Source organism: Palaemon carinicauda, chromosome 39 (assembly GCF_036898095.1).
Source record: "Palaemon carinicauda isolate YSFRI2023 chromosome 39, ASM3689809v2, whole genome shotgun sequence".
NCBI classification, from domain to species: Eukaryota; Metazoa; Arthropoda; class Malacostraca; order Decapoda; family Palaemonidae; genus Palaemon; species Palaemon carinicauda.
This window is the reverse complement of record NC_090763.1, coordinates 45,340,159-45,442,658: the sequence shown is the minus strand read 5'-3', so window position 1 is coordinate 45,442,658 and position 102,500 is coordinate 45,340,159. Positions and strand designations below refer to the sequence as shown.

The 102,500-nt window shown below is 40.7% G+C and overlaps 3 protein-coding genes across 3 annotated transcripts in view; all 3 read left to right on the top strand.

Annotated features, from left to right (window-relative positions):
• Positions 1–10,014, top strand: part of LOC137630846 (uncharacterized) — a 13,008-nt gene extending 2,994 nt beyond the window's left edge. Inside the window, exons 2-4 of the mRNA XM_068362393.1 lie at positions 3,391–3,650; positions 6,016–6,091; positions 9,357–10,014. Coding sequence (XP_068218494.1) covers positions 3,391–3,650; positions 6,016–6,091; positions 9,357–9,931 — 911 coding nt within the window. The 3' untranslated portion in view covers positions 9,932–10,014. The remainder of the gene's footprint in view (positions 1–3,390; positions 3,651–6,015; positions 6,092–9,356) is intronic.
• Positions 10,015–13,690: 3,676 nt separating this feature from the next.
• Positions 13,691–75,780, top strand: LOC137631152 (nudC domain-containing protein 3-like). Its single transcript, XM_068362850.1, has 7 exons — positions 13,691–13,898; positions 22,741–22,857; positions 37,793–37,900; positions 40,488–40,626; positions 58,732–58,875; positions 70,813–71,001; positions 75,419–75,780. The coding sequence occupies exons 1-7, from the start codon at positions 13,786–13,788 to the stop codon at positions 75,533–75,535; spliced, it is 927 nt and encodes a 308-aa protein (XP_068218951.1). The 5' UTR covers positions 13,691–13,785; the 3' UTR covers positions 75,536–75,780.
• Positions 75,781–95,712: 19,932 nt separating this feature from the next.
• LOC137630845 (uncharacterized) lies at positions 95,713–98,119 on the top strand. The gene is made up of 3 exons (XM_068362392.1): positions 95,713–95,991; positions 96,550–96,670; positions 97,565–98,119. The coding sequence occupies exons 1-3, from the start codon at positions 95,727–95,729 to the stop codon at positions 97,761–97,763; spliced, it is 585 nt and encodes a 194-aa protein (XP_068218493.1). The 5' UTR covers positions 95,713–95,726; the 3' UTR covers positions 97,764–98,119.
• The last annotated feature ends 4,381 nt before the right edge of the window (positions 98,120–102,500 follow it).

Here is a 102,500-nt window from a genome sequence, read left to right as displayed (position 1 = left end):
GGATGAGATCATGATGAGGGGTAGGTGGAGATGGTTTGGGCATGCTCTTCGCACTCCCCAAGAGAGATTTGTTCACCAAACGATCAGCTGGGCTCCACAAGGCACTAGAAGAGTTGGAAGACCCATGGCTGAGGAGTATGAAGCATGAAGTAGGAGATGATAAATGGAGAAGTATTGAATTAAAAGCTGAAGATAGAGACGACTGGTGAAATCTAACCGAGGCCCTTTGCGTCAGTAGGCGTATGAGGAGATGATGATTATGATATATCCCTTGGGTCGTTGGGACCTTGGTTATCAAATGTATTTTCGAAGTCTTCTACTGAAGAACACTTCATGAATTATAATGAAATACTCCCCATGGAATATCAATGTTTTCATAACCTCAAAAAGAATCCATGCCTTATACTATACTTCAGATGGTAACACGCAGGCCTGCCCTTATTACTTTCTCATCCATTTCCAATCAGATATAAGCGCATAGCAGTGACAACTACATTTGCAGAATGGTATTTCTCCATTATGTTAATTAGAATATTGATTTTAAATACTCCACATTTATATTTGCCTGCTTTTATATACAGGGTATCGCTAAGAGGGCTGGTGAAAAATATAATAAATGAGAATTAAATAGAACATATTTAGTAAGATCATTTTAATGTTTTTAAAGAGGGCTATACTGATACAATATTTCTCCTATTTTTCTCTGCAATATCTTCATTAATCAATTAACTTTTATATACAGGATATGACTAATAGGTCAGGTGAAAAATATATTAAATGAGAATTGAATAGAACATATCTAGTAAGATAATTTTAATGTTTTTTAAAGAGGGCTATAGTGATACAATATTTCTCCCATTTTTCTCTGCAATATCTTCATTAATCAATTAACTTTCTCTTAAGATCCCTCTCATTTGACTATTCCAAATATTCTCTTTACAGGAATAGTGGTAAAACGTCCTAAAGAAAAAAAAAATTCTTTCATAATCCCAAAAACACTGACAAATAGTGATCCCATCTGTTCTTTACATTAACGAAAGGTATTTGTTATGGCTCAAAACATTTAATCAATAGTATATTTATTTATTTCTTCTAAGTACATTTTCTTTGATTCGTTGTACTTTCTTTCGATTTATTTCTATTGCATTTCCTTCTTCTCTTTTCATTCTGTCTTTGACACTTTCTATACTCAGAGTCTTATAATTATTTTAAAATTATTATTATTATTGTTGTTGTTGTTGTTGGTGTTGTTGTTGTTTTGGTGTTGTTGTTATTATTATTATTATTATTATTATTATTATTATTATTATTATTATTATTAATTTTAAAATTATAATAATAATAATAATTATTATTATTATTATTATTATTATTATTATTATTATTATTAATTTTAAAATTATTGTTATTATTATTATTATTATTATTATTATTATTATTATTATTATTACTTTCCTTGACCTATCACGTATGGGAACCCTACACTCTACAGGTCATACATATCTGTTTACTGTCATCATTTTTCTTGCATGTGAAGAAGTACCTTTTTAATCATTTATTTCTAAGATGAGTAAGCTGTAACTGCCCTTGATTTCATGGATACTTCAGTCCCTTTCTCATGAGGTAACCCTTACTTCCCCTAGCTTCTCTTTCATCTGATGTCAATTGTAACTTAATAGTCTAGTTCTGTTGAATAACACGGTAGTCCGTGCTGAAAATCATTAAAAGTAACGGTCTATCACAGTGTTCTATGCCCATCAATATATAAATATTTTTTTAAAAGCAGTACTGAATATATTATGCCTACTTGCCTGTAACCTAAGGTAAACATTTCTAGTTTGTTTTTAATTTATTTCTATTGTTTTCTCATTTGATTCATAAATACCTTTGGTCTTTTATAATATACATAAGATGCTACTTATCTCCTTGTTTATCTCGAACCCAGCCCCTTTTCTTGTTTCCTCGAGCGAAAGATGAAATAATTTTTCAAATCTTGTCTTGTCTTATTTATGTCGCGTTAAAGGTCTTTAGGTCGCTCATGAATGAAAGAGGAAAGGAATAGTGACAATGCCCTAGAGATAACCAGATATACATATTACTGCCAAAGCTATAGTCCATTTCTTTTATCGAGGCAGATTTGCACCGACTCGCAGCGGTGCCCTTTTAGCTCGGAAAAGTTTCCTGATCGCTGATTGGTCAGAATTATCTCGTCCAACCAATCAGTGATCAGGAAATTTTTCCGAGCTAAAAGGGTACCGCTGCTAGTCGGTGCAAATCTGCATCGCTAAAAGAAATTGACTATAGGACCAGGCAGTGACTATAGTTCAAAATCCAGGGCAGATTTATTTACCCCAATGAGTGCTAAAGGTTCATGAGGAATTGTTGTTTTTATATGGCAAAAGAGTCTCAGGAAAGTGACCAGTGGTAACGTATGAATCGGAAACGTGGGCTTCAAGACGAAAAGAAAAGCAGAACTTGAGAGAACAGAGATGAGAATGTTACTGATGTAGATTAAGGGAATAGCATTACTTGAAAAATTGGAAAATGATGAAATAATAAAGATTACAGAGGTGAAAAGAATATCACGACTGAGATGGTGTGGGCATGAGTTCAGGATGGATGGTGGGGAGTTGTTGGGAGGAACCTAGTCCAGTCCAGTAATGGGTGTGGGATAAGCCTGTACATCGGCTCCCACATCTTGTTTTGTTTAGTCGCTTCTTTAATTATCTTGTATCTTGTCTTCCAGATTTCTTTAATGTAGTTTTTCTTCTCTTGTATTTCATTATTATTGTTGACATTAAAAAGAGGGAGACAGAGAATTAGATGGCGAAATAAGGTGAAGGAGGATATGGAGAGTAAGAGATTTGCTGAAAGAGGATGCCTTTGACAGAAGGCATGGAAAGCATGCATTAGGCAACCGACCCCGTAGTGTAGATATAACGGTGGGAAAGAAGGGTTTCATGACAAAATTTGCTCTATATGACTATAGAGCAATACAATTAGACTTTTTTGGCAATACAATTAAGACTTTTTTTGGCAATACAACTATAATGAAAATGACAAAAGTTGCTCTATATGACTGCATAGAGCAATACAATTAAGACTTTTTTGGCAATACAACTATAATGAAAATGACAAAATTGGCTCTATATGACTATAGAGCAATACAATTAAGACTTTTTTGGCAATACAACTATAATAAAAATGACAAAAGTTTTTCTATATGACTGTAGAGCAATAGAATTAAGACTTTTTTGGCAATACAACTATAATGAAAATGACAAAAGTTGCTCTATATAACAATAGAGCAATACAATTAAGACTTTTTTGGCAATACAACCATAATGAAAATGATACATTTCAGCTGACATAAAAATATTTCTGCTCCAGTGACAAAACGAAAGCGGACGGTCCTTTCCATCGCAGAGAAAGCCGACCTCATCCGGCGTATGCACAACGGAGAATCGCAACGGCAGCTGGCCTTCGAATATGGCATCGGAACCTCCACCGTATCTGACGTGAAGAAACACGAGGCTGAGATTCTTCGCTACGTAGAAACCAATGGAGACTTCGTGGCCATGAACAGAAGAAAGCTTGAAGCTGGCGCTAAAGTTGATGTGGAAGAAGCTGTTTTTGATTGGCTTATGAAGGTAGGGTTACTAAAGTTCTTATCAAATCATCATTTACAGTAAGCAGGTTTTTGTACTAAATGATGTATGCTATATGTTTGTGTTTGTGTAGCTGTACTATACTGTATATGCTATTCTTTACTTTAAGGGTTGCTTTCCTTGTCCTTTCACGTATGGGAACCTTAGGCAGGCAGTTAATTCTAATAGCCAGGCCTTCTCCATCATGAGGCTCAATACTACACAGTATTCTAGAAGTTTTATTCCAGCTGTTACCAAGTTGTGGAATGATCTTCCTAATCGGTTATTTGAATCGGTAGAACTTCAAAAGTTCAAAGTTGCAGCAAATATTTTTATGTTGACCAGGCTGACATGAGTCTTTTTATTGTTTATATAGGACATATCTGTTTTTGACGTTGTTAATAGTTTATATAGGACATTTCTCTTTTGACGCTGTTACTGTTTTTAGAATGATATATTGTTAATTTATTCTCATCATTTATTTATTTCCCTTCCTCACTGGGCTATTTTTCCCTGTTAGAGCCCTTGGGCTTATAGCATCTTGCTTTTCCAGCTAGGGTTGTAGCTTGGCTAGTAATAATAATGATAATAACACTCTCTACAGGTCATAGAAAATCAGTATATCATATACATTCCGAGGTATTTTGCATATCACTACAGAAATGATGTTTATTTCAAATCCACATTATTGGAACGCCTAGAGAACAAGAAAGTGTTTGGTTTCTTCTTGAACGAAATATTTCTCATTTATCAATTCTCGAATTTGAATGATTTCATTACTAACAGATTGAATATTCACATAGTTGAGATACTACCGCTAGAGAGTTATTGGGTCCTTTGACTGTCCAGACAGTATTACATTGGGTCCTTCTCTCTGGTTACGGTTCACTTTCCCTTTGCCTACACATACACCGAATAGTCTGGCCTATTCTTTACAGACTCTTCTCTGTCCTCATACACCTGATAACACTGAGATTACCAAACAATTCTTCTTCATCCAAGGGGTTACTGCACTGTAATTGTTTAGTGGCCACTTTCCTCTTGTTAAGGGTGGAAGAGACTCTTTAGCTATGGTAAGCAGCTCTTCTAGGAGAAGGACACTCCAAAATCAAACCGTTGTTCTCTAGTCTGGGGTAGTGCCTTAGCCTCTGTCCCATGGTCTTCCACTTTCTTGGGTTAGAGTTCTCTTTTATATATCTTTTTTAGCCTTGCTTGAGGGTACACTCGGGCACACTATTCTATCTCGTTTCTCTTCCTCTTGTTTTGTTAAAGTTTTCATAGTTTATATATGAAATATTTATTTAAATGTCATTGTTCTTAAAATATATTATTTTTCCTTGTTTCCTTTCCTCACTGGGCTATTTTCCCTGTTGGGGCCTCTGGGCTTATAGCATCATGCTTTTCCAACTAGGGTTTTAGCTTAGCAAGTAATAATAATAATAATAATAATAATAATAATAATAATAATAATAATAATAATAATAATAATAATGATAATAGATGAATTTTGCACATTTAGGCGTGTTTTTCATATTCAAATAAACCATATATTTTTTATACATTAATGTCTGGATTCTCTTAACGACCTCGGGATCAGAGTCCCAGGCGAAATCACACAAAGACAAGAGCTTGTGACCGGCCGGGAGTCGAACCCTGGTGACGGTCCAGACATTAATGTATCAAAAATATATGGCTTATTTGGATATATATATATATATATATATATATATATATATATATATATATATATATATATATATACATATATATATATGTATATATATATATATATATATATATACATATATATATATATATATATATATATATATATATATATATATATATATATACTGTATATATATATATATATATATATATATATATATGTATATATATATATATATATATATATATATATATATATATATATATATGTATATATATATATATATATATATATATATATATATATATATATATATATATATATATATATATAGCCTATATGTGTGTGTGTGTGTGTGTGTGTAAATGAATTTGTTATCTCTTAGGATATGATTTCTTTAAATATTCATCAAATATCTAATTCCCACTAGCAAAACTATTTCAATCATTTCAGCTTAAATTGATGGTTTTGATATAATTGGAGTTACTATTGAATAGTTTAATATTTACAGGTATAGTAAATCTACTTTTAAATAACAATCACCATCAAATAACTAAATTCTAGGTAAATAAATCACGTCTTTGGGTATAGCATTATAGATGTTAACTTTTTTTTTCTTGTAAATACATTAAGTTAACGATAAATCTTTCCCGTTATTCTTATTATCGTTAACATTTTATTCTTTTCTTTATCCCAAAGGAAATGCGTGCGGGAAGAGAGTTAGCTCCCTCTGACGTAATGTCGAAGGCCAGAGCAGAACATCATAGATTACGAGGTAAAGTTCAATCAATACATTTCTGAAAATAGTTTTTTTTTTCTTTATTATGTAGCAATTATAACAACGAATTATTGTTATTAATTTTTTTTGTCTGGTATTCTCTCCAAGTTCATTTGTTAATAATTATGTTGTGAGTATCGATGTTATTTACATCCAAATTTATTCTCTGGTTTGAACGATTTTAAGGTAGGGGAACGCAATGTTTTCTAAACAGTGTCTGTTAGAATAGATTAGGAAAAAGACCCAGTTTTATTTATTCTACTATTTATATTGAAAGTTTTAACTAAGAGGAATGTAATTGTGGCTTCTGTTCTAATTATTTTATTTTTCTATCCTTTGAACTATTTTACGTCTTATTGTTAAAATCTTTCATCGACTCTTACCATAGATATCGTATAATAGATGCCGCGAGACCCATATCGGCCAATGGTAGCACGTACGTGGAGACCGCCGCCATCTTACCTCGGAAGAGATGAGTGCTGGCTAGCATGGTATTCAGTTATTCACTATAAATAAATGTCGACCACAGTGGCTAGCCTCACCTTCAGCAACACCCCCTTCCCTGTTCCTGCACGTTTAAAATCCATAACATAAGGACAGCACGTGAGCGGAGACCGCCGCCATCTTGCCTCGGAAGAGATGAGCGCTGGCTAGCATGGTACTCAGTTATTCACTATAAATAAATGTTGCCCACAGTGGCTAACCTCACCTTCAGCGACACCCCCTTCCCAGTTCCCGCACATGTTTAAAATCCATAATATTAGGACAGCCATATTTTTTTTTTTCACAAAATACATCTTACCAAATTATTTTTATTATACTGCACATTAAAAAGAAAAGTTGCCCTACAGCACAAATGCCTTCTAAAATCTATAACTTTTCTCACAAACCCTTTCATGAAATTAATTTTATTTGGCTAGAGTTTGAAAAAGAAAACTATATTCTACAGTTTTTGCACCACAGCACAACTTCTAACGTTCCTTGGTGCAAAGTCATTAATTACCTCATCATAGGAAATTTGTTCCTCCTGTGACATTAACCTCAGGTAGGATTTGAGGAATTTTAGTCGTGAAAACCTTCTCTCAGCTTTAGCAACTGTGACTGGAAGAGTGATACTAATGCTGAATGTAGTCCACATGTTTGGATACATTTCAGAGCTCCCTTTCATGCCAGTTGCTCAAGCAAGGACATGATCTTTGATGACGAGTTTGGTTTTGAGTGTGTTTTAGAGACCTTGGATACTCAGTGTTTTATATATTGCTGTTTGGGAGTTATTTAACGGTCTCAGAATTTGTGTATTAATGTTTTAAAGTGTAGCAGTTTTAATGTAAAAAGAAAAAAGGAAGTTTGGAATTAGAGAGGTTGATTAACTTGCCAGTCGTAGTATATATAATATTATGTGGTTAGTTCCAAGTCACGAGCCATAGTATAGTATATTTTGGTGCCCAGACCAGGGAACCATCAAAATAATCGTATAATATATTCTGGGTGCTCAGACCCGGAAACCATATCATATAATATATTTTGGTGCCGAGACCATTGGGATCGAGCGAGTCCGTTTTGAGTATTGGTGATAACAGGGCCGTGTTTAGATTAAAGGTTTTTGAATAGTGCAGTGTTGATAGGATTTTAAGTATTGTCAGTATGTTATTTTTTGGAGAGGCATTAATTGTTGTAAAATTACAAGATGGCACAGTTTAATATCTAAGAGTTTTTAAGTAACCCAAGTGTTCAGGAATAGCCAGAAGCTAATGTAACTAAAGCTCAGTGGCTCTTGATCTTAATGGCATGTGGTGGCCATGCTACGAGTGGGATGAATAAGGCCCAAATCAAGTGTCTAGCCTTAAAAGCGTTGATAAAGTCGGGAAAATTCTCGGAAGAGAATATTGTGGCAGCTCGTGAACTGTTGGAGGAAACTGAAGAAGAGTTTTTACATAAGGAAGGACCGGTTGATCCTCAAACTGAAGGCATGAAAGCAGATAAGGATGTAGAGGCTGAGATTCGACGAATTGCCGCGGAGGAGAATTTGATAAAGTTGAAGATGAGAGAGAAGAAAGACAACGTGCGATGTCTCAAGATGACAGCAGGCCCGCTGTCACACACACACATTTATATATATATATATATATATATATATATATATATATATATATATATATATATATATATATATATATATATATATATATATATATACACACACACACACACATACATAGAATCTCCGTCATCATCTCCTCCCCCTATTGACATAAGTGCCTCGGTTAGATTTCGCCAGTCATCACTATCTTGAGGTTTTAAATCAATACATCTCCATTCATCATCTCCCACTTCATGCTTCATAGTTCTCAGCCATGTAGGCCTGGGTCTTCCAACTCCTCTAGTGCCTTGTGGAGCCCAGTTGAAATTTTAGTGATCTAATCTCTCTTGGGGAGTGCAAAGAGCACATTACATATAATTGTATATGTAAATATATTTATATATATATATATATATATATATATATATATATATATATATACATGCATAAAGTTTATGTTTGTTTCTCTGTGTTTACTCTTTCATATATCACTAGTTGTCTCGACTATACCGTATGTTTGTTGGCACAGCCAAACGCAGCACAAAACAGCAGCAAACTAACAATAATTAATGTATGCGGGCTTGGGTCATGCGGCATCTATGGCAGGATATCTATGGATTCTACCGTGTTGGTCTCAGAAGTAGGATTTTTTTATTATATGCTCGGGTGAAGCAATGAAGAATTAACTATTTTTATTGATGGCTTTCACTATTTGAGAGAAGAGGTGATATAAGACATATTACTTAGGGCTCGACCAGACCAAGCGCGTTGAGCGGCGAGGTTAGCGGCAAGAGGTTCCAGCTGATAATTGAAACCTTAGGTATCTTATGTAGGTGGCCAGATAGGAGTCGCGAGGCTTCCTCGCGACTCCTATCTGGCCACCTACATAAGATACCTAAGGTTTCAATTATCAGCTGGAACCTCTTCCCGCTAACCTCCCCGCTAGCCGCGCTTGGTCTGGCCGGGCCCTTATACAGTTGAAATGGCTATCAAGATTGTTGATCAGCGTGATGTGTAAGATTTCTTACTGCTCGCTCTTTTTAAACTATTTTATTTTGCTGGCGGTCACTACTACGAAACTTAAAGTATAATACATATAATGATTACTTCATAGATTTAATTAACATCACATTATTAGTCTTAAGTAATTGTAACTAACTTTTATCGTGTTTTCTCTGGCAGGAAATGAGGAATTCCGAGCTAGCACTGGCTGGCTAGAACGTTTCAAACGTCGCTACAACATTCACTCCTTCAAGCCAGGGGAAGAAGACCTTTGGAAACCCATTTTAGGCAGGTCGTCTACTTCTGAAAGTGCCTTCGGTGGGTCTCATACCAAACAAAAGGACACAGTAACCACCTCCAGTAAGAAATTACAAAAAGTATTTAGTAAGAGATCCTCCAAGAAGCGATCTCTCGAATGTTTGGATTTTCGTACGGAGTATTCATCATCGCCGACAGCAATCAAAGCAGAGACAGACAGCCACGACGATTACGATTATACGGAAATGAGGCCTGAAACTATGTCACCCGATTTCTCAAACTCTTACCATCCTCAAGTCAGTCTAGAAGAGGGGCATCTCAATCTAGATTTGCCCCCTGTAGAAGAGATTCCGTCCGCAGGGGAAGCAGCCAGTATGCTTTCCAAGGCACTTGTGTGGGCAGCCGCACAACCTGAAACGGCACCGCAGGAATTATTTGTCTTGAAGCAGCTGCAGACTAAAGCAGCATTGAAATGTCTTTTGAAAGCTACTCAATGACGATAGGTTTAATTAGGAATGTGTTTAATTATATTTTTAGTGTAAATAGCAAATCTTTTGTCAATTATATTTATAAAAAGACTATCTCTCTACTGTTATGTGTCCTTATCCCAATAGCAGTTAACTTCCATCTCAATATTCTTTTCAATAATATCCAATTGTAACAAAAAATTGAACATTGGCAAGGCTGAATTACAACTGGTACAAGGTATATAACACGTTTAATGTGAGGTATCAGGGTGGAAATATGATGGGGTAACTCATAGTGCCTTCAAACAGCCACGTTTTCTAAGTTTGGTCCACCATTACTAAAAATTCATGATTGGAAATAGAGCTGGATGCTCCTCTTGTGGGTGAAAATCCTGATACTCCTTCCGTAAGTTTTATAGTGTCTTTAATACAGAAATTTTATCAGCAACGTAAAATTGGCAGAATATGTCTTCCTCACCAACGCCCGTCCCTCCTCCTCAAAAGTTACAGTACTCATACATAGATGAGAATCATGATTGAATCCAGAAGGTCGTATAAGATCAAAACAGGGGGAGCATTTTCCATCCTGTGAACACCACCCCTTACCTAATGATGGTTGGTCCCCCAATGAAACTTATGTTAGCAGTGGTTCCCAACCTTTTTTTCTGTCATCCCCCCCCCCCCTGCACCCAGTTCAACCGTCCAGATTTCCCCCTTCATGCCCCGCCCAGCCCTCATGCCCATTCGCCTGCCTCAGAAATGGGCATGACACTCCAATTCTCCCCTTGAATATCATGTCTTTGAGAACTGATATGATCATATCACAATTGAATGGCTAACAACAAATTACCGCACGTACTATGAGGGCATTTTCCGCTTGTTTTAGTTAGTAGGTAGTGTAATTATTTCCCCCTGGAAGCTTCAAATTTCCCCCAGGTTGGGAACCACTGTGTTAGACCCTACTGCAGAGTCAACAGCCTATCACACCATGCAATTGTTCCTGTTTCCTTCTACTAGCAGGAAGAGGTGAAGGACATATTACTTGATAAAGATACAAGGATTTGTGAGCTGGAACCCAGTCCCAGAAGGCAATTCAGTCACCTGGTGTCAGAAGGATCGTAAATGACAAGAAAATTTGTGAATTTCTTTGAATTGTGGATCTCCAGTCTCCAGACATTCGTGCTACAATTAGACATCACATACCATCAACCTTTCATGCTAGAGCGGTTCTACATTAGCAGTAAAGGACCATAATTATTCGATGCTTGGAACAGCTATCATAGTGTATCATTATTGTTAATTATTATGACTTGCTAAGCTACAACCCCAGTTGGAAATGCAGGATGCTATAAGCCTAGGGGCTCCAACAAGGAAAAAAATAGCCCAGTGAGGAAAAGAAACAAGGAAATAAATAAACTACAAGAGAAGAATAAATAAAATATTCTTGTAGTTGTCAGCCTTTTTATTTTGTCTACTCGACCAACTCTACTTTAATTATGGTATTCAATTTCTCCCTCCGAACTATCACTTTTCTCCTGATCCCTTTTCCTTCTACTAGAATTTCTACTTTCTATTTTAGTCCAGTCGTAATCCATTTCTCGGTTACACTCAGTATCCGAGGTCATAGTCAAAAGGTCTATTCGAAATTAGTGTGAATCATGCAATAGGAGGAAGAATTTTTTGTTTTGCTGCACCGAGACTCTTCAACGACCTTCCACTTGATGTCAAGAATAGCAAAAATGTGGCAGCTTTCAAGAAAAATCTAAATACTTATCTCTTTTGAAAGTTTTATAATAGTGATCTGAAAACGATTAAGCCTGAATACAAATGCTAGCGAATAACTGAAAAGATACAGAGCAAAATATTAACTGGAAAGAAATTATTTTCACACACCAAGGTCCGCCTGAACAGACTCTTAGCGTCTGATGGAGGGCGAGAAATAAAAAGTAAAAGTAAAAGTAAGTTATCCTGATCGATCAAATCCATCCGGGGTCGCCTTAACCTTGGTAACCTTAGGGTAAGGTTGCTAACATATCTGCTATCTGTTAACTCTTATATTTGAAAATGATAGAATAGTCTAATTTCTTCTTGTGGTCTGCAGAAGATCGCCTTGTCAGAAGTCCTAGAGCTATATTTCCCTGTTGGAGCCCTTGGGTTTATAGCATCTTGCTTTTCCAACTAGGGTTGTAGTTTGGCTAGTAATAATAATAATAATAATAATAATAATAATAACACCAAGAATTTAGAACACTTTACTCCGAACATTTCATACATGCATCCGCGCTAGAAAGTTGCCAGACCCAGCTAGTTTTATCCAAACACATTTAATATAACAAAACAATTCTTGAAAGAAAACAATAGTCAGGAAATTAATACTTGTTTACAACAATAAATTCGCTAAACGTAACCCACTACTTATTAGAATAGTTGTTTACCTGTTAACAGATCTAATAAAACTAAATTATCATACATAAACAATTATTTACAATAAATTTACACCAGTTCTCAGTAAAACAAACAGGATATGTGGTTTATCCAGAAACATTTATTTAGTTGTAGAAAATAAAACAAATTTAGAAAGTAACTCTAATTAAGAGAACCAAAAGGGAAATCTTCCCTGATAGTAAAGGCGAGAGATGGGAAGCTGTAGTGTATTAATAATGTCCTGGATATAGAAAAAAGACGAGGAAATATATAACCAGTAATGCAAGGAGATGATGGTGACAACCAACATATCATTTACCCAAGTTATACCAAAATACAAAGTAGAGAATAATGAAGAATATAGAAATAAAAGTGAAAGTCAGATGAGGATATCACTGATAAATGAAAATAATAATTAATATAACCAATTTATAAATATGTCCAAAACGGAAGGAATAAATTGAATAAAAAATGGATAGTCTAATTTTCAATATGAAAACCATTAAAATGGATATCCCCCATAAATGTAAAGCATAAATTGCAACTTTTGTGAAAATTAAAAGATAAATTAATCTATATCTTGTTATTTTAGCATAAACATAAAATGTGAAGTTCCAACAAATTAATTAGAGGGTATTTTTTTCAGTGAGGATACTACTAAGATAAAAAAAGGTTAATAGGGAGAAAAAGACAAAATAAAAGGAAAGATGGATCTTTATCTCTGGTTACGGTTCACTTTCCCTTTGCCTACACAGACACCGAATAGTCTGGCATATTCTTTACAGATTCTCCTCTGTCCTCATACACATGACAACACTGAGATTATCAAACAATTTTTCTTCACCCAATTGGTTAACTACTGCACTACGATAGAAGAGACTATTTAGCTATGGTAAGTAGCTCTTCTAGGAGAAGGACACTCCAAAATCAAACCATTGTTCTCTAGTCTTGAGTAGTGCCATAGCCTCTGTACCATGGTCTTCCACTGTCTTGGGTTAGAGTTCTCTTGGTTGAGGGTACACTCGGCCACGCTATTCTATCTAATTTCTCTTCCTCTTGTTTTGTTAAAGTTTTTATAGTTTATATGAGAAATATTTATTTCAATGTTAATGCTATTCTTAAAATATTTTATTTTTCCTTTCCTCACTGAGCTATTTTCCCTGTTGGGGCCCCTGGTCTTATAGCATCCTGCTTTTTCAACTAGGGTTGTAGCTAAGCAAGTAATAATAATAATAATAATAATAATAATAATAATAATAATAATAATAATAATAATAATAATAATAATAATAATAACAATGTAGCCGGAACTCAAATTCTCCACAAGGCAAATCGAGGAGCCGTTACAAAGCTAAGACTTAACTCTGCACCTAACCTGACCTGCTTTGTTTATCAGAGTCTACGGAATCCCGTAAACTACGTAGAATTTGTTACATTTTGACTTATTTAAACACCAGAAAATGGCCAAATTACATAGTCACGATGAGAAACTCAAGGAAATCATGTTGCAAGAAGGGAATTCAGTCCCAGGATTTTTCAATGCTGTATTTGGTTTCCTGTCGAGATATTGTCCGTAAGTACCAATGTATTCTGGTGTTTATACCCTTAATGAGAATCGCTTTCAGATTGAGGGGCATTTATTAAGGGCATATTCTCCTCATATTAATTTTCATATCTAAGAGGATAATATTAGTTACAAGATAGAACACTTCAAACACTATTTCATCCCCCATAACTTGCACTCGGTAACTCGTAACACATTTACTACTTGAGGGGTGTATGTAGGATAGTGGCCACCTATATGTATAATACTATTATGGTTAACTTAGAATACGGCAGGCTAAGGGGGGTTACAGGGGGCGTTAGCCCCCCGTTAGGTATGTAGGTAAGGACACGGTTTGTAGGTTAGGTTAGGGGGGAAAGTTTAGGTTAGTTGATGTCCATTTTTGATGGACGCGTGAGGAACTGGCCGCTGATAAACAAAGGCTCCAATTATTCAAAGCTATTGTTTTCCTTTATTACTTTTTCTTAATCTAGAACAATTCGCGGGGAGAATGTACTTTTGTTGGGACAGGGCGAGCTATGAATACGGTTGTGTAAGGAGGGGTCATAGGGGGCATACCCCCTGGGAGGTAGGTAGGTTAGAAGATGGCTCCTAAGGTTAGGTTAGGTGGGGAACCATAGCTTAGGTGTTCTTGTGTCTATTTACCTTTGCCAAAGTTTTACAAATTGTCCCAACAAACTACAAAGGCTCCCCCATGTGGCAAATTGTTTTAAATTAGGAAAAAGTAATAGGGGAAATAATAGCTTTGCATAATTTGGCAGTATATGGAGTGGGTGATCTTGTAAACAAATACCCAAAAAGCCTTCTTAATGAAAATTTTAAGGTTTGATTTTATCCCATTCTACCCAGAAATCAGTTTTGATCATCCTTTCTTATCAGTTTTGGCAACCTATTGTTGCAAGTTTTGTATTTTTAATCTTCTTTCAGATGCAAGGCCCTAATTATTTCTTTTACCCCCGGGCTATTTGGAAATTTCCGACCCTTAACCCCCAGGGGTTATTTTGTTTTCAAGCACATTTGGCATGATATTTTTTTTAAATTGCTCTAACAGCCTTAATTTTGTCATAGAGAGGTCAGGTTGGTCTCATTTTCTTGGAAAATGCCTGAAGTTTCTCAAAAAATTATCAAAAATATGCAAAAAAAAATTGTAAATAGCAGTTTTTTGCAAGGACGTACCGGTACGTCCTTTGGGGGTAAAAGGGTTAAGTATACCACCATTTTCAATATTAAACTTACCCGATAATCATGTAGCTGTCAACTCCGTTGCCCGACAGAATTCTACGGGAGGGATACGCCAGCTATCACTATACTAGAAGGGGGTGTACTCACCAGCACCACCTGTGGCCAGGTACTGCAGTACTTGTTGACACCACCTCACTTTTTCCTCTGTCGTGCTTCCGGCAAGACGTTCTGGGATACGCTTATGATTTTGAAGTATTGTTCACGGCTTTTGGTGAAGTATTTCTTCAAGATTTCAGCTTTCGCTATACTGGAGACCTTCATAATTAGCTTAGATAGCTCTTATTTGGTTTTTGATTAATGGTTAACGATCTTTTTGCTTGATTTGGAATCCCCCTTGACTAACTCTTTGATTCAAGATGTCTGACCTTTCACAAGCCCCACCCCATAGACGATGTAGGTCTTGTAATAGGCGTGTTCCGAAGGCCTCGGTTGATCCTCACACCGCTTGTTCTGACTGTAGGGAAAGACCCTGTCAGTTGGAAGATCGATGTGAGGAATGCGCCGGACTTTCGGAACTTGAATTTGTGCGATTCCTAAAATATTCAACCAAGTTAGAGAGAGAGAGGGTTAGGAGGAGTTCTTCTCGCTCTTCACTTTTTTCCTCACCACACGATCCTCAACCTTTTCCTCCCCCTGTAGTGGCTACCCCCGAACCTTCTATTTGTGCTCAACCTGATATGTCCGTTGTTTTGCGTGCCATTCAGGCCTTAGGAGACAAAGTGGAATCGGTGGTTAGTGACCATAAGTCTCTTATGGCAGAAGTCAAAGAGCTTAAGGTCAAAAGTGCAGTGGGAGGTGATAGTGCCAGTGTTGTGCCGAGTACTAGTGTCAGTGCAGTGCCAAGTGCTAGTGTCAGTGTCAGTGTGGTGCGTGAGGGTATTTCTGTGCGTGCCAGTCGTCCTCCCAGTCCGGGACCTCTTGCAAGCTCCCAAGCCCAGGGGAGAAGCAATGTCGAAGGGCAAAAGGGTTCGGCAGGCCTTGATCGGCGCACAGAAGTATCCTCGGTGGTTGCGGGCGTGTCTAACAGAGACCGTCACTCCCACCCGCAGACGATTGAGCCCGTCTTTTACTCGTCTGCAGAAGAAGTGTCAGGGAGGAAACGCTGGACTCAGGTCTCAAGACCTCTCAAACGCAAAGTCCAGACCTCAAGAGTTCTACAACCTGGTTGCAGTCATTGGCTTAGCTCTGACTCTCCGCTGTCATCAGGTGACTGCACACCTCCTAAGAGAGGTAAGGTGTTGCCGCAACAGACCTCATCTTCTGTTCAGGCTTTACCTCAGCAGACCTTAGCGTCTGTCGACCCCAAGATGACTTTGTTGCAGTCCATGCAGTCACAGCTTGCGGTCTTTATGCGCGAGTGTCAGGCTGAGAAGGTTACACCTCCTCCTGCGATCGCTCCGCCTCGCCGCAGTACAGTCTGCCAGGCGTACGATGTTGAGGTTCCTCAGGATACCTTACCGCGTACTGAGTTGCCAGTTATCAGCGGTGTGCAGCAACCTCCGCCTTCCTTAAGGCAACCTCAGCAATGGGAGCAGGAGTCTTACGCCTTTCTTCCTCCGCTTCCGCTTGCAGTTCAACCAGCGAGGCAGCAATCTCTTGAGGTACGACAACCTCTTCCATCCATGAGGCAGCCACCTCAGCTCTCGCTGCAGCGACCTCAACCCTCCTCAAGGCGAGAGCCTCAACTCCTCAGGCTAGCACCTCAGGAACCTCAACTCGCGAGACAAGAACTGCGTTCTGCGCAGCTGCTACCTCAACTCTCGCAGCTCACACCTCAGGAACCTCAACTCGTTCCTCAGGAACTTGCTACTGCGCATCCGCCACCCTTACAGCAAGCGCAACTCTTGAGGCAAGACACTCATGCTAGGAGTCAGCCACCTCAACCCATGCGCCTACCTTCCTCTACTCTTCTTGACCAGTCTTTGCAGCCTGAACCTCAGGTTTTTACTCAGCAACAGGGACTTGAGGATGAAACCACAGGCGTTGATGCACCCGCTTGTTCAGACTCTGCTGTTCAGCATACCACTGTTCCATTGCCTTTCACTTCGCTACACTCTGGTGATGAGGTTTCTGATGAGGAAGCTGCGCACCTGGACCCCTCATCAGACGTGGAGGAACCCAAGTCTTCTCCTTTATCCATTGACTTTCGTAAGGTCCTGGCTCTTTTCAGAGAGGTATACCCAGACCATTTTATTTCTGCTACCCCTCGCTCTCCTCCATCTGAGTTTTCGCTGGGCATGCAACCTGCTAAGTCGACTTATACTAAGCTCGTCTTTGCTAGGTCATCTAAGAGAGCTTTAAGGATATTAGAGGAGTGGTTGCAGTCTAAGCAGCAGCTAGGGAAGACTTCCTTTATGTTCCCACCTACTAAGCTCACTTCTAAGGCGGGTGTATGGTATGCCACAGGAGAGGAACCAGGCTTGGGAGTCCCTGCCTCTGCCCAGGCTGACTTCTCGAGTTTGGTCGACTCTCCTCGTAAATCAGCAATGAGGCGCTCTAAAGTTTGTTGGACCTTCTCCGATTTAGACCACTTCCTAAAGGGTGTTTTTCGTGCCTTTGAGATGTTCAATTTCCTAGACTGGTGTCTGGGGGCCCTGAGCAAGAAGACCTCCCCTGCGGACAAGGACTCGGCCATGCTTTTAATGTCCTGCATGGATAAAGCTATTCGGGATGGATCTGGCGAGCTTGCTTCAATGTTTGTGTCAGGAGTTCTTAAGAAAAGGGAGCAACTTTGCTCTTTTCTTTCTTCTAGCATCACACCTTGTCAAAGGTCCCAACTCCTTTTTGCTCCGCTGTCTAAGTTCTTGTTCCCCGAAGAGCTTATCAAGGATTTGTCTGCGGCCTTGATCCAAAAAGACACTCATGATCTTGTGGCCTCTTCAGCTCGTAAGGCTAAGGTTACGCCTTCAGTTCCCAGGACCTACCGCACCCCAGTGGCTGATACTCCTGCTACAAGGTTTATTCCGCCCTTTCGTGGCAGAGCCCCCAGCCGAGGAAGCACCCGTCCAGACTCTTCCAGGAGCAGGTCTAGGAAAGGTCCCAAGACTTCTAAAGGCAAACACTGACTCTCCTCCTCTCCAGACAGCAGTAGGAGCCAGACTCAAGACCTTCTGGCAAGCTTGGGAAAGAAGAGGTGCAGACGCCCAGTCTGTCAGGTGGCTGAGGGAGGGTTACAGGATACCATTCTGCCACAAACCCCCTTTGACCACTTCTCCCATCAACCTCTCTCCCTACTACAAGGAAAAGGACAAGAGGCTAGCGTTACACCAGGAGGTGTCGCTCTTGTTACAGAAGAAGGCAGTGGTTATAGTCCGGGACCATCAATCCCCGGGCTTCTACAACCGTCTCTTTCTGGTGGCCAAGAAGACAGGAGGTTGGAGACCGGTGCTGGACGTCAGCGCTCTCAATGCTTATGTCACCAAGCAGACGTTCACTATGGAGACGACGAAGTCGGTCCTAGCAGCGGTCAGGCAGGAGGACTGGATGGTCTCGTTGGATCTGAAAGACGCATACTTTCACGTTCCTATTCATCCAGACTCCCAACCTTTCCTGAGATTCGTTTTTGGAAAGGTTGTGTACCAATTCCAAGCCCTGTGTTTTGGCCTAAGCACAGCTCCTATGGTGTTTACGCTTCTGATGAGGAATATTGCAAAATTCCTCCACTTATCGAACATCAGAGCCTCCCTTTATTTAGACGACTGGCTGTTGAGAGCCCCCACGAGTCGTCGCTGTCTGGAGAGTCTCAAATGGACTTTAGACTTGACCAAGGAACTGGGTCTATTAGTCAACTTGGAAAAGTCCCAGCTCATTCCCTCTCAATCCATTGTTTACCTGGGAATGGAGATTCGGAGTCGGGATTTTCGGGCTTTTCCATCGGCCCCAAGAATAAGCCAAGCCCTAGAATGCATTCTGAGCATGCTGAAGAGGAGCAGTTGCTCGGTGAGACAGTGGATGAGCCTAACAGGGACCCTGTCATCGTTAGCCCTGTTTGTCGAGTTAGGGAGACTCCACCTCCGCCCTCTTCAATTCCATCTAGCAGCTCATTGGGACAAGGATTTGACGCTCGAAGCAGTATCTATACCTGTCACCAAAGAGATGAAGACCACTCTCTTGTGGTGGAAGACCAACCTCCTTCGCAAGGAGGGCCTATCGTTAGCGATTCAGACCCCCAATCTTCATCTCTTCTCGGATGCATCAGACTCGGGCTGGGGCGCGACCCTGAACGGACAGGAATGCTCGGGAACTTGGAACAGGGAGCAGGAAACACTCCACATCAACTGCAAAGAGCTGCTGACAGTTCATTTGGCCCTAATGAACTTCAAGTCCCTCCTGCTAGGCAAGGTGGTGGAGGTGAACTCAGACAACACCACAGCCTTAGCTTACATCTCCAAGCAGGGAGGGACCCATTCGAGGAACCTGTACGAGATAGCAAGGGACCTCCTCATTTGGTCAAGAAGTCTAAACCTCACTCTTGTAACGAGGTTCATTCAGGGCAGCATGAACGTCTCAGCAGATCGCCTAAGCAGAAAAGATCAAGTCATCCCCACGGAATGGATCCTTCACAAGAGCGTGTGCAACAGACTTTGGACCTTGTGGGGTCAACCTACGATAGATCTGTTTGCCACCTCCATGACCAAAAGGCTTCCTTTGTACTGTTCCCCAGTTCCAGACCCAGCAGCAGTTCATGTGGATGCTTTTCTGCTGAATTGGTCCCATCTCGACCTTTACGCATTCCCTCCGTTCAAGATCATCAACAGGGTCATTCAGAAGTTCGTCTCGCACGAAGGGACACGGCTGACGCTGGTTGCTCCCCTTTGGCCTGCAAGAGAATGGTTCACAGAGGTACTTCAATGGCTGGTCGACGTTCCCAGGACTCTCCCTCTAAGAGTGGACCTTCTACGTCAACCTCATGTAGACAAGGTACACCCAAACCTCCACGCTCTTCGTCTGACTGCCTTCAGACTGTTGAAAGATTCGCTAGAGCTAGAGGCTTTTCGAAGGAGGCAGCCAGAGCGATTGCCAGAGCAAGGAGGGTATCCACTCGTAGAGTCTACCAATCCAAGTGGGAAGTCTTCCGAAGCTGGTGTAGAGCCAATGCAGTTTCCTCTACCAATACCTCTGTAACCCAAATAGCTGACTTCCTATTACATCTAAGGAATGAGAGATCCCTTTCGGCTCCTACGATTAAAGGGTACAGGAGTATGTTGGCCTCAGTTCTCCGCCACAGAGGTTTGGACCTTTCTTCCAACAAGGACCTTCAAGACATTCTCAAGTCTTTCGAGACTTCTAAAGAACGTCGGTTATCCACTCCAGGCTGGAATCTAGACGTAGTCTTAAGGTTCCTTATGTCCCCTAGGTTCGAACCTCTCCAGTCAGCTTCCTTCAAGGACCTTACCCTCAAGACTCTTTTCCTCGTCTGCCTTGCAACAGCTAAAAGAGTTAGTGAGGTTCACGCCTTCAGCAAGAACATTGGGTTCACATCCGAATCTGCAACATGTTCTTTACAGCTCGGATTCTTAGCTAAGAATGAACTTCCTTCACGTCCTTGGCCTAGATCGTTTGAAATCCCTAGCCTTTCCAACATGGTGGGTAACGAGCTAGAAAGAGTTCTTTGCCCTGTCAGAGCTCTGAAATATTATCTTAATAGGTCAAAACCTATACGAGGACAGTCAGAAGCCTTATGGTGTGCAATCAAGAAACCTTCGATGCCCATGTCCAAAAACGGAGTTTCGTATTACTTAAGGCTTCTGATTAGAGAAGCCCATTCTCTCATGAAGGATGAAGACCTTGCTTTGCTGAAGGTAAGGACCCACGAAGTGAGAGCCGTAGCCACTTCGATGGCCTTTAATAAGAACCGTTCTCTGCAGAGCATTATGGATGCAACTTATTGGAGGAGCAAGTCAGTGTTTGCATCGTTTTATCTTAAAGATGTCCAGTCTCTTTACGAGAACTGCTACACCCTGGGACCATTCGTAGCAGCGAGTGCAGTAGTAGGTGAGGGCTCAGCCACTACATTCCCTTAATCCCATAACCTTTTTAACCTTTCTCTTGAATATTTTTATTGTTGTTTTTGGGTTGTTACGGTAGGCTAAGAAGCCTTCCGCATCCTTTTTGATTTGGCGGGTGGTCAATTTGTTCTTGAGAAGCGCCTAGGTTAAAGGTTGTGTAGAGGTCCTTTAGTATGGGTTGCAGCCCTGTATACTTTAGCACCTTTGAGTTGATTCAGCCTTCCAAGAGGAACGCTGCGCTCAGTAAGGAAGACGATCTTATTAAAGGCAGAGTAACGGTTCAAGTCGACTTCCTTACCAGGTACTTATTATTTCATTGTTATTGTGGATAACTGATTATATGAAATACGGGATACTTAGCTATCCTTTAGTCTTGTACACTGGTTTTTCACCCACCCCCCTGGGTGTGAATCAGCTACATGATTATCGGGTAAGTTTAATATTGAAAAATGTTATTTTCATTAGTAAAATAAATTTTTGAATATACTTACCCGATAATCATGATTTAATTGACCCACCCTTCCTCCCCATAGAGAACCAGTGGACCGAGGAAAAAGTGAGGTGGTGTCAACAACAAGTACTGCAGTACCTGGCCACAGGTGGCGCTGGTGAGTACACCCCCTTCTAGTATAGTGATAGCTGGCGTATCCCTCCCGTAGAATTCTGTCGGGCAACGGTGTTGACAGCTACATGATTATCGGGTAAGTATATTCAAAAATTTATTTTACTAATGAAAATAACATGTTTCCTGCTAGGATTTTGCAACATACCTACGCTTATGTCTTCTACCTTTAATTGTCCCAATTTTGAATCAGGAAAATTAATATTTTATATTATCTTCTCTGCATAGGTCACACACACCATTTGTATATTTTCCTCGGAACTTTGCTATTAGATAGAGAATATTTAACCTTATCTTCATTATAAAACATTCATGAACATTGAGGTGGATGGAAGTAAGAGAAGGGGGAGGCCAAAGGTCAGATCGAAAGATAAGATAGCAAATGACTTGTGGGAGAAAGAACCAAGAGAATAGGACACAGGACAGAATAATGTGGAGAATGCTGATAAGATACAGTAACTAACGACAAAGAAGACTTTATTCAAGAGATGTTCTCAACTCGTCCTTCTTAGGGAATATTTCAACCCTTCCCCTTTTTGAAGTATAGAAATATATTAATGCTACCTTTGTTCTGGGATGGCTTAAATGCCATTAATTTTCAAGGGACATATGCAGTGCTATCTCCTTTCTGTGAAGGAGTCAATTATTCCCCATTTCTCAAGGAGTTTTTCCAGAAAGCTTCACCTTAATCTAATTTTCAACTCTAAGACTATGGGTGTGTAAGGGTTAAAGTAAACAGTAACCCAAGGGAATAAATGATGAGTTATTGTTAAGTAAGTGAGGAGCATCTTGCTACTATTTAACTACCTTGTTAAGAAGTTTGTACTGCTATTATAAACTTGGTAATAATCCTACATAAATGATTTTGGTTTGCATATCTAAGAAAAATGAAAATGACTATGAAATTTTTCATGTTTTCAGATCTTATGTGTTATGGAAGGTTTTGATCTGTTTACTAAATGCTTTAAAATATTTGCAGGGAGAAGATTTATGATAGCTCTCAGATATCTGGGGAACACCTGATAAATCAGTCCTTTTGCAAGTGGCGTGAAAAGTACCTTCTGGAAAAGATTGAGGAGAGACAGCTGACAAAAAGGTAATTAAAGTTGGTTCTGTAATAGGAATACAAACCTATGCTATTTATTTAGGGGTATTACTTTCTGCGAAGCTGAAACGACGAGCCATTAAGATTTAGCGAGGGTTAACTAGCCATACCGCTAGTTAGCACTCACACACACACACTGGTGATTTAGCTCACTTTACTTTTGGCTCGGATGGAGAACAGTTGTATCTGCTCTTCCTCCTCGCCTATTTTGGACTGCTATTAATTTTTGAGATACTAACGCTAGAGAGTTATGGGGGTCCTTTGACTGGCTAGAGTAGACAGTACTTCATTGGATTCTTCTTTCTGGTTACAGTTCATTTTCCCTTTGCCTACACATACACTGAATATTCTGGCCTATTCATTACAGATTCTCCTCTGTCCTCATACACCTGACAACACAGAGATTATCAAACAATTCCTCATCATCCAAGGGGTTAACTATTGCACTGTAATTGTTCAGTGGCTATTTTCCTCTTGGTAAGGGTAGAAGAGACTCTTTAGCTATGGTACGCAGCTCTTCTAGGAGAAGGACACTCCAAAATCAAACCATTGTTCTCTAGTCTAGGGTAGTGCCATAGCCTCTGTACCATGGTCTTCCACTTTCTAGGGTTAGAGTTCCCTTGCTTGAGGGTACACTCGGGCACACTATTCTGCTGACCTGCCTACCAACCAGCGCAACCTCGCCACAGAGAGCAACGTTTGCCAGCTCGCCAGAGCTCACCAGCCAACCTATGATTGCCGGCACAACAGAGCTCACCGAAACCTCAGTGCGTGCCCGCAAAACTTCGGTCTCCTGGTCGCCAAACGCTCTCTTGCGCGCCAACGATCTCCTGCGCACCAACGATCTCCTGCGCACCAGCGCTCTCCTATGCGCCAGTGTTCTCCTGTGCGCCAGTGCGCTACTACGCGCCAGCAATCTCCTATGTGTTAGTGTTCTCCTGCGCGCCAGCGCTCTCCTGCGCCCCAACGATCTCCGCGCCAGCGTTAGCCTGCTCACCAGGACTTCCGTGCGCGCCAGCGCTTTCCCGCGCATGTACTAATGCTCTACCTTGTGTGCGTGCCAGCATTTTCCTACGCACGCCAGCGCTCTCCCCCGCACGCACCAGCGCTCTTTCGCGCGTGCGTGCCCCCATCGCTGTCTTACGCGTTCTCCTGGGCGCCCACACGCTCCTACATATTCAAGGGAGACTGCACAACACCCTGCACAGTGCCTTACTGCGCGCCAGTGCTCTCCTGCGCTCTCAGATCCAGCTCTTGCCAAAGAGCCAGCGCTCACCTGTGCACTAGCGATTGCCTGCTCGTCAGCGCTCTTCTGCGCATTCACTGAAAACTGCGCTTCAGCAGAAACTGAGCACCAGCATCAGTACTCTTCTGCGCACTCGCGCAAGAGGCAAAACGAATGAAAACTTTTTGACAGGGCACCATTGCCCTATTCCCCTCCCTGCAAACGCAAAAAACATGCCCGCTGGAGAAGAGGGAAGTGGCTTTACAGAAGGGTTCAAGATCCCGAAGATTCCATGTTCAAAGTAGAATAGACCACATCTACCATCGGTCGAGACTCCTCTTAGGTAATCCTTATTCCCTTTCTCTCCAGGAGTTTTTCCTGACAGTACCACCGTCAGCAAACACGATCTGAACGTTGCAAACGGCCTATCATTAGCTCGCAAATCTTTGATTACCAGAACGCCGATCATTAGCTCATCGACCGCCGTTCACTAGTCCGCCAATCGCCAATTTCTAGCTTATCTTCCACCAATGAGAAATCATCAACCGACTGATTGCTAGATCACCGTTTGCTGATCGCTAGCTTGCCAGATTGCCAATTGCTAGCTCATCTCTCTCTGATCATTGACCTCCAGTCTCGCCAATTGCTAACGATCTTCGATTGCTAGCGTGCCTATCGCCGATTGCTAGTCAATAACCAGTCATCAGCTTGTCGATCACTAGATCGCCGATGGGCAGCTCGTCTTTCTTCGATCATCGACCTCAGCTCGCTGATCTCTGATGAGCCAGTTGTCAGTTTGCTGATCTCTAGCTCACGATCGCCGGTCCGCGATCGATCGCTGATCATCAATGGCTCACCTATCACCAACTAATGATCATTAAACCACTGCTGTCTCTCAGGGCTCTTCAAGCCAATCACCAACTCATTAATTTCCAACCTTCCTTGGCTGACTGACCAGACAGCCTTCATCTGCCTGTCAGTTACCACCTTTGGCTCACAGATCGCCGATTCAGCGATCATGGGCATTTCGCTGTTCACCAGCAGTTCATGACTCAGACTTACTAGTCAACCTCTACCCGTGGTTCCCTAGATCGGAAGGCATGCAACACACTTCTCGCTGCTCGCCATCACACCAATCCACTAAAGCGATCGGCAAACGATCGACAGCCCCCATTATCGGCTTGTTGACCGGTGATTACTCGCTAGCACTCTCCAACTGTAGAGTAGACACGATACCCAGCCGTTAACCATTGATTAACATTCACCAGACCGATACTGTCCTAAGGAATAGCATCAATCCCATCAGGGCGCATGGTAGGGTTAAGCGTTGCCTTACTTCTATCAGTTAAAGGAGTTCTCTCCCAGGGAAGAATCCTTACACAGGGTATCGTGTCCCATCCTTTCCGCCACGAGTCAAGACCCCAGCATCAACAATCTCCCATGCGAAAGGATATGCAAGGAGCTGTCCCTTTGGGTCGATGTCCACTCCATGTTGGAGTTCAGACAAGGGCTAAGACCACAGGTCTTCATTTGCACGCTGGACCTAAAGGACGCATACTTCCAGGCCCAAACCATCCATGCTAGGAAAGATTGAAGATTCAGTCTAGACAAACAAGAAACACCAGTTCAGGGCACTGTGCTTCGGTCTTTCCACAGCACCCATCCTGGACTCGCAGGATCGGCTTCCGTTTCCTCCGTTTTTGGACGTCTGACTTACCTTAGCTGACTCGGTGGCAACTTTGCATTAGCACCGTAACTTCTGAAGTCTTTACCAAGATCGGGTGATCATGGTAAACCTTTGGAAGTCTTCCCTACTTCCCTCTCAGAAGACTGGTATATCTGGGAATGATTATAGACACCAATCTCCACAAAACCTTCTCATCAAAGACAGACTTATAAAAGTCACAAGACCCTTTCTTAAAATGAGAATTCCCAGCCCAGAGTGACTATTTTTTCCTCGAACATCTATCATCTCTGGCCTGTCTAACCTTCAACTGCCACCTCAATATTTGTGGGGCTCACAAACCCTCTTCTAGTGGGGCTCGCATAGCCCCTATATTTGTGACCGGATCAATTAAAGATCTTGATGTGTTCTTAATGCCAGATATTGAGAATTCTTCATACCAAATTGTACCGTTACCTGTCATAACAGTTCACCGATCCAATGACGGTGAGGAAATGGAGGCACAATCTGTTAGATAAAAGAGGCCCCATCTTCCCCCTTCACCTTCATGTTTTCAGGATCAGGATAGAAGTACTAAAAATAAAACTGAAAGGGCAACTGAAGGCCCAGCATCTAAAAAATTGTTTGCACTATCTAGATCAATAAGTACTGAAATTGTGGCTGGCAAGCCATCTCTCTCTAGGTCTCAGATTTTCAAATTAAAAAAAAAAAAACATTAAAAAATCCAAATAATGTCTCATGCAATGGAATATCTGTTGATTTGATTCTAATAGAGAGCAAGTTCGGGTACTGTTTAAAGAATATGATATCTTTGCAATCTGTATCCAGGAGACTAAATTGGGAGATCTTACTCCCAGTTTAGGCTATAATTTTTCATTTCATAGGTCTCCACCTCTAATAGGTGCATGTGCTCAGGGAGGCACAGGCATAATAATTCACAAGTCTCTTAATCACAGAGTTGTCCACCTGAATTCTGTGTTGCAGGCTTGTGAAATTCAAATCTTTACTGACAAATGGATCACTATTTGTTCACTTTACCTTGATCCAACATTAGAAAATAGACTTCAGGATGCACATGGTAATCCTCGTCAGCTAGAACTAAATGACGTGCAGTTCTTAACCCTTTTACCCCTAAGCTATTTGGAACTTTCCAACCCTTAACCCCCAGGCGTTTTTTTTTTTTTTTCAAGCACATTTTGCGGTATATTTTTTTTTAAATTGCTCTAACAGCCTTAGTTTTTGTCATAGAGAGGTCAAGTTGGTCTCATTCTTTTGGAAAATGCTTAAAGTTTCTCATAAAATTATCAAAAATATGCAAAAAAAAAATGTAAATAGCAGATTTTGCAAGGACGTACCGGTACGTCCATGGGGGTAAAGGGATGAGTTTTGTGAAACGTACCAGTACGTCAAAAGGGTTATTAAACCAACTTCCTCAACCCTTCATATTGATGGGGGATTTTAATGCCAAGCGCACCCTATGGGGAGAACAACGTTGTGATCAATGGGGTTTGATAGTAGAACAACTGCTTGACATGAATGACATCAGTTTAATGAATGATGGTTCCCCTACAAGACATGATGTTTACCACAGTTCTGATTCAGCCATAGACCTCACTATTTGCTCTTCATCTTTGAGGTTAGATTACCAATGGGCAGTAGACCAGAATGATCATGATCATTGGCCCATTCACTTGAAGTATTTAGAAAATATACCATCTCCATGTTTACCCAAATGGAAGGTGTGGGAAGCTGACTGGGGATTATTTAATAAATCCACTGAAATTTATCGAAAGAGAAATGAATTTCAGAATTCAATACAAGCATATGAGTATTTAGTGAGCATATTGTTGTGTTGGGCCATGCTCTCCATACCTCGAACATCAGGTAAACCTCGACGTCCAGTAGTTCCCTGGTGGAATGACGCCTGTGCTTTGATGCGGAAGATAGCAATAACTTGCTACAAGAGATATGGTAGATACCCTTGTTTAGCCAATAAAATAACATACAGAAGAGCTCTCGCTAATCAAAAGAAGACTTTTAAGCAGGAAAGGAGAGAATCATTTATTAAATAAATAAGTAAATTGAAATATAATTCCCCTCTCTCATTAGTCTGGAATAGAATCTGAAAGTTGCAAGGGAAATTTTGTCCATCTCCCTTGCCTATATTAAAAATTGATGGTCTTTTTATATCTGGTCCTGAAGAAGTAGCTGAAGCGTTTGGTAGGCATTTTTCGAATATATCTAGTGCCCTACACTACCTTGCAGCATTCAGGGATATTAGGAACAGTACCACGGTTGCTCCTCCTGTTAGTACACATCTTCCTTTTGCCGTGGAAGAATTGGATAATGCAATTTCATTGTCTTCCCTAACATTTCCTGGGGAAGATGATATTTTATATTCCATGATTTTCAATCTACCAAAAAGTACAAAACGATTTCTTTTAGATATTTTAAATAGTTTTTGGACTTCAGGAACTTCTCCTAAGTCTTGGAAAATATCGATAATATTTTAAAACCATTAAAGGATTCGTACCTCCCAAAAAATTATTGGCCAATTGCTCTTACTAGTTGTGTTAGCAAGATTTATGAGAGAATGGCCAATACTCGACTAGTGTGGTATTTGGAATTGAAGAATCTGTTATTATTACTTCCCCCTGCTGTGGCAGAAATTACCCCTTCAAAATATCCTCCTTGGAATAGGCCTAAGATAGAGATTTGTCCGGTTATGGATAGTAAAAGGAACAGCTCAGATGAACAGTTAAGGGCTAGTTTCATATCTCATGCTTCTGAGCATGATGATGCTTATCACATTTATACAGATGGTTCCAAGAGTTCTGATGGTGTGGGTTGCTCTGCAGTGACAACTGAAAATATGATTAAAAAAAGGCTTCCGTCAATTTCCTCTATTTTTACGGCAGAGCTGTTGGCAGTTTCGACTGCTTTGAAATTAATTTTTTATAATAATTTTTCTAATACAATTTTTCAATATTTAACTTAGCCGGTGATTATATAGCTGCAACTCTGTTGCTCGACAGACAACTCTACGGAAAAACTCGCCAGCGATCGCTACACAGGTTGCGGGTGTGCCCAACAGCGCCATCTGTCGACCAGATACCCAGCTCTCAATGTAAACAAAGACTCAATTTTCTCTCTGTCGACGTGTCGACAAGACGTACTTTACTCGCTGTTGCTAAACTGGAGTTTTTTCACATCTAATTGGTGAAGTACTATATTCTAGTTTTGAGCTTTCGCTGTGCAGGGTTTTTCTTCACACAAATCCTTGAACTCTTTTTGATAACGGATTCTTTGTTGATGACTTTTTGATCGTTTTTTGGAATTTCCCTTGACCAATTCAAAATGGCTGACCCTTCACAAGTCCCCAAATTTAGGAAATGCAATGCTAGGGACTGTTCTAGGCGTCTTCCGAAGGCTTCTATCGACCCTCACACTGTTTGTTCCAATTGTCGGGATAAAACCTGTCAATTGGAAGATCGGTGTGAGGAGTGCGTTGGCCTTTCGGAATTCGATTTTATCGAATTTCAAAAGTACACACGTAGGCTAGAGAGAGATAGAGTTAGGAGAAGTTCTTCTCGTTCTATTGATATATCCTCTCCTCATGCCCCACAACCTATTCCTTCCCCTGTAGTGGTTGCTCCTAACCCCCCTCCTGGCACTCAGGAACCTTCGATGGCTGATATGATGCGTGCCATCCAGGCTCTGGGTGAGAGAGTTGAGTCCCTTGCTAGTGACCGTAATCAGCTCATGGCGGATGTGAAGGAGCTTAAGTGCCAAAGTGCAGTGGGAAGTGCTAAAGTGCCAAGTGATAGTGTTGTGGACAGTGTTGCGCTTGAGGGTTCGTCTGTTCGTACCTGTCGTCCTCCTAGTCCGGGACCTCTTGCAAGCTCCCAAGTCTAGGGGAGAAGCAATGTCGTACGACGCATGGGTTCGAGAGGCTTTAATCAGCGAACAGACGTTCCCTCCGTGGTATCGGGCGTATCTACCCAAGATCGCTCCTACCCGACTAAGACGAGAGAGCCCATTTATACCTCGTCTTCTGAAGGTGTTTCTCGCAAGAAACTTTGGACCAAGGTCTCGCGACCGTTAAAACGTAAATCGGTCCCTTCAGCACAAGTCCAGCGGCCCGGTTGTAGCCACTGGGTCAGTTCGGACTCGTTGCCATCATCCGATGACTGCTCACCGCCTAAGAGAGGCAAAGCGGTACCGCTTCAGACAGTAACACCGTCTGTCGCCGCACCTGCTCCCCTAGACCCCAAGTGGTCTCTACTGCAAGACATGCAGTCTAAACTTACGTCTCTGATGCAGGACTTTCGTGCGGAGAAGGTTGCTGCCGTACCAGCTAGTGCAGTACCTAGCCTACAACCCTCCACGCGATCGGTTGTGCGTCCTGTGGACGCTGAGGTAACCTTCTCACGCACACCAGTTGAGAGAGTTCCTCCACCCATGCGTTCCAGTGTGATCTGCCAGCCGCATGTTGACGTTAAGCGACGCACGGAGGTTGCCGTTGACGTTCTGGATGTTCAACAACCGTCAGAGTTGCTTTGTTTTGACGCGGTGCGTCAACCTCCGCAACCCAGTGTGGTTTCCACTGCGCACCCACATCAGTCTAGACAGTCTGGAGTAGACGCTGTGCGTCCCCGCGCTACCATGGTTGTTGCCAGCTCACAGACTGGGCAGCAGTTCCATGACGTTGCGTCCGGCTCAGTCACGCATGCACCAGTGCGACCGGACTCAGCGAACCAGCCGTTACCCACTCCGTTGCCGTTTCCTCATCAGTTGTCGGATGAGGAACTTTCTGATGATGATGTTGCTGCACATATAGATGAACCACAATCAGAATTGGACGAGTCTAAGTCTTCTTAACCCTCTTTGGACTTTAGAAAAGTTTTGGCCATTTTCAAAGAGCTGTTTCCTGACCAGTTTGTTTCTGTGGCTCCTCGTTCTCCGCCTTCAGAGTTTTTTCTAGGCATGCCGTCTACCACTCCTGCCTTTACTAGACTCGTCCTCGCACGCTCGTCCAAGAGAGCTTTGCGGGTGATAGGAGAATGGTTGCAGTCCAAGAAGAGTTTAGGGAAGACAGCCTTTGCTTTTCCCCCTGCTAGACTCTCTCCTAGATCGAGCGTCTGGTATGCCACGGGAGAAGTTCTCGGCTTGGGAGTTCCTGCCTCTGCCCAGGGCGACTTCTCAAGTCTGGTAGACTCTCCCCGCCGCCTTGCCATGAGACGCTCAAAGATATGTTGGTCATCTTCGGACCTGGACCACCTTTTGAAAGGAATCTTTAGGGCCTTCGAAGTTTTTAACTTCTTAGACTGGTGTCTAGGAGCCCTAAGCAGGAAGATCTCTTCGACAGATAAAGAGACTTCCTTGCTCATTATGTCCTGCATGGACAAGGCCCTACGTGATGGGTCTAATGAGCTTGCTGCATCATTTGTGTCCGGAGTCCTAAAAAAGCGAGAAAACCTCTGCTCTTTCCTTTCTGCTGGAGTTACACCGTGCCAGAGATCTGAGCTTCTCTTTGCTCCTCTTTCCAAGTGCCTTTTTCCAGAAGTCCTGATTAAGGAAATAGCCGCTTCGTTAGTGCAGAAGGACACTCACGATCTTGTTGCGTCCTCAGCTCGCAAAGCTCCCCCTTTGCCTACCTTGTCTGCTAGACCAAGGATGGACACTCCAGCGTCTCGTTTTATTCCGCCCTTTCGTGGCAGAGTCTCCAGCAGAGGAGGTGCTCGTGCCGAAGGGAAACGAGGGAAGAAGAAAGGATCCAAGTCCTATAGGGGCAGAGTCTGACTGCCCGCATCTTCAGACAGCAGTGGGAGCCAGACTCAAGAACTTCTGGCAGACCTGGGAGAAGAGAGGCGCAGATGCACAATCTGTGAAGTTGCTCAGAGAGGGGTACAAGATCCCGTTTGTACGGAAACCCCCTCTAGCAACGTCTCCCATCGATCTCTCTCCCAGGTACAGAGAGGAAGACAAGAGACGAGCCTTGAAACGGGAAGTGTCTCTTTTACTAGAGAAGGGAGCGGTGGTCAGAGTCTCGGACCTTCAATCCCCGGGATTCTACAACCGCCTCTTCTTGGTTTCAAAGAAGACAGGAGGGTGGAGGCCGGTGCTAGACGTCAGTGCTCTGAATGTCTTTGTCACAAAGCAGACGTTCTCCATGGAGACCACAAAGTCAGTCTTAGCAGCGGTCAGAAGGGAAGACTGGATGGTCTCATTAGGCCTAAGGGACGCCTACTTCCACGTCCCCATCCACCCGGACTCCCAACCTTTTCTGAGATTTGTTTTCGAAAAGGTGGTCTACCAGTTTCAGGCCCTGTGCTTTGGCCTAAGCACAGCTCCTCTTGTGTTTACGAGGCTGATGAGGAATGTAGCCAAATTCCTCCATTTATCGGACATCCGAGCCTCCCTTTATTTGGACGACTGGCTTCTCAGAGCCTCTTCCAGTCGTCGCTGTCTGAAGGATCTAAAGTGGACTCTAGATCTGACCAAGGAATTGGGTCTCCTTGTCAATATGGAAAAGTCGCAACTGGTCCCATCCCAAACTATTGTGTATTTAGGGATGGAGATTCACAGTCTAGCTTTTCGGGCTTTTCCGTCGGCCCCCAGAATAAGCCAAGCCCAGTTATGCATCCAGAACATGCTGAAGAAGGAACACTGCTCAGTCAGGAAGTGGATGAGTCTGGTAGGGACGCTATCATCCCTGGAACAATTTGTGTCATTAGGAAGACTACACCTCCGTCCTCTTCAATACCATCTTGCGTTTCACTGGAAAAAGGACAAGACGCTAGAAGCGGTCTCGATCCCCATTTCCGAAAAGATGAAGTCTTGTCTGACTTGGTGGAAGGACAGTATCAACCTAAGAGAGGGTCTTCCCCTGGCTGTTCAGACTCCCAACCACGTTCTCTTCTCGGACGCATCGGACGTAGGCTGGGGCGCGACATTAGACGGTCGGGAATGTTCAGGACTGTGGAACTCGAGTCAAAGGATCATGCATATCAACTGCAAGGAGCTGCTGGCAGTACATCTGGCCTTGAAAAGCTTCAGGTCTCTCCTTCGAGGCAAAGTGGTGGAAGTGAACTCGGACAACACCACTGCCTTGGCGTACATCTCCAAGCAAGGAGGGACCCACTCACTGACGTTGTACGAGATCGCAAGGGACCTGCTCATCTGGTCAAAAGGTCAAGACATTACACTAGTAACGAGGTTCATCCAAGGCAACTTGAATGTCATGGCAGATTGTCTCAGTCGGAAAGGGCAAGTAATTCCAACAGAATGGACCCTCCACAAGGATGTATGCAAGAGACTTTGGGCCACTTGGGGCCAACCAACCATAGATCTCTTTGCAACCTCGCTGACCAAGAGGCTCCCAATATATTGCTCACCAGTCCCAGACCCAGCAGCAATACATATAGATGCCTTTCTCCTAGATTGGTCACATCTAGATCTGTACGCATTCCCACCGTTCAAGATTGTCAACAAGGTACTGCAGAAGTTCGCCTCTCACGAAGGGACAAGGTTGACGCTAGTTGCTCCCCTCTGGCCCGCGAGAGAATGGTTCACCGAGGTACTTCGATGGCTAGTAGACGTTCCCAGAAGTCTTCCTCTAAGGGTGGACCTTCTACGTCAGCCACACGTAAAGAAGGTACACCAAAGCCTCCACGCTCTTCGTCTGACTGCCTTCAGACTATCGAAAGACTCTCGAGAGCTAGAGGCTTTTCGAAGGAGGCAGCCAGTGCGATTGCTAGAGCAAGGAGAGCATCCACCCTTAGAGTCTACCAATCGAAGTGGGAAGTCTTCCGAAACTGGTGCAAGTCAGTCTCTGTATCCTCGACCAGTACCTCTGTAGCTCAAATAGCTGACTTTCTCTTATACCTGAGAAAAGGACGATCCCTTTCAGCTCCCACTATCAAGGGCTACAGAAGCATGTTGGCATCGGTCTTCCGGCATAGAGGCTTAGATCTTTCCAACAATAAAGATCTTCAGGACCTCCTTAAGTCTTTTGAGACCACGAAGGAGCGTCGTTTGATTACACCTGGTTGGAATTTAGACGTGGTTCTAAGATTCCTCATGTCAGACAGGTTTGAGCCGCTACAATCAGCCTCCCTGAAAGATCTCACTTTAAAGACACTTTTCCTGGTATGCTTAGCCACAGCTAAAAGAGTCAGTGAGATTCATGCCTTCAGCAAGAACATCGGATTTTCGTCAGAAAAAGCTACATGTTCGCTACAACTTGGTTTTCTAGCCAAAAATGAGCTGCCTTCTCGACCTTGGCCGAAATCGTTCGATATTCCCAGCTTATCGAATATGGTAGGCAATGAACTAGAAAGAGTCTTATGCCCTGTGAGAGCTCTTAAGTTCTATTTAAAGCGAACTAAACCTTTACGAGGCCAATCTGAAGCTTTATGGTGTTCAGTTAAGAAACCATCTTTGCCTATGTCAAAGAATGCTTTATCCTACTTTATCAGACTGTTAATACGAGAAGCTCATTCACATCTGAGTGAGGAAGACCAAGCATTGCTTAAAGTGAGGACACACGAAGTTAGAGCTGTCGCAACTTCCGTGGCCTTTAAGCAAAATAGATCTCTGCGAAGTATAATGGACGCAACCTATTGGAGAAGCAAGTCAGTGTTTGCGTCTTTTTATCTAAAGGATGTCCAGTCTCTTTACAAGGACTGCTACACACTGGGACCATTCGTAGCAGCGAGTGCAGTAGTGGGTGAGGGCTCAACCACTACAATTCCCTAATTCCATACCCTTTTAATCTTTCTCTTGAAATGTTTTTATTGTTGTTTTTATGGGTTGTCCGGAAGGCTAAGAAGCCTTTCGCATCCTGGTTGATTTGGCGGGTGGTCAAAGTCATTTCTTGAGAGCGCCTAGATTAGGGGTTTGATGAGGTCCTGTTGTATGGGTTGCAACCCTTGATACTTCAGATCCTAGGGGTCGATCAGCATCCTAAGAGGATCGCGAGGCTCCGTAAGGAAGACGTACTTAAAAGGCAGAGTAATTGTTCAAGTCGACTTCCTTACCAGGTACCTATTTATTTTGTTTTTGTTATTTTGATAACTTCTAAAATGAAATAAAAAACTCTTAGCTCATAAAAGTGTAAACATATATTACTGGTCTCTACCCACCATCCTGGGTGTGAATCAGCTATATAATCACCGGCTAAGTTAAATATTGAAAAATGTTATTTTGATTATAAAATAAATTTTTGAATATACTTACCCGGTGATTATAAATTAAATGACCCTCCCTTCCTCCCCAATAGAGACGCAGTGGGACGAGGAGAAAATTGAGTCTTTGTTTACATTGAGAGCTGGGTATCTGGTCGACAGATGGCGCTGTTGGGCACACCCGCAACCTGTGTAGCGATCGCTGGCGAGTTTTTCCGTAGAGTTGTCTGTCGAGCAACAGAGTTGCAGCTATATAATCACCGGGTAAGTATATTAAAAAATTTATTTTATAATCAAAATAACATTTTTACCATTTTTACCGACTCATTGAGTGTTTTATTAGCATTAAGAAGTTTAGTCTCTTGTCATCATTTGGTGCAAGAGATACAGGATTGGTTTTATATTTTAGTAAATAGAAAGCTTTTTACGATTAAGTTTTACTGGGTTTCGTCCCATGTTGGAATTGTAGGAAATGAGCGAGCCGACGTTGCAGCCTTAATCACATTTCCAGCATGGGTGTCCCAGTTTCCAATTTTAAAAGTAGTATTAGGTTTTACTGTAGAGACCAGTGGCAGGCCCACTGGTCTAATTTAAAGAATAATTTTAAATTAAAGTCAGTTAGGCCTTCTGTCCAACCATGACTGCATTTACAGATGGACAGAAGATCTAGTATTGTTTAAACATGTTCGCGTATAGGACACACACATTATGCCCATAGATATCTGATGGCAGGTGGGGCGGATAGGCAGGCTCCTCGCTGCTCTGCTTGCCAAGTAGATATAACCGTTGAACATATTTTAGTGTCCTGTACTGTTTTTAGATGTCAACGTAGGAAAAATCGTTTAATCAGTATGCTCCAGTGGAGCAGGTTGTGCAGTTTTTAAAAGAAATTGGTATTTTTTATGAGTTATAGATATATGGTTTTATTGCAATTTTAAATTTTAACCCGTCGTATAGATTTAATTTAATTATGTTTTACTTTTATTTATATACTTATATTCTATACTAAAAGATATGAGCTGAATGGCCTTGCGGTTCCGGCGTTTGGCTTCGGGCCAAAAATTTTATAAATCAATCAAATCAATCCTATTGGTCTGCAAATACATATCGACGTCCCTCGATCATTTTGTTTCAGCAGAGTTATCGTTCACATTGAATATGTGTTGGTGATTTGGTTTTCGTATTTATAGTTATCCTGTTGCATTATTCAACTTGTACAATATTAGCCATAGGTACCAAGAATGCTGCTGATGTTCAAGGAAAGAAGAAGAGGATGCTTTCTATGGGGACGAAGGAAGTAAACGTTGTTCATGAACAGTTCTCTATTGGTGAGGAGGAGGTGGATGACCCTATGACAACAGCAGAAATTAAGAAGGCTTTAGCTGCTTTTCAGAAAGTGTAATCTTTTGTAGAAAAGAGACACCCAGAAAAGGTTCACATAGGTCGTTCTCTTGAGTATTTAAATGACGTTTGCCGGAGTCATTTCTGGAACGTTTTAAGAACCAGGCAGAAACAAGCTTCCTTGGATAGTTATTTTAAAGAGGGCTTCGATACTAGTAGGCCAAGAGGAAACTCAAAGTGATCCCCCCCCAAAAAAAGGAAAAGTACAACTGATGAAAAAAATGATTAAATTTAGAAAATACAAAAATACAAAATACAAATCCTGCCAGCAATTTCAATGTGACATATTGTTAATAGTGTGAATGTGAGCGGGGTGGTAGGTCTACTCCATTCCCTCTACTACATGCCAACAAGTGGTGGGTAGTTACAGCTTTCACCAAAAATAGCTCAATGTTTGTATAGTAGGGAAAATTATAAACTATTTACAAACCGGTCACATTTCATGTACAACTCAGGGCCTATCAATCTTTCCTCTGTGTGACAAGACCGATGGTGGTGACAGCAGTCCATGCTTTGGACCCATGCAACTCGAAAATTGATCACTTCCAGGGAAGAAATTTTTGAGGGGGCTTCCTGCCCATCAAGCAGTGTCTCCTAATTGAAGGACAAGAGTTTGTAGGCCGCATAGAAATTTGTATTTTCCTTGGCCGTACCAACCTGAGTCCTTTAATAAAACTTCCCTCCTCAACCACCCCTCTCAGTCCTGGGCAGAAAGATCAAAACGAAAGTGAATAATATCCAACTGGAAAGGAGTTGGCTCCTCACCTGCTACCTACCCATTTAGATACAGCTTGTTAACCAATTTTTAACAATCGATTCCAGCTCGCATTGAAATGATATCTTCTAATTAAAGGACAAAGGTTTGTATGGTTAGGAAAAATACATATTACTTGAAAATCTGCGATATTTCAGGCAGAAAATTGATAATAGCAAACTGCACTTACTGGAGAGGAATTTCTCTGATCTCCAAGAGTGTGATTATTATTATTATTACTTGCTAAGCTAGAACCCTAGTTGGAAAAGCGGGATGCTATAAGCCCAGGAACCCCAACAGGGAAAATAGCTCAGTGAGGAAAGGAAAAAAGGAAAAATAAAACATTTTAAGCATATAAACTATAAAAACTTTAACAAAACTAGAGAAAGAGAAATTAGATAGAATAGTGTGCCCGAGTGTACCCACAAGTAAGAGAACTCTAACCCAAGAAAGTGGAATACCATGGTACAGAGGCTATGGCACTACCCAAGACTAGAGAACAATGGTTTGATTTAGGACATTGTTTATTGTTAATAATACAGTAAAGTTTTTTTTTATGTCACAGTAATTCTTGTCCCAGCAAAAAATCTTCATACTGGTAGTACAGCACTGTAAAATTAATCAGTTTACAAATGCATATTGCAGCTAAAGGTATTTCTTTGTATTTCTTGCAGTAATGAATTGGAAACCCCTTTTGTTGCTGCTGAAGAAGTCATAGTCACACAGAATGTTCAAGACACAGAGGATGAGACAAAACTTTCCTCTAAAGGAAATATTCTCGGGTGAGTTATTCATGTTTTTTTTTTTCATATATGTTTTATATCCTTTTAACACTAGTGGGTATTCAGTTGTAATTCACAGATTTTACCATAATTTTATTTAAAAAGTAGTTATTGAAAATTTGAATAAAATTAGAAATCAAGTTCACATGCAGTGATTTATTCGTGAGAGAGAGAGAGAGAGAGAGAGAGAGAGAGAGAGAGAGAGAGAGAGAGAGAGAGAGAGAGAGAGAGAGAGAGAGAGTGTGTGTGTGTGTGTCTCCGTGTGTTTTTTTTACAAGGAATTTGGATGTCTCAAAGACTTTTTTATTCCATCAGTGGAGACTGCTTGCTCTTTGGTAGAGCGATTTACTTTAGCCATTTAGAGAGTTCTTATGATCTTGTCTAACTTATTCTTAAACATGTTTACCGTGTTACTGATTACATCGGCTGGAAATCTATTCCAAGTTTTTGGTATGTAAAGAAAGTGCTGCATTTCAACTCCATTTTGTATCTGTTACCTCTGGACTGATTTGTGCTAAGCATAAATAGATTGTTGTGATCCACATTTGTTATTCCTTTAAGAATTTTGAATGCCTATATTAATTGTCCCCTTAGTCATTTAGTTTGTAGATCAAATAAGTTCAAACGTTCCATCCTTCGTGTATAGAGAGAGAGAGAGAGAGAGAGAGAGAGAGAGAGAGAGAGTGTGTGTGTGTTTTAGTTAGTTAGATAGTTACAAGGATTTCGGATGTCTTAAAGACTTTTTAGTCTATCCGCAGAGGCGGAGACTCCATTTGCTCTTTGGTAGAGAGATTTAGTTTAAGCATTTAGAGTTTCATGATCTTGTCTAACTTATTGTTAAACTCTTTTACCGTGTTACTGTTTTCTACATCTGGTGGAAGTCTATTCCAAGTTTGTGGTATTTTGTATGTAAAGAAATTGTCACATTGAGTGGTGTTGTATCTTTTCCATTCCAGTTTGTATCCGTTACCTCTGGTCTGATTTGTGCTAAGTGTGAATAGATTGTTGTAATCTACATTTGTTATTCTTTTAAGAATTTTAAATGCCTCTATTAACTGTCCTCTTAGTCGTTGAGTTTGTAGATCAAATAAGTTCAAATGTTCCATCCTCCGTCTATATCCAAATTGCCTTAGTGTTAAAACTAGTTTGGTGACCCTAGCTTGTACTGCTTCCAGTCTATCTCTATCCTTCTGAATACTTGGAGCCCAGAATAGGACTCCGTATTTTAGATGAGGTCTTATTATTGATATGTACAGCTATAGTACAGTGTCTTTGTTTCTGTATTTTAATTGTCTCTTTATGTAGCCTCTTAGTTTTTGTGCTTTCTTTTCAGCTTTTATGATCTGTTTGGTGAACTTCAAATCCTTGCTGATAATAATACCGAGATCTTCCTCTTGGTCCACACTTTCTATTGCATTACCCAGCAATGAGTAATTTGATTGTGGGTTACTATGACCTATGTGCATGACTACATTTCCCACAGTTGAAAGGCATTTGCCATTTTCTGGACCATTCTTTTAGCTTCATTAGATCCTCTCCTAAGGTTTCTATGTCTTATGAGTTCGCAGCATTTATGCCCCATTTAGTATCGTTTCAAATTTGGCTATTCTACTAGTAATCCTAAATCTATATCGTTAATGTAGATCAGAAATAGCAGTGGTACATGGCTGCATCCTTGGGTACACCACTTATAACAGCTGCCCACTTTGAAGCTTCTCCATTGTTTACAACTCTCAGTTTTCTGTTTGTTAGCCAATCTTCAATCCATTCAGCTGGCTCGTTGCCTAGTGGTCTAATTTTGACCATTACCATTTTTTATGAGGAACTTTGTCAAAAGCATTTTGTAAGTCTAGATAAATTATGTTTATTTCCCTGCTTTTGTCATAAATACTAAACATGTAGTGGAAAAATTCCAAAAGATTTGTCGGACATGATCTCTTTTGTGTAAAACCATGTTGGCTGTCTATCAAAAGATTGTTCTACTATTGATCTACTATAATTGATTGAAAAGTTTTGCAAGGCACTGAAGTTAGACACTGGTCTGTAGTTGTCAGGTTCTTCTTTAGGCCCCCTTCTTGTAGATTGGAAGAACATTGCCTAGTTTCCATCCTTGTGGTGCCTTTCTTTTGTTGGCTATCTTTTGGAACATTTTGCAAAAGTGTGGGTTTATATCTTCTAGTTTTATAATCTCCATTGGATGAATATCATCTGGACCTAGTGCCGTTGACTTACAGAGTCCTTTTATTTTCTATTTGACATCCATTGTAAAATTGTTTCTTTTAATGGTTGTGGCCCTTCATATTTGATAGCTGGTTCAGGTAGGGTCATTGGTTCATCCCTAGTGAATACAGCTCTGAAATATGCATTCATCAGTTCAGCTTTTTCTAAATCCTTTGTTATTATATTACCCTCTGAGTCTCTTACCTGGCTAATGTTGTTTTTGATTGGGTTTCTACTGTTTACATAGGAATTCTGACACTTGGTACTTTGTCCAATTCTCTCGAGAACCACAAGAAAAACATGTTGAAAGTTAATATTATCTTTGTAACAATGAGATATATTATTTTGAATATCTTTCTTATTTCAGAAATTCTTTCACAGAAAAGAAAGTAGATTCTTTAACCATTGCCAATGGTGCTGTAAGGGATAATTACAACTGGACCCAAACCATTGAAGATGTAGAAGTGAGAGTACCAGTACCACCAAGCATAAAGAAGGGAAAGCAGGTACCCGTATAGAATTAACTACCTTTGCTTGTTACAATAACAAGGTAGTACTGTAATACCCAAATGATTAATTTGATAAATATCTTTAGCAAATAAGAAATGATGTATGATTCTATAAACAGACATTATTATTATTATTTTGAATATTGTTATTACACTTATTGTTTCTACAAAAATACAAACCCTTTTACTCTTTATTATGGATATATTAACCTAGCCATAAACTTTTTATGCGAGGTATAACAACGCGCCGCTAGTAAGAGGTGGGTTGACCAGCCACCCTATTCACACACTTGATGAATGTATGTCACTTTTTTTTCTGGCTAGGTAAAATGCAGACACGCTAATAATGAGACTTGCTGTAAACAAAAGTATTCTTGGGCAAGTGCGTTGGTAGGCAATGGAAGAGTAAGTCCAAAAGGGATTTATCTTCCTCAGGTATTTCCCTGACGGCTAAGAGTTCCTGACTTTTCTCTCCATTGCCTCATTCCCTACCCAAAACAGCATGACCGCAGGGGAGTCTACCCCTTTGACGCTTTCATCTCATGCCTGCATTGGGGCTTTCGGGTCAGCCCACTAAGAAATGGCTCTTGGAGTCGCTGATTTGCCAGACAGCGGAAACACATATCTGTCTTCCCCCTCCCTGAGACTCTGGAGGGGTTTTCTCTCCAATACATCTTATGCCCCTTTCGGATGCATTCTTCTCAACTCCTTGGCAGCAGAGGAGTTTCTGGCGGATTCTCTCTGGAGTGCCTGTAAAGCCTACAATCTCTTCGAGGTGAGCAGGCCAGCAGAGCTTGCTCAATGTATCGAGTGCACCCAGCAACCTGAGCTTGCTGTGCATACTAGGTTCCCTTGGTAAGGAGAAACTTTGATTCTCTTTCCTACCTCTGTAGGGGTGAGCTTCAGCTCTCTCCCCCCTTTTTGGAGAGAGTCGTTCGCAACTCCATTGCTGCAGAAGAGTTGCTGGCAGGGTCCTCCCAGAGTCCCGAAGGTTTGCCGATCCCCTCGGGGTGACCATGGTAGCTTATCTTGGTCAGCCAGCTGAGCTTGCTTAGCAGGCTGGGTGCACTCAGCAACCTGAGCTAGCTCAGTGCACCGAGTTTCCTCAGCAGGAGAAACAAATTCTCACGGTCCTCCAGCCTATGAGGAAGGTCGCCCTTCTTGCCAATGTGTAAGGGCTTTTTCTTTTTAGTGGTCTACCCTTCGAGTTCCTCGTAAACGGGCTTTACCCTCGTCTATGCCTTGCTCCACTTTGTCCTTTATCCAGACAAGCAGCAGTCTCTTCATCTCATCGTGGACATGGGTCCTCCTGCTGGAGAAAAGTCACGCCCTTAGAAGGTATCGATGCTTTGATAGCTTCCTTCTGCAGGATCGTTCCTATCGTAGACGGATTTCTGCCATATTCCTTCGCGAGCACACTTAACTGCATGCCAGCCTCATATTTCTTGTTTATTTCTATCTTCATCATCATGGAAAGCATCATCCTCTTCTTTCCCTTGACATCAGCGACTTTTTTGGGACCCATGGCTAATGATGTAACGTAATATCACATACGATACAGTACAATTGTTACGAAAGCGAAATCCCAAACACTAAGTCAATGGATACGATACCGCTGCCGAAACGAAAAGACATTGGAATGCCCATGCGTAGATGCATGATGGGATACAGTACAGTAATGCTGAGCAATAGGAGAGTAGGATCTCATGGTGGTAACTAGCATCTGAGTAGGGAAATAACCAATGGGAGTGAGGGAGGATGGTAGCGAGTATACGGGCTGGCAGCTCGCAAATTTTAAAATCAATCTCGTACACGGTCGGGCTCTCGCACCATACCTCCTTTCGTTATCTGAAACATTTTTTGTGATGCGAATTGTAAAATTTTTCCTATCTCGTTTCGCAGTGAAAATTTCGTAAGTAGATTCTTTCGTATTGAGAGGTTTGACTGTAGTTCTTTCTTTTATCTCTGCATGATCAAGGTGTAGCTTCTACAACTTTTGCCTTATGTAAGTCGGTACTAACTAGACCCTTGCTTATGCTTTTGATATTGAACTTAATAGCAAGCTGTTCAATACGATCCCAAAGGTTTCTGCTAAACTGAAACCAAATGTTCCTCCTAAGGCTATTTCTTGGTCGTTAGATAAAGTCCTGCATTTTGCCTCCTCGATAGATAACACCTCTACTTCTCTGAGGGATGTTACTCAAAAGTCTATCATTTTGCTTGCTATGGCGTCTGGTGTTAGTCAGCGATATTGTGGCCCTTTTAAGGGATGATGGCCACATTGAATTCTCGGAATCGGGGGAAGTAAATCTTTACCCTGATCCTACATTCTTGGCAAAAAACAAACTTCCCACGAAAGCCTGGGGGCCTTGGAAGATTGTCCCACTTTAGGAGGACCCTTCTCTGTGTCCCATTGAGTGCCTTAAGGCCTACCTGTTAAAAAACTAGGCCTTTAAAGGCGGCCAACTTTTAAAAGGGTAGACGACAGGATCTAATCTTTCTCTGAAACAGCTAAGGTCCAATCTCACCTATTTCATCAGAATGGCTAACCCTGATAGTATACCATCAGGTCACGACCCTAGAAAAGTTGCCACTTCCTTAAATTTTTCCCAATCTATGTCCTTTGCAGGCTTACATGGGCTGGAAATATTCAAGAGCGTTCTTCAAAACATTACTTACGACAGTTGGAAGAGATTAAACACTTTGTAGTGGCTGCTGGTAGTGTCATTATACCAGCTTCTTAAGTGTTGTATATGTACTCTTATAGACTGTATAGTTGTGATTTCTCAGTCTACATTGTGCAAGGGGACTTGTGTACCTCTTTTCAATGTACTATTTAATATTTCAAAGAGTCAAAGGTGACATTTTTCCCTTTATATCATGAGTATTACTGTTTTACTACTCTGTTCATATATTTGGGGTCGGAATACTCCGGTTTTCTGGATGTATCTTCTGCATATAATGTTAAAATTGATTACCGTTACATTTGTGCATCTTTTGGAAACAATGAAAGACTGCTGTTCCTTTTTGGGTTTCCTTTCATTGGACCTACTGTGCAAAATGAAAGTAGCGTAACTCAATTTCTAACACTCCTTTTATAGACTTGTCTTTTCATCATCTGGAGACAAAGATCTTCTCCACAGTGAGTGGGACTATGACGTTGATTTCCTTTGCTCCTACGTTTTACAAACATATCGTTTGCACCATAGTTACCAAAGCTAAGGGAAGTATGATTGTGTCTATGGGGTGTTAAACTCTCCCGGCCACAACTGAAAATGATAATTTTCTGGTACACTTCCATCAGGACGACATGGCTTGAGCACGAAAAACGGATTTTGACATAAGAAAAATCTATTTTTGGGTGAGATAGCCATGTTGAACAGATGGCCTGCCTTTTACTTGTCCATCCCCTCCCAATTCTCAAGTGTGGGACCTCCCCGTCATGCAATGACTGGTACTGGAATGGTTCAACAGGAAATGTGTTAGTTGTAGCACATTGAGATTGGGAGTTGTAGTGGTTCACTTGCCCATGGATCCTACCCTCTACCTTATCCTTCGAGACAAGTTTAATTCTATTCGGGGAAGGATAACCATGGCTTGTTATCAACACATCTCTGATTTATACACACACACACACACTTTTTTTTTCAATATCAAACTTACCCGATGATCATATAGCTGCATCCCTGCTGCCCGACAGAAAAAATCTACGGGAGGAATACGCCAGCGATCGCTATACAGGTGGGGGTGTACATCAACAGCGCCATCTGTCAAGTAGGTACTCAAGTACTCGATGTCAACAACGAACCAATTTTCCCTCTGTCGTGCCACAGGCAAGACCTACTGAATACGCCATCCCTAACTGGTTTTGTTTTCACAACGTTTTGGTGAAGTACACTATTCCAGTTTTGAGCTTTCGCTATGCAGGGGTTTTATCTTCATTTCAAAACTTGAACTCGTTTTGGATAGATTTAATTTTGGTGACGAAGAGAGTATGGACTCGAAGAGAGTATGGACTCTCTTTCACTTTTAAATGGCCGACCCTTCCCTTAGACGGAAGTATGTTTAGGTTTTTGGTAACTTTGCTTAACAAGTTATAGATCTATTTATTTTATATCTCTCCGCCTTTAAGGCCTCTTCGATTAACTTTCCATTTATTATAAACTTATAAAAATTAATTTTTATGTTTGTTTATATGCGACCTTTCCTAATAGTAGGCGGTCCTTACTTGGAACCGAAGTTAATTAACTTTGAGCCCGTCATATCGTATTTACCTTTTAAGAATTTAAACCCTTTTTTGATTTTATGTTTTTGAAAGAATTTCTTTGATAGTCTCGTACTGTTTTCAAAGATGAACTAACGTTTAGTTTTGTCTCCGCAGTTGTTGACGTTCAGAACGTTCAACTTGCGCTCTATCGTTACGATAGAGAGAGAGTATTTCACGGTTTCACGTTGCAGTAAGAGTAAACCGATTCTAGCGTTTCGTTCATTCTTTCTTAGCTTAAATGGTTTAAATTCTAAATAAAGGAACTTTTTATTTGGGAAACCTTTCAGTTTTTTCCTTTAGCAAATAATATGTTTTAACGATATATAATTGGGCTCTTCTCTTTGGTTCTAAGTCAAGAGAGAAGAGAGAGAAGGATAGAGACGGAGGGAGAGAGAGGAGAATAAACGTTTCGTTCAAGCGGGTAACGTTGTTCTCGTTTTTTTTTTACTCTTCTCCCTTGTCGCTGTAGGGGAAGAAGGTAAAACGTTTCTAGAGTTTTATTCTTGTTCCCAAGGCTTTATGCGGTGAGAGATTTTAAACGTAGTTTATTTGATCAGTGTTTAGTCTTTTCCAGCCACTGAATTCTTTATCTTTAATTGTGTTTTTCTGTTGCATTGTAAACTGTTTTCGCAATTACTACCTTTTAATGAAGGATAGGATTGCGTGTTTCAGGTGGAAATCAGTTAAAGTTTCGATTTCAGTGAAATAAGTGCAAACAGAAAATCAAAAGTGATAAAGTGATATGCGCAAAGTGTTACAGTGTTGCGTTCGAGGGTTCGTCTGTTCGTGCCAGTTGTTCACCTAGTCCGATACCTCTTACAAGCTCCCAAGCCCAGGGGAGAAGTAATGTCGAAGGACTTATGGGTTCCACAGGCCTTGATCGACGAACAGATGTTTCCCTCCGTGGTTTCGGGTGTATCTACACACGTTGCCGACGTGATCACCCCACCCACACAAAGACGAGAGAGCCCATTTATTCCTCGTCTGCGGAAGAGGTTTCTCGCAGAAACCATGGACCAATCTTGCTGCTTTTTAAATGCAAGTCGGTCCCTTCCGTGCAAGTCCAACGGCCTAGGTGTAGCCACTGGGTCAGTTCGGACTCGCTGCAGTCATCCGACGACTGCACACCTTCCGAGAGAGGCAAGGTGGTACCGCAACAGGCAGTAACTCCGTCTGTTGCCGCACCAGCTGTTTTAGACCCTCAGTCACAACGGACAGTAGCTCCGTTTGTTGCCGTCTTTTATAGACCCTAGTGGTCCATGCTGCAGATATGCAGTCTCAGTTGCTTCCTTCATGCAGGAGTATCGTGCTGAGAAGGTTGACACTGCACCTGTTAACCTACAACCTGCCACGGTTGTGCGCTCAGCAGATACTGCGGCTGGCTGCTCCCACACTCCACCTGTGAGAGCTCCACCACCGATGCGCAGTCGACCCTGCCAGACGCATGTTCATGCTGCACCCTCCGTTGACATGCGTGAGCTACCGCATCAGCAGTGGGAAGGTGCTGTCAAGCTGCCGTGTTTTGCCGCAATGCGGCATGATCCGCAACCCACGGCAGTCCCTCCCACGCACCAGCACTCCGCTTTTGTTGTTGCCAGCTCCCACACTCCGACTGCGGAGCAGGGTTGCCAACTCAAATTTTCAAATGTCGCTAGATAGGCTTGCAAAAGTAGCTAGAAAGTAGCTAAAGTCATATGGAATTTCTCTAAGAAAGTAGCTAAAATAGAATACTGTAAAAAAGGCAATGAATTAGCACAAAATCGCTAATTTGGCTACTCTGCTGCGGAGAAGGTTGACGATGCACCCGTTGGCCTACAGCCTGCCACGGTTGTGCGCCCGGCATGGCTGCCTGCTCCCACACTCTTGTTGTGAGAGCTCCTCCACCCATGCGCAGTCGACTCTGCCAGACGCATGCTGACTCCCACAGACACACGGAGCACTCCGTTGCCGTGCGTGAGCTACCACAAGCTGCCGTGTTTTGACACGGTGTGTCAGCCTCCGCAACACTCTGTGGTTACCGCCACTCGCCCGCAGCAAACTAGTCAGTCAGGAGTTGAGGCTTCCCCACACAGCTTTGGTTGTTGCCAACTCACAGACTGTCAAACAGTTACATGACGTTGCCTTCTGGTGTGCTACTAATACACCAGTGCTGTATGTCCTCACGCACCTGTTGGGGTTGACAGTTCAGTTTTTGACAGTTCACAGACTGTCAAGCAGTTTCATAACGTTGCCTTCTGGTCTGCTGCTTATGCACCAGTGAAACCCTCACTGAGATAACCTAGCTTTTCTCGGACATGGTTCCTGTAGATGAGAAAGTGCTGTTCTCCCTCCTTCTGATATTCCCTTGAGGACTCTGTCATTTGGAGAGGAGCCTTAAGCTGCTTAGCCTTCTATGGACTTTAATTAAAGCATAACATGCTTCCAGGGAGGGTAAATGGTTCCGCTTCAGTCGCTAACCCCGTCTGTTGCCACACCTGCTCCCATAGACCTTGGGCTTTGTTGCAAGACATGCAGTCCAAGCTTAGTCCTTGATAGAGGATTTTTTACGGAGAAGAACCTTCTTGCCAACAACCTTCCTACCGGTTGGTTGTACGCCCTGTTGACGCTGAGGTATCCTACTCACGTCCGCCAGTTGAGATGGTTCCTCCACCGGTGCGACCCAGTGTGAAGCGACTCTCGGAGGTGGTTGTGGACGTTCAGTGTGTCACTGGGAAGACGTTCAACAACCTGCAGAGGTGACTTGTTGTGACGCAGTGCGGCAACCTCAGCAACCCGTTAAGGGGTTGTCTGCACAACCCAGACAGTCTAGACAGTTTCGGGTTGTCGCTGTACTTCCTCGCTTCCCCATGGTTGACAGTTCACAGACTGTGCAGCAGTACCATGATCTTGTGTCCGGCTCCGTCACGCATCCACCAGTGCGACCGGATTCAGCGAGTCAGACGTTGCCCACTCCGTTGCCGTTTCCTCATCAGTTTCGGATGAGGAACCCTCTGATGAGGACATGGCTGAACAAGACGATCAACCCCCAGCCCTGCTATCCATCCAGAAGATGCTGAAGAAGGAACACGGCCCTGTCAGGCTGTGGATGAGTCTGGTTAGGACACTGTCATCCGTGGTTCAATTGGTGTCACTTGGAAGACTACACCTCCGTCCTCTTCGGTTTCATCTAGCTCTTCACTGGAAAAGGACAAGACGCTAGAAGCGGTCTCGATCCCGGTTTCCGGAAGATAAGTCTGGTCTGACTTGATGAAAGGACTTTATCAACCTCTAATAGGGTTTTCCCCTGACTGTTCAGACTCCCAACCACGTTCTCTTCTCAGACGCATCGGACGTAGGCTGGGGTGCGACCTTAGGCGGTAGGGAATGCTCGGGATTATGGAACTCGAGTCAAAGGACAATGCATTTCACCTGCAAGAAGCTTCTGACAGTACGTCTGACCTGGAAAGCTTCAGGTCTCTCCTTCAAGGCAAAGTAGTGGAGGTGAACACGGACAACTCCCTGCTTTGATGTACATCTCCTAGCAAGGAGGGACCTACTCTCTGACATGGTACGAGTTCGCAAGTGACCTCCTCTCCTGTTCAACAGGTCTAGACTTTTCGCTAGTAACAAGTTTCTTCCAAGGCAACTTGAATGTCTTAGCAGATTGTCTCAGTAGGAAGGGACAATAATTCCAACATATTGGGCCCTCCACAAGGATGTATGCAAGAGACTTTGGGTCACCTGGGGCCAGCCAACCATAGATCTCTTCGCAACCTCGATGTCCAAGAGGCTCTCTATACTTTGCTCACCTATCCCGGACCCAGCAGTAGTTCTTTTAGATGCCTTTATACTAGATTGGTCTCATCTAGATCTTTATGCATTCCCTCCGTTCTAGATTGTCAACAAGGTACTGCAGAAGTTCGCCTCTCACGAAGGGACAAAGTTGACACTAGTTGCTTCCCTCTGGCCCGCGAGAGAATAACCTACCGAGGTACTTCGATGGCTAGTAGACGTATCCAGAACTCTTCCCCTATGGGTGGACCTGCTACGTCTGCCACGCGTAAGAAGGTACTCCAAGGCCTCCACGCTCTTCGTCTCACTGCCTTCAGAGTATCGAAAGACTCTCGAGAACTAGAGGTTTTTCGAAGGAGGCAACCAGAGCGATGGCTAGAGCAAGGAGAACATCCACCCTTAGAGTCTACCAATCGAAGTGGGAAATCTTCCGAAACTGGTGCAAGTCAGTATCCGTATCCTCGACCAGTACCTCTGTAACTCAAATAGCTGACTTCCTCTTATATCTGAGGAAAGAGCGATCTCTTTCAGCTCCCACTATCAAGGGTTACAGAAGCATGTTGGCATCAGTCTTCCGTCACAGAGGCTTAGATCTTTCCAACAATAAAGATCTACAGGACCTCCTTAAGTCTTTTGAGACCACGAAGGAGCGTCGTTTGCTTACACCTGGTTGGAATTTAGACGTGGTTCTAAGATTCCTTATGTTAGACAGGTTCGAACCACTTCAATCAGCCTCCCTGAAAGATCTCACCTTTAAGACTCTTTTCCTGATATGCTTAACCACAGCTAAAAGAGTCAGTGAGATTCATGCCTTCAGCAAGAACATCGGATTCTCATCCGAAACGGCTACATGTTCTACATCTTGGTTTTCTAGCCAAACACGAGCTGCCTTCTCGGCCTTGACCAATATCGTTCGATATTCCAAACTTATCGTATGGTTGGAAATGAACTAGAAAGAGTATTATGTCCTGTAAGAGCTCTTAAGTTCTACTTTAAAACCTTTGCGAGGCCCGTCTGAAGCTTTATGGTGTTCAGTTAAGAATTCATCTTTGCCTATGTCAGAGAATTCTTTATCCTATTTTTATCAGACTGTTAATACGAGAAGGTCATTCCCTTCTGAATGAGGAAGACCAAGCTTGGCTGAAGGTAAGGACACACGAAGTTAGAACTGTCACAACTTCCGTGACCTTTAACCAAAATAGATCTCTGCAAAATATATTCGACGCAACCTATTGGAAAAGCAAATCAGTGTTCGCGTCTTTTATCTTAAGAATGTCCAGTCTCTTTACGAGAACTGCTACACTCTGGGACCATTCGTAGCAACGAGTGCAGTAGTGGTGGGGGCTCCACCACTACAATTCCCTAATTCCAGAACCTTTTTAATCTTTCTCTTGAAATATTTTTGGGTTGTCCGGAAGGCTAAGAAGCCTTTCGCATCCTACTTGATTTGGCGGGTAGTCAAAATCATTTCTTGAGAAGCGCCTAGATTAGAGGTTTTGATGAGGACCTTTAGTATGGGTTGCAACCCTTCATACTTCAGCTCCTAGGAGTCGCTCAGCATCCTATGAGGATCGCGAGGCTCAGTAAGGAAGACGTACTTAAAAAGGCAGAGTAATTGTTCAAGTCGTCTTCCTTACCAGGTACTTATTTATTTTATGCTTGTTATTTTGAATAACTGCTAAAATGAAATACGGAATACTTAGCTCATAATGTCAACTTGTTATGCTGGTCTCTACCCACCCCCCTTGGTGTGAATCAGCTATATGATCATCGGGTAAGTTTGATATTGAAAAATGTTATTTTCCTTAGTAAAATAAATTTTTGAATATACTTACCCGATGATCATAAATTGAAGGACCCACCCTTCCTCCCCAATAGAGAACCAGTGGGACAGAGGAGAAAATTGGTTCGTTGTTGACATCGAGTACTTGAGTACCTACTTGACAGATGGCGCTGTTGATGTACACCCCCACCTGTATAGCGATCGCTGGCGTATTCCTCCCGTAGATTTTTTCTGTCGGGCAGCAGGGATGCAGCTATATGATCATCGGGTAAGTATATTCAAAAATTTATTTTACTAAGGAAAATAAAAATTTTTTCTGTTAAGAGTCAGGCTCCAGTGATCTAGTTTAAGTCACCCATATTTGGGGGTAATGGGCGACGCCAGGCATTGGAGTCATCGGTGGAAAGGGCTAACTACTTTCCAAAATAATTGTGAAATGACCATAGGATGTATAGTAAAAAGACCATATATAAAATATAGTTACATTTATTAATGATTTAATTGTACATAATAGAAAAGTAGTTGCTAGTGGTACAGAGACGAGTATATACGAAATGTTATCAAAAATAGCTCCTGGGGCAGAGAGGATTTGAGTATAGTCTTAATTCGAATGATGCAGTTCTCCTGCAAATTCCCAACACTTGAAAAGTCTAATGGATCTGTAAAATATTTCCCTAGTTACGTCAAGGTATCAAATACAAGAAAGTTTCTATAGTAAAACTTTCTATAAATTATCGTACCCAAGTGAGTAATAAGGAAAAGTTTAAATACCAAATTATTTAAAATATGAAATAATGCAAAATTTAGACTAACGTAGAGGTATATGGATTCAGGTTTATACTAACCACTGGGATGAAATTTAATGTTACACCTACTGATTTCATAAACTCCTAAAGGACGAAAGTATCACTTGTGAAATAAGAAATCCGGAACCGCAGCCCTCGAGGCAAATCAGGTGACAAAACATAAGAGTCATCCTAAAGTAACAAATCAAGTTAGTCCAAGAATAAGAAAATAATATGTATTTCGATCCAAAAGAAAATATCTAAATATGGGATAGGTTTGAGAAAGCTTACATAATAATTATTGTAGCTATTATTGAAAATTGTCTATACAGTAATGCATACAATCTGAACTCCAACAATAGCTTGCCTTTTAATCCAGACCAGAAAGCAAAGGACGAGATGGTATACGCATTCCTGGCCGAAATCATCCGTGGAGGTCAGATGGAGAGAAAGATATCCCATGAGGAGTGCAGCTATAGCAGTAGGCGGTCACCAGTCTTGCCTGTTAGCAAGTCATGGTAAGGTAGTGGGCGAAGTCAGGACGAAACTATAGTGCCCACCTTTCTGTAAGCTTAGCTTGCTGTGAGCTCTGCCGACGGTAGAGCTAGATTGACCTCGAGTGAATTCACCGCTCATGGAAGTAAACTCAAATGACATTTTGGTATCTCGATCCATTCCAAATTGTGCGAGTTCAGAAAATCATGAAATCGATGCATTACATAAATAAATAAAAATAGCTGAAAGTATAATTGGAAATGGATTGAAATACATAAATTATTAGGAAAAATTATACTAAAACCTTTATATATACCTAACAAGATAACCAAACCAAACTTGAAACTATTACTAAACAAAAGGAAATATCAAAATACCATTTAGAAACATTTCTTGAACTAAATGACCCTCTAAAACAAGTTTGAGAAACCTTAAAGACTGAACCATGTAAGTAATGATCATTATATACTGTAATTTGAGTAATACTGTATATTCATAAATCCCTAAACAAAATAATGAACAACATTTTTATACAATCCCAGAGAGGAGATCAGTTATTGAAATAACTGATGAAATCAGATTACGTATGAACAAATTAATAAGATTCATACGGAACCATCAATTATCAGACGTTTGGTTCGTTTCCTGCTGTTCTCTGATGCAACCCGGTTTTTTAAGTTAAGTGAAGTCTTCCCATTTCTATATCCATCCTCAGGCTCTGGAAAAGATGAATTAAATTTAGAAACTCTTAATAAAGGAATGATAGAGGAACAATGTCTTTTTACACTCACGGTTCCCCCTTTGATACTACAGCTCCCGTGACTTCCTCGAGAGAATTTTTTGCAATTCTTTCACAAAATCCATAGGATAATTAGATGGTTCTAAATGTGGTTCTTATAATAACACGATATCACCGACTTGTAGGGATTTATAAGACACTTTTGTATCTACCTTTCTTATCCGTCGCCTGATGCACAAGTTGGGCAAGGAATTCCGTATTATAAAGGTCAATCAAGTAGCTTCAAGCTTTACGAAGTTTATAACTGTCCTTGATATGCTCTATTGCATCAAAGTTAGGATGCCAAATAGGATCAGATTCATCAGTGGGTTGTAAATCAGGAATTATATTGAGTACAGTATTACAAGTTCATAACCTCTAATTAGTATTTCAGGTGTAATAGGAGCTTTGATAAAATCAAGAGTACTGGTGTCTCTTAGTGACTCTTTGAAAGCAACAGGTCTTCTGTTAACCAGTTTGACAAATCATAAACTCAAAATCTAGATAATTCAAAATAGAATTCTTAATTGTACCATGAATCAGCCTTTTAACCAACTTTACACAACTTTCCACAAGGGACCTAAGTTCATTACAGCCTTTATAATACTGATTAAATTCTACCGATCCTATCCCAGTGTCCTGCAAGTATTGCTTTGTATCAGGGTCACTTAAGAAATCTAAAATTAGATTAGAACCCGCAATTATTTGTGACCCCATATCTGAAAAGCATTTTTGTGGGATTCTGTATTCCAATATATGTACTAGTTGAAGTGATCTAAGGAAAGTGGATACAGTAAGGTCAAGATGTATCTTTAAATTTGTAGCTCTGGACCACAGACATGTTATGCCTAGTAACTATACTTTGGTTTTTACCTTATGATAAACACAATAAAGTCCAAGGTAATCCAAAAATATAAACCTAAATGGAATGTTTGGTGGTTCAATTCTAAAATCACTATAAGGACTTTGATTAAACTTAATTGTATGGTTATTGAACCTCCGGCAGTTAACACAGTTCTTAAGGATCTTCTTGACCGTAGAAAAATAATTACTTACTGAAAATGTCGTTCGTAGTTCAGACAACAACGAATAAACTCTTTTTATGAATATCAAGAATAATCATCCGAGTAAGAATACTGTCTTTAAACAAGAGAATTGGGGCAAAACTGTAATTATCCTTATCCTTCCAACAAAAGGTTTTGCTTTTAACCCTTAATATACCATTCTCATCTGGAAAAATGTTCAATTGACCAACTAGGTTGGGGAGGTCTTTCAATTTACTCGATCCTGAACTGAAATAATCAAACACATAAGGGAAATGAATATGTTGATCTCTCCTTATGATAAAAGTCCTGACAGTTACTACGAGATCATTTTCCTCAATACAAATAAGATTTGAAAATCTATTTGAATTATTTCTCTTCAGTCTAAATTTTAGCACATTGATAAAGTGGAAGACATACTTAAGAACATTTGTTAATTTAGGGAAACTGGAATATTGCTCTAAAGGAATGACATGTCTCTCTAGTTTTATGGGTTGAATTTTGTCAACATTGGCATGATTTATTTGGCTAAAATTTTTATCATTATTTACTAAGGGATTTGGAATTTTGGCTTCCAAAATGTCACTTTTATTATTGTGATTAAGGCTTCCTGCAGCATTGTAATAGTTAATCTCCATCTGCTTTTTGTGAGACATAGGACGAGTTATGGCATCAGCTGGATTCTTTACTCCCTCACAAAACTTAAATGTCACTGGAAATTCCTCACACAATTTACAGACATTGTGTAATCTATTTTTAATAAATGTATTTAAATTTCTTAGTTTATCAAACTTATTAACATGAGATCCAAGCCATTGTAGGCACACCAGACTATCTGTGTACAAGTCTAGGCCTTTTATATCAATAGGGTTTACAGCTTCCTTACCAGATAATTCTCTGGGTAAGTCAATGAGAATTTCTATACCAAGATAAATTGCATGAAATTCTAATTGTGGGATGGACTTTGCTTCCAATTGTTTGTTACCCCTTTTACCCCCATGATCTTTGGAAATTTCCAACCCTTAACCCCCAAGGGGTTATTTTTTCCCCAGCACATTTTGCAGTATATTTTTTTTAAATTGCTCTAACAGCCTTAATTTTTGTCATATAGAGGTCAGGTTGGTCTCATTCTCTTGGAAAATGCCTGAATTTTTTCAAAAAATTATCAAAAAAATATGAAAAAAATTTTTTATAGCATTTTTTTGCGAGGACGTACTGGTACGTCCATGGGGGTAAAGGGATGGCTTTTGTGAAACGTACCAGTACGTCATTTGGGGGTAAAAGGGTTAACAATCCTGTTTTTGGCCAAGAGAAAATTGATATTATTGTTTCTAAGATTCAAAATAAAAACTACATAACTATACATCACCTTGGAAGCATCTGTGAAAGCAATCAACTTATAGGGGTCACTTCTTTGTCCAACAAATCTGTTTACAACAATCTCTGGGGCAGAATTAACCTGCTTAGCAACATTAGTCCAAACCTTCAATTTATCTGCAGGTAATTTTGTATCCTAGTCAAATTCTTTTATGCTCTGAGCTGCGTGCATAAATATCCTGGCTCTAATAAGCAATGAACCTGAAAAATTGAAAAAGTCAAAATTCAAAGCAGTGGATCTTAGAATCTCTCTTGGTTGAAGCATTTGCATTTAGCATCAACCTCTAACAAGACAAAGTATCAAATTCCCTATTCAACTTCAATCCAAAAAGCTTAACATTTGATGGAGTCTCATCACAATACTCATTAATCTCCTCCTGTAAAGAAACAGAATTTGTCATAAACAAAAATAAATCTCAAAATACCATTTAGAAACATTCTTGAACTAAACAGCGCTCTAAAACAAGTTCAAGAAACCTTAAAAGACCAAACCATGATAGTAGTGATCATTATATAATATAAGAGTAATATATTCATAAATCCCTAAACAAAATAATGCACAATATTTTTATACAACTACCCACACTGACCAGTGTACATCCACCTAAAGTGAGGCAGCCCCTCTCTAATAGAGGACTGATCCCCGCAGAAGCCTCTTCTCGTGTTGGGCCACATGGGATAGGACGACTTGACATCCTCCGATAAGAGGTGGATAACCTGGCTTGCTTCTTGTATACAAACCATACCCTCTGTTGACGACCTAGAAAATACAAACATGGACCTCGGTACAGACTACTCCAACTCAGGTTCTATTATTGTAACGTTAGAACCTTATTCATGTCATGTAAAGAATTAATATAAGAAAACACTAGAGAAGAGAGTAAGAAATGATGACAGTACAGACAAACATAGAAAAGCAGAAGTATTACCTGGCCACTATGAAGTAAAGAATTATGACATTTTTTTTATTTTAGAATTTGAAAATGGAAGGCTGGGAAAGGTGAATTTTTTTAAAGCTTATAAGGGAATAGATAACATATGTGGAGGGCAGCCAAAAATTCTTCCTGAGGGAAATGGAAATCTCTTGATAGAGACACTATCCCTAATACAAGGCAAAAGGTTAAACACTTTCAACATTGGATGGTCATAGTGTCAAATGCTTTTCACACACTATTTTCAACCAGAGTAGGGGTGTGGTATAGCTCCAGAATTGCTAAATATGTAGGAAAAGAAATTGAGGATGAACTGAAAAGTCAAATTGTAGTAAAAGTAGTTTCAATAAGAGAGAGAGAGTTGATGAACAACTTATTCCTCTTGCTACTTTGATTGTAACATTTGATCAATGCAGACTATCTAATGTTATTAAAGCTGGTTGGCTATCTTTGAAGGTGAAACCATACATTTCTTTACCATTGCGATGCTAAAAAAAACAAAAACTAAAGGATAAGCCAGCTGTTTGTGCCAACTATGGAAAAAATAGTCATGGAGCATATACAGAAAATTCAACTTGTTTACATGGTCGCTAAGAACCCCCAGTTACATCTAAAAGTTGTGTTAAGTTTATTTTTGAAAAATAAATTCAGGCCATTAGAACCATGGAAAGAGACATTTAAAGAGGCTCATAAAAGAGCTATTGAAAAACAGATAAGGCCAGGGCAACCCTTTTCACTGGTTTTGAAGAAAACTTACCAAAGCACATTTACGAAAATAGTATCCTCACTTCCAACACGAAGAAAGATATGAAAGTTGTTAAAGAAGATGAAAGTTCCATTGAAAATTGATATTCAGAAAGTCTGGAAAAATCTAAACAGATACTTAAAGATCTGAAATACATTCAAAAGCCATCTAATCCCATTCTAAACAATAGTACAAACCTCTCTCCGGCCGTGTCCTTGTCTGATTTAGAGGCTACCATGCAGTCCTAAGCAAAGTTTTTGGACTAAAAGGCCTTGTCCTGTTTTCATTTTAGGAACTGTCCATGCTGATGAGGAGGTTTAGGCAGTTCCATCTGCCAAGGGAATTCAAACCCCCATCCTGGGACATTTCCAAAGTTATCACCTCTCTTACATGCTTGCCTTTAAAACCTTTAAGAAGGGAATCAAACAGATGTCTCACACTTAGGACGATGTTTTTATTGCCACTTGCCTCGGCGAAAAGGGTAGGCGAACTTCACGTCATCTCGTATGCCATTAGTTATTCTGAGGGATGGAAAGGAGATTTTATCATTCGTGCATGAGTTGTGGCAACGACACAAAATCTAGCAACCCATGACCCAAGGTTTGAATCCTTATCCATTACCTCCCATAAAGATGCGACTAGTGATTGGGATGACTCGCTTCTCTGTCCTTTAAGGTTGCTAAGATTCTGCCTCAAGAGAACCCAGTGTTCAGACCAGATCACAAGAAGCTTTTCCTTGACAAAGGTAGGGTGAAAAGGCCAATCTCCAAGAACATTATCTCCTTCTGGCTTTGTAAAACCATTAGATATGGATACATTTCCTCAGAAGACACTGAGAGCGGCCCTTCGAGAGAGTGATTCCACAAGGACAGAAGTATTGGCTCAACCCTCACCTTCAGGAAGTATCTGTCCTCTAGGCAGTTAATGCCAGACAACCTTCGCCACCCACTACCTGAGGGAGTATACCCACAAGTCCTTGGACACATTTTCCTTGGGACCTGTGGTAGCTGCTTAGCCTAGCTCCCTCACAGGCCAAAAAGCATCTCGTCTAAGATAGTGGTCTCCACATAAGATCAAGAATGAGTGGCCCTTATAACTTTCTTCAACCCCTTTCATGGGGTACCAGGTACTAGCAGCTGCACTGTTATGGAGCTGTAATGGATAAACAATGCAAGTAAGCTATTCTGTAGAGCAACTTTTCTTTATATTGATTTGTATAGAAGTATCTTCCTCATCCTTCTTATGAGGGCAGGATGAGGAAACCTATGCATTCCCATCAATTTTATAAATACTATACAAGATGTGGACACATAATCCATTAGGATTGAGATTCTCCTAGTTATGAGGTTGAGCAGGAGTAATGACTTTTGCTCATATTCAGGAGCGAAGTACATTGATATTTCCCTGGTCAGAAAAATCAGCTATTTTTGGTCATGTAAGGACTTCCTCTCCTCAGGATAAGTGTCTTTTGAAGGTTGAAGGTTTGTATTATGTATAAAAACAAAAAAAAATTTTAATCAATGTGTATTTTTCCTAACCATACAAACCTGAGACCTTTAAATTGTAAAGGTCGACCCGCCTCAATCACCCATCTAATCCCTGGCCAGAATGAGGGACTACATGTCGGATGAGTGGGGCTCCCCCGCCACCTGACAGCCAACTGTTTACCGTGTTAAAAACTTAACCCTTTTACCCCCAGGCTCTTTGGAAATTTCCAACCCTTAACCCCAAAGGGGTTATTTTTTCCCCAGCACATTTTGCAGTATATTTTTTTTAAATTTCTCTAACAGCCTTAATTTTTGTCATAGAGAGGTGAGGTTGGTCTCATTCTCTTGGAAAATGCCTGAATTTTCTCAAAAAATTATCAAAAATATGAAAAAAAAATTTATAGCATTTTTCTGCAAGGACGTACCGGTACGTCCATGGGGGTAAAGGGATGAGTTTTGTGAAACGTACCAGTACGTCCTTTGGGGGTAAAAGGGTTAACAGCTGGTTCTAGCTTCGGTTGAAGTTGTACTCCTATTAAAGGTCCCAGGTTTGTATGGTTAGGGAAAATACAAGTTGATTAAAAAACCTGTGAATTATGACTAACCCAACAGTTTATTCTTGTTCATTTGTACTTTCAGGTTAAGGTTCAACTTGAAGCAAACTCATTAGAAGTAAGCTTACAGGAAAAAAATTCTTGGAGAATGGTTGTCTCAGGGAAGCTAGGTTATAGTATCAGAGCAGAGGAGTCAGTGTGGTCCTTAGCACCTGGTGAGCATGTCTTGGTAAGGAAATATTGACTTTGTTGTTTCTCCTAAAGTTAGACTAAAGAATTTAATTAGTAAAGTATTTTGGTAATATAATCTAAAATAGTTTCATAACAATTAGATACGTCAATAATTTATATAGTTTAAGAGCAATACCTATTTCCTTAATATATCAATGTACAGTACTTCATATTTTCCTCTATGTGAGTTAGTTCCAAGATGTCTTCTAGAAATAATCCACAGTTTTTTCCTCCATTTTGTATTGGAATTGTGAGGGTTTAAGGGCCAAATATGAAGAACTTAAGCTCCTACTTGATGAGGATTCCCCAATAATTGTATGTCTACAGGAGAGTAAGCTTGGTGCAAATATTCCTTGTCCTCGAGAGTATGTTAGCCATAGAACCACATAATCAACAAGCAGGGAACCATGGCGGAAATGTCACGTACGTTTGTCGAGATGTTCCCCAAATATCTTTGTCTACTTGTACACCTCTGCAGGCAGTGGTTATACAGATTTATTTAGGGAGAAAATATATAATATGCTCTCTGTACTTAACTCCAAATGATATCATTTTGTATGATAATTTAGTAGAGGTGATTCAAGAACTCCCTTAACCATTTCTCTTACAGGGAAATTTGAATGGTAGACATTCTTTTATAGGGCGATGTTTTAGCAAACACAAGGGGCGATATATGATCGGACTCCTTAATACAGGAGAGCCCTCACAATTTCATACCCAGACAGGTACCTTGTCGTGCTTTGACCTATCAATCGCAAGCTCTAATTGCCTTGTCAATTTCGATTGGAGGACATAAGATGATTGACATATTAGTGCTCATGCACCAAAAGGCGTAATGGGATAGATTTCGTGAGCTAAGCGAAATTGAAGGGAATGCAGAACAATGAAAATATTGATGATGCCATAGACTTACTGAATGGAACCCTTCATACAGCAGGAGTCAATTCAATTCCCAAAACAACAGGGTTATTAGAATGGCGACCAGTCCCCTGGTTGACTTCAGAACTAACTGCCCGGCACAGAGCCACAAGGAGGTCCCTAACTTGATAGCGCAGACGCCGTACTGAGGAGAATTTAATTATATACTGTACAAGAAATGTAGAGTACAGTTCCATCGTGCCATGAAAGAAGCTAGGTACCAGTCTTGGGTGTCTTTTGTTTCCTCCATTAACAGTAGAACACCACCATTATCTGTGTGGAGGAAAGTAAAAAAGATAGCAGGCAAATTCACCCCCAACTCACCACCAATGTTGAAGGTAAATGGTCAGTATGTGACTGGATCAACCGAGGTTAGCAATGCTCTGGCTGATCATTTCTCGAATGTATTATGCATGTGTGAAGCAGCTCCTAGTCACCAGTTTAGGAGCATTTAAGAAAAGAAAATTTTAAATTTTGCAACAGGAAGGGAAGAGTCATTCAATTCTCCTTTAACTGATGAGAGAATTTAATTCCGCACTTGTTACATGTAATGATACAGCCCTGAACCCGATGGAATTCCATATGCATTGATTAAATATGTACCTGTTAATACCAAGTTATATATTTTAAGCATTATTAACAGAATATGGCATGTTCATAGTTATCCAAGTACTTGGGAATTAAACATTACAGTACTTTAGCCATTTTAAAACCCAGTAAGTACAAGTTTTTAGCTGCAAACTCTCGACCAGTTGCATTGACATCTTGTTCATTTAAGATCATGGTGAAGATGGTCAATGCCAGACTGATATGGGACCTAGTAGAGAAGAATATTTTATCAACTATCCAGTGTGGATTTAGGAAAATGCACTCAATGACTGATGTGTTGATATGACTGGAATCCTCTATTTGTAAAGCCTTTGCTTCCAAACAGCACTATGTAACAGTCTTTTTTTACCTTGAAAAGGCATATGATACTGCATGGAGATATGGTATAATTAAAGCCATTCATGGATTGGGATTAAGACGAGAGCTACCACTGTTCATTTGTTTCACAGATTTTTTCAGGTGAGAGAGAAACTCTATCAGAGAGGAAATGTCAGGAAGGAGTAGTTCCCCAAGGTAGTGTGCTAAGTGCAAGCCTATCTGCACTAGTCATTAATGGGATATCCTCCGTCATTCCCCAAGATATTCTCTCAACACTATTTGTAGATGATCTCTCCATATCATTAGCTGGAGCTAGAATGGCATTGGTTGAGAGAAAACTATAACTCTCAATTGACAAAATTATCCAATGAACTGGTATGAATGGGTTTAGGTTTTTAACTAGCAAAACTACTGTTGTCCATTTCTGTTGTATTCGGGGAGTACATCCAGACCCGGATACGTACATCAAATTCAACGGATCCCATGTGTAAGTGAAGCTAGGTTTTTAGGCTTGATAAATACAGGCTGACATGGGTGAAAGCATTAAAAGTAAAGTTTCTTGAGGCTCTGAATATTTTAAAAGGTTTGTCCTAGACATACTGGACAGATAACAAAACTATTTTGAAATTATGCAAAGCCTTAATTTTTTCAAAAATTAGGTACGAGTGTGAAACATACTCCTCAGCCACCCCAAGTCGACTATAAAGATTTTAGATTCTATACACCACACTGGTATCAGATTGGCTACAGGAAACTTAGAACCTCGCCTATCCCAAGCGTCCTTGTTGACGCTGGAGAGTTACCTTTAGATCTTTCGGTATTGGTTTAGGTTGCAAAGACTTCCTAATTCTCTAGCCTTTCAGACTGCAAGCCTTATAAGGCACTCAACATACTTTGAGTTACACCCAAAATCCCCTCAACCTTATGGTTTTTGGGTGAAACAATTGGTAACTAGTCTTGATATAATTAGAAGTAAGGTGCTTCCATTTAAGATACCATCAATGCCTCCATGGAAATTACCAGAGATATCTTTTTGTAAATATTTTATTAGTGTTGAAAAGAACATTACCGACTCAGAAAGCCAGGTCTGTTTTTATGGAACATGTTGCGGAACATAGACTTTATGTACTGATGGCTCCAAATCTGATGCTGGCTTGGATTTGGAGTATATAGTAATGCTTTTAATTGTAGAGGTGCACTTTCTCTAAAAGCTCCTATATTTACTGCTGAGCTGTATGGCATACTGACCGCTATTGAGTAAATAGCGTTGGAGGAGGAGGGTAATTTTACCATTTTAAGTGATGCAGGGAGTGTCCTTCAAGCTTTAGAATTTTTTAATTCCAGTAACCCTTTACTTTTAAAGATTTTAGAGTGGCTTTTTATTTTTGGAACAAGAGGTTTAATAGTTCGATTTTGTTGGATTCCAGCACATGTAGGTGTGTCTGGGAATGAGAAGACAGATTTACTGGCAAAAAATGCTGCATCTGAGCTACTACTAAGAAGGTATCCCATCCTCTGTAATTATTCTTGTACCAACCATTAAGATATTGTTTTATAATTGGCAACAGTATTGGGATAGTCTAGATGGAAATAAAATGAGAGAAATAACGAATGTTATATCTCCTTGGAGGTATAACATGATGCGTTGAAAGTGGGAGACATCTCTTTGCCATCTCCACATTGGTAACAATTGGTCGACACACTAGTTTCTGATGACTGGGCAACATCAGCCATATTGCAATGTATTTTTGGTGCCCTTGATAGCGAGGCATTTGTTAATCGAATGCCCCACTTATTGTACCGAAAAAAATTGATATATATTTGACGCTTGAGGTGAGGATGGAGGGTTCATCCATGCCAAGATTCTCGGACGTGATGTGTCGTACCATACTAGTATTATTTTTAAATTTATTTCAGAAGAAGGTTTTCTGAAAGCTAGCTGTTATAAGGATGCTTTTGCTTTTATTATTTTAAATTTAATACTATTTATTTATTTATTTATTTATAGCAAATAATATTGGCGTCAATGACCTTGGATGTCAGGATGCCAGATAACTGATAATCAATTAATCAATCTCATTCTTTGTGTTATTTTGTCTTTTTTCCTCAATTGTAAAGGGTGAGTTTGTTACACGTGAAAATGCCCCAAAAAACATTTGTTCCAACATGAATAGAAGCTATCGTTCTTTACATAGGAGAAAATAAAAGTGTAAGCTGGAACACTATTATAAAATCTTTTGAGGCGTCAACAACCAATACCAGTGGACAGGAAGGGAACCCCTACCTCCTGCTCACTACAACTCCATATTGATTTCAGCTTTGGTTAGGAGCAGATATTTTTTCCATGCTCCTCGTACTGGCCTGAAAATTTGACTACTATTGCTTTTTCTTTCGCAGGTCTCTGCTTTGTGCGTGCCTTCATGTCCTGGCATAGCGGGCCACTCATGCAGCATGTTTATGTCTGTTATGAGACAGATCCTTGCTGCCTTTGCCCTTCATGGAGAGAACACTCCTGCATTCCGGCTTCTCCATGCGACGTATGTGGGAGTTGCCTCCACCCAGTGGGAGCAGTATGGCGCAAGGAGGAAGAATAAGTCTAAAAGGGATCTTCACCTTCGGGGTCTTCCTCGAAGTCAAAGAAATCTTGACTTCCTCCCTCTCCTGGTACTCTCTCCTCTGCCTCTTGTTATTCGGCATCCTCCAGCGGTTGATTGAGCAAGGGTGGCAGTTTAACTCTCGGAAAGCTCTTCCCATCACCCCCAGGGAGGCAACAAAATCTTCCTCTCATGGGAGTCCACATCCCAAGACACTGTGGCCTTCCTAGGAACTTTGGATCCCCCGTCGTAGGATATGTTGGTTCGGTGGGCTCAGCAATTTAGTACTTATGTTCCTGTAGGGGTTGGCTTTGGCACATTCCCCTCTAGAACTGACAGGAGGGATTCCCTCCTACATGGGCTCTGTCCTCAGCAACAAACAAATCAGTTTTTGTATGCTTATCTTTTGAAAAATGAGTCGGGTACATCAGCAGACAAAGAAAAGGAACATTCAGTGCAAGCCGTAACCAATTTCAAAATTTAAGGAAAAAACTGGCATCCCTAGTGTTGTGAAACATGGTGAGGCTGCAAGGTTCTTGGGTTCTGAGTCTTTCATGCAGCAGCCAATCGTCAACTGTGATGAGACTGGTCTGTTCTGCAAGGCAATGCTAAAAGGACCTTCATTAAAGGTTTAAAGATCGCTCATGAATGGCAGTGGCAAAGGGTAGGGACATTGCCCTAGAGACTGACCATATATACATACATATTATGAGTGCCCAAACCCCCTCTCCACCCAAGCTAGGACCAAGGAGGGCAAGGCAATGGTTGCTGAATAAATGACAATTTGCAGTCCCAAGCCCATGAAAGGCTGTCTAACTCTGCTTATGCCAGCAGAGATGGCAAAATAAAATCTCTCCTAGTGTATCACTCAAATAATCTTTGAGCCTCTAAAAAATAAAATCTGCAGAAGCAACTGAACATTATGTGGAGGCCAAACAACAAGGCTTGAGTGATCACATTTTTTTGTGGAACTGGTCAATGGGGTTTATGGTCCTGAGAACATCCTAATGCAAGTTCTTGTTGTTTATTGACCGTGCTCCTTCCCATCCTCAAACCCTTTAAGACAACCTAATGGAGGAATATAAATTCATTATAATCAAGTTCCAGTTGCCCAACACCAATTCTTCAACCCATGGATCAGCAGGTGTTCTCAAACTTCAAAACTTTATACAAAAGTAATGTTCCAGTGATGCTTTGAGGTCAATAAAGGGACAAACCAACATTAGTTGTAAGACTTTAGTATTAAGGCACTAGACTAAGATGAAAGTTAAGTGTACTAATGAGTATTACTTTGATCCTTCATGACTCACCTCCATCAGAGTGTGGGAGTCAGCAATATGAACGTCCGGGAAGGTTCATATAAACAGACTGACTAATGAGGCCAGGAGGATAGGATGTTAATTCCGACTTCGAGACTGAGGACAAGACGGTGATGGCCAGCCACATCCTGGTTATTGATATTAGTTGCCAGATGGCGTATGGGTAGGCGAGAGGCGGAGTCCTCTTGAAGTGAACAAAATGGGAATTATAAAAGAGTAACATGGATGCAAGTCAGCTATAAGACCAAAGCAATACTGTATGGATATCAGGTGAGTATAGAAATAAATTTTATAAATTTTTCTTTGTTACATCAAAAGATAATTTTTGTTAAAGCCCATTGTGCATGAAAACATTGTCTTATACAAAAGTTACTGAACAGTTACAGGTATGAGGAGAGATTCAACACTAATGGTACCTCTATTAAAGCAGTTCTATCATTTACAAGAGCAGAAGCCTATTTTGAATTTTTACTACATGCAGTGGGAGATGATAATCAAAACAACAGATGTCTGGACAATGCTGAATATGGAAATCCATGAGCATGTGATGTGAAAATTTAGAATTCAGCAAAGCCAAAGTTTATGATTATACAACACACTTATTGGGGTCTATGCTTTTACCGACCTTGTCCAGTCACCAAAGAAATATAAGTACTGATGCCAAGTTGTGACTCGTACAGAGCAAACTTTGTATACAAGACGTAAACGTCAAATAAATTTTAGGATGTATTCGTATCTTTAAAACAGATGTAATAGGTTACTTGGTCAGGATCAAAGACTTCACCAGCGAACACAACAGGGAAGCAATGTCTGCTTTCCTATTTTCTGGCACTCTGGCTATAGAATTTCTAACCCACAATGTCCTCGGTCAGTGAGTCAACTTGGTGACGAGACAGTGTGATGCAGTTGTCTCAAAATACATAAAACAGGTACCAAGGAGGGAAACAGTGAGGCTTCACAACACATTGATAGATGGCCCCTCTCTCTTTAATGCGGAGGAAATTGAAGTGGTAGGAGAAAGTTGGAGGAAAACAAGCCAAGACACTCTCCTTCAACAGGCTATGACATCTCACAACAATGCCCCTCTCAGCCAAGGGGTCAAAGACTGAAGGAGGGTCCTCAACAGGTAATGCCAAGGAACCAAGGCCAAAGACAACCCCTTTTAGCCCAGAGAATCCAGGAGAGGCAGGAGAAACCAACGTGATTATGTTCGTTAGGTGGGCCATTCCTTTGACCAGTCCGCCTGTAGGAGTTTGCCTGTAGAGCTAATGGCAGAGGTAGCCGTTTCACGGAGCTGAGCCTTGATCGGTCTCCGTTCTCAGGACAAAATATCACGTCTAATTCACTCTCTTCCTCCTCTAACCTCCCATCTAGTGATCACGAGTTCCTACGCGAAGGGATTTGCAAAGGAACAGGTCTTTCTGGCCGACGTCTAGACCATGCTGGAGAAGAATGCTTTCCAAGAGGTTGGATAGTGCTTTTACAGTTGACTTTCTTATAGGGAAGGCATCTACTTGCTGCAGTCATAGACCTCTCGGCTCTGAACAAGTTTGACCAATGAACTCCATTCAAGATGGAGACAGTCCAAATAGTCAGACAGGCTGTCAGACCAAAAGACTTCTTGATCACTATAGATCTCAAAGATGCGTACTTCCAAATCCCCATGCATCCAGCCTCAGGGAAGTACCTAAGGTTCTCCCTCAGTAACAAAGTATACCAGTTCAAAGTTCTGTGTTTCGGCCTATCCACCGCACTACAAATTTTCACTCTAGTGTTTGCCCTAGTTTCAACTTGGTTACACAAGAACGGCATTCGCCTTTTCTGCTTCTTCGATGATTGGCCGATTCTAACAATTAAATTTTAGGAAGTTCTTCTCCTCAAGTTTTGCCAAGATCTAGGGATCATGGTAAATCTCGAGAAGTTCTCACTACAGCCAACCCAGACTCTATTAAAGGGGATCCTCGACTTACGACGTTGATCCATTCTTAAGACGCGGTGTAACCCGAATTTCTTTGAAAGTCGGAACATCACAAATAAATTACTCTATATGTATTGTACTGTAAAGTATTGTACTTTAATAAAATGTAACAAATGACAAAAAAAGTATTAGAAAAAGAGAATACAATTCCTTACCACATGAATTAAAGTAAATATTAATAATAAAAAGAAATAGAACAATTCCTTACCTTATTCCTATGGTTGGCTTGCACATAGGAAGGGATGTTGCAAGGGATAGAGAGACAGGTTTATTGTTGAGAGGAAGTTGCAGAAGATGCTGGAGAAACTGGGGCAGGAGAGTCAGGCTTCTCTGGAATTTAGACAGATGGTGGAGAAGCTGGGGCAGGTGAGTCTGGAGGTGAGGCAGAACCTACAGAAGGTGGTGGAGAAGCTGGAGTAGGAGAGGCAGCTGAGGTAGACGGTAGAGGCTCTGTAGCAACAGAGGCAGCCGAGGTAGACGGTAGAGGCTCTGTAGCAACAGAGGCAGCTGAGGTAGAGGGTAGAGGCTCTGTTGCTTGCAAATCTGGAGTAGTAGAGGCAGCTGATGTAGAGGGTGCAGGTCTCTACTTTCTTAAAATACCGCTCCAGGTTAGACTGGACAGACAGGATCCTCTTCTCATCCAAAATGTCCTTGTAACACTGCAGTAAATCCATGATGCCTCTGGAAACCCTAGTGAACCTTTCCATGTTAGGATCCTGAGCCTCAAAAGTTGCCAACGCTTGCTGTATCTCGGCAAAACCTTTTGACAAGTCCTGCCTGGTGAAAGCCTTAGGCTTGGGGTTGGGGGTTTCTTCTTCTTCCTCTATGATCTGCTTCTCCAGTTGTATCAAGTCCCCAACAGATAACTCCTCTCCATGAGATTCCAGCAGCTCTGTAACATCATCAATCTCCATATTCAGATCGATTTCCTTACTCAGGGCAACAATGTTCTTAAAAACATGGTCAACTGTGTCCTCAAACCCATGGAAATCATTCACAAATTGAGGACAGAGTTTCCTCCAAACAACATTCATGTTTGTAATCTTCACCTCCTCCCAGAAATCAGCAATGTTCTTCACAGCATCAAGGATGTTGTGGGACTTTCAAAATTCCTTTGTTTTAGTTGCCTTTCATGCCATAGCAATCACTCCTTGGTCCATAGGCTGTAAAAGGACCGTGGTATTAGGTGGAAGGTAAATCACCTTGGTATTAGGGTGAATGTCTCCCAGCTGGGCAGGGTGTCCAGGGGCATTGTTCAGCACTAGCAACACCTTAAAGGGGATACCCTTTCTGGTCCAATACTGCTCCACACTAGGCACAAAATGGTTGATAAACCAGTCCTCCAACACTGCAAGTGTCACCCATGCCTTCCAAATGACTGGGAGTTGACTCTTCCAAATACCCTCGAGTGCCTTTGGTTTTTCAGCCTGATACACTAGCAGCATTTCCCCTAAGAAATAAAATTAGCCTCTCCTTGCTGGCTTTATGGCCGGGTGCTGACTTCTCCTCCTTTGCGATGTATGTGCGGTTAGGCTTACGCTTCCAAAATAAACCTGTCTCATCCATGTTGAACACTTGATAAGCAGAATAACCCCGTATCCTAATTATGCCAGCCAACGCTTTATGAATTTCACTTACTGCTTTCTCATCCCCACTAGCAGCTTCACCTTACACTTCAAGGTAATGGTAATTGGCCCGAGCCTTAAATCATATAAACCAACACCTACTAGCCGAAAACTCTTCACTTTCACTCCCCCCCCCTCCTTTCTTTTTTCAACACTTCAAACAATCTTTTTGCCTTCTCCTGAATCACCATAAGGCTCACCAGAATACGCCGTTCATTTTGATCTTCCAGCCAAAGTACCAATAATCTTTCGTTTTCAATAATTACACCACTACGCTGCTTGGTTATCACTGTTGCTTTCCTAGGAGCAGATCCTTTCAAATGGTCAACAATGCGCTCTTTATCCTTAAGAATGGTAGCCACGGTCGAACTACTAAGGCCAATGTTCGCTGACGTTTCACCGTTTTTAGATCGCTTAATAATGTCTAATTTCACTTCCATGGTGATGGCCTTTCTTTTCTTTGATTTACTACCATCAGAAGAATTTGCCTTACGCTTTGGAGCCATAACGAAAGGCAAAACGTTAAAAAAAAACGATCAAACACGTGAGAGAGAGAACCAGTGTACACAACCAAAATGGTGTATCACTGAAACTGAGTGATGCGACTGACGCCGTCTTCCTCGCCCACAACCACAACAAAGCGTATTCATCCGTTGCCCGCTAGAAACTAGTTCTCAATTGTTTACGTCGCTTACAACGCTAATGACGAAAGAAGAAACGACGCTTAATATTATTTTTAAAATTTTTATGGGGCGCATTCGTAACCTCGAAACAGCACAAGTCGGGACCGGTTCTAACCCGAGGACTCCCTGTATACCTAGAGATAGGGATGAATATCGACACAAATCAAGTTAAAGATTTCCTATCCTTAGCAAGAAGGAAGCGAATGAAACGAGTAGCAGAACCTTTTCTGGAACAGGATGAACTGCCAGCACATCATTGACAGAAACACCTGGGACATCTCGCCTCTTTGGAGGCTCTGGTTCCCAACAAGCGTCTCTGCACTTGAACTCTCCAGTGTGACTCTTCAATTGGTCATAGGTCTTACAGGTGGGCGTGTGGAAACATCAGTCTACTTTTACCGCCCACTACCTGCAAGACGTAACCCGCAGGACGCAGGAGCCTTGACACATTCTCCATAGGTCCTGTGGTCACTGCACAAAACATGATTAGTAACACCTCAGCTCCCTTGTAGGACAGGTAGCAGTCGGTTGAGGGTGGATGTTACCCAGTTGCAAGTCTAGTATGAACTTGCATATGACTGGCCTTTTCGTCTTTCATTCTCCCTCTCTTGGGGCTTAAGCGATCTGAGGACCCCTGCAAGCTGACCTCGTCCCATATATCCTAATGTATATACTGTATGTGTATTGTTACGTCCCCGATTTCTTAGCGAGACGAGTGTTGGGTAACATCCAGGTAGGTAAGTATGGTCACAAGTCAAGTGACGAGTCACATTGCTTATTCCTCACAGCTTTGCACAATTGCTTAGGCTGTTATCTCTCATTGGGATTTAGCGAGGTGATGGTGTGTGATCTTCCACAGCTCATACGAAGCGTCAGTCACAACCCGGGTTGGGGACCAGCCAGATGGTCTTGGACTTCCACCCTCCTAACCGTGAGTCTCTATAGTAAAGAGCTGAAAGGTTTGTACTTGGTGTCGAAATGAGAGACAAGTTTAGAAAAAATTTGTACTTCTCCTAACCAAACAAACCTGAAGCTCTTTACACATACTGGCTCACCATCACCTACCCCCAGGAAGTCTTGCCTGCAATTGCAAAGTGGCTTGTGTTGGCTACTGCATATCATTGCAGGGTGGTGGGTCTATCCCCCCCACCCCCCACCCCACGCTAATTAGTTGAGGGGAGTAGCACCTTGCTAAAGGTTTTTCAGCTAGTCTCGGCTATTGCCGAAATGTATCTAATAGTAAAGAGGTTCCGGTTTGTATGGTTAGGAAAACTAATTATTTCTTAATTAGTCATGTTTTAAATTTCTAGAATAATAAATAAAAATATTAAATATGTGGCAGACAACTGTTAATCAATTATTCAACCATTCTTTATTACCTTTCATACGTCCTGCTGTTCAACTAACATTTATCCAGTGCTGCAGCTGTGGGTTTTTCTCTAGTTGTACCTATTGCTGGCCTCCCCAGTACCAGGCCATATTTACCAAATTAAAAAATTCACATGCTCAGTTCATTTTTGGGGTAGACAATGAATTTGTTATTTCTAAATGACCTCAAAAGTACAGAAGGGGAAGGTTATAAATTATAACATCCTAGAAATATTTCCAACATTACAATTTTATTTATGTAAAGTGACCCTAATGACCTGGACCAAGCCTTTAAGGTTTGTGAAATTCTGTTTGAAAAAAAAATATTGATTTAAAAATTAAAATAAATCTAATTCATAAATGGCACTAAAGAGAAAGAATTTAGTTTCATTTAATGAAAATAGCATGTGCACTTTGTATGTTTTTCATAGTTCATAGTTTTTTTAGGGATGTAGCATTTTTGCTATAATTTGTATAGCCTTCCAGATTAGATTTGATTTTACTCTTAAAACTTTCTTTACAGATCAGCTTAGAGAAAAAAGAGGAACGCTGGTGGGATAGGTTATTATCAGGTGAGGATCCCATAGACATGGAAAAAATTGATGCTGAAAGGGACTTCAGTACACTACCTGCTGAAGAACAAGATAAGATTCGTGAACTAGTTTGGAATAAACAGCAGCAGGAACAAGGCAAACCAACCTCTGACAGATTGGTAAGTTTTTATATATCTGTTGGTTGTTAAAATTGGCAGTAATGCTATCAGTGTAAGCTCTGAAAAAGATTGCAAGTATGAAAAGTATACTGTGGTTTGATATTATATACTGTGCATGATGTCCTATAAGGTGCATTTGTTCCTACACAATTACAAACCATTGTCCTTTAACCCTTTTACCCCCAGGGTATTTGGAACTTTCCAACCCTTAACCCCAAGGGGTTATTTTTTTCAAGCACATTTTGCAGTATATATTTTTTTTTTAAATTGCTCTAACAGCCTTAATTTTTGTCATAGAGACGTCAGGTTGGTCTCATTCTCTTGGAAAATGCCTAAAGTTTCTAAAAAAAATTATCAAAAATATGCAAAAATAAAATGTAAATAGCAGTTTTTTGCAAGGACGTACCGGTACGTCCATGGGGGTAAAGGGATGAGTTTTGTGAAACGTACCAGTAAGTCCTTTGGGGGTAAAAGGGTTAATAGGATTACGACTTTCAGCGAGGTACGTAGTTATAACTACTGGCAGGTGGAGGGGAAGCCCTGCCCACTTGTCAGTCGGCTGAACACTCACTTTTGACTACTGCTGCAAGCAGTATGTATGCATTCATATTGCCTCTCAAACTTCATCTGGTTTAATTTTTTCCCTTTCTCTTTCTAGATAAATGCATGCATGTTGACAGGCTGTTGTATTTGTGAAAAACTGTGAAAATTACAAAGGGGTGTGGTCAATTTTTAGATAAGCTGCGTATATGTGACAGGTTTATGCTCAAACACTGCCATTAGTCGCAGTGTTTGGTCTTGTACTAAACAGAGCTCACTTCCTGCCGTTCAGGATGAAGGGCTCTTAAATTCTAAATGTCCCAAGAAAAGAGACTGAGGTGTACCTCAATCATTCAAGGGTGGGAAGATATGAAGGATGGTACCCTTCATCCCAACTAACAGTGCAGATGCTCGGTTTGATAGAAGTGGTAGTAAGGTATGGGAAAGGTGCTAGCTCAAACAAAGAAACTGCCTAGAATTATATTGGGGAATTAAGGAATTTGTTGAACCTGAGGCATTTATTCGCAAGAAGTTCCTAATTTTGTTGAGACAGAACTCATTGTGGCAAAGATAGTCCCAAATAGGACCTATATAACCTAAAAGGTCTTGGCAGGCTGTAAGCCTATGAATGATAGGCCCTTACTAGTGCACCGTTCTAAAAACCTATGAGTGTGGCTTTTAATGAAAATAATGTCCAGGTGATTAAGAGGACAGATTGTAGGTAATTTGTATTTTTCCGTAACTATACAAACCTGAGTCCCTTACACAGGAGAATGGTAAAGAATTTTTTTTTTTTTTTTTTTTTTTTTTTTTTTTTTTTTTTTTTTTTTTGGTCTCTGATAAGCCAAGTCTCATTTTTTTAATGAAAGGTACTGGGCATGATCAACCCCAAAACTTCTTATTTTTCTTCACACACATTTGGCATTGAGAATTTTTATTTATTTATTTTTTTTTTTTAAAGATTTAACAAGGTGTCAAACAACTAGCAGGTAGTTGCTGTCTAAATAGCTGGGAGATCCTGCTTACTCACTGACAACTCTTTTTGATTGCAGCTAGGACTTACTAGGGGGTTGGTGCTGGTATGAAATTAAGAGTAAGGGATTCGGGTTATATGGTACTTAGGGAAAAATACAAATTACCTCTAGATTTGTCATTTATTCCCACACATACACAAACCCTCATCCCTTACATAGGAGGCTCATCCTTAGGAGGGAAGAAGTCCCCTTCCCAACTGGCTGGAAATGATCCCGGAAACTCTTGGCACCTCGTGCACCAGAGGTTTAGCAACACACTAAAAGTACACGGCCTGACATCTAATGTGTTCTCAAACTGAAAATTTGTGTCTTAAGACTTGGCTGAAAGTTCTTAATGGTTTTGTGTACTGTACATCCTTGCAAATGGCATAAATAGGATACATGGGTTTGCCTGTCTGTCACCCTCCCCCACTTAAAAGAGCGTGGGGAAAAGATTACTATCTTATACCCGAGCGTAGAACAGTAACACGCCGAGTGGGCTTACATGCACCAAGATCCAGTTCCAGCAGGCAAGACATTTGATGCTGTAAAACAAGCTATTTTCTGGTGAAAGGACCCGAGGAAGCTATACCACCTGCTTTGCTTCTGCAACAGGCCTGAGAGAGAAGGTGTTTAGGTACCTGTGGGTCACTTCCCACAGGTAGGTAATAGGCAGTTAATGATGTTTGACATTTCCATACCCCTGCCTATAGACCAGTGCTACATAGAGATTCATTTTAAATACCAGTGAAGCATCAAGACTTCTGATCTGATGTGCTCTGGCTTGAGGCCTTCCTGTTGCAGAAGAGGAGGAAGGTGAAAGGGTATAGTCAATGACCTTCTGTAACCAAGAAATGGTGTTCGTTGTAAACAACTTCTTTACCCTTCCCGTCCTAACAAATGGGTGTTGCAGGTTTGGTCAGATTGCTTTAGTTTACTCAAGATAACACCTCGGAAGTTATACGGGACACAATAGCAACTGATAACAATCATTGGTGAACTCGCAAAATAGCTTTCAACTTGAAAAGATAAAAACCTAGGATTCAGAATTGAAGGGCTTTGGATTTTTGCAACAAACTTATGGGCAAAGATGAACAAGACCCGTCTCTTATCTCCTTTGGACCTCAACATTTCCCCAAAGCAAGCAATAAAACTGTTTTGAGGGTAAGATCTCTGAGGCTTGCCCCAATGGTTCATAAGGTGTCCTCTTCAAGGAGCACAGAACTTTCATTACATTCCTGATTGGAGAAACTTTGTATAAGCATCGAGAACAAAACATAATGACGGTGTGGTAGGAATAAGGAACACCAGAACTTCCAGAGTAGGTCTATCAGAACAGCTTAAGAAGGCAAGTTCACTCATTATACTGCCTAGACCAGCAACAGCTGTCCCCGAAGCAGCAACTATTTCCTGCAGCCAGAAAAGAATGACCTGTCAAAACCCTAGATTTGTCGATACAAGGTGTCAGACGCATTGTAAAGTCAACAGGGGGAGAGTGGACAATCCCATGGGAAGGGTCTACACTCAGGGAAAGTACAGGAGAGAAAGGCAGATAAGAGAACCATTCAGACCCTGACCATTATCATTAACTTCCATAGTGTGGGGGTGCACTCCATAAGATAACGAGAGCTGTACAAGACGGCCAGGACGCTAAGAATTAAAAATTCAAAGGGTGTCCTGACAACCAGGCAGGATCCAATCGACCAACTCCAGAGGACAGTGTTCCTCAGATGTGGGATAGGAAAGAGCAGATGACTAGTCTAAGGCTGCAGCTGAGGAGGCAGAGGGGGTGACCTAAAGCCATCACACAGCCACTGCTAGAAGAACTGGGAGAGACAAGAGGAGGATCATCAAAACATCATCTCTGCTGGATTCACAGTCATCAATTATGCTCTGAATCCAGATCGTCATCCAACACGTTGACTCACGATGTCAGGGGCATAGCTATGTCCCTGGCCCTTCTAAACAGATTACTCTGCGACGCAGGTTTTACAAGCAAGGGTGTGAATGCTCAAGGTGACTTTCACAACCTTTCTCCTGCAAGACGTGACCCAGAGGAACTCTATACGAGCTCTATCGGTCCTGTGGTGGCTGCACAACAGCTGGTTGTATACCTTAAGTTCCTTATTGGACAAGTAGCAGAAGGTTGAGGGCACCGTTACCTGGTTTTAGTCTCCATGAATGAAAAGATTTGACTGACTTTTATTCTTTCTTCCTCCTCCCCTCTCTTGGGGTAAGCAGCAAACTGGGTTCTCTGCATAAGCTGACCTCAAACTACTGCAGGTAAATCATGCTCCCTTGTGTACCTTGTATTAAGCTAATACTGTTGCATCCCCATACCTGGTGAGGTGGTATGGGGAAAGTCTTGGTTACAACAGTTTTTCCTACAAAAACTTGTATAACCGTAAAACAAACGATGTTCTATCTCTGGGACGCAGAGTATTTAAAAACTTTGTTCGATCACCAAATTATTTAAGTTCAGGAGTGTTTGATCTCTAAGGTACTACTGTAATTATATTGAAAATGACTTCCTTCAACTGCCAGTCAGATGTTATATGCAGTCTAGTCAAATGAGAATTGTGTTGCCCACCCATTTTAATCTGGATTAGAAAATACATTTTAGTACCTGTACACTTCGACTTCCTTGAAACAATTCTGATGAGATGCCTATGTACGTTACTTTATTCATAGGAAAATTGCTAGGCAATAAATTGAATGCTAAGATCAGACTTGGATACTAATGTAATGTATGATTTTACTTTAGAACTTTTGGAATTTAAATGTGGTTTTGAATTACTATAATTTTGAAATATTTTGGGTGTAGATACGATCTATTATATTTAATAAATTCTTTTTTATTTCAGAAAATGGAGTCTATGCTACGTGAAGCTTGGAACGCAGAGGGATCGCCATTCAAGGGTCAGCAATATAACCCTTCTATGGTCAACTTTGCCACTGGTAGTAGTTTTGGACCCGGATGAATTTAGGCTTTCGAAGATGTTATAGATGTGTATTAACCCTCAGAATTATAATCTTTTATTCTGGCAGAAGAATGAAAGACATTTCAGATATTTGATTTCAGCTTGAACACATGTTTTTAACACATAAGTGTTATTTTTCTGTCTAATGATAGAAAAGATATTGCATTAGTAATATAACTTTAACATTAGGTAAAGCAAGAGAGCATTCATGTGTTATAATTTGCTCTTTTTTACCACTAGTATCTGTAGTTTAATATTGATATATTAAATTAAATTTTTAGTCAGATATTTTGTTTCTTATCCTTAAACTTTATACTACATATAAAAAATCATTTTACCACATGTTTCTTTTTGTATGGATATTTGTTTCTAATTGTAATTATTAGTGACTTTTCTTAACCCTTTTACCCCCAGGCTCTTTGGAAATTTCCAACCCTTAACCCCCAAGGGGTTATTTTTTCCCCAACACATTTTGCAGTATATTTTTTTTAATTGCTCTAACAGCCTTAATTTTTGTCATAGAGAGGTCAGGTTGGTCTCATTCTCTTGGAAAATGCCTGAATTTTTTCAAAAATTATCAAAAATATGAAGAAAAAAAATTTTTATAGCATTTTTTTGCAAGTACGTACCGGTACGTCCATGGGGTAAAGGGATGAGTTTTGGGAAACGTACCAGTACGTCCTTTGGGGGTAAAAGGGTTAACAAGACCCATATAAGAAACAAAGGAAATCCTATACATCATATTTAGACCATAATGCATTGGTTCTCCTGTCAGTGGAAAATAATGGAGCGAGTTCATAAAGGTACTGTAATTATATATTTACATATGTTTTGGGTGATTTCAATGCTAAAGGTCAAAAGATGAGAGGAGAATCAGCAGTAGGTAAACTTGGAGTAGGCACAAGGAATGGCAGAGGAGACATGCTTGTAGAATTTGCTGGAAGAAACTATCTTAAAATCATGAACACCTTTCATAAAAAGGAACATAGAGAAAGGAAAAATGAAATAGATTTTATTCTCAGTGAAAAGGTCAATTTAGTTAAAGATGTAACAGTGTTAAATAAGTTAAAGTCAAGCGATCATAGAATGGTAAGAAGCAAAATTTTTTTTTAGATTAAGGAAAGAGAAATAATTTTTAAGAAAATAAACACTCCTAAGAGAAAAATCCAGTGAGTTTTGTTTAGCAATACAAAATAGGTACTCTCAGCTACATGATGAAATGGAAGCAAGTAAAGAAGAAATTAACAGTAATTTAAAAAAATTTGTATTGGAATCGGCACAATTTATAGTTGAAAGAATTCCTAAACAAGATCAAGGAGAAATATTAGAAAAAACCAAAACCTTAATAAAGAGAAGATTGGAAATGATTACAAAATCCAAGAGAGATGAACCAGAATTATCCAAAGTAATAAATAAACTAAAAACCCAAGATATTCATAAACACAATCAGACCAAAATTGAGGAAACACTAAAGAAAGGAAGAAGCATCAAATTGAGGAAAAGAAGACATGTTCACCTTAAAGATGAAAATGGATATATCCACAATAGAGAGGGAGGGGTAAAAATTGCAGAGCATTTCTATACAATGCTATACAATAGTGATACAAGAAAATAACTTCACCAATAGCAATAATAAAACATCTGAGCCAGTATAAAAACCTAACAGTAGGAGAAGTAAAGAAACCATTAAAAGGCATGAAAAAGAGGCAAAGCAGCAAGAAAAGATGACCTAACACCTGACTTAATGATAGATGGAGGATATTTCATAGTAGTAAAATTGGCTGAACGACACCAAATGTCCGCTAGAATGGTCTATACTGTATCTACAGCTCGGAATAACAATCATTGTAATTCACAAAAAGGGACACAAAAGACCCCCGAAAAATTACCGCCGTATAACTTGCTTTACTCTCTGTAATATATAAAAATGACCTGAAAAATTACTCTCCTATTATTATTATTATTATTATTATTATTCGCTAACATACAACCCTAGTCAGAAAAGCAGGATGCTATAAGCCCAGGGGGCTGGCTCCAACAGGGAAAATAGCCCAGTGAGGAAAGGAAAATAGGAAAAAATAAAATTTTAAAGAGTAACAGCATTAAAATAAACATCTCCTATATAAACTTCAACAAAACAAGAGGAAGAGCAATTACACGGAATAGTGTGCCCGAGTGTACCCTCAAGCAAGAGAACTAACCAAAGACAGTGGAAGATCATGGTACAGACGCTATGGCACTACCCAAGACTAGAGAACGATGGTTTTATTTTGGAGTGTCCTTCTCCTAGAAGAGCTGCTTACCATAACTAAAAGAGTCTCTTCTACCCTTGCCAAGAGGAAAGTGGCCACTGAATTATTACAGTGCAGTAACCCCTTGGGGGAAGAAGAATTGTTTGGTAATCTCAGTGTTGTCAGGTGTATGACAGAGGAGAATATGTAAAGAATAGACCAGGCTATTGGGTGTATATGTAGGCAAAGGGAAAATAGACCGTAACCAGAGAGAAGGAGCCAATGTAGTACCGTTTGTCCAGTCAAAGGACCCCATAACTCTCTAGTGGTAGTATCTCAATGGGTGGCTGGTGCCCTGTCCAACCTACTACCTATAACTTAGTTTATTCTCCGTAACATATAAAATTTTTACAAAGATCATATTAGGCTGAATAGAAAGATGGCTAGACTTTGAATAGACCAAGAGAGCAGGCAGGCTTTAGAAAGAAGTATGGCAAATCACTATGTATGGCATTTACCTGTAGACTATGAGAAAACTTTTGCTTGTCTAAACATCAGCAATAATGAAAGACCTTCAAAAACAGGGAATAGAAGAATCTTATGTTCGAACACGAAGATATCTATACAAGAAGTACAGCAATCCTAAAATTACATAAAGATAACGAGAAAATTCCAATTAGGGAAAAAGTTAAACAGGAAGACCCCATCTCTCCTAAATTAATCATAGTAGGTCTAGAAGTTTTTAAGAATTTAGATTGGGAAAATGTAGGAACTAATACTGATGGGGAAGACCTTAACAATTTAAGATTTGCAGATGACATAATTGTGTCTAGTGAAACATGGGAGGAAATTACACAAGATGATGGAAGATTTTAATAGAAAGCAGAAATTTCAGACTGAAAATAAATGAATAAATGAGCCATCCATCGAGATACTACCGCTAGAGTTATGGGGTCCTTTGACTGGCCAGACAGTACTTCATTGGATCCTTTTCTCTGGTTATGGTTCACTTTTCTTTTGCCTACACATGCACCTAATAATCTGGCCTATTCTTTACAGATTCTCTTTTGTCCTTATACACCTAACAACACCAAGATTACCAAACAATTTTTCTTCACCCAAGGGGTTAACTACTGCTTCGTAATCGTTCAGTTGCTACTTTCCTCTTGGTAAGGGTAGAAGAAACTCTTTAGTTATGGTCAGCAGCTCTTCTAGGAGAAGGACACTCCAAAATCAAACCATGGTTCTCTAGTCTTGGTTAGTGCCATAGCCTCTGTACCATGGTCTTCCACTGTCTTGGGTTAGAGTTCTCTTGCTTGAGGGTACAATCAGGCACACTATTCTATTTAATTTCTCTTCTTGTTTTGTTAAAGTTATAGTTTATATAGGAAATATTTATTTTAATGTTACTGTTATATAAAATGCCTAAATAGCTCTCATAATAACAATTAATGCTATTTAAACCGGAAATGTCGTTCTGCTAACTAAATAACACATGCCCAATGAACGACGGCGCCTATGGCGACACCGGTGACCGGCATAGATCCAAACACAATAATTACACTAATTTCATTGTGAGGCTGGAACTAAAATACATATTGTAAAGCATAAATACTCAACTTTCTGGATGGAGAAAGAAGCCGTAGAAAGCATAAAGATTCCTAGAAATCGATCGAAAATGTCAGATCAACAGGGAACACCACCGTAGCAAGGCGCTACAAATAAAGGAATGACCACCAGAGGGAGTTGGCGCGGTTGTGATACAATAGTAGTAGGGGAACCAGGGTAACCTCTATTGCGGCTACCCTTCTAATTCTGCCACGTATCCCCCTCGAAGCGTAAAGGCTATTCGGGGTGCAGATTGACATGTGGCGTGTCAAGACTACATCCCCTGATTATATACGATACCCTTGAGAGTAATCTTAAGGTTACTCGCGTCAGAAGTTAGAATTTTGTGAAAACTTTGGTTTGATTCTCTGGGAATATCACTGTAGTCATATATACCCTTGGAAAGCTACTAAAGGAACCTTCCATCAGGACGTCATGGCCATCTCACCCAAAAATAGATTTTTCGCTTCTCTCAAAATCCGTTATTTTTTCCTTGTTTCCTTTCCTCACTAAGCTATTTTCTTTGCTAGGGCCCCTAGGCTCATGGGCATCCTGCTTTTCCAACTAGGGTTGTATGTTAGCAAGTAATAATAATAATGAAAATGCATCGACAACAATAAGAGTTATGAATGAGCCTCTGGAGGTTGTAATGAATACACGTAATTAGGACAGACAGTAAGCGTTTCCCCAGGACACCGTCATCATTATTTCCAACACCTATTGATGCAAAGGGCCTTGGTTAGATTTTGCCAGTCATCTCCATCTTGGCCTTTGAATCAATACTTCTCTATTCATCAACTTCTCCTTCATTCTTCCTAGTCTTCAGCCATGTAGGCCATGGTGAACTAATCTCTCTTAGGAGTGCGGAGAGCATACACAAAACATCTTCATCTATCCCCTCACCAAGATTTCATCTACATATGGCACTTGAGTAATCTTTCACAGTTTCATTTCTAATCATACCCTGCCATTTACTCTCAACATTCTTCTGAGGGCTTTGTTTTCAAATCTACCAAATCTGTTGGATATAGTTTCTTTGTTACACCATGACATGTCCATACAGTAACCCCGATCTCACTAAACTGATATATAACCTGATATTTATACTGTACTGTATATAATTTCAGGCAATTTGATTAACCAACCCATTGTCTGATTTGCTATTTTCAATCTATCATTTAACTCAAATTCTAAAAACCCTGTATTAGAGATCTATATAGTTCCTAAACATTTAAATGATTCCACCTCATTAATTCTTTCTACTTCCAATCATATTTCATCTTCCATTGCATATTCCGTTCTCATCATCTTTGTCTTCTATTTATCTTGAGCCCAACCTCATGTGACATTTCATGCATTGTGGTAAGCAGGCTTTGCAAGTCCTGTGGTGTTTGCTAATAAGGACAACGTCATCAGCATCCTCTAGGTCGGCTAATTTTCTGTTACCAATCCACTCCAATCCTTCTCTACCATCCCAACTGCTCTATGCATTACAAAATCCACGAGAAGGATAAACAACATACGTGACAACACATTCCCTTGGAGTACTCTGCTGTTCACTGGAAAATCATTTGATAAGACTCCACTAACTTTAACTTTGCACTTGCTATACTCATGAACAGATTTAATAAAATTTCCATTTGTTCCCATACTAACAAACCTTCCGTTATTTATTTGGATTATCTTTCGACGAAGCTGGAAGGTAGCCATTAGACTTAAAAGTGCGAGGTGAAAACCCTGCCTAACCGTTTGAGCAGATAGGCTGGGCGTTACCCAGCCACCAGTTATATATTCTCACAGCTGTGAGGTACTGCACTTTTTCTTTTGTCTCGGTAAAGATTGGACGTGTCCTCTCTCTCCCTAGGCTCTTACGATTGCCTTCATGCGAACCTGTCCGGGGCGCGAGGGTGTCAGGTGCAATACATTCAGGTCAACGGAGACCGACCCATACTCTCTGTGTTCTTCGTGCAGAGGGCATCGCTGCGAACAGGGTTTGCCCTGCGCAGAGTGTAGGGAGTGGCCTGCCTCCCAATGGAAAAGATTTGGACGGCACAGGAAGAAGGAGGCCAACCGCGATCTTTCTCCCTCAGGGACGAGGAAAGCGTGTTCTTCTTCTCGCTCCCCCAAATCTTTTTCAAAAGCTCCTCGCTCACGGTCTTCCGAGCAGACCGATTCCCTCCTTGGCAACCCCGGGGAACTGGGGGGAGGTGCTTTCCCCTAGAGGAGCAACTTCCCCTCCAGCTGTCGGGGAGCCACTCTCCCTTTCAGATGTACTGCAGGCGTGGTCAACTTTAGAGATTTCAGGAGCCCCCTCGAAGGAAGAACTTATGCGTCGCCTACAGCGTGGTGCTAGGAAGGACCTGTCTCCTGAGCATTCAACAACTCGCGCTCTTAAGTTGTGTGAACTCCAACTGTTGCCTTCTCCTGGACATTCCACGTTCGAACTAGGCGATCGCTTGCATTCGCCCCTTCCAATGTCCTACTGCTGATGACAACCCTACTTGCCATCGTGTAACCTCGAACCTCCTGTTTCTTCCCGCAGGAACCTGTCAGTAGCAGGTGATTATCTTCCGGAACCAGAGCTCCTACAACCAGCAGCGCAAAGGACGAGCCACGCCATTGCCTCGCCCTTCTAGAGACACTGATCGCTGTTCGCAATAATCGCAAGATCAAATGGATCGTAGGTCATCAGGGTTCAAACGTTCTTCTTCTGGAAAGTGTTTTTGCTCTAGAGCTTCATGCTCACGAGACCCTCGGTCTCAACACTCTCTTCAGAGGAGGTGTTCTTCACGAGGAGAAGTCTCGCAATCGCGCTCTGCACGATCACGAGGATCCCAGTCGAGACCTAAGTCCAGAGGCTTGTGTTCTAGATCTCTACAATCTAGATCACGAGGACGACGCTCTCGTTCACGTTCGCGAGCTAGGCATTCATGACGCTCACGACGTTTTTAAACGAGAGCTAGACGCTCACATTCATGAACCCTCGTTCAAGATCAAGGTCCAAGACTTTCCTCGTCTAGAAGCAGAGGTAGGCATTCGCGCAGCCCATCAGCGCATAGCCCCTCAACCCGACCTTCACCTAAACGACCTCGGACCGAACCTGATTATGAGTGACTGTCCCTCAGACAGTCGTCCGGCTAAACCTCCAGTGCCATTTACTGCCTGGGGAGTATTAGCAAAGTGCTCATCTATACGATCATGAATCGCGCCCGTTGACTAATGAAACTTGCAATTTTGCAAGCGAATCTCGCGATTTTGCAAACAAATCAGCGATTTCCATGAGCAGAGGAGTAGGAACCACGAGCAAGAACGGTACCAACACCTCCGCTTCCGTCTTCTACTACCTCCAGCGGCAGACTGATACCCTTTCCAGAGAGTTTCATGGAGCTGCCTATTAGGTTCACGGATGTTCCTATAAACCGGACCGTCCTTCTCGTCTAACAAAAGAATGTGTTCCTCTGCCACAGAGACACTCCCCTGCGTCGACTAAGGCTCCTTCTAGAGATCCCCCCGGGGGACAGTCTCCTCCTGGACCTTCAAGGGAATCGCATGGCTTACCTAAAGGTTCTGAGGTTCCTGCACAGGTAAGCACTTTTCTCTCAACCCTGCAGAAGTCTCTGGGTGTACCGTCTCAACTGCCACCAAACTCTGACTGCCTCAGTCAGAGTGACCCCTAGGTTTCCTTAGGAATCCTCGTCGAATTCGTCCATTGGGAGTCTAGACCCTAAAAAGAGATCAACGTCGGACAAGGTACGCAGATCACCTTCATCTCGATCGCGTGCTGAAGGTCCTCATTCTTCCGACTCTTACATGGCTAACCTGCCCTTTACCCCAGTTAAGGCAAGGGAAACCACGACCAAGAGCCGGAAGAGAAGGATGATTGGTGTAACACCACTTCATGCCGACATCATCCACCCTAGGACAAGTAGGGACATACTTTACTTACTTTGATGGCTGCTTTTCCGGTCCCATACAGTAGGGGAACCCCACTCTCTACAAGACCTCCACTGTCGTTTTACCTTGTTCACTCCGAGTATTTAACGTTTCATAGTGCGTATTGTTCATTTACAGTTAAATCGTCACTGATGTATGATAAATGCCAAAGCATCAGGATTTGATGTGTCATCCATCCAAAAATTGAAGTCTCCACAGATAACTAATTTGCTTTTCTCCATGATAAACATCTCAATGAGAGCACCTAATTCTTCAAAAAGGATACTAGTGTTTGTTCTAGGAGGTTTGTAAATTGTTAAAAGGATATTTTCCTGTTTTTTGGCGTAAAGTTTATTTCTATATACAATATTCAAAGCTTGTTACACTAGTTCTTTTCAACCTTTTGAGATTTGAGTAACTTTTATGAATAAAGAGTCCAACATCCCCACCAGACCTACCTTTTCTCGGTATGTGAAAGAAGGCGTGTGTGGGGCGACGTCATTTCAGTGATCTGGTCTTGTCCAAGTTATTTAACCATGTTTCAGATAATGCTAGCATATGTAAATATTTCTCGTTTATCAATTCTCGAATTTGAATAGTTTTATTACCTACAGATTGTATATTTACATAGCCACAGTTTATGACATCCTTAGTAACCATGATCAGTATTTTCTTCTAGTCTTTTCAATTCCAAGTCATAAGCTTTGCAGTCTCTAGAATTTACTATGTGGTCACTTGGTTTGTTTAACTTTGTGCCGTTTATACACTTTGACACTTGCGAATTACACTCCTTGGTGGAATGTTTTCCTGAACATGTTCTGCAGACTTTCATCATTCTTAGACTTGCAATCTTTTTCAAGATGTCCATACCTCTGACAGTGGTAGCAGGTGATCACGTATGGTATAAATACCCCATCGTAACGAAACTTTGTCCCCATAATCATGAATAGCCCTCCGAACTTCAGGCATTTTTCTTCAGGACTACACTTCTCTTCTCTTCTATATTTTGGATTTGGTCCATGCAGTGATTTCTTTAAATCAAAGCATTTACTATGTCATCATTATTTTTGGTTTTAGTTCCCCAATTTTTTTCGTTTCAGTGTCAGCCACCAATGTCTGAATTTTATTTGCCGCCTCTTCTCTGATCATTTTTTTTGTAAAAGTTTACAACAACATTTCCATTCGTAGTTAACCTTCTGTTAAATATAGGAACGTCTTTAAGTGCTTGTTCAACCTTGCATTTTCTTTCAGTAATTTTAGTTGTTGTATTAGTTGTTTTAATTAGCAACAGATTTTTCCCTCAACTTTGTCAGCAGATGTCGGTTTCTCCGGTTTTGGGTCTATCGATGTTTGAAGTGTTGCTTTAATTGATTCCATATTCATGGCAAGGATATCAACTTTCTCAGTGAGGTTAGTAGTCTAGGTGGAATTTGCTGTGTGTGCACTAAGGTCCGCAAGTTTGTTTTCCAAGTCATCTACTGTATTTTCGTGTCTTGTTCGTTCAGGGCCAAATCTCTCACGTTCACATCTTCCTTAAATGTTGATATTACTAAATTGGCTTGTCTGGCTTCACGCACGCTGTATGAGCATAACCAATCTAGGTTATCCCGTTCATTATCAGTGATGCCTATCACGATATGCACACATTTCCTATGGTAGAGTCTATTACATTCACATCCTATCCATTTTTTTCCATTCTCCCTCCGCGTTTTCACATACAGTATATCGCCCAGGGAGATAACTGTCAATTCCTTCAATCCTCAAGTAATTTAGGTAGTGCCTCCGGATCTGCGTCCAATTTCCTTACCTCCTCCAGAGGAAGAGCCTTGAGCTCCCGTCGCCAAAGCTTCGTCTGCTCGTGCCTCGAAAACCTCGCAAGTTCCCCTTCCTAAGTCCGCGAAAGAAGGTCCTGTGCGTAGAGAGTCGAAAGACACCAAGACAAAACCCAAGATCACTTTGGCAAGTGAAACTCGTATGGCTAAGGAACAGAGAAGGTCCCCTGTGGCGGGTCCCTCAAGCTACACTGTTAACGAACCTGACCTACCTCAGGCTTTGGACATGAGCCTGGAGGAGGAAGACTCCTTGGATACCGATGATGAGAATCTTCCAAAGGCGGCTAGTCCATACTTCCACACTGAGCAAGAGAGACATGAGTCGGAGCACACCCTTTGGCAGGTCCTCTCTTGTATGAGGGCCATTAATAGGCTGTCTACTCCTGGTTCCACCACCCAGGAGGGTAAGGACATGGTTTTCAACAAAAATAGAGACCCAGAAGCCTTCCAGGACTAGTGCGGCTTTGCTCTGGTCTAAAGGCTTGACAGCCGCCAAAAAGGCTATCGATCAGATGGCCGGAACTTCTAGTTCCTTGAGGGCAGGTTCCTCCTCCTGGTCTCATCCAATTCCTTATGTCTTATAAAAGAAGTACTATAAGATTGAACGGGAACCTCATTCCACCATGTCCCTCGAACCTTCAGTAGAGTCCCTAACGAAGGGTCTTCCAACTCAAACCCTCTCCTCTTTGAGGGGCTCCCTCACAGCAGTTGAGCTTCTTAACAGAGAGAGGCATAAAGTACACCATGTAGGTGGCTTCGTGGCTTGATCTATGGCTAGGATCCTTGGGCTTCATGGTCCGCTCCGACAATCTTTCGAAGGAGTCGGCCAGGAAGACTTTGTAGTCTTTCCTGTTGTCGGGTACCCAAACTAGAGTTCCTGTTGCAACACGTCGTCAACTTGTGGGGAAATGCTATACTCTAGAGAAGGGATACAGTCATCTGAAAATTCCACAAACAAGTGCCGAAGGTCGAAGTCTCCTGGTTGAGGAACTCCAGCCTTGAGGGTTCTTCCCTTTTTATCCTAGAGGAAATAGAGAGGGCTGCTGAATGATGGAGGAAATTGTCAAACGATTCTCTCCTCCAAAGGGCCGTGACATTGAGGCCCTATGGTAGACCTTCCCAGTCCTCTCGTAGTTAGCAAGCACCTTCTCACCCTTCAGCTCCTAGGTCCTGAAGGCCAGAAAGGGACCAAGTCCTTCAGAGGTAAGAAGGGAGGAAAGGGAAGTGGCCGAGGTGGTCACTCCCACTAGGAATGGCATTCCTCTTTATCTACCACCTGTGGGAGGTGGCAGATTCACGGGGCAGAAACATGGACGGTCGAAGTGATCCCTCTAGGGTATCGCGTCCCGTTTATTCAATCTCTCCCTCCTCTGAAACGGGATCCAGTGCATCTAAGCTTCTATGGGAAGGGATCTGCAAAGGAGCTGGCCCTCGGGGGCGAAATTCAGACCATGCAGCAAAAGGGTGCTCTCCAAGAGGTTGCAGACGGGTCTTCAGGATTCTAGTCTAATTTTTTTTATTGAAAAAGGCAACTGGAGGCTGGAGACCAGTCATCGATCTTTCTCCTCTGAACAAGTTTATGCAACCAACTCAGCTCAGAATGGAGATGCCAGACACTGTCATTCAAACGGTTCGTCCAACGGACTTCATGCGCACATTGGATCTAAAGGACTCATACTTCCAAATCCATCCGTCTTCAAGGAAGTATCCAAGGTTCATACAAGAGGAAACGATATACCAGTTCAAGGTTCTATGCTCCGGTCTCGCGACAGCTCCTCAGGTATTCACCAGAGTGTTCGCCCTAGTGTCATCTGAGGCTCACTGGAACGGCATTCGTCTCCTCAGATATCTGGAAGACTAGTTAATCCTGGCAGACTCAAGACGACCATTCTTCGTCACCGAGACATGTTTCTCGAGTTTTTTCAGGATCTGGGGATCCTGATAAATCTCAAGAAGTCATTATTGCAACCTTCTCAAAGGCTGGTATACCTCGGTATGATAATAGACACCATCCAACAGAAAGTCATTCTATCAGATGAAAGAGTACACAACCTGAGAGAAGTGGCTGCACCCTTCCTCAGAAAAGAAGTCCTTCCGGCTTCTCGTTGGTCGAGTCCACTAGGGCATCTAACCTCTCTCATCAATCTAGTTCCAAACGGCTGCCTCAGGATAAGATCCCTGCAATGGCAGCTAAAGTCCATGTGGAACCAACACTCCGATCCACCGGACACTAATTCCTATAAACCAGGATCAGGTGACAGTCTTGAATTGGTAGATGGCAAACAAAAATCTTCGACTGGGCCAGAATATTCTCGTTCCTCCTCCAGATTTGATGCTCATCACAGATGTATCAAAAAAAGGGTGGGTGGGTGGGTGGGTGGGGGGGGGGGGGGGGTCACTTGCTGCACCATACGATCTCCGCCTTTAGTCAGAGTCAGAAAGGTTCCAGCACATAAATCTTCTAGAGATGAGAGCAGCTTACCTAGCACTTCATCAGTTCCAACAGTTGCTGGCAGGTCACTCTGTGGTGTTGATGAGCGACAATACGACAGTAGTGGCTTACATAAACAAACAGGGCTGTAGCTTTTCGCATAGCAAGAGGAATGTGCTCGCGGACAATCTGAGAAGAGCAATTCGGATAGTAGGCTCTGAATGGTCTTTGAATCGTCAGATAGCCAACAAAGCAGTGACTTTGTGGGGTTCCCCGACTGTGGACCTGTTTGCAACATCACTGAACAGCAAGCTTTCGCTGTACTGTTCTCCAGTCCCGGATCTTCAGGCTCTATGGCAGGGTGAATTTCAACAACGGTGGGACAACATCGACATGTACGCCTCTCCCCCGTTTTGTCTGACGAGAAGACTGCTCAACAAGACCAGAGCATCCAAAGATCTAATGATGACCCTTGTAGCTCCTTTAGGGCATCAAGCAGAGTGGTTTTTGGTTTTTGGACCTCCTGCAACTTCTAGTAGATCTACCGTGAGAGCTTCCTCCATGACCAGATCTACTCAAACAACCACACGCGAACATCTTTCACAAAAATGTGCAGTTGCTTTGACTTTATGCCTGGAGACTATCCAGCGTCTACTCTCGCAGGAGGTATTCCACGACAAGTTGTGGAAAGAATGTCCGGTTACTTGCGTAAGTCCTCAGCCTCAATCTAAATGAAGTCTTCTGTGGTTGATGTCGTGGAAGGAATACCTCTCTGCTCAATGCCACTACTCTATTCTAGTAATAGCTTAGTTCCTTGTATACCTTCGGGAGGAAAAGCTTTTTTCTGTCTCGGCGGTGAAAGGCTATTGCTCAGCCTTAAGCCTTGAAGCTTTCTTAACTCATAAGGATTTATGAGATCCCTTGCCCTCAATCAGAGATTAGGCCTCTCCTTGGAACGTGGTTCGCGTCCTGAGATCCTTAAAAGGACCTCCCTAAAAACCATTACGCCATGCAACTGACCGAAACCTCACTATGAAGACGCCATTCCTGCTCACTTTAGACTTGGCAAAGAGAGTAAGATAACTTCATGGCCTCTTGTATGACATTGCCCATTCAAGGGTATAGGGGGAAGCGACAATCAGCTTCGTCCCAGAGTTCATTGCCAAGACTCAAAATCCAGTGGTACTGGACCATAAATTCGGGCCCTTTCAGATTATGAGTCTCCGTTCTGTAACCAATGACCCAGATCAGTTGTTACTATGCCCAGTGAGGAGTTTGAGATACCATCTTAAAGACACTGCAGCAACACGGCCCAGACAAGCACCTCTGTTTGTTAGCTCAGGGAGAGTAAAGAGGAGGATCACTAAGAACACTGTTTCCTCCTAGATCCGCCAGGTGATTGAAAGAACCTTGGCTCCTGATCCTCCTCTGGCTCGCCGATCTAGAGCCAATGATGTCATGGGAATTAGTACATCCTTGGCATTAAAACACTAACTTTTCCATGTTGCAAGTAACACAGGAGAGCGTGTTTAAGAGCAAACTACTTTTACAGATCATTACTTAAGACATGACCCACAGGAGACTCGGTATGTTCACTATCGGTCCTATAGTGGCTGCTCAACATGTGGTTTAAGAATACCTCAGGCTCCTTGATGGACAAGTAGCAGTTGGTTGAGGGCATTGGTTACCCAGGTTAAGACTGGGTTGAATGAGAGCACTGTATGTCTGGCTTTCCTTTCTTTATCTTCCCCTCCCTTGGGGTATAGCAACATGGGTCCCTCTGCAAGAAAAGCAATGGAAAAAGTCTCGTTTTTCCCATATATAAACTCGGAATGTGTTTATACAAGACAACAAACTCTCATTACACTTAATTGCACAGGCTGCTATTACACTCACTTGGTATATTTTAACGAGGTGGTAAATTTTCCCAAACCACTGTCATATACTGTACTAGATAAAACCAGGTCAATGTCCATGCCAGATTCAGGCCTCCCACCCACCCAAGAGTGAGTCATCCAAATAAATAACGGAAGGTTTGTTAGTATAGATAATTAGTATAGATAATTTATATTTTTCCCTAACTAATACAAACCTGGAGTTTTTTTTTATATAAATTGGCCCTCCATCACATATGCTCCTTGGGTATCTTTTAAACTCTCTCCCCTCAAATAAATTATATACCATATTTTACACAATTGGTGATACTGCATGAACACGAGTCATGGTGCGACAATGAAACAATATCCAACAAATTCTGTATATTTGAGAACAAAGCCCTCAAAAGAATATTGGGTGTTGAAAGACAGGATAGGATTAGAAATGAAACTATGGGAGAGGTTACTCAAGTACCATTATGTGGATGAGATCATGTGGAGTGGTAGATGGAGATGGTTTGAGGATGCTCTTTGCACTCCCCAAGAGAGATTGGTTAACCAAACTTTCAACTGGGCTCCACAAGGCACTATAAGAGTTGGAAGGGTAGTTTGTAGCGATACGGCCAAGCGTCCTAATTTGCTTATTATCGCTCCGACTGTTATCTTGTATAGAATAAAAACGTTTGGAAATGGTCTACGGATCTTAAATATGTGCTTAAACGCACACTTTTATGTTTTTGCCGAAAACCCTATATTACCTGAAAATTTATGTGGCTCGAGTTCTTACTCCGGCCACGAATCTTCTCGCTCCCGTAGTAGGTAAAGGGGGGGGGGTCCGGGGAGGGCGAAGCCCCCTGGGTAAGGATACGGCTTTTAGCATAGGTTAGGTGGGTTTTTTAAGTTAGCTTCTCCCACCAAAATCGTTTTTAGAACGACGGCCACAGTTCAGAATATTCCAGTTTTCTATGAACTCGATTTTAGAATGACGGCCACAGTTCACCCCACTTTATAATATTCACATTTTCTATGAATGAAAACGGATCTGGCCGTCACCCTACAAAGGCTCCAGTTGGAAGATCAAGGCCTACATGGCTGAGGACTACGAAGCGTGAAGTAGGTGGTGATGAATGAAGTATTGATTTAAAAGCTCAAGATAGAGACAACTGGCGAAATCTAAAAGAGACCCTTTTCGTCAATAGGCGTAGAAGGAGATGGAGATGATGTTAGGTTACCTGTTAAAGTTTTATGCAGATGTAAGTTGGAGAAATTTAAGGGATACTCGCTCCAAGAGTTAGAATTCTGGATACCTTCGGTAAATTCTCTGGGATATATCACTGTAGTCACATATAACTTAGGAAGCTACTAATGAAGGAACTTCCATCAGCACGACATGGCCTAAGCCCAAAAACCCTCTATACCCTAAGATGGTCGAAAAGTCAAACCTTTATTAGATAGTCACTAGATCGTTTATCGCATAAAGAGAATCATTTTTTCAGTAATAGAAATGCAATTCATAATGGTCAACCACCAAACGACAGGTAATATGTTATTGGCCTTCAGACTATAATAAAAACCACATAAAATAAATGAAAATGAATTACCATTTCTTTAAACGACTGAACCAACACCGGGGAATCCTTAATAGCTATAAAAATACGAGGACTCTTGGGTTAGGCAAGCACATGGTTAGAAGCTATAAAAATACGAGGACTCTTGGGTTAGGCAAGCACATGGTTAGAAGCTATAAAAATACGAAGACTCTTGGGTTAGGCAAGCACATGGTTAGAAGCTATAAAAATACGAGGACTCTTGGGTTAGGCAAGCACATGGTTAGAAGCTATAAAAATACGAGGACTCTTGGGTTAGGCAAGCACATGGTTAGAAGCTATAAAAATACGAGGACTCTTGGGTTAGGCCAGCACATGGTTAGAAGCTATAAAAATACGAAGACTCTTGGGTTAGGCAAGCACATGGTTAGAAGCTATAAAAATACGAAGACTCTTGGGTTAGGCCAGCACATGGTTAGAAGCTATAAAAATACGAGGACTCTTGGGTTAGGCAAGCACATGGTTAGAAGCTATAAAAATACGAGGACTCTTGGGTTAGGCAAGCACATGGACGCCACTACGAAAATTACACTCAATAAAATATCTATAAATAATAATAACTTTATCTAAAGCACAGGAACGATATTATTATCAACACCAGGCAAGTATAAGTCCTTTTTTAATATGAAGGAAGGGAATTACAGTGGTCTTGGGGGGGGGGACTTGAAAAATTACTGAAACATTACAATACCAGCACAAACTTACATTATCCTCATAATATCACAGTAGAACGAAGGCAACCAATGCAAACTACTAATCAATAACACAATATCACCACAAACCAACATGCACATGCTGTCCAATGCTCCAGAAAGTTTGTTTACGAAGATGTAGGGCTGCACTAAACTAAGGAATGTCATTGGCAGTGTTGCCACATTTTTTATTAAAAAATCTGCATATTTACTGAAAACAATCTGAATAAATCTGTATATTGTAAAATTAATCTCTATAGAAAATCTGAGGAATTGGTAGGTTATATTTTAGGGTATGTTACTAGAAATAACACGTAATTTAGAGTAAATCAATTGGCTGAAAGGAAGAAGAAAAAGAAAAATGGAGATTTCCTGTTTATTAATGTCAAAAGAATTGGAATTTGGATTTTTTTAAGGGAAATGTATTGTCCCCTAAAAATCTGTACATTTTGCTTTTTTTTATAAGAAAAACCTAAAAATCTTAATCATGCTGAAAAACCTGTATATTTAAGATTAATCTGTATATGTGGCAACACTGGTCATTGGGGTTGCGAATTGGGGATTTTGGGTGTCCGATGGGGAAATGGGGGTATTCTGTTCAAATTTGGGGATTTTTGGCTAGAAAATTAGAAAATCACGTAAATATCGTAAACAAAAATGGGGGAATAAACTATATAAATGCATGCAAAGGAAGAAATATAATTAGAGAATGTCATTGTGGTTGCGAGGCTTGTGACATGCAGTCACTTGCAGTGTTGCCAGATATTGAGATTTATCCCTAGATTTTGGGATTTTTGGTGTTTGATGGGGAAATGGGGGTATTTTGTTCAAATTTGGGGATTTTTGGCTAGAAAATTAGAAAATCACGTAAATATTGGGTATTATTTTACTATAGTTCCAACTCTTTCTATAATAATTATAGTATTATAGATGCATTTTGCATAAGAAATTGTTAAACTTTGTCTCTGAACACTTTTTGGGGAAATTCACCATATGCGAAATATGAATGGTTATAGAATTCCTATCCTCGAAAAATTCCGATGGGGAATGGGGGTATTCTATACAAATTTGGGCATTTTTGGCTAGAAAATTAGAAAATCACGTAAATATCGTTAAAAAGGGAGGGAATAAACTATATAAATGCATGCAAAGGACGAAATATAATTAGAGAATGCCATTGGGGTTGCGAGGCTTGTGACATGCAGTCACTCGCAGTGTTGCCAGATATGGAGATATATCCCTATATTTGGGAATTTTGGGTATCCGATGGGGGAAATGGAGGTATTCTGTATAAATTTGGGGATTTTGGCTAGAATATGAGAAAATCACGTATATATCGTAAAAAAAGGGGGAATAAACTATATAAATGCATGCAAAGGATGAAATATAATAATAAATGTCATAGTATACTGTAGAATATTCATATACAGCTAATTTACGCAACAAGATTCGCGTGAGAACAATTGTAATTTAGTTTTTATAGTTTATGTAGGATATATTCATTTCAATGATGTTACTCTTCTTGGAATATTTTATTATCCTTTTTTCTTTCCTCGCTGGGCTATTTTTCCTGTTGTGGCCTTTAGGCAAAAGAATCCTGCTTTTCCAACTAGGGTTATAGCTTAGCAAATAATAATAATAATAATAATAATAATAATAATAATAATAATAATAATAATAATAATAATAATAATAATAATAATAATAATAATAATAATAATAATATATTAGTAAAGCCTACAGAATCAGAAAATATATTTCTGGAAATAGAGATTTTTGTGTTGTTTTGGGGATAGTTAGACTACCTATCTGGCATCTAATATAATTGTAAATATGAGAAAACATAATACTAAAAAAAAAAAAGTTTTTCTTCAATGTTAAAAGGTAGAATTTCTATGGGTTACTTGTTTTGCTTACATGGAAGTCGAGCGCTTAAACAATAAAAATATTTATAGGGATGATTATGCTAATTTCCTCGAATTGCTAGAGAGCTATCCATCAAAAGTTGACAAGAGAAGCACTGCGGGAGTGATATATGAGTTAATCACCCCTATACTAATCGATTTAAATTGGCTGCCGATTAAAGCGAGAATTGAATTTGAAATATGTACAATAACCCACCAAGTTATCAGAACCGGGCGTCCAAAATACTTAAGAGAATTGCTACATTTTGCGCAGCCAACAAATCGTGTCGACAAGAGAATAGTTACAGATGGCTTCAAACTGTTAGAACCTAGATTTATGTCTACTTTAGGCTCCAGAGCCTTTAAATATGCGGCCCCGAGACTATATAATAAGCTCCCACGAAACATTCGAATGATTGAAGACATTAAGGCTTTCAAGAGGAAACTGAACACTTTCTTATTTCATGGGTCCCTTGACAGTGACGATTTAACAGTAAATGAACAATACGCGATATGAAACGTTAAATACTCTGAATGAACAAGGTAAAATGACAGTGGAGGTCCTGTAGAGAGTGGGGTTCCCCTGCTGTGTGGGACTGGAAAGCAGTCATCAAAGTAAAGTAAGTAATTAGGTAATTGTACCTCCAATTATTTATTATACCATTTGTTCGACCAATAACAGGAAAAAATTACATTGAAAGGTTTTAGATACACTAAATACGGGAAAAAAAAAACTGTAAGGAGCGAACATCGTACGGTCAGTAACTTTTAACGCGATGAAGCAACTTATTTGCTAAAAAATGTAGGATTTTCCTTATTTAAACTTATTATAGAGTTATTGATAATGATAATTGAAGTTTTAACTATTTTGGACAGGGCGAGAAACTCGATATTATTGTTACTAATTCAACTATTAAGAGCGAAATGCCAGGGGTTTACAATTGCTTATGAAATTTAGCCAAAGGAATACTTTACCAAGTAGTTCATCAGTTGCTTGTTCAAGCCATTAATTCCTTATGAAATTTAGCCAAAGGAATTATTTACCAAGTAGTTAATTAGTTGCTTGTTCAAGCCATTAATTCCTTATGAAATTTAGCCAAAGGAATACTTTACCAAGTAGTTAATCAGTTGCTTGTTCAAGCCATTAATTCCTTATGAAATTTAGCCAAAGGAATACTTTACCAAGTAGTTAATCAGTTGCTTGTTCAAGCCATTAATTCCTTATGAAATTTAGCCAAAGGAATTATTTACCAAGTAGTTAATTAGTTGCTTGTTCAAGCCATTAATTCCTTATGAAATTTAGCCAAAGGAATACTTTACCAAGTAGTTAATCAGTTGCTTGTTCAAGCCATTAATTCCTTATGAAATTTAGCCAAAGGAATACTTTACCAAGTAGTTAATCAGTTGCTTGTTCAAGCCATTAATTCCTTATGAAATTTAGCCAAAGGAATTATTTACCAAGTAGTTAATCAGTTGCTTGTTCAAGCCATTAATTCCTTATGAAATTTAGCCAAAGGAATACTTTACCAAGTAGTTAATTAGTTGCTTGTTCAAGCCATTAATTCCTTATGAAATTTAGCCAAAGGAATACTTTACCAAGTAGTTGATTAGTTGCTTGTTCAAGCCATTAATTCCTTATGAAATTTAGCCAAAGGAATACTTTACCAAGTAGTTAATCAGTTGCTTGTTCAAGCCATTAATTCCTTATGAAATTTAGCCAAAGGAATACTTTACCAAGTAGTTAATTAGTTGCTTGTTCAAGCCATTAATTCCTTATGAAATTTAGCCAAAGGAATACTTTACCAAGTAGTTAATCAGTTGCTTGTTCAAGCCATTAATTCCTTATGAAATTTAGCCAAAGGAATACTTTACCAAGTAGTTAATCAGTTGCTTGTTCAAGCCATTAATTCCTTATGAAATTTAGCCAAAGGAATACTTTACCAAGTAGTTAATCAGTTGCTTGTTCAAGCCATTAATTCCTTATGAAATTTAGCCAAAGGAATACTTTACCAAGTAGTTAATTAATTGCTTGTTCAAGCCGTTACACTCGTTAACGATCGTTCAATAGCTTTCTTCGGAATGTCCAGCAGCTTTGATACGTTCTCGACTGGAGTTGTGTGTACTAGCTTTCCAGAACAATATTCCGTTGATAACATATCTGCTAGAGCTCGACGAAGGGACGAAAAACGAACATTACTGGAGTCCAGATTGGTTTCCATGGCGTCGGGAAATCTTCAATCTTGTGGTCTGATGGATTGTACACAGACTCCTCCTCCTGTGGTTGTGAAGGTGCATTATAAAAAGCACATCTTGGACAACCCTCTCCTACTCTCTGCAGCCTTAGGTGGGTGTGACTGTTTTAAAGTCTAATAAACTTCTTGAGTGGTATATTTTTATGACTGGATTTACTTACTTTTACGGGTTTATTTCTCGTCCTCCATCAGACACTAAAAGTCTGTTCAGGCGGGCCTTGGTGTGTGAAAATAATTTCTTTCCAGTTAATATTTTGCTCTGTATCATTATCAGTTATTTCGCTAGCATTTGTATTCAGGCTTAATAGTTTTCAGGCCACTATTATAACACTTTCCAAAGAGATAAGTTTACAGGTATATTAAGAATTAAATTTTCGTTTGGACATGAAAAACCAATAAATGTTTCAACTGCATAAGTGTATTGTATGTTTAGGAATCAAGACTTAAATCAAAAATAGAATTTCATAACCAAATAAATGTTTGTGAATACTGACGTGAAACTTACCACTGTTCCTGAACATAAAAATGACATATAGGGTAAGTGTTGAATTTCGATGTTTCACATATGAAATTTCATCTGCTAAAGTTTCCGTTGACCAGTCAGAAACTAATTACTTTATCGATCCTGAAATTCATTCAATCCATTTCAGAAGCAGAGAAAACTGGTTTAGCTGAGCAACCTCTACAAAGTAAAAGGTTACAGAAGGCTGGATCAAGACCTTCGATGCCTTTTTCCAATTTGCTTAAAAGGACATTTACGAGACAGAACAGGTAAACTGTTACTTTTCTTTATGTAAAACTAATCGATTTGGTAGGAACTCTGTGCATATTTTCATAACATTACTAAAGAGTATTTTCAGCATGCATTCTGTAACTAGCTATAGCCTAGGCCTATCCATTTTTACACCTGTTACTGTATACCCTTTCCCCCTTCCTGTCTTTATTGAGTTTGTCTAGCCTCTTCATATTGAAGCGAGATGGTTTAGTATGTGGCCTACATTTTTCATTCAGGTTTAGTATGTGGCCTACATTTTTCATTCAGGTTTAGTATGTGGCCTACATTTTTCATTCAGGTTTAGTCTGTGGCCTACCTTTTTCATTCAGGTTTAGTCTGTGGCCTACCTTTTTCATTCTGGTTTAGTCTGTGGCCTACCTTTTTCATTCTGGTTTAGTCTGTGGCCTACCTTTTTCATTCTGGTTTAGTCTGTGGCCTACCTTTTTCATTCTGGTTTAGTCTGTGGCCTACCTTTTACATTCTGGTTTAGTCTGTGGCCTACCTTTTTCATTCTGGTTTAGTCTGTGGCCTACCTTTTTCATTCTGGTTTAGTCTGTGGCCTACCTTTTTCATTCTGGTTCAGTATGTGGCCTACATTTTTCATTCTGGTTCAGTATGTGGCCTACCTTTTTCATTCTGGTTTAGTATGTGGCCTACCTTTTTCATTCTGATTTAGTATGTGGCCTACCTTTTTCATTCTGATTTAGTATGTGGACTACCTGGCTTATTAGGTTAGGTTAGGCCACATGCTAAAACAGAATTTCGTAGGCCACATACTAAACCAGAATGAAAAAGGTAGGCCACATACTTAAACCAGAATGAAAAATGTAGGCACCCTTTGATCTTTCAAGGATTGTGCAAACCTTGACAAGTTCTCATTTGCTTTTCAGTACGACGAAGAAAAAGAAGTTGACTTCTAAGGACACTGTCACCTACAGAGGAACTACTTTCACGTCCCCGAAGAGTCTTGGAAGCAATGTTCGTGATACCACCTCAAATAAATCTCTGGCCAGAATGATTCGAAGATTCACGAGGTCCATGCGGACGACATTATCAAGGGGGAAGAAGGAAGGGCGAGAAAGGCCTTAGACCCACGTTCATGTTTAGAGCCGCCTTGTTTTAAGCTCTTAAAATCAGAATTGTTAGATCAGAAATATATTTTTGGGCAGATATTGTTCTGAAACATCTTTTTTTTACTTTTAGGTTTTATTTGTAGTAAAGCACTGTTTTGATACATGTACCGACAATATCTGGCAAATCTTACTTCGATAGCTATAGTGTTTGTTATATGTTCAAATTTCTAACAAAATTAATTTCTTTATACTAACATAACATATCTGATAATTCATCGTGAAAGTCTTATAGAAAATTTACGCATTGAATTAACTGTAATTTCATATTTATAAAACTATGTAGCATTTCTCAGAAAACATTAAATCGGAGATTCCAGGTAGGCCTACTATTTTTATAACCCACGTTTAGTATGCAGAATACTTATTATAAACTCATTAGTTAAAATTTAGTTTTGTTTATCCATGTCATCTTGGCCTATTCTATTTTTTTATCGAAATTAGTGTGAATCATGCAATAGGAGGAAGAACTTTTTGTTATGCTGCACCGAGACTCTTCAACGACCTTCCACTTGATGTCAAGAATAGCAAAAATGTGGCAGCTTCCAAGAAAAACCTGAAGGCTTATCTCTTTGGAAAGTGTTATAATAGTAATCTGAAAACTATTAGGCCTGAATACAAATGCTAGCGAATAGCTGAAAAGATACAGTGCAAAATATTAACTGGAAAGAAATTATTTTCACACATCAAGGCCCGCCTGAACAGACTCTTAGTGTCTGATAAAGGGCGAGAAATCAACCCCTAAAAGTAAAAGTGAAAAATAGAGCAATTCCTCGATTATCTTACCAGTTTAGTTTAAAAAAAAAGTCTGCTTGTAAAAGAGCCAAAGACCACCATCTGTGCACACTTAAAGGTTTAAAGGTCGCTCATGAATGACAGAGGCAAGGGACAGTGACATTGCCTAGGACAATGCCCTAGAGACTGACCATATATTATATGATCAGCGCCCAAGCCTCCTCTCCACCCAAGCTAGGACCAGGGAGGGCCAGGCAGTGGCTGCTGATGACTCTGACGATAGACCTATAGGCTCTCCCAAACCACCCAACCTTAGGTCACAAGGATGGTAAGGTTGCAGATACTAATGGCACTAACGAGTCTGAGCGGGTCTCGAACCCCAGTCCAGCAAACACCAGACAGAGGCGTTACCAATCAGGCCATAACAACCCTATGCCCACATAACCTATATAAACAATAAAAATTTGGATTGCATTACAGTGCAGTATGCAGGTTGACGCTAGTATTATTTTCCAATTAAACCTGCAAACCAAACTGTATTGATATAGCATTGCACATTTAAAACTAAATGCGCAATAGACGCATTCAAAATTATATAAGCCTCCTCTACCACCCAGGAAAAGCCATAAACAAAATCTAAAATTTGAGAAAATATTATAGAAAGCTCTGTATAAGCGGTAATAATGCAGAGGAAACAAAAATTCGAGTGGCGGAACCCCCATTCTTGCATTTGGATACGAGATAATAATAGTAATAATATTTTAATAATAATTAAATAGATTTGCTCGGGCTGCGTCTGCTAGTCAACACTAATACCCCTTCAATCACCATAGACGTTACACCTAATAATGAGATGGCATTGGCTGTCGCCTACATAACAACCGAAAATTTACGAAGAAAGCCCTTATTCATAATGTAAGGCTGCTTACATGTCAGTAGACTATACTTCGCTATACTACGTAACACGAAAAAGTTTTCTGAGTTATTTAAAAAAAAAAAAAAAAAAAAAAAAAAAAAACCGATGCCGTAATTATAGAGGACTATATTAAGGATATATGGATCAGCCAAAAGTTAAAAAAAAGAAAAAAAGTGTTTACTCTTGTTTAGATGGAATTTTAAGAATTTATAATGACCACGATGAAGTCTTAACTGTCTAGGTTCCATAGCTACTGTACAATAAAAAAATTTAAGCATTAGATGCTTACCCGAGGTAAAAAGTGAATATGATGAAAGGTTGGAAATGGCATATGACAGCGTGAAAGTGAGAGAAACTTGGTAATTTATAGACACTTCTGGGTACAGCAATTCCTTCTATGATTTGGTAACCAGTCCAATACATATAATTGATGCTGTAGTATAGGATTAATAAGTAAATAAAAGGTTAACTAGCAATAATGCTAAAAAATTAACCTGATTTTGCACTTCATTTCTGTAACACCATCCTTCCATAGAATTGTAATGTTTAACTCACCATTGAATTTCATTTTTGTAGCAATATCCTTTCGTAAAAGTAATAGCATCACTGTCTCAGTGCACAGGATCATATAATGTATAGCACGTCGTATGGTCGTTCTTGAAACACATTGATAATAAGTTCCACTAGCGCTGTTGTTACTCCGCGGAGAAGACAAAAACAACAACAAGGACTCTCAAGTCGTAAGAAGTTCAAACCAATCACTGACTGAATTACCATTAATCGGCATGATTTGAATGGACTTGATTAGCATAATGCAAACGGTTACATTGAAACTAAAGAGGCGATTCAATACGATTTATATATTGAATCGATTCGATTCTTCTTTGTTTAGTTCGAGCTCATGATTAATTGGGGGTTAGAACATAAAATACCTGGTTAAAATCAAGATTGTTGCTTTGTAGTATTAACCAACAACCTTCTTTTACTCCACCTGAAACGAAGTCCTCGGGTTTGGTTTTGATTTTGGCAGAGGGTTTTTACAATCGCATACCCTTGCACTCATCAACCACAGTTATTAACGGTGGGCATAACCTTTTGACTTAATGGCCCGCCCAAATGCAGGGAAGCCGTTTTCACAGTTATTAGCTATGGCTTTTTTGCTAAAAATAGAGACTGCAAGGCAGCCTCTGTCCTTTCAGTAGCTTTTTATGGCACGAAGGACGATATTGGTATTCTCACACCCCTACCAAAGGGCAATGTTGACTCGATTCCATTCGCATGGCGTAAATGCTCAAAGCCCGTATTACACCCAAGTGACAGACATAGCAATATACCAATTTATCATGGAAAATCTTGAAAGGTTTAACATATACTATGCAACACGGGGTTTAAGAACTTACTCTTCTTCACAGGTTTCTTGGTGCATAAGTGACACAATCGTCGATTGTAGATGCGCAGTTATATTATTATTATCATTATTATTACCAGCCAAGCTACAACCCTACTTGGAAAAGCAAGATGCTATAAGCCCAAGGGCTCCAATAGGGAAAAATAGCCCGGTGAGGAAAGGAAATAAATAAATGGTGAGAACAAATTAACAATAAATCATTTTAAAAAGAGTAACAAGAAGTAGCCAAATTCACATTTCTATGAAAAGACAGATTTTCAACTGCCATTCCTGAGAAAATATAATTTGACATTTTTTCTTACTTAAATGGATAAGTTACAGCGGTGGTAATTGTTCTGCTAAATCGACAACCCTTGTGACCCCAACACAATTAAGGTGAAGGGAGGGGGAGGGAGAGGCTGTCTTAAGATAAGGGTCAATAATTGACCCTCATTTTCTGAGACCAATTCTGTCGGACTAAAAGCTTGCCAACATTTTCGTATTAATCCTAATCGATATCAAGGAAGGAAGCCATCATCATTGCCACATTAAATGGAGATGTAATCAAACCAACCGTGCATCGTGTGCATTTGTATGTCTAGGATGAAGTTGAGGTATAGTAGGAAAAAAATAGCCTTATTCCCATTGACGCCTAAGGTGCGTAATACTAAACTCTATATAAATATCTTATATATTTAGTTTATTCGTAATTTTTTTTAGCACTGGGCCGATTTCTCTGTGGGAGAGTGGAAGCCCTTGGGCTTGTAGCATACTACTTTTCCAGCTATGGTTGTAGTTTAGCTAATAATAATAATAATAATAATAATAATAATAATAATAATAATAATCATACAAATACCAAGGCACTTCCCCCAATTTTGGGGGTAGCCGACATCAACAAATGAAACAAAAACAAAAAGGGGACCTCTACTCTCTACGTTCCTCCCAGCCTGACAAGGGACTCAACCGAGTTCAGCTGGTAAAATAATAATAATAATAATAATAAAAATAATAATAATAATAATAATGTATTACACTGAATTTTCTATGTAACGATGAATGCCTGATATGTTGTATTAGGAGTGATGAAAAAAAAATAGATTTTGCAATAGATTTTATTACAAATGTTAGTCACGGGATCCAAGGATATGGTTTTGATACTTAACTGGTTGGTAGTTCTGGTCTATGAGTAAGGAGAAAACAGGTGGATTCTGGTATTTTGTACTTCTGTAACTGAAATTCATTTGTTTTTTTGGTTTGTCTGTGGCATATTAAACACAGCTAACCTTATTAGGCTAATGCAAAGCTTAAAACTACAGTCATAACGGCCACCTGAAGGATTGTCCTCGGCAGCCCGCATCATACCGGCCGCCCGAAGGATCGTCCTCGGCAGCCCGCATCATACTGGCCGCCCGAAGGATCGTCCTCGGCAGCCCGCATCATACCGGCCGCCCGAAGGATCGTCCTCGGCAGCCCGCATCATACCGGCTGCCCGAAGGATCGTCCTCGGCAGCCCGCATCATACCGGCCGCCCGAAGGATTAGCCTCGGCAGCCCGCATCATACCGGCCGCCCGAAGGATTAGCCTCAGTAGCCCGCATCATACCGGCCCCCTGAAGGATTAGCCTCGGTAGCCCGCATCATACCGGCCCCCTGAAG

What these genes read in the sequence shown, in the direction of transcription:
- LOC137631152 (XM_068362850.1), top strand. Translation starts at nt 13,786, where the DNA reads ATGGCCAAATTACATAGTCACGATGAGAAACTCAAGGAAATCATGTTG. An exon ending in TCTAAAGGAAATATTCTCGG is followed by an intron (nt 37,901 to 40,487) that starts GTGAGTTATTCA and finishes TTCTTATTTCAG; the next exon opens with AAATTCTTTCACAGAAAAGA. An exon ending in CACCTGGTGAGCATGTCTTG is followed by an intron (nt 58,876 to 70,812) that starts GTAAGGAAATAT and finishes CTTTCTTTACAG; the next exon opens with ATCAGCTTAGAGAAAAAAGA.
- LOC137630845 (XM_068362392.1), top strand. Translation starts at nt 95,727, where the DNA reads ATGTCCAGCAGCTTTGATACGTTCTCGACTGGAGTTGTGTGTACTAGC. An exon ending in CCTACTCTCTGCAGCCTTAG is followed by an intron (nt 95,992 to 96,549) that starts GTGGGTGTGACT and finishes AATCCATTTCAG; the next exon opens with AAGCAGAGAAAACTGGTTTA. An exon ending in ACATTTACGAGACAGAACAG is followed by an intron (nt 96,671 to 97,564) that starts GTAAACTGTTAC and finishes TTTGCTTTTCAG; the next exon opens with TACGACGAAGAAAAAGAAGT.